The following is a 144,179-nucleotide window of genomic DNA, read 5'->3' as shown; positions in this document are numbered from 1 at the left end:
AGGCCTTATCTTTTTACAAACACCTCAAAAAACACATTAAGTTATGATCAGTCCAGACCACTTTGTTATATGTTCATTTTAATCTCCATTTGCAATTCCTCTGAATAGCTAACTGGGAACAGAGTATTGAAAAATTAGTATTAATTACACTTCAAATTTATTCAATACTACACAATTTCCAAAGCACCTTAACGAATCTGTATCATTAGAAAACTATATGATCAGGGCAACTGGGTGGCTCAGTCGGTCAAGCGTCCGGCTCTTGACCAGCTCAGATCATGATGTCACCATTCATGAGTTTGAGCCCCGCATCAGGCCCTCTGCTGTCAGCAGAGCCTGCTTCAGATCCTCTGTCCCGCCCCCCTCTCTGCCCCTCCCCTGCTTGTACGCTCTCTCTCTGTCTCTCTCAAAAATAAGTAAACATTTAAAGAATTATATATAAAAAAGGAAAATTACATGATGTATGCTAAACCCATCTCCCAGATAAGCTTCATTTGCCTCATACAATATATATTACTCATGACAATAGAACAATAGATACAATGCTACTCTCTTGTTTCAAAATAGGTGCTTTTTCTGAGATACATGCAACCTGCTAGAAATACCGAAACAGAGGAAATGGTGAAACAATTTTTTTCATAGAACTCCAGCCTCAATAAAACAATCTTCATGTTAAAAGCAATCTTCGCGATTTGCATCAGTTAGTGAGAAAGGACCAAGTGCCTGAGATTAAGTAAGATAAATATTTTCTTGGAGAAATGTTTGTTGGTTATTCTCAGGCCCAAGTTCAAGAATAGATGACTCCGTCCCTTATTCACTCTTATAACTCCCTGTATATGCCTCACTGCAACTGTCCTTTTTTAAAATTCTATATTTACATAGGTATTTGATTAAAGTTTTTCTACCAAACAAACTTCACACCTGAGGGCAAAGATAAAAATCACCATTTCACGGACAATTTTGTTCCTAGCACGTGGCATATTTTATGCATGCCAAGCAAATATCAAGACTTATGTTGAAAGAATGAATCAATAACATAAATAAATGCTATGATACAGTACTGTCTTCACTTTATTTTTTTTTAAATTTCAATAAGAATACACTCTGCTTTATAAAAACCATCAAAGAACCTGAAGTATTCCTAGAATACACAACGTAATACCAACTATAGAGACCAGCAGACACCAAGTTATTACCTAAATGACACCATAAATTCTAGACCTAACAATAACTCTGATTTTAGGGTCAAGTTCTATTTCAGATTTGGACACAACTTAACTGGAGGCTTTTCCTCCTGTTTATGTCTGTTTTCCATAATCCTCTCCTGTCCTCAACACTCACGTCCAAATGTTCCAGACATTTTCAATTTAGCTAATTATTTACTTGAAGAATGAATATTAATTACCTGATACAATTGTTACACAGCTAGAAACTGGATGTCCAATATGTATTTGAATTCTATTATTTTCTATGTGTGTACTACCACTCATATTTAATTCTTGCCCACAGGTAACCCTAGTCATTCCTCACTTCACCAAGTATTATGATGTGTCAGTGTAGGTTCATCATTCGCAACAAATATACCATTCTGATGAAGGATACTGATAATGGGGGAGGCTATGGGTGCGTGGAGCAGGGAGCATATGGGAAATCTCTGTACTTTCCTCTCAATTGTACTGTGAATCTAAAACTGCTAAAAAAAAAAATAGTCTTAAAATAAATTAACCAAGCACATCAATATAGTTTTGCCCATGAAATAAAATATATGAATTATTGTGCCAGAAAAATTACCTTTTGAACTTTATCCTGCGAAATGAAAAGTGCAGAAATTAATCACATTGCCTTTTTTTGATAATTTAGAAACTTTAGAATGATACGAGGAATTCATACAAAAATAAATGATAGTTTTTTTAACAGTTCACTGAGCAGAATGCACCTGTAGTACCTATGCATAGATACTGACCTGTGAAAAGGAATGATAGCAATAGTTTGATTTATATAATGTAAAACAATACATAAGACACATTGTGTCACTTTATTTTTGTGAGTATATCAGTTCAATGATATATGGAATAAACTGAATAGCGCTGACTGATGTTTATAATGGGAGACATTTTCCCCTGCTGGTTAAAATTTTATTTCTCTAACAAAAAGAAAATTAGGTACTTATTTTAAGCATTTGGTTTTAAGGCCTATAATTTATGTTGTAATTAAAATTGAAGTTGTATAAGACTTATTATTCATTAATAGAAATCTTTTCAAAAAATGTTTTATGGTATAAATCTAAAGGAAATTTTAAGATGCGTGTCTTACATTTCATTATCTTGAACCATTGCTTTTTGTTGAGAATCTCATTAAGTGCCTAATAGCTTCTAATGTAATACTCACTTAACAACATGACAGTCTCCATGGAAACCAAACAGCAAGATATGGATGTAGTAACATAGGTTAATGTACTGTATTTTAATAGTGTAGGAGTTCCCTAAAGCACCACAGCATTGTTTTTTCAAAAAATGTGTGTTGTTAAATCAATGTAATATTTAAATAGGAAAAGCAAATAACTTCTTTTATAAGATCTATTCCTGTCAAGAACAAATAATTCATGTCAGTAATTATTTTGAGCATCTCCTATCTACCACTCTGAAGGAACTTATTTTGGGAAATAAAACTACATCAGTTACCTACAGTCCCTGATTTCAAGAAATTTCAAGATTGAGAGAGCAACAAACACAAATTATAATGCAAACATAAAACTAATGTGATGCCAATGCTGAGGATGGTGATGGCAACAGCTTCCTATGAACCAGGAAATGTGCTAAGGATTTTTCATAAGAAAAATCTATGTCATGCTAAACAGATAAAAGATATCCCTATTTTATTATTGAAGAAATTAGGCTAAAAAGAATTAAAATTTTTTTTAAAAGTGTAGGAACTGGAAGATAGGGCTACTAACTATTTCAATGTCTCATTTATAATAGCTGAATAAATTAGATATGGTGATGTGGTAGAAACATTTCATGAATATTTACTATCATGTATTTAATATATATTTGTTAACTTCATTTTAATTTTCAACTGGAAAAAGAATTCTTTTAAACTTATTAAAAACCAGAGCATGATCTAACCAAACAAGGAGAACTGCTGTCTAAAATGCAATGACCCCAAGGAAGGTCATTTCAGCAACTCAATTAAGATGGTCTTCTTCATTACTTACAATTATGTGACTCTTGAATTAAACTTCATTATTCTTTCACTCTAAGAGAAATACATTTACTATTATGTCCTCACTTACAAAAACTGATTTTTTTCCTTTTAATATATGATGTTTATTTGGCACAGCTTGACCTCCAAAACTACCCTTAATTACTATTTCATCCCTCTTTCAATTCTCTTCCATATCTTACATTTTCTTGGATATTACTTCTAGACTACTATATGCAACAATTATTTATTTTCACTTTTGTAAGAGTAGTGTTTATATTTCACCGCATCATCTTACCCTGATAAGTATAATTTAATAACTTAAAACCAGGATATGATTCTGAAAAATTAGGTAACTTCATGTAGTTATGTATTAAAAATATATAAATATAAATATTTATGATGTATCTTAAAATATATATTATATGAAGACATGATAAACAAAAACATATACTATATATTTATATTATATCTATCATACCTAAATTGAGACTAACAATTCTTACTTCATAGTTTTATTATGTATATATGTGCCAAGTAAGATAATATGCATAAAATTATCAGAAAAAATTTAGACAGTTGTTGTAAAAGTCACTTTTAAAAACAAGTAAATGTAAGATAGCAACAGATCATAAATAATTCAATTTTATTGACAATGGAAAATGTTAAAGCCCCAAACATGAAACATATTCCTGATAAGTAGTTGACAGTGAAATTAGAAATGAAGAAAGAAAATAAGAGGAAAATTTTCAAAAAACGTTAAGGTATATAGTGAGTATAAGATTTATATCTTCAAAAAAGAAGTAGAAATTTCCCCTATTAGGCCATCTAGAAAACCTTAGCTTACTTTTTTATTAGGAAATATATACTATTCTTCATATATCTTTTCCTCAGTATTTTTTAATTTTTAAAATTTTTTTTCAGTTTATTTAGTTTTTTTTTTTTTAATTTTTTTTTTTTTCCAACGTTTATTCATTTTTGGGACAGAGAGAGACAGAGCATGAATAGGGGAGGGGCAGAGAGAGAGGGAGACACAGAATCGGAAACAGGCTCCAGGCTCTGAGCCATCAGCCCAGAGCCCGACGCGGGGCTCGAACTCACGGACTGCGAGATCGTGACCTGGATGAAGTCGGACGCTTAACCGACTGCGCCACCCAGGCGCCCCCAGTTTATTTAGTTTTAGAGAGAGGGAGCGAGAGACAGCAAGAGCGAGAGAGCACGAGCAGGGGAGGGGCAGAGAAAGAGAGGGAGAGAGAGAATCCGAAATAGGCTCCTCTCTTTCAGCACAGAGCCCAATGTGGGCTCAAATTCAAGAACCATGAGATCAGGACCTGAGCCTAAATCAAGAGTCGGACACTTAAGCAACGGAGCACCCAGGCACCCAGATTTTTTCCTCACTTTATTAGAAAAAAATAATAAATAGAAAAGTCCAGAAAATTACACACTAAACAACCATGTCCTCACTACTTAGATCCTCACATTAATTGTGCTATAGTTTTTTTTTTTATAACCTATCTATACATCAACCCTTTTATCCAACCAGTAATGTATGTTATATACCTACAAATTTCAAAACTGTAGTTATTTAGTAGACTTTACTCCTAAACATTTCATGATTATTATTAACTATAGATAAATTGTTGTTAACTAGAATAAATATTATCTTTAGGTAGAGTTCAATATTTATTTAAAGAGTTTTTTGTAGTAAAACTCATGTAATGTTTTTAAACATATCTATCACTCAAAGGTCTTTACAAATTCATACATCTGTGTAGCCCAGATCCCTATCAAGCTACAGAATTCCCATTACCCCCCAAATTTCTCTCATACCTGTTCCTAGGTCATTTTTACCTAGAGGTAAATAAAAACAAGTTATTCCATCTTTTTTTAAATCTTTTAAAACTGATTCTGTTATAGACCTTTTATAAATGTGTTTAATAGAGTACATAGTCTTTTGTGTAAGCCTCCTTTGTTCAGCATGTGATTTATGAAATTCATCCATGTGGTTGTATATTCTTTTTATTTCAGAGTAATATTCCATTGATAAATATGCCTTTTTTTTTAGTTCAATCTCTTGTGAACGGAAACCCAAGCTATTTCGAAGTTTTGACTATTATAAATAAAGCTTTTGTGAACATTCCCATGCAATCTTTTCAGATACATGTTTGCATTTCTCTTAATTAAATATGTAATTGTGGAATTGCTGCATCATCTGGTAGGCATATTGTAGGTTTTGTGAGACACTGCCAGACCTTTCGCATAGTTATTGTACTATTTTTTTCTTCCACAAAAATGTGCAAGAGTCAAAGTTCTCTGCTCACTTTTCTGGTGGATGTACACTTTAGCTTGACATAGTTTTTTTTTTTTTTTTTTCAACGTTTATTTATTTTTGGGACAGAGAGACAGAGCATGAACGGGGGAGGGGCAGAGAGAGAGGGAGACACAGAATCGGAAACAGGCTCCAGGCTCCGAGCCATCAGCCCAGAGCCCGACGCGGGGCTCGAACTCACAGAGCGCGAGATCGTGACCTGGCTGAAGTCGGACGCTTAACCGACTGCACCACCCAGGCGCCCCTAGCTTGACATAGTTTTAATTTGCATATCCTTAATGGGTAGTGATATTCAACACTTTTATGTGCTTATTGATCTTTTGTGTTCCATTCTTCTGTTTCATCCCACATCCTCCTACCTTTTCATAAGGCTATTACTTTAGTATTAATTTGTTGGTATGTTTTACATATTCAGGATAGAAGTCCTTTGCCAATTAATATGTTTTTTCTATTCTGTCAGTCTGTGACATCCTTATTCATTTTCTTAAAAACAAAAATGGGATGCATTTTCCTTTTATTTACATAAAGACATATTTAATTACAGTGAGGCCCAATATATTATTTATGTTGTAGTCATTGTACTCTGGGCTCAGTTTTAGAACTTATGTCTACATCCCAGTTGTAATTATACCTGTTATATTTTCTTCCAGAAATTGTAACTTTAGTTTTTATATTTATGTTAATCTTTAATTTTTACATATGGTATCTGTTATTTTCAGGGCATATGTTTTTCTGTCCATTTACTTTCAGCTTACCTAAATCTTTATAATTAAAGGTCATCTCCTAAAGTTGTGTCTTGTTTTTTCCATCAACTTTTATAATATATGACCTTTTAAAATTAAAATATAATTAACATACAATGCTATATTAGTTTCAGATGTACAATGCAATGATTCAACAATTCTATAAATTACTCAGTGCTCTTCATGCTAACTGTACTTGTTTCTCTTTTATTTCACCATCCTCCTACCCACCTCTCCTATGTCAATCACCAATTTGTTCTCTGTTTTTAAGAGTCTGGTTTTCTTGTTTTTCTCTTTTTTCTTTATTTGCTCATTTGTTTTATTTTTTAAGTTCCATATATTAATGAAATCATAAGGTATTTGTCTTTTTCTGTCTGACTTATTTCACTTAGCATTATACCCTCTAAGTCCACGCATGTTGCAAGTGGCAAAGTCTCATTATTTTTTATAGATGAGTAATATTCCCACATATATATCACATCTTCTTTATCCATTCATCCTTGATGGCCATTTGTGTTGCTTCCGTATCTTGGCTATTATAAATAATGCTTCAATTACTAAGGGTGCATATATCTTTTTGAGTTAGTGTTTTTGGTTATTGGGGTAAATACCTAGTCATGGAATTACTGAACCATATGGTGAGATTATTTTTACATTTTCTTGAGGAACCTCCATACTGTTTTCCACATTGGCTACATCAATTTATATTCCCACAAACAGCGCATGAGGGTTTCTGTTTTTCTATGTCCTCACCAATACTTGTTATTTCTTGTCTTTTTAATTCTAGTTATTCTGACAGTTTTAAGGTGATATCTCATTGTGGTTTTCATTTTTATTTACCTGTTGATGAGTGATGTTGAGCATATTTTCATGTGTCTTTTGGCCATTTATATGTCTTCTTTGGCAAAATGTCTGTTCATGTCCTCTATCCATCTTTCATTGTTTTATTTCTTTCTTTTTTGGTGTTGAGTTGTATAAGTTCTTTATATACTTTGGAATTAATCCCTTTTTGGATATATCATTTGAAAACATCTTCTTCCATTCAGATGATCTTTGACTTTTAATGGACCTATTTAATACACATATTTAGATAATTATATTTAACATAAGTATCAATATGAATGGGATTTGGTGTGTCATTTTACTATTTTTGGTTTATTCAATCTTACTTTGTTATTCTATTTCTACTTTCCTAGAATCAGATTTCCAGTTATATACTGGTTTTTTAAGTATCTTAACTAAGACATAGCTGACATGTAATAATCAGCACACATTAAAAGTGCACAGTTTGATAAGTTTCGACATATGAATAGATCTATGTAATCATAACTACACTCAAGATAATAAACATATAAATCCTCCCCACATTTTTCTTTTTGTAAACCTTTTCTCTTATCCGCAAGCAACCACAGACCAGGATTGTTCAAGAGCAGCACTTTCACTTTTTGGTCTGGATAATGTCTTGTGCATGGTAGGTCATTTTGCAGCATCTCTGGCCACTTTCTCATTATATTCACAATGGTTACCTACACATTTCTTACCCCAAATAATCAGTTTCCTTGAAATACTTTAATCATAAACAATAGATCAATACAAAAGACAATCTGATAAATCACAAATGAAGGAATGAGGAAAATCAAATAAATTTGGGTTCTGCAAACAATATCAATTATTAAGATACCTTTTCTATCTGTAAGAAATCCACAGTATATAATGCAAAAGAATCCCAAAACAATGATTTCATTTTACCCACAACCTACATAGCCCAGACTTAGGTTGAGAAAATTCAGGCAAATAGTCGTATGATACATACTTACTAAATAAAAAGACTTCACAACAGTGATCACAAGATGAATCTGTAAATAAATTTATCATTTATAATGGCTTATGCATTAACTTTTTGCATGCATTTGGCTTTGCATTTTACATTTAAATAAAAACAAATTACAATTTTTGAGGGGAGAAAAAAAAAGATTTGTTAAATGGAATGAAGGAAATCTCATTTAAAATTGAATTGGGAAGGGTCTCATGGGTGGCTCAGTTGGTTAAGCCTCTAACTTTGCCCTAGGTCATGATCTGGCCATTCCTGAGTTCAAGTCCTGCATCAGGCTCTGTGCTGACAGCTCAAAGCCTGGAGCCTGTTTCAGATGCTATGTCTCCCTCACTCTCTCCACCCATCCCCCACTCATGCTCTGTCTCTCTCGCTCTCAAAAATAAATAAACACTAAAAAAAAAAAATCTAATTGGGAGGCCAAGAGGAGAAGCATTCACACCCTACCAACTCATGATCAATTGCAGAACTCAAGAGGAAGAAGTCACCCTGCATTTTCCAATAAGAAGACTACTTTACTAATCCATCAGGAGGGAGGATGATTCCTCTTCTTGGTGAAAAACATCTCAGTCAGGGAGAAACTGCTACAACTCAACAAATGAGAAACTGTCACCACTCTGAACTCTCATTTTCCTCCAAAGTACTTTCATTCAAAATAGCCCTTCCCAACTTCCTCCATATTTTTTCTATAAAGTAATGTCCTTGTCCTCTATTCTCTGGACTTGCCTATGGTTTTGAGATAGCTTGCATGTCCCAAACTGCAATTCCTCTACTACTTCAAATAAAACTATTTTGCTGGTAAATAATTTGTTGTTTTATTTTGAAGTTCAACAGAATATTTTAGAAAGTCTAAGGTTATTTTTTTAACATCATGTATTCTGTGGTGCAAACTTTTAATATAATAAGTGTTCTAGATATTTAGTGATGTGAAATAAACTACCCCATACTTAGGCACATGATAAATAGCATTCCCTTATTTCTACCATCTATCATAATCTCAGGTTTGACTAGATTCTACTAATCTGTCACTGGTCAGAGTCTCTCATTCAGACAGTGGCTTGTGCTGGAGTCGTTTAAAAAGTTCCTTATTCACTGTTTGGTGTCTGGTTTAGTAGGGAAACAGTTGGGAGTAGTTCAGACTCCTAGCGCATCTTACTCTGTTTGCTCTCCTTAGCCCTGTAGCCTTCATGTAACTGAACTTCTTATTAGGGAAGCTGGAGGGTCCCAGAGATGTGTTACAAGAGAAACCAGCAGAAACTACATGGTTTTTTCTAACCTCATCTCACCAATTATCAGTCATCAGTACCACTTTCACCACAGTCTAACCATTAAGTCATTCAAAGGAGGGGCATTATTAACTCCAACTCTATCAAAGGTGTATCAAAGTATTAACAGGTAAATTTACATCAAAGGGCATGCAATAGGTCATTTTTATTTACTTGAACTATAAATCTGTTAGGCAGCTAGTTAGGCATGAGCAAGGAGAGAGAAAGCAGATGCTGGTACACCTGCAGAGCCACCTCAGTCTCCCACCCCCAGGGAGGGTTAATAGCCACATCTTCAGAGCCACCACTAAAGGCTAACAGAACAGGAAAGGCCTAACCACAGAGCTGGCTCAAAAGCCAAAAGGGGACTTTTAAGAGCTGAGCATGCACACAAAGGTTGCAACTTGCCCTTAAGTATTTTCAAGGTCACAGCGAAAGCTCAGCAGACAATCATATATATACAGTATGTAAATAAGTACAATTATAACAGAATGCATCATGGGTAGGCACATATGCAGAGGCCAAAATCTTATAGAACCTCCAGCTGTCATTCAGAAATGTCAATCAAAGCCACATTCACATGTACACAAAGCAGGTTTTAAAGGGTGAAGCTAGAGCTTCTAGGTGCCCTTGCCAATCTTATGCCGGTAATGGCCCACTTTCTTGAAAGTGTACTATCCTAATCTACTCAATGAACCCTATCTCCTCATTCTGATCTCAGGTCTTCCATTCTTTGGTGCATCTGGGACAAGAACCGAGACACCCAGGAACAAATCTATTTCTTTATTTAAAATTGAAAAAAATGATAATTACTTCAATCCTGACCTCATGAATTCATCATGAGGACTTTGGCTGTTCTAAATCTTCAGTATATCTGATTGTCTCATTCTACAGTTTTTCCATACCTGAGATATTACAGTTACATCGAACCTGTCCACTTGCATTCTGATGAGCAATAATGAAACCTTAGTTTACAAAATTTTTCTCCCATTTGTAAGCAGGCATGTGCATGCAGAAGTCAAGAGCGAGGGTAATCCATTTCCACCACTTTCATTTCTGCACCATGCATTCACCAGGCAATACACCTTATCATTATTTTGCACAAATCAAGAGACTTTCAAGAAAATGCTATTATAATATTATGATAATCTGTGGTATTTCAATTTTTTTCACATTTCCCATGATGAAAAATATTAATTACAAAGTCATCATCTCTTTCTAGAACAATAGTTTGGGGGCGCCTGGGTGGCGCAGTCGGTTAAGCGTCCGACTTCAGCCAGGTCACGATCTCGCGGTCCGTGAGTTCGAGCCCCGCGTCAGGCTCTGGGCTGATGGCTCAGAGCCTGGAGCCTGTTTCCGATTCTGTGTCTCCCTCTCTCTCTGCCCCTCCCCCGTTCATGCTCTGTCTCTCTCTGTCCCAAAAATAAATAAACGTTGAAAAAAAAAAAATTTAGAACAATAGTTTGGAGGAACAGGTGCATGTGATCTTGGTCTCAGTCGAGCTCATTTCAATCAGCTCAGGCGGGCTGCGTTTTTAAAGACAGCGCTATTAGTTGTCTCATTTGTTACAACCACTCTTTGCAATTCTCACATCTGTCAAAGTCCATACAAATAGCCCCCTAGAGGAAGCAGATGTTACAAAGTTATAATTTAGATGTTTGTTTTGACTTTTAGACAAAATCTGGACAGCAAATATCCTGTTCTGTTAAGTAGCATTGTCAAATGCAAATGGGTGATGAATTTCTTTTATTAGTTTGTTACTGCTTTTGAAATGCTTATCTCTATAATTAGTACTAGGGAAAACATAATATTCTCAGAATGCTTAGCCTTTAAATAGATAGGGAAGTAGTGGGGCAGGGAGGGATGGAGGGATGTGATAGATAGCTGATAGATGATAGGTGGATATAATAGATGAGACAAATTTAAATAGATATTGATATATCTGAAAGTCAAGTGTGATTTTGAATTGTAATGGTATAATAATGCTAAATTGGTTTAACAATATTCATAAATTTTTGATTTACCCAGAAAATATTACACCATTCATATTTTAATCAAAATAAAAAATATTAGATATTGATTACTGAAGGAAGAAGATAGACTTTTGCAAAATGTTAAGTTTTGGTTTTGATTTTATCTTGATTTTTACTTTGTTTATACAGCTTCTGCAAGCATACACCTATTATTTCTGAAGAATTAATGGCAGGTTAAGAAACCCTATTAGTTTTCACACTGCGGAATCTCAGGGTTTTTTTTAAGTTATTTATTTTAAGAAAGACAGAAAGCACGAACAGGGGAGGAGCAGAGAGAAAGGAAAAGAGAGAATCTCAAGCAGGCTCCACACTATCAGCTCCTTCCCACAAACCATGAGATCATGATCTGAGCTGAAATCAAGGGTTGGCCATTCAATCAACTGAACCACACAGGTAGCATTTTCATTTCGCAACTTATATATTAATTTACAAAACACAAAGAAGTAAATGAACTAAAATTAATTTTTAGTTTGATATACCAGTAGACACATTTTCTGCTTAATCCTCCTTAGCAGATGTCCTATGATGATAACATTAATGATGATAACAAAACCAAGCTACAGAACGCAATAGATAAACAAAGATCAGGACATACCTTTTACTGTACAGAATGTCTTTTTTCCTGAAGTGATTTTGGTGTGTCAATATCCAAAGGCAAATTTTTCCCTATTTTGGAATTCTAAAACATAAGTTTATTGTATAGAATTTTTACACAATTCTACATAGAATTTTTTTTCTGAAGTGATTTTGGTGTGTCAATATCCAAAAATCAAATTTTTCCCTATTTTGGAATTCCAAAACATAAGTTTATTCTGCTTATATAATATTAGCTCTATTATAAAATGTAATGAAAATATTAAAGCTACAGTGAATTGTCTATATATTCTTGTTTTCCCAAGTAGAAAAAGAATACTTATTTTTTCTACTAAGTTTATAGAAGATGGCATGATTTCTTTCTACAGTGAATGAAATCCCCACTTCATTTTCTTAATTCTTCCAAGCTAGGTTAAATGTTATTCTATCACATAAAAATGAGAAAATATCCTCCTTGTCTGTAAGTGAATATGAAACCTTATAAAATTATTTGTGATTTTGTAAGTTACTAAGAATAAAAATTATAAAGTATTTCATATTTCTATGATACAAACCAAATCTAGATATTCATGTACATGTATGTTATGCCATATACTCAATTGCTTTTGAAAATTTTTCCTTAAAACAGGGGTTAGATTTTTTTTTATTATGAAATTTATTGTCAAATTGGTTTCCATACAATACCCAGTGCTCATCCCAATAGGTGCCCTCCTCAATGCCCATCACCCACTTTCCCGCCCCTCCCACCCCCCATCAACCCTCAGTTTATTCTCAGTTTTTAAGAGTTTCTTATGGTTTGGCTCCCTCCCTCTCAACAGGGGTTAAATTTTAATAACACAAATTTGCAGAATGCTGTCAATAATTGTTCACATTCTTCTTTGTTTCTCCAAAATCATTAATATGATCATGATTTAAATATGATACTTAAAATAATGGCTTGTATTAATTAAAAATAAAATTTGAAAAGGGGTGACTGAGTCTGTTGGTTAAGTATCCGACCTCCGCTCAGGTCATTATCTCACAATTCACGGGTTTGAGCCCCATGTCAGGCTCTGTGCTGACAGCTCGGAGCCTGGAGCCTGCTTCGATTCTGTGCCTCCCTCTCTCTCTGCCCCTCCCCCGCTCACGCTCTTTCTTTCAAAATAAATATGTAAACTTTAATTTTTAATGTTTATTTACTTTTGAAAGAGAGAGACAGAGACAGAGCGTGAGGGGGGAGGGGCAGAGAGAGAGGGAGACACAGAATCCAGAGCAGGCTCCAGGCTCCACATTGTCAGCATGATCCTGATGCATGGTTCGACTCACCAACCATAAGATCATGACCTGAGCCAAAGTAGGATGCTTAACCGAAAGAGCCACCCAGGCGCCCCTAAATAAATAGACTTTTAAAATAAAATGAAGTTATAACATTAAATTAAGTCAGTGTGGTTAAGACACTGAACTCATATTTAAAAATTGCCATTATATTGTTCCATTTCTATTTCCAACGGTATTTTATAAAGTTTTAACTATCATTTGCTAATGCTAATTTTTAAAAATCTGCACCAATTTGATAAAGTATGCTATATAATTCTTTTTGTACATTTTCAAGAACTTATTAAACACGTGAAATCCTCATTTGTTGAATGAATTGTTATGTCTTGCCATTATTATTCTAAGAGAATCACATGTATTTATCTGTTTTTGAAATCCATATATATTTTTTTTATTTATATATGAAATTTATTGTCAAATTGGTTTCCATACAACACCCAGTGCTCATCCCAAAAGGTGCCCTCCTCAATACCCATCACCCACCCTCTCCTCCCTCCCACCCCCCATCAACCCTCAGTTTGCTCTCAGTTCTCAACAGTCTCTTATGCTTTGGCTCTCTCCCACTCTAACCTCTTTTTTTTTCCTTCCCCTCCCCCATGGGTTCCTGTCAAGTTTCTCAGGATCCACATAAGAGTGAAACCATATGGTATCTGTCTTTCTCTGTATGGCTTATTTCACTTAGCATCACACTCTCCAGTTCCATCCACGTTGCTACAAAAGGCCATATTTCATTTTTTCTCATTGCCACGTAGTATTCCATAGTGTATATAAACCACAATTTCTTTATCCATTCATCAGTTGATGGACATTTAGGCTCTTTCCATAATTTGGCTATTGTTGAGAGTGCTGCTATGAACATTGGGGTACAAGTGCCCCTATGCATCAGTACTCCTGTGTCCCTTGGATAAATTCCTAACAGTGCTATTGCTGGGTCATAGGGTAGGTCTATTTTTAATTTTCTGAGGAACCTCCACACTGCTTTCCAGAGCGGCTGCACCAATTTGCATTCCCACCAACAGTGCAAGAGGGTTCCCGTTTCTCCACATCCTCTCCAGAATCTATAGTCTCCTGATTTGTTCATTTTGGCCACTCTGACTGGCGTGAGGTGATACCTGAGTGTGGTTTTGATTTGTATTTCCCTGATAAGGAGCGACGCTGAACATCTTTTCATGTGCCTGTTGGCCATCCGGATGTCTTCTTTAGAGAAGTGTCTATTCATGTTTTCTGCCCATTTCTTCACTGGGTTATTTGCTTTTCGGGTGTGGAGTTTGGTGAGCTCTTTATAGATTTTGGCTACTAGCCCTTTGTCCGATATGTCATTTGCAAATATCTTTTCCCATTCCGTTGGTTGCCTTTTAGTTTTGTTGGTTGTTTCCTTTGCTGTGCAGAAGCTTTTTATCTTCATAAGGTCCCAGTAATTCACTTTTGCTTTTAATTCCCTTGCCTTTGGGGATGTGTCGAGTAAGAGATTGCTACGGCTGAGGTCAGAGAGGTCTTTTCCTGCTTTCTCCTCTAAGGTTTTGATGGTTTCCTGTCTCACATTCAGGTCCTTTATCCATTTGGAGTTTATTTTTGTGAATGGTGTGAGAAAGTGGTCTAGTTTCAACCTTCTGCATGTTGCTGTCCAGTTCTCCCAGCACCATTTGTTAAAGAGACTGTCTTTTTTCCATTGGATGTTCTTTCCTGCTTTGTCAAAGATGAGTTGGCCATACGTTTGTGGGTCTAGTTCTGGGGTTTCTATTCTATTCCATTGGTCTATGTGTCTGTTTTTCTGCCAATACCATGCTGTCTTGATGATGACAGCTTTGTAGTAGAGGCTAAAGTCTGGGATGGTGATGCCTCCTGCTTTGGTCTTCTTCTTCAAAATTACTTTGGCTATTCGGGGCCTTTTGTGGTTCCATATGAATTTTAGGATGGCTTGTTCTAGTTTCGAGAAGAATGCTGGTGCAATTTTGATTGGGATTGCATTGAATGTGTAGATAGCTTTGGGTAGTATTGACATTTTGACAATATTTATTCTTCCAATCCATGAGCAGGGAATGTCTTTCCATTTCTTTAAATCTTCTTCAATTACCTTCATAAGCTTTCTATAGTTTTCAGCATACAGATCTTTTACATCTTTGGTTAGATTTATTCCTAGGTATTTTATGCTTCTTGGTGCAATTGTGAATGGGATCAGTTTCTTTACTTGTCTTTCTGTTGCTTCATTGTTAGTGTATAAGAATGCAACTGATTTCTGTACATTGATTTTGTATCCTGCAACTTTGCTGAATTCATGTATCAGTTCTAGTAGACTTTTGGTGGAGTCTATCGGATTTTCCATGTATAATATCATGTCATCTGCAAAAAGCGAAAGCTTGACTTCATCTTTGCCAATTTTGATGCCTTTGATTTCCTTTTGTTGTCTGATTGCTGATGCTAGAACTTCCAGCACTATGTTAAACAACAGCGGTGAGAGTGGGCATCCCTGTCGTGTTCCTGATCTCAGGGAAAAAGCTCTCAGTTTTTCCCCGTTGAGGATGATGTTAGCTGTGGGCTTTTCATAAATGGCTTTTATGATCTTTAAGTATGTTCCTTCTATCCCGACTTTCTCAAGGGTTTTTATTAAGAAAGGGTGCTGGATTTTGTCAAAGGCCTTTTCTGCATCGATTGACAGGATCATATGGTTCTTCTCTTTTTTTTTGTTAATGTGATGTATCACGTTGATTGATTTGCGAATGTTGAACCAGCCCTGCATCCCAGGAATTAATCCCACTTGATCATGGTGAATAATTCCTTTTATATGCCGTTGAATTCGATTTGCTAGTATCTTATTGAGAATTTTTGCATCCATATTCATCAGGGATATTGGCCTGTAGTTCTCTTTTTTTACTGGGTCTCTGTCTGGTTTAGGAATCAAAGTAATACTGGCTTCATAGAATGAGTCTGGAAGTTTTCCTTCCCTTTCTATTTCTTGGAATAGCTTGAGAAGGATAGGTATTATCTCTGCTTTAAACGTCTGGTAGAACTCCCCTGGGAAGCCATCTGGTCCTGGACTCTTATTTGTTGGGAGATTTTTGATAACCGATTCAATTTCTTCGCTGGTTATGGGTCTGTTCAAGCTTTCTATTTCCTCCTGATTGAGTTTTGGAAGAGTGTGGGTGTTCAGGAATTTGTCCATTTCTTCCAGGTTGTCCAATTTGTTGGCATATAATTTTTCATAGTATTCCCTGATAATTGTTTGTATCTCTGAGGGATTGGTTGTAATAATTCCATTTTCATTCATGATTTTATCTATTTGGGTCATCTCCCTTTTCTTTTTGAGAAGCCTGGCTAGAGGTTTGTCAATTTTGTTTATTTTTTCAAAAAAACAACTCTTGGTTTCGTTGATCTGCTCTACAGTTTTTTAGATTCTATATTGTTTATTTCTGCTCTGATCTTTATTATTTCTCTTCTTCTGCTGGGTTTAGGCTGCCTTTGCTGTTCTACTTCTATTTCCTTTAGGTGTGCTGTTAGATTTTGTATTTGGGATTTTTCTTGTTTCTTGAGATAGGCCTGGATTGCAATGTATTTTCCTCTCAGGACTGCCTTCGCTGCGTCCCAAAGCGTTTGGATTGTTGTATTTTCATTTTCGTTTGTTTCCATATATTTTTTAATTTCTTCTCGAATTACCTGGTTGACCCACTCATTCGTTAGTAGGGTGTTCTTTAACCTCCATGCTTTTGGAGGTTTTCCAGACATTTTTCTGTGGTTGATTTCAAGCTTCATAGCATTGTGGTCTGAAAGTATGCATGGTATGATTTCAATTCTTGTAAACTTATGAAGGGCTGTTTTGTGACCCAGTATATGATCTATCTTGGAGAATGTTCCATGTGCACTCGAGAAGAAAGTATATTCTGTTGCTTTGGGATGCAGAGTTCTAAATATATCTGTCAAGTCCATCTGATCCAATGTCTCATTCAGGGCCCTTGTTTCTTTATTGACCGTGTGTCTAGATGATCTATCCATTTCTGTAAGTGGGGTGTTAAAGTCCCCTGCAATTACCACATTCTTCTCAATAAGGTTGCTTATGTTTATGAGTAATTGTTTTATATATTTGGGCGCTCCGGTATTCGGCGCATAGACATTTATAATTGTTAGCTCTTCCTGATGGATAGACCCTGTCACTATTATATAATGTCCTTCTTCATCTCTTGTTACAGCCTTTAATTTTAAGTCTAGTTTGTCTGATATAAGGATGGCTACTCCAGCTTTCTTTTGGCTTCCAGTAGCATGATAAATAGTTCTCCATCCCCTCACTCTCAATCTAAAGGTGTCCTCAGGTCTAAAATGAGTCTCTTGTAGACAGCAAATAGATGGGTCTTGTTTTTTTATCCATTCTGATACCCTATGTCTTTTGGTTCGCGCATTTAGTCCATTTACATTCAGTGTTATTATAGAAAGATATGGGTTTAGAGTCATTGTGATGTCTGTATGTTTTATGCTTGTAGTGATGTCTCTGGTACTTTGTCTCACAGGGTCCCCCTTAGGATCTCTTGCAGGGCTGGTTTAGTGGTGACAAATTCCTTCAGTTTTTGTTTGTTTGGGAAGACCTTTATCTCTCCTTCTATTCTAAATGACAGACTTGCTGGATAAAGGATTCTTGGCTGCATATTTTTTCTGTCTAGCACACTGAAAATCTCGTGCCAATTCTTTCTGGCCTGCCAAGTTTCAAAAGAGAGATCAGTCACGAGTCTTATAGGTCTCCCTTTATATGTGAGGGCACGTTTACCCCTTGCTGCTTTCAGAATTTTCTCATTATCCTTGTATTTTGCCAGTTTCACTATGATATGTCGTGCAGAAGATCGATTCAAGTTACGTCTGAAGGGAGTTCTCTGTGCCTCTTGGATTTCAATGCCTTTTTCCTTCCCCAGTTCAGGGAAGTTCTCAGCTATTATTTCTTCAAGTACCCCTTCAGCACCTTTCCCTCTCTCTTCCTCCTCTGGGATACCAATTATGCGTATATTATTTCTTTTTAGTGTATCACTTAGTTCTCTAACTTTCCGCTCATACTCCTGGATTTTTTTATCTCTCTTTTTCTCAGCTTCCTCTTTTTCCATCACTTTATCTTCTAGTTCACCTATTCTCTCCTCTGCCTCTTCAATCCGAGCCGTGGTGGTTTCCATTTTGTTATGCATTTCGTTTAAAGCGTTTTTCAGCTCCTTGTGACTGTTCCTTAGTCCCTTGATCTCTGTAGCAAGAGATTCTCTGCTGTCAGCTATACTGTTTTCAAGCCCAGCGATTAATTTTATGACTATTATTCTAAATTCACTTTCTGTTATATTATTTAAATCCTTTTTGATCAGCTCATTAGCTGTTGTTATTTCCTGGAGATTCTTCTGAGGGGAATTCTTCCGCTTGGTCATTTTGGATAGTCCCTGGCGTGGTGAGGACCTGCAGGGCACTTCCCCTGTGCTGTGGTGTATAACTGGAGTGGTGGGCGGAGCCGCAGTCAGACCTGATGTCTGCCCCCAGCCCACCGCTGGGGCCACAGTCAGACTGGTGCGTGCCTTCTCTTCCCCTCTCCTAGGGGCGGGATTCACTGTGGGGTGGGGTGGCCTGTCTGGGCTACTTGCACACTGCCAGGCTTGTGATGCTGGGGATCTGGTGTCTTAGCTGGGGTGGGTAGGCAAGGTGCACAGGGGCAGGAGGGGCAGGCTTAGCTTGCTTCTCCTTAGGTGATCCACTTCAGGAGGGGCCCTGTGGCAGCAGGAGTGAGTCAGATCCGCTGCTGGGGGTTTGGCTCCGCAGAAGCGCAGAGTTGGGTGTTTGCGTGGAGCGAGCAAGTTCCCTGGCAGGAACTGGTTCTCTTTGGGATTTTGGCTGGGGGATGGGCGGGGGAGATGGCGCTGGCGAGCGCCTTTGTTCCCCACCAAACTGAGCTCTGTAGTCAGGGGGCTCAGCAGCTCTCCTTCCCTTTGTCCTCCAGCCTTCCCGCTTTCTGAGCAGAGCTGTTAACTTATGACCTCCCAGACGCTAAGTCGCGCTTGCTGTCGGAACACAGTCCGTCAGGCCCCTCCGCTTTTTGCCAGCCAGACTCGGGGGCTCTGCTTGGCCGGCGAGCCGCCCCTCCGCCCCGGCTCCCTCCCGCAAGTCTGTGGAGCGCGCACCGCCTCGCCGCCTTTCCTACCCTCTTCCGTGGGCCTCTCGTCTGAGCTTGGCTCCGGCGACTCCGTTCTGCTAATCCTCTGGCGATTTTCTGGGTTATTTAGGCAGGTGTAGGTGGAATCTAAGTGATCAGCAGGACGCGAGGTGAGCCCAGCGTCTTCCTACGCCGCCATCTTACTTCTCCGAAATCCATATATTTTTAAGTTTATTTATTTTTTGAGAGAAACAGCATGAAGGAAGGAGGGGCAGAGAGAGAAGGGGAGAAAGAATCCTAAGGAGGCCCTGCACATTCAGTGTGGAGCCTGATGGGGGGCAAAAATCCATGAACCATGAGATCAAGAGCTAAGCCTAAACCAAGATCAAGAGCTGGCCAATCAACTGACTGAGCCACCCAGATGCCCTTGAAATCCATTGTATATCATGAGTATTAGTATTCTAACATAATAATTATTAGGAAATTTCATTATCTTTTCATTTATTTTATGGTTAAATTTTGTATAAAGCATTTAAAATTATTTATGTTGTCTGTCATATCAGTATTTTTATGTGACTTATTAGTTATATTTAATCAATAGAACCATTTTTATCCCAATTATGATACAAATGCATTTACTAAAGAGTTATTCTGTTTTTTTATTTACATTTCCTTAGACAATAATAAATCACACATTGAAAGATCATGTTTAATATGTTAAGTTAAATTTATTTTAGTCCCCAATAATTAAAATTTGAGTAAATCATTATGATGTAATTTAACTTAAATATTTGCTTATTTCAACAGTTATTATATTTCATGTGTATAGTATTAGTGTTAGTATCATGGTATGTCAAACATCATAAGTTTTACATGGAAACATTCCTTCCTGTTATTCTTTTAAAATTCTTGATGTTCTTGTTATAATTCCTAATTATTTTAAGTTTATTTATTTATTGTGAGAGAGACAGAGACAGCACAAGTCAAGGAGGGGCAGAGAAAGAGGGAGGCGGAGAATCCCAAGCAGACTCCGCACGGTCAGCATGGAGCCCAATACGGGGCTTGAACTCATGAAACCGTGAGATCATGACCTGAGCCAAAACCAAAAGTGAGATGCTTCCTGAGCTGAAACCAAAAGTCAGATGCTTAACCAACTGAGCCACCCAGGTGCCCAGTCTTGTCTCATTATTCTTATATGCTGTTGGTTCACAAACTTGTCCCTGTACATGGAGAGCAAGGACTGACTAAAGAAAGAGGCAGACCAATCCAGATTAGCAGGTAGCAGTATTCATAAGCAAGGGGACTTATTTATGGGGCTTGTCTTGGGTGGCAACAATAAAAGTAGACCTCCGTACTCACCCATCAAGTCTTAAAAGTATATGTAGAGGCCTTAACTGGGTTTAGTCACAATTCAGTCCCATTGGTCTCAATCCATCTGCTCTCTCAAGGCTCCATGGAAGGGAGCCCAGTGTGGGTACAGTAGGCAGAGCGTACGTTCCAAGGAAGGGAGGGCTGAGGAACCTCTGATTTCCCTGTCGTAGATTTAGGGTCAACTGGTAGATGCATCCTCTTGATACGCACCTCTAACACATGCACATGAGTATGTAATTTTTTAATGTTTATTTCTTTTTGAGAGACAGAGAAACAGACCATGTGTGCATATGCGAGCGGGGGAGGGGCAGAGAGAGGGAGAGAGAGAATCCAAAGCAGGCTTCCTGTTGTTAGCATGAAGCCTGACATGCATGAGATTGTGACCTGAGCCGAAATCAAAAGTCAGACCCTCAACCGACTGAGCCACCCAGGTGCCCCATGAGTATGTATTAATACATGATGCATGCACACACACACACATAGTTATATATACTGAGTGTATTATATATAAATATATTGGTAAATAAAAAAATAAGAGCATGTATCTAATATCCTATTATGGACTGAATGTCTGTGTCTCAACCAATACTCATGTGTTGAACCCCTAACCCTCAATATAATCGTATTTGGGGGTAAGACTTTGGGGAGATAATTAGGGTTCAATGATGTCATCTGAATACAGCCATTATGACAGGATTAGTGCCTTTTTAAGGAGATGAAGAAGCCAGGGCTCTCTCTCTCCCATATGAGGATTCAAAAAGAAGGTTGCCATCTGTAAACCAGTAAGAGAACCTTCAACAAGAATCAACCATCGTGGCACCTTTATCTCTGGTTTCCAGCCTCCAGAATTGTAGTAAATCAATTTATGTTGGTTAATCCACCCACTCTATGGTATTTTGCCAATGCAGGCCAAACTGACTATGATATATTCTATTCCTATATCAATCAACGTAAAGAAAATTTGGGGAAATAGCACAGGTAGGTTTAAATGTATTTAAAATAAGCTCTTATTTATACTATAGTCTTACATATGTGGGATCAAAATAAATAATTTTCAACATTAAAATAATTTCATTTTATTTTATTATAAACTTTAATTAATATAATAATATCAGAAACTGATTTTAACCTATTAAGTTTCTATACAAATATATGGGAGTAAAATATAATTAACTTATATAGCAAATAGCAAAAAAAGTTAATATCAAGCCAAAATACAAAATACAAACAGAAAGCCAGTAATGAATATAAACATGATGTGTATCTATCTTGATGGATAAACTAGATACATGTTGAAAGGTTAAATGCAAAAAAATAAAATAAATAAACACAGATGCAAATTCCTTTAATCTTCCAGAGGGAAAAATGACTAATGAAGATACCTGAAAGTATTAAAAATATAGAAGACATTCTTTAAAAGGAGGTGTAGCACTGGTATTTTATAAAGAGAGCACATGATTGATATAATTAGACTAAAAGACCCTTTTATATTGGTAATGTATACATGCCACATCAAACATCCATTTTTATGAGACAAAATATATCACGCTGAAATACATTATAGTAAATATATTACCAATTCTTTCTTTTTTTCTGGTTTCTTGTGTGGAATTTATTTTATATAGGTCACTGAGGTTTATTGTGTACTACTGTTACATTTGTCATGGTTTAATGAATGAAGCAGAAGTGCCCGACCTAAAGTCAGTCTATGAGTATTTTGATAAAAATTATCTCCTTAGAGCATGACAAATGACTCAACAAGCCAGTTTCTTTCTAGAGACGTATGGAAATGTCAGTTAAAGGTAAACTTTGTAGCTCTGCAAATGGTAGTGACTGAGGGAGCAGCATGACTAAGGTAGTGTGCTTATTAAGAATAACATGATAAAGTCGCCTGCATTTGTTCCTGTGTCCTGAATAAGCAGCTAGGCTCCAAATGAGGTTGTCTACCTCATGTGCTGTTAATAAAAGAAAATAAATAATGAAAAGCCATGTTGCAATTAAAAAGGATAGACCACAAAACATATAAAATTGTATTCCATAGTATGTGGTAAAGATATCAGTTAGTTGTGTGGATTCTATCTTGAAATAATTTAGACCAATAAGTAAAGGGAGTATCATTGCAAATGAAAAACTTCAAAAAACTACAAGTGACTAATTGTTTATACAAACAAGCACATAGACTGAATATTACTATGTTGTAGTAGGTTAAATATACAACTAAGTTATAATAAATACATGTGAGATATATTTCCATGTATTCACTAATTGCACATGTGTCACCAATCTGGAGAAGCCTTTGAGAAAAGATGAGTATTTCAGGTGATTTTAAAATATAAGGAGTGGTGCCTGGGTGGCGCAATTGGTTAAGCGTCTGACTTCGGCTCATGTCATGATCTCAACGGCTCATGGGTTCTAGTCCTGCATCCGGCTCTGTGGTGACAGTGTAGAGCTTGGAGCCTGCTTTGGATCCTGTGTCTCACTTTCTCTGCACCTCCCCCACTCACACTGTCTATCTCTGTCTTGCAAAAATAAATAAACATTAAAAAAATAAGATATAAGGAGTGTATCCAATTTTTATATTTTAAGTAAGAAAACAGAAAAAATAAAAAGTATATATCACAGGTATAAAATATGAAAATCCAACTGCCTTTCCCCAGAATTTCTGAGTGAAGTATGCGACAGAATAAGCATGAAAGTACCTTGACAGGACGCTTGACACAGAATAGATAATTGCTACATGTTGGATCCCTCTCTTTAGATTTAATTTTCAAGTTTTCATTTTCCTTAAGTTTTTAGAAATTCTAGGAGTCACAGACTGAATTAAACTCCTCCAGAGAGCAGACAGACTATATAATGAGCAAAACCACTGTACTGGTTGTAAGAAGATAAGGAATGGTAAGGCATCGTATCGTCACTGTGCCTTCACACTTACCAAGGTGTGTGCACAACCTCAACAAATTGATAAATCTGTATTTTTTTAAAAAAATTAATGTTTCATTGATTTTTTTAAGAGACAGAGAGCACAAGCAGGGGAGGGGCAGAGAGAATGGAAGACACAGAATCCGAAGGGGGCTCCAGACTCTGAGCTGTCAGCACAGAGCTCGACGTGGGGCTAGAACTCATGAACTGCGAGATCATGACCTGAGCCGAAGTCAGTTGTTCAACCGACTGAACCACCCAGGTGCCCCAGCAAATCTGTATTTTTACTTAAACTTTTCTAAATTTCAGTTTTTTGACAATTTAATCTTAATTAAAACACTGTAAAGAACAAATAAATCTTATTTGTAGAACACAATAAGTCTGCAGCATCTGATTTTGCTAATATACAAATTTGATCATGATTATTGTCATGTGCTATGATCTGTTTATATTACAAGTAACAGAAGGGAAAATGAAATTTTTTCTTGGTTATTATTATAAGTATTGGCTGCTTAACAACAAAGGATGCAGGAACAGTCAATGTGATGTAAAAGAAATACAAAATAATAAGATTCTACTATAAATACTTGTTACAATAGTGGTAATATAATTGCTTTACTTTGATGTTCACTTTCCATACCTGAAAATGAAAAAATATGATTGGAAGATATTTAATACCTATTTAAATTCTCAAGTTCAAAGGTGAAAAATGGCATTGAAATTGTGTCTCAAAGTTCAAACCTTTATACTAGTAAACCGGTTAGAATCGGCTGATAGGCTTTCTGTGAGGGATAACAAAGAAACTCTTCTTAAAGGCAGTTAATATGTATTATTTATCTTTATGTTTTTGGAATCAAATACTGGCCTTTTGAAAAGGTGGTGATTCCATATTGTTAAAAATGTTAAAAATATTTAATTCAATAAGCTTTAAAGTTAAATTTTGCACTGCTCTAAAAAAATCAATATAGGAATTTAAGGTGTCATTTATATCTCTCTGCATGCATAATTCTAAGTAAAGATATGAATAAAGTATGTAGTAAGAGAAGAATATTCTACAGAGAACATTAACTTTCCCACAAAAATTTTACTCATATTCTTCTTGACAGTATTGTATCATGTAAGGTATTTAACACATGAGTGAAAATATAGAACTAGAAAAAAATAATTCTTAACTATTTTTTCTAAATATTTTTAAAATAACTCCTAAAACAAACAAAAATTATCTCTTGTTCTTTATAGTAAAGAAAAACTGTGTATATCTATACCTATGTCTATATATCGATATCAATATTTATATCTTCTATATTTAAGTGTAACAGTCCTGTATTTCAATGAGGAAAATTTTTATCCTTAAGCACGTATCCTACCAAAAATGGTATAATGATTAATGATAGAAAATGCCAGATGAATGGATATCATAAAAGCTGCCAAAACTTTGATTCTTTTGCAACTTACATTTTATCTTTCATATTCTCTTGATGTAGTTATACATTATTAATGCAGAAACCTGTTATTGCATTCATGAATAATTTAGGATGTACAAAATGGCTGATGGAAGGTTGAGAAAGAAAAGATGCCAGCACAGAGTTGTGGAAAGCACAAAAACAAATGTTACTCTTAACACTGTGTTCCATGTGTTCAATCAATTGCCTTGTAAATTTTGGTGCTAACTCCGTGATTAAGTAAAGTGAGGAGATCTCTGGCTTCACTACTTAGGAGGATATACATTTTGTTTTCCCTTTTGGAATTTTCCTCTTATGTAAATTAACTTCTACAACAGAGTGAATAGCATGTAGCTATATTAGGAATGGTTCTTATGGACAAAGCTGATTTACATTCATCAATATTATAACAATTTACTATATTACTAAAGTGCTTTATTAATTATCCAGTTTTATTTTGCTAATGAATGCTACATTAAGATGATATATGTGAGAAATGTATGTTGACATACTTTAGTATATGTGTAAGTCTTAATATGTTTTGTCTAGATTAAATAGTTTCTGGCTAAGTTTAATGTGTGGTTCAAACAAAGGTGGACAGGGGCGCCTGGGTGGTTCAGTCGGTTGAGTGACCGACTCCGGCTCAGGTCATGATCTCACGGTTTGTGAGTTCGAGCCCCATGTCAGGCTCTGTGCTGACAGCTCAGAGCCTGGAGCCTGCTTCGGATTCTATGTCTCCTTCTCTCTCTGCCCCTCCCCCATTCATGCTCTGTCTCTCTCTCAGAAATAAACATAAAAAATATTTAAAAACAAAACAAACAAACAAAAAAAAGGTGGACAAAACCCTCCCAATCTCTTTCACAAAAAAATCATGTTTTTTTCATGTCGCCCATAAAAAGGGGGATATGACTAAAACAGGCTTTGTATTGATTTATTAATCATTTAATTAGTGTAATTTTAATGAAACACTTCATGAAAACTTCTGCTTCTGGTAACAGTAGGTTAATGCTGAAGACCAACTTCTCTACTGAGGACACCAAAAATTATGAATAAAATAAAATAATAATTGAAATATGAACATCAAAGTGTTAACAGCATAATAAGGGTTTAACGGGCCACATTTTAGAAGAAAGCAAGAACCTATAGACATGTGTCTACACTTGAGTAGTTTTTGTATTCAAAGGCATTTTTCAATTCAGAAAATATCCACGTAGAAAATTGAGCTTCAGCTTTTATAGTAGAGAGAAATGGGAACATAAGTGTGCAGAGCCTGCTTAGCTAAAGAGGAGAGTCTACTCTATTTCTGTCTTAATCTGGGATCCCTTAAGGCTACTCCTTCAGACTGAGGGTGAAACAGACGTAAAACTACACCTTCAGCCTGTTCTACCTCAGGCCTAGAGTTTGGATTAAATTGTCCTTGTCTCCTAGTGCCCCCTGCCCTTCGAGTATCTAGCAGAGAATTAAAGAATATATATTCTCAGAAAGTTAACATTATCCTAGGTCTAACATTCTTACTACAGATAAAGTTTTAAATTCTATATTAAGCACATACTCAATAGAAGCCAGGCACATAAGATTTTAAATACCATGCCTGAAAAACACAGAAATAACAGACAATAGAAGCATATTCAAAAAGACAGATTTGAAAATGAGCACGTACTGTGACTGTGATTACAGATTAGTTATAACTGAATAGAGAAAATGAACTACTTTAAGGTTAGAATAAATTTTCCAAAATTTTACCTGGGGTAATAAAAAAGCTATCAAATACAGAGGAGGATGAAATGGGAATATCTCATATATGTTTAATCTGAGTCCCAGTACCAGAAGAAAGAGAATAGTAAAAAGCGGTATTTGAAAAGTTAATGAATGAGGTATTTTCCAAAAGGATGAAAAATACAAATCGGAAAATTCTACAATCCCACAGAATCGTAAACAGAATAAATAAAAAGAAATCATCACGAGATACTTCATGGTGAAGCTGCTGAAACGAAAAAGTGCAGGAAATATTAAGGAGTACCAGATAAAATGTAAGACTTCCATTAAAGGACTGAAAGACTATAATTAATTTTCCAAAAGCCAAATTGTCTGCTTAAGATACTGAAGTCACCAATGTACCACAGAAAATTGACTCTATTCTGTTATTCTATAATCCACACGCAACAAATAAAAGACACAGAAAGTCATGGTCAATTGTGTGTCAATAAATCTGTTCATTGTGATAAATCTGAACAATTTCTAAGAATAATATAAATTATTAAGCCTAAACCAATAGTAATTACCAACATAATTACTCTTCCTTTTTCATGTCTTCCTGTACTTCTATCCTTTCATCTGAAGAATGTGGTACAATGTTCTATTTTTAGCAGCCATTTTAAAGAATTCTAATGATAAATTCTTTCAAGTTTCATCTAAACATGTCTACATTTAACCTGCATTTTGAAAGATAACTTTATGGAATATAGCATTCTAGGTTGGCAAATATTGTTGTTTTCTTGTTATATTCAAAGATGTAAGATAATATCTCTTCATCGTTTCGTTGTTGTTGCTGAAAATATCATCAGCTTTATTGTTGCTCCTTTGGAAAAAAAATGATCTTTTAACTAGAGACATTTTTTTATGTAATTATTCATGCTTAGTGTAAATATTGATTTATGTATATAACAGGATGATAAATTTGAATATTATTTCAAGTTACTTACACTCACTTTTAGTAAAATCAAATGACCATGGTCTTCAGCCTTTTTAGGCTTTTCAGTGCCTCCAACTATGATCGGAATGATTTTTTCCACTAAACTGGTAGTATGCTTTACCATAGGACTTGCTTTGTTCTATTGGACGTGGGCAGACGCCAGGTCTGCCAGGGTTAGCCAAGGACAATGATACGTCTTTGAAAGACATCGCAGAAAAAAAATAAAACATATACCTACATGCTGTCCATATAAATACAAACATAGACATAAAAGATATAGATATGGAAATATATATATATATACACACAAAAGAATCTAAATTATGTATGTAATTATATCATATATAATTTACATAATTAATTTTTTTTATTCTCAAGTTAGTTAATATACAGTGTAGTCTTGGCTTCAGGAGTAGAACCCAGTGATTCATCTCTTACATATGACACCCAGTGTTCATCTCAAAAAGTGCCCTACTTAATGCCATCCACCCCCACCCCACCATCAGCCCTCAATTTGTTCTCTATTTAAGAGTCTCCTATGGTTTGCCTCCCTCTCTGTTTTTATCTTATTTTTCCTTCCATTCCCCTATGTTCATTTGTTAGGTTTCTCAAATTCCACATATGAGTGAAATCAAATGATATATGTCTTTCTCTGACTGACATTTCATTAGCATAATACCCTCCAGTTCCATCCACGTTGTTGTAAATGGCAAGAGTACAAAGAAAAATTGAGAATGATAAATGAACTCATGTTTTTATCAGAATATAATACCAAATGGTATTGGTCATGTTGTAGTTTCAAAATTTTTAGTGCTCTTCATTTAGATGAGATCATTTCTAACTGACATACATGGATTTCATTCAGGAATTCTCCATACCTTTTACAGACTTCCATGAAAGCAGTTATGCTTCCCAATGGACTGATACGATCATCACTCAGTGAGTGTCAAATACAAGTTTTGACAGTATTAACTCTAAATTTTGACTTATTTCTTCATGTTTCTCAATCCTCTCAGTCCTTCTCCCTCTTTTTCATTATGAGATCCCCATGGATGAATCTACCCAAATGACTCTGCTTTTTCAGTAAATCGTAGGATATATTAAATTCAATAGGATGTTACAGGCAAATACCAATTAATCAAATCTAGTTCAACAACAATAACAAGAAAATATTATGGAATATCAACCTCTGTGTCAGGGCTCCAAAAAAAAGCTCTTTCTTCTCTTAGCCAGGTGCAGATACCTAACTCTTATGGTAAGTCAATAGAAATTTAATTTTAGTCTTCTAATATTTAGGTGGATATGTCTTATCGAAATAATGGTTAACAATTTTGATATAAACTTGAACCATTTCTAGTATGTGAAAATTGATTTCTAAACTGTTAACCTGTTCAACATCATGCTTTTACTTTTATACATTCTAAAATTAAGTTTTTCTCCTAATATATCAGAGATAAAATATTGAATTCCCATATTGCTATTAATCTCTTTAGGAGTGCTCCTAGTGTAAAACCACTTAAAACCATAAATGGCATAGTGATTGAGAGGAAAGAGAAGTCATATGCAATATATTTGGTGATTCCCGAGTCAAACTTAAATGTTAAGTTAAATTAAGTTGACTATGATAAATTGGCAATATTAAAACAGGCGGACATGTTGTAGGATGCTGTAAAGTTAATGAATGATCTTAAGGCAATTAATTTGAGATAAAGTAACAGTGTGGTCCTTAAAAATGACATGTGATTATTTTACAAAAGGGAAGAGGATGTAGACATGTAGAGAAGTAGAAGTATTATTACATCTTTCTTTAGCTATATAGAGTCTAATCATTATGGAAGAAATTGTCCTTTTATGTGTTATGTAATTCTCAGTTTTTCTGGAAATTTCTTTTTGTAACCTTTTATTTTGGTGTGAATTCAAGTTTATAGCAACGTGAGAATATGGTAAGAATCTCCTGTATACCTGTTAACTATATTCACCAATAAATTCCATTTTCCCAGCTATTTGTCTTATTAATCCTCTTATCTGTTCTCGGTCTCTATCTCTTTCATTATTATTATTATTTTTAGTTATTATTTATTATTATTTATAGTTATTATTTTAATTTCCCTAATGATTGTTAGTGTTTAGCATCTTTTCAAGTGCTAATTGCAATACAAATGTCTTCTTTGTAAAGGATTTTCTCAGATCTTTCACCTGTTCTTTATCGGGTTGCTTATCTTCTTACCATTTGGGTTTTCTTATGTCTATATAGTCTTGATGCAAGTTCCTTTATCTAATATGCAATTTGCCAATATTTTTTCCTAGTCTGTTTCTTGTCTTTTCATTCTTCAATTAGTGTCTTTAGTGTAGCATTTTCTTTTTTTAATTTCAATGGCATATTGTTTGGGGCATGATATCTTAGAAATCTTTTCCTAATTCAAGGACATAAAGTTTTTCCTATGTTTTCTTCTAAATTTTACAAACAGTATTTGTTAGTGTTTTGGGTTTTTTCATCATAAATTTGCTGCATATCATTAAGGGATAAAGACAAAATATCTTCAATATATAATTTGACTAACGTACTAGTGACTGACATTTCAGAAAGTTGTGCACCACGAAGTTAATGAAGTTAGTATATATAAAACTTTTAGAATGGAGTTTGTTTCATAATTGGCACAAAGTATCATGCTGTGCAATCAAACATTATATAAATATTATATAAATAATATGCTAAACTGCTTCAATAAAAATGTGATGCATGGTATGTATGTAATGAGACATATTAACGAGACTGTAAACACATACCAACATGTAATAATCACTATACAAGTTTGTTTCTGTGTTATTATCCTTTTTTCGAATTTGTAAATTTAGGTTCCTTTAATGGTATTGGCATTTATGAATCCTTAACAAATAGAATGCTTATAGCAGAAAAACAATTGGCTAATTTAGTAATACAGAAAAATGAATGGTAAAATCACTGGTACCATAGCAAAGTGGCAAATTACTGATTATAAATCATTTTAAAGAATTTATGTAAACAGTACTAATGTTCTCAGTGGTTATATATTTGGCTAATTAAAATATTTACATTTTCTATATTTTCTATCTGGATTGTATTTAAATTTTTTAAATGTTTATTTATTTTTGAGAGAGAAACAGAGGGCAAGCAGCAGAGGGAGAGAGAAAGGGGGAGACACAGAATCCAAAGCAGGTTCCAGGCTCTGAGCTGTCAGCACAGAGCCGGACATGGGGCTCCAACCCATCCACCATGAGATCATGACCTGAGCCAAAGTAACTGACTGAGCCACCCAGGAGCCCCTGGATTTTATTTAATAGTTGATTATACTTTGGTATAAAAATGTACTCTTAAGGATTAATAACTTGAGGTTCTGAAAAATGGAATATTTTAAAATTAAAGTGGTGCTAACACTGCCTTAAGCTAGAAAAAGATTGATTTATAACACATTTCAATTGTCAATATTTTATCAGATATTCACTCCATTCATATAAGAATGAACAATATTAAAAATAAGAAATGTACTTAGCAGTTAATATCTTTGATGTGATTTTCAAAAGTAACTATTTTAATTAGGTCTTTTAAATTATATGGAAGTCTAGTGTAGCATTCTCTATTAAAGTTAAATGGCCAAGTGAAAATTTTATTTACTCAGAGCAACACTTTCAATGGGAGTATATCTATGTGTGTGTTTTTATATTTTTAATATAGATTTTGAAGTATTCTCTGATAAGTGTGAATGCAAAATCTACCACCACTGACACAAATGCGGAATAAATATTTGTTCATTATATATTTGGTTTCCATTATTGTCCACTACATTTCTCAATTTTATTCTGTTTAAATTATTTACTCATTATACAAGAATTCTCATGATGAATCACAAATGCCCAAATATAAGAATCACATATTCAGTACTTATGAGAAAATGATGCATAATTATTATTACTTTTTGATGTATACTCATGCACACACAAACCTTAATGACTAATAGACACCTCTACATGAAAATATGTGAAAACTTGTATTTTAGGCCAAGGATTTTTAAATATATGTTTTTTTTTAACAAAAATAAATGTGATATCTTATTTTGGATCTTTGATAAACCTCTGTCAGAACTTCAGAAAAATGTGAACAGAGTCTATATGTGAAATTATAGGACTGTATTAATATCAATTTTGGATTTTGATAATTGTTCTATGGTTTAATAATATCTTCTTGTTTTTAAAGTATATTCATTGCAGTACTTACATAATAGTTTATATATAAAAACACATGTATACAGTCAATATTAATGCTAAAGAAAGAGGAAAGGGGAAAAAGGAGATAAATTGTAATTAAGTAAATATACATCATTTGGGGAACCTGTGTCTAATACTTATTCAGAAATTATTTTTGTAACTTTTAAAATACAAATTTTTCACAATAAAATATTTTATAATTGAGACAAATTCAGTGCTATAATTTTAAAAGAATATAAATATATCATGTTTTTATAAATTAAATAGTAATGAACATACAAATGAACATACAAATCTTCCTCATAAGGTTACATAGCAATGCAAGAAACCAAATCAATACCCTGGCAAATGAAAAGTGACATGTATATCCTATATTCAATGAAAATTTTAAGCAATTAAGTTGCCTTTTATAACCTTCATATGCTCAATCCCCTAACTAACCTTTTCTCTATCTCTAGTGTTAGCTGATTTTAGATTAATGTATCATTTGATGTGCTTACCCTATACCAAATGTTCTGTGACAAATTATTTACAAATGTCAATGTTCCAATTTAAATCAGGGATGTTTTAATTTAAGTCAGATTTACTTTTCATTTAGTTTCCCTTGTGTTTTTATATTCTTACTACAAGGATCAGATTAAAAGTTTTAAATTAAAAAAAAAACAAAAAGCAAACTATGAGATATTGATTAAACTAATGAAATGGTCTGTTGAAAGCACATCATCCATAATTAGCTACATTACTTTAATTCACTTAGTATTTTCCTATTTATGTTTTTCTATGCTTGTTCAAACAGGACACTTAGGTAAAAGCAGTAAAAAGCCTTAGATAGCTATGTTAAAAAGAAACTTGGAATACAGAATTAACGGAGACTTGATACTTGATTTGTATCCCAATCCATGATAATATTTACTATAGGTGCAAGAGATGATTTTACTGTTAATAAAGGGAGAGTAATTCTGTATTTTCTACTGATTTTGTAAGAGATTAGTCTGTTTGCCACATTACCTTTGGTAGATTCACCTACCCTCAAAACCCCTAACATCAGACCAACAAGTATTCTTGGGAGAAATTAATCAATAGTATCATCACACTTAGGAAAGACTTCTTCTCAAATGTAATTAAAATTGTGATATTTGGGGGTAATTTATCTACTATTTCTGTGTAACAACAGGACACCTGCCTTGTTTCTGCCTACTGTATCCTTTCCAGAGATAAATCTAAATACATTTAATGCATATTTGAGTTAATCTCATTTGACCTCTTTGTTATTTATTTATCTTTACTGTGCACTTTTGTTGAATTTTATCTAGTCTCATCATTTCCTTGGTATTTATGTTTTACTTTACAATTATTTCAGTGCTTAATCTAAAAATCACTAGTTGCATTTTGATGAAAGGCAAATATACATTTCCTAGGAAACGCAAAGACCTTGGAAAAATTCAACTGCATATAGTTCCCTTTTGAATTATATGTTTATTATGTATATTGGGGTGCCTCTGTGGTTCAGTTCATTAAGCATCTGACTTTGGTTTATGTCATGACCTTGCAGTTCCTGGGTTCTAGCCCCACATCAGGCCCTGTACTTTCAGCTGAGAGCCTGGAGCCTGCTTCAGATTCTGTGTCTCCCTCTCTCTCTGCCCCTCCTCTGCTCATGCTCGGGCTCTCTATCTCTCTCTCTCTCTCCCTCTCCCTCTCTCTCTCTCTCTCTTTCTCTCTCTCTCTCAAAAACAAATAAACATTAGGGGCATCTGGGTGGCTCAGTCAGTTAAGCATCCGACTTTGGCTCAGGTCATGATCTCATGGTTCATGAGTTCAAGCCCTGCATCAGGCTCTGTGCTGACAGCCCAGAACCTGGAGCCTGCTTGATTCTGTCTCCCTTTCTGTCTGCTCCTCTCCCGCTCAGACTCTGTCTCTCTGTCTCTCAAAAATAAACACATATTTAAAAAATTAAAAATAATAACATTAAAAAGATTTATGTTTATTATGTATATTTTAATTATTTCTGTATGTTAAATTCACCAGACATTGTTACCCCAATATAGTCAATATTCATCTACATTTACTCAAATATGTAGCTCACTTTGCTCCTGAAGAATTATCTGTATCTGCTTTCTATTTACTTTCCTCCTATACCATCACACTTTACTCCAAACTATCTTACCCTTATTATCAAAAAAAATGATCAAGGACTCATTAAATAGACCTCTCATATCCAAATTACAACTATTTACTAGCCACCTGAGTTTTTAGCCATCTCATACTTAGAGTTTCTATGCCATAATTGTCTCATCTATGTAGTGAGTATTGAAAAAAAAAAGTATGTACCTTATTTCTCATTCCAATAAATAAGTTAATATATTTAATGTGCTTAGAACAACACCTGCACATATTAGGTATTATACTTGTGTTATTTTTATCACCACCAATGAAACAGTTCCTTCTAAGGACAATACTAAACAAGATATCTATTTACCAATTTTTATCTTTTGATCAGCATTTTACACTATGGTTGCAGCATCACTTTGGATACACATTTTTAAGCTTTTCTGGCACATTTTCTCTTCCTCTTAGATTGTTACTTCCATGTTTCTTTTACAGAATTAATGTCTTCTTCCCCAACACTGATTGGATTCCTAAGGATTCTGTCTTTGTCTTTCTTCTCAATATATTGTGAGAAATATATTTGCCTAAGCAATCATATTTATGCCCACATGTTTAATTGCTGGGTATACACAAGCATTTCACTAATTTATAAATATTTCCCAGTTATATTACTTCTCTATGAGACATATATATCCAAATGCCTACCTGGCTTCTCTCCTTTGAAATCTCAAAAACATATCAAACATCAAGTGTACTCTTCCCACAAAAATAGACTTAAATTTTCTTTCCAGTATCTTCGCAACAACATAATCAACAACCCAGTTATGTGATGGTAACAATTTGATGACATCTTTAACTTACCCTCACTCTCCATACCTAACTGGTCACCAGATGCTCTCAATAGAAACTTCTGATTATATCTAAAACAATTCGGGTTTCTCTGGATCCCTGAATATTTTCTTATCCCAATATAAATCTATATTCTTCATACCAATTTACAGTGATAGCCTCTATATATGATTTATTGTCATTCTGTCCCATCAATCAGAGGCAAATTCATTAATTTAAATATCCAAATAACTACTATAATATTTTAAACGATTTTCTACTGCCCTGTTAACAAAGAATAATTTTTAAAAAACTTAATATGCCTTTATATTTTGGTACCTATCTCTGCCTGTCTGTACCTTGCAACAAACACACATCTTTGGTCTCATCATCGCAACTATATTACCCATATAATTCCTATAGGGCACCATGTTCTTTCCTATCATAGAGTCCTTGCACATGTTGTTCTGTTCTGTGTGGAAATCTCTTCTTTTGCCAAATTTGAGGCTACTAATACATAAGATTTAAGTTATTTCACTTCATTAGAAAAGACTTTCCATACATACTTGACTAGATCAAATTCTCCAACTTAAAATTTCCTGTTACCACATATCTTTGTTCTTGTAACACCAGTCACAATCTGTACATGGCTGATCATTTTCATATTTTTCTGTGTATTTCATGGACATCTGTTTTTCCCATCTTTGGGTCTTTACGTCCTAGTATTTAAAAGGTTTATGAGGTTTATTGGATCCTGATTATGTATTTTTAGATCAATTAAGAGGTCTTGATTGAGATTCATCAAGTTATAAGTGAGAGAGAAGACAGGGGTTGAATGTATCACCACAGAGCAGAAAGCAAAGAGTATACTGACAGTCAATAAACTATTGGAAGAAGATGGGTCCACAAAGGATATTTGATAAGCCATGATAGAGAAAAAAAATGTAAAAAGATGGAGTGGTTACATCAATAAAGTAGAAGATATTAAAGAATCAGTGAGTACAATATCCAGTGATCCTGAGAAATCAATAGACATGCAGAACATTTTCAGTGGAATTAACAATGCAAAAATAATTGGCTATCTTTTTTAAAAATAATTGTCCATCTTAATCACAGCATCGTGCAATGCTATTTCACAAATAACACTGTATGAGTTTGATTACTAAGTAGGAAATTATAAGGGAAATATAGACTCCTATTTAAGAATATTATCAGTGAAGAAAGACCATATAAGAGATGAATGAAGAGGAAAATTTTACCATTGTTATTTGAGATGTTCTATTTTTATATTAAATCAAAGATATATAAAGATGAGGCTGAAGTTAATGAAGAAGAGTGATTCCGAAAGAGGAAAGAAGAGAAATCACAAGCTAGACACAATTAAGGTACATATGTGTGAATACAAAAACAAAAACAAAACAAAACAAAAACAAAACAAACAAAAATTATATGATGGTGGAATTGGGTAGTTGAAAATTAAAATGGAATTGTATGTCAAGAAAAGGAACTGATGCGAGTTTTGCTTATCGTTATTGATCTTCTGTAAATTATCAAATTTCCCTACTGAAAATTAAAACAGAACAAGCTTAGAATATGCTCATGATGTTAGGATTGTAAAATTAATTTAAAAAATTGGATTAGCAGATGAGGATCTTTAGAAGAAGTTAAAGGGAGGCAAGGTCATCACTGACTACTGAGGAGCACTCAAAAGAAGTAAGAATATATCAATTCATAATGTCACATCTATATATGTATATCATCTATATCTTTATACATATACATTTTCCATTTGGTTGTCTATTTGTGAATTTATTTAGTTATACATTTACTTACTACTGATTTATGCTTATTTGTAGTTATACTAAGGATAGTGTTTATAAGAACTGAAGGCCATATTTTACTTGATCCAAAGCTGAAGTGTCTTATGGTGGAGAAAATAAGTCTATAATAGTAAGAAGAAAGAGGATAATGGAAGGTGAGTGCAATAAAAGGTAATGAAAGTGGCGGAATCGTCAATTTGTTGTGTGTATAGGCCATGGCTTCCCCTCCTCCTTGACAGCTTAGATTCTTCTTTTTCTCCAGGGTGCTCTTTTATTCACCTCTGTCACATTTCTCTGTCTTCATTATACCAATCCCACTGAAAGCCTAAGAGAACAAGAAAAAGAGAGGGAAAAAAAAGAAATAAAAAGAGAGAAGAAAGAAAAAGAGGAAGGATTGAGAGATGAATAACGTATTTTGAGGAAATATACAAATATTCAAGATCAGAAATTCTTATATATTGAAGGTTTAACATGTTAAGTAGTTAAAAGTGAAGTCCTGAATTCAAGTGCAACTGTGATGGTATAACCCTGTACTGAGAAAATACAGGAATAATAAGGATTAAAACACTGAATGAATGTAGTTAGAAAACTAGTCAAAGTGTTACAGTAAAGTAATAGAAGTGATATTTTGCAGTCATCTAAAATCATAAAATGTGTTAAGTACTGTAGCACGTTCTGGAGCTACATCTCTGAAAAATATAGTTTTCTTACTTTTTTACATTTCCTATTTCTTTAAAATGGTATATAATCTGCAAGAGAAATTATTCAAGAATATTCATACTGAAATATTTGGAAGCATTTTGATGATTTGGGAAAATAAAAGAGATTATTGAGAATGATAGTCTCTGAAAATTATTGCCTAATACAGATTTTCATGGGTAGACAGGAAGTAAAAAAGGAAAGATAAATTAAGAAAATAAGGGAAGGAGAAAGAGAAAGAAAACATGTAAATCTAAGAAAAATAACAAATGATCACAGTTGAAATATGCAAAAAGTTTTATATTCAGTTACTTAGAAATGAGACACACTGATGTATATATTGTATATGCCACCTGTTAATAAATATTTAATGTCCAATGTGAGCTAGCTGGGCATTGCCAGTGGAGGTGTCTAGCTAAAGCGAAGGGTAATAATGAAGAATGCAAGGTAGATAGTCTTTGGAAGGAAGAGATTAAGAGCACAACACACATTTCTCCTGTCATTTGCAACTCCATGTTTAACTCTTCATATCATTTTAAATGTCCATTCAAATGGATTCACTTGACCAGCTGTTTTAAGTTTAAAACTGGGATTCTGTTAATTCCACCTGTGGAATCCTCCACATCCACTGTTAACACTTAGCTACTCTTCTGCAGCAGTTAACTCTCTGATTATGAACATGACTACTGAAGAGCATAATATTCAAAAGCCTGTCTTTTATCATGGTGATAAAGGATTGCGCAATATTAATTTCCTGAAAAAAATCGTTGATTAAACTAACTTTATTTTAAAATCTCAATGGTCTGGTTGTTTGGTATCTTGTTTTGTTTTGTTTTCATAGGTCTGCTTTTTATTTTTTTGCTGTTATTTAGGGGAGTGGAGTTTCGTTAGTTGGCGAGTTTTCCTTACAGAGACAAAAAAAAAAAAAAAGCATGAGCTTAAAAAAATCACTTAAAATCTTGGCATTTTAAATTATAAAAATGAGTGTGTAGTGGAGCAATGTTCTCTAAAATGTTCAACAGGAAAGCTTCAGAAGTAAATATTGTTCATTTCATTAAATTAATTGTCACAATTTAATTGTATATTTTATTACTATAGAGCATTTATAAGTCCTCCAAATATACCTTTAATTGTGTCATATTTCCATATATAGAAAACACCGAATGCCACAGCTATGTGAGGAAACCTTTGTCATATCAGGTAACTTGACTTTAATAAAACTCAAGAAATATAAGAGTAAGAAAAGAACTATGAAATATAAAATACAATAACTAATCATTGCCCATAGACGACAAAAACAGACACACAGATCATGTTAAAACTAAAATAAAAAGCTCTTGCTGCTCACTAACTTGAGGGCAACAGTTTACCACAGGCAGCATATGTATATTTGTTAAGTCATATATCAGCAAAGCTCGGTAAGCAGTATGTGATATGTGCAGTTTTCTATGTAGATACTGCACTGTAGATATTGTGATGGTTTATAAAGCAGTTGAGCTACCAAGTTATGCCACTCCTACTTACAATAATATAAAATAATTGGCTTATTTTAGTGGCATTTCAAAGTATTATACTGTGTTCACATTATGGTGTCTTAATGAATAGAATACTGATAATCAGGAAAATGATATGCCCCTTTACTCAAATTGATAGGCAATAATTCATGAAGAATCACCAAAAATGAAGTTGCAAGTCACATTTTATAGTAATTAAAATAATCTATATTGACATGAGAGGAAATTGCCATACTAGTCATATGCTTAATACTTACAAGTACAATTTTTTTTCTGTAAGCCTTTAATAAAAAATAAGGAACAAATATATATGGAATATTTTCTGAGATAGAGAAATCAACGGATATAAAACAGGCATGCCCTCAAAGACATTTCTCTCTAATTATGTAGTCAAGATATACACCAATGTTATCTTTAAGAAATATAGGATTCTAGGAAAAGGTGGAAGAAATATCACAGGACAATGTGGATAGAGTTTATCATTAATAATTTGTAATGATCTTTTTTTATGTAACCTTTAAATGACATGAGATATAAACACTGGTGGAGATGTATTGGGAAGGTTTAACAGAACAAGTGGGATTTGTTTGCAAGCTCTTAAAACAGGAAATGCTTTGTGAGTTGGAAGAAGTGTTTAGATATGTGAGAAATACTGAGGAAAAAGCTCAAAGGTACAAAAGTTCACATTGTAGTCCAAGTTGTTAAATAAATCAACTGCTTCGTGTTTAAAGAAGCAGTGTGTAATGGAACCGGATATTCAGTTTATGGCTTTCCTTTGTGAAGCCCCAGGAAATGTAGTCTAGGAAATGTTAATCATTTTCTAGACTTCACATACATCTTCACATACATCTAGACATCACATACATCAAATATAAATATATATATTTGATCCTACAGTGTCACAAAATTCAGCTATGGCAGCACTGCATTCCTTTTCCTAAAGTATCCTGTTCAATATAATATGCTGTAAAAGATAATAAAACACAACTATACATTAATTTATTCATTAATTTGATATTTACAAGCTGTCATTTTGATAGATACTGTAAGTATACAAATATTGTGACTCAATAAATTAGAAGCATTTTTGTGTTAGAGTGGGAACACAAGGGAACAGTATATCAACTCTGAATCAATAAAGGTCTCAGAGATGTGCTCCCCCATGATCAGTCTTGAAAGCATATTATTACCACACAAGGGATATTGACAAGAATACATTCACAGCATTGGTCAGTGACTGAAAATAGAAAGAAGATTACAGGATGTCCTCAAAGTTAACTGTACTACTTTGAGATTCAGAGAAATTCGGTGTCATTGAGTAAAGGGAGTTTTAAGGTAAGAGAATTAGTTCTAAAAATAATTACCTTTCACTTATGTCTTCTTTTAATGATAATGAAACAAAGAGATATGAAATTCTTTATTCAGACCTGAAAAAAAGAATGATATGTATGTTGTCAAATAATGTTATCTATACTTTACATTGAAAATATGTTTAGATTAGCATAAATATATGCAAATATAACAGCCATCTACTTAATAGCTTAGTTAGCTTATATGTTGAGGTTTGGGCAAATAAAAAGATCTAACCTTGAAAAATAATTTTAGAACTAATTTGGATATAGACAAAAATCAGTAAGAGGCAGGTCAAAATGTGGACTTTATTTTCTGATAAATCTGATTACAAAAATTGTCTTCATCCTTTCATATATTTAGTTACCTTATTTTTAAAGCAGACATAGATTTACCCACTCTGAAACATACAAAACTACAACACTGCTGATCGATTCTACAGGAGCAAGCAAGCCCCTTCAAATATGGCCACAAACCCACCAAAGGCAAACAACCTAAAAGAAGACTGAAGAGGTATTGTGATATAGCTACCTAATTCCTTACCCCAAATCCACTCGTATAATTCATTCCTGTGCCACTAGAGAGAAAGGTGTGAGAGGGTAAGACATGAGGTCAGTGGGGTAAATCTAGTAGATGTTCCTCCAGATGAGAATATAAGTATGGAACTATCGCCTTCTTTCACGTTATAAAAGTATAATTTAAAAAGAACAGTAATGGGCACCTGGATGGATCAGTCAGTTAAGCATCCGACTCTTGATTTTGGCTCAGGACATGATCTCAGTCATGAGATCGAGCCCCACATCCAGCTTTGCCTCTGAACTGAGTGTGTAGCCTGCTTAAGAGTCTCTGCCTGCCCCTCCCCCGCTTGTACACACACACTCTCTCAAAAAAAAAAAAAAATGAAAAAACGAAATAAAAAGAACAGTAAAAATAAAAGCAGAATGTAAGACAATTATTTGCAACTGGGCCTTTGTGCATGCTATTGCTTCTCTCTGAGATTCTATGACCTTGTCTCTTTCCACTTGACAGACAAACATCATTTACTAAGGGAAGATTTCCTAGGCAACCGCCACCCTCATCCTGCATACATACGCACTTAGAACTTAGTTTGGGTATCATTTTCTCCCTTTTGTACATCATAAACATTTGATTGAATAGATGTCCCCGCTGGCATTTACATGTACAATAGTGTTTTATTTTTATGTTTAGTTATTTATTTTTCGAGGGGGAGGGCAAGTCAGGGAAGGGCAAAGAGAGTGGGAGAGAAAAATCCCAAGTAGGCTGTGTGCTGGCAGAGCTGCCACGAACCGCGAGATCATGACCTGAGCTGAAGCCAAGAGTCTGACGCTTAACGAAGTCTTGAGCCACCAAGGTGCCCCTACGCACATAGTGTGTTTTTTTTTAATCAGTGCAATTCTAAGCTGCCAGGAAAGAAGAAACTGAGGCTTTTTCTCCAAACCCATTCAATTACCAACACTAATAGATTGCCTGACAAAGAGAAATTCTAAAGTAAAAAAATTGTAAAGACATGTTAATGAAACATTCAATAATACAATATTAAAATTCATTTTCCACAAGTTAGGACAACATAAATAATTGCAAACTATATTTTTATGTCAAAATTGGCCTTTGAAGTATTACCAACCATTCACAATGACAGAAAAAATAAACGGCCTTATGATGAAGAAACATGGATGAATCTAAGGCATAATGATGAGTGAAAGAAGTCGGATGCAAAAGGACACCTACTATTTCTGTTTATATGAAGTTCAAGTGGAATGCAAAATCAATCTATGGTGATTTTGGGCAAAATACAGATTACAGTGGAAGTAACTGCTGAGAGGAGGCTTGAGGAAATCTGTGATGCTGAAAAGTTATTTACCTTAGGTTATACATATGTAAAACTTCAACAAGCTGTACATCTAAAATTTGGATACATGTTGCCTATAAGTTATAACACAATTTTTAAGTTAACTTTAAAGAATGAAAGATTACCTTGGATAAACTTAGATATTTTCAATTCCATATGAATTTAAAATCAACTTTTCTGTTTACACAAAACCATCAATTTATAACAGTACTATATTGAATCAAGGAATGATATTTAGGCAGAATTGACATATTTTACAATATGGCACAGAATCAACATTTAAAAATGTATAATAATTAGTCTTCTAAGCAATGCACTTGATGCCTTCCTTTAAATTTTCTTCAATTTGACTAATAAGTCTATAATTTTCTGTCTCGAAATCTTGCATATATTATGTTACTTATATACTTTTTTGTTTTCAAAGCTATTGTAAGTGACACTTTTCCTAAAACTATGTTGTAATTGCTTTTAGTTATTGGGTATCAGTAAATTTATTTTCATATTGTGCATTATAAATGTACACTAATGTACTAAATGTACAATGTTACACTATTGGATTATCTAGATAGAAAATTACACCATTTATAAACAAAAATAGTTTAGTTCTATTAAACTTTTAATTTCCTTTTATCTTATTTTATTGTCAATGTACTTCAACCCAGTGTTATACTGATGCAGTGATAATGGAAATGCTTTTCTTATTTCCCATTTCAGTGGAAAATACTGAAATTATATATGCTGGAGGGGAGCATGGGTGGCTCAGACAGTTTAGGGTCCAACTTCTCATTTCCGTTCAGGTCATGATCCCAGGGTAGTGGGACCCAGTCCCACGTCGGGCTCCACACTGTGTGTAGAGCCTGCTTAAGATTCTCTCTCTCCCTCTGCCCCTCTCCGCTGCTTGCATTCACTCTCTCTCTCTCAAATAAAAAATAAAAATAAAAATAAAAATCATATATACATATATGTATATATGCATATACATATTAGACTGTTATTAGCTAAAAATAAACTTAGAATTGTTAAGTCTTCTACATAGAGTGATTCTTTTATCATTATGAAACATCCCTTTTTATCTGTCATAATGTTTCTTGCTTTAAAATCTACTGTTCCCTTGTGGGAAAAAAGTTATAGCAGATCTCTTTAGCTAGTGTATATATGCTATATACTTTGTCCTTTTACTTACTTTGTTTTTTGCTTTTTGTTTTTTTTTTTTTTAATTTTTTTTTTTCAACATTTATTTATTTTTGGGACAGAGAGAGACAGAGCATGAACGGGGGAGGGGCAGAGAGAGAGGAAGACGGAGAATCGGAAACAGGCTCCAGGCTCTGAGCCATCAGCCCAGAGCCCGACGCGGGGCTCGAACTCACGGACCGCGAGATCGTCACCTGGCTGAAGTCGGACGCTTAACCCACTGCGCCACCCAGGCGCCCCCCTTTTACTTACTTTGTAATGATACTTTGTATCATTATTTTTAATTTGTACCTTCTTTTAAGGTAATATGCATTTTTTTTTTTTACTGACTCTTGTCAGTCTCAACCATTGATTTCTTAATGGAAATATTTGTTTTTGTTTTTGTTTCTTACAATACAATGTAATTGTTGATGCATTTGGATTTATAAGTCATTTTGCCATCTATGTTCTAGTTGTTTTATTTATTCATTTGCCTCTCCTTTTTGGTCAGCTATTAAATTAATGTTTGTAATATTTTATATATATATATCTCATTAACTAGCTAATCCTATACTATTTTATTATTATTTTAATGATTACCCTAGAGATTTCTACATACATCCTTGTCATATTGTAACTAAAATTATTATTTTACCACCTACTGGTCAATGTGAGAAATTGAAAGGTTACCTCTTATTTATTTCTCTCTCTTTTCTGATAACGGTGCTTTGTCTTATTCCTATGTATATTTAAATTTCTCAAGATAGTATGGCTATCAGTGTAGACTCTCTATATTAATTTAATACATATATTTAACCTTTGTATTTCTATTCATTTCTTCTTGCATCAATATGGAATAATTTTCCTCTGACCTAAAAAATTGTTTTTTATGTTTTCCATTGTAATGTTACACTAGTGACACATGTCCTTAGTTGGTTTTTCTAAAATTGTATTTATTTTCTCTCTTATTTAAAGAAAAATTTTGCTGGGTTTAGAGTCCCATGTTGGCATTATTCTTTTTTTCAGCATGTTGATGACATAATTTGATAGCTTTCTATTATTTATGTCTTATTTTATTTTTACTGGTAAGTCAACTACCATTCTTACATTGTTCTTTGCTTTCTAGCTACTTTTAAAATTTTGTTTATTTTATATCATCAGTTTTCATATAATACGCCAGATGTATTTCTTTTTAAATTTGCGGCACTTTGTAAAACTTCCAAAAGCTGAATATAAAGCCTTTTTTCAATTTTGGAAATTTTTCAGTTTTTCAATTTTTTTCAATTTTTCAAATTTTGGAAAGTTTTCACAATTATTCCTTAAAATATTTTTTGTATCTATTATCCTGTATCCTTTGCAGACTCCTTATGAACCCTTCTATTGCTATTTAAATTCTTATAATCATTTATTTTAAAGCATAAATCTTATTCATCAATCACTTCTGTATTTCATTCTACTGTCTTAATTGAATTGCTACTGTTTTATCTTCCTGAAAATCTCATTATTTCTTATTGAATGCTGGGATATTTTTGTTTCCAAAGAAAAAACTCAGGAACAATTTATGGTTCTACTGAGGTTATCTTCCAGAAAGAAGTTAATATTGCCTTTGGAAGCAAGTTTAATTATGGTTGATCATCTTAAACTAGTTAGTTTAAACCATCTTAAACCAGCTCTCATTAGGGCTTAGTTTTGCTGTAGATAAGGTCATGTATATTTCTCATTCATGCTTACTGCTATGTAAGTTTTAGAAGGGCCCCAAAGAAGAGACATGGTATGTTTAACCAGGCCCCTCTTAATTGACAGTTCTAAACTCCAATTTCACTGCTGCCCTACATAACTCAGGATAGTTAAACTTAACTTACAAGGTTCCCATTAACGGCTTTCTTCTCAAACTCCTACAATTCAGCTGTAGTTTTTTGGGTTTGCCATTTACTCAAGAGGAAAAATTAATGCCAAAAATGTGTTTAATCTCTCTGAGTTTCTAACTCTCTGGGATCTTGATCAATAGTCCAAGGCTTTGGTAACCTTGAAGAACATTTGTTTCATACAATCTAGTCTACCATAGCTGAAAGTGGAATTCTTTATAATGATAAAAGAAAAAAAAATACTCTTTCTGAAATTGTCTGAATACAGCAGAGCTGAATATTTAAATATAACATATTAAATATCACAAGCTAATCCATTTTCTTACTTGCAGATCAAAACAAAGGTCTAACAGTAGATTCATATGTATGATGTAGGAAAAATACAACACACTAACAATAACAATAAAACATGCAACATAATATTGTCATGCCTCTGGATCTTTAAACTTCATTATTGCCTAGATCTGGATGTGTGTCCCTTTCAACACTTGGTATCATGGGCTGCATATTTCTGAGATTATCATCTATAAATATCATCATGTTTTGTGTTTCCTATAGTATCACCTTTTAGAAAGTTAACTCTTTTATGTATGTTCCCAAAGTACTTCTTTATTTGTTTTCTTGTTATTGACATTTCAAGTGTTTATTTAAATTCTAGTTAACATATAGGGTAATATTTGTTTCAGGTATAGAATTTATTGATTCATTATTTACTTCCCAACAAGTGCCTTCCTTAATGCCCATCACCCATTTAGCCCATCCTTGCCCACTTCCCCTCCAACAACCCTTAGTTTGTTCTCTATGGTTAAGAGTCTCTTATGGCTTGCCTCCCTATCTCTTTTTCTTTTTTTCCCCTTCCTCTATCTTCATTTGTTTTGTTTCTTAGATACCACATATGAGTGAAATCATAGGGCATTTGTCTTTCTATGACTTATTTCACTTAGCATAATACATTCTAGCTACATCCACTTGCAAATGGCAAGATTTCATTCTTTTTTTTTTTTTTTTAATTTTTTTTCAACGTTTTTTATTTATTTTTGGGACAGAGAGAGACAGAGCATGAACGGGGGAGGGGCAGAGAGAGAGGGAGACACAGAATCGGAAACAGGCTCCAGGCTCCGAGCCATCAGAGCCCGACGCGGGGCTCGAACTCACGGACCGCGAGATCGTGACCTGGCTGAAGTCGGACGCTTAACCGACTGCGCCACCCAGGCGCCCCAAGATTTCATTCTTTTTGATGACAGAGTAATATTCCATCACACACACACACCTCATCTTCTTTATCCATTCATTGGTCGATGGAAATTTGGGCTCTACCAATAATATGGCTATTGTTGATAGTGATGCTATAAACATTGGCATACATGCATCCCTTCAAACCACTATTTCTGTGTCCTTTGGGTAAATATCTAGTAATGCAATTGTTTGGTCATAGGATAATTCTATTTTTTAACTTTCTGAGGAACCACCATACTGTTTTACAAAGTACTTGTTAACACATGCATCCACTAATGCATTTATCCCACTGATCAGAATTTTTTCATTGCCATCCTTTTGTTTTTTGTTTTTGTTTTGTTTTCCTGCTAGATGATGAATTCCTCTAGAATACGAATTATCTATCAGAATAGCAGAGACATCTATCACAGTGAAAAATCAGGCACTTAGTATAATTACTGATTCTTAAAACAGGATCCACAAGACACCAATAAAAAAAAAAAAAAAAACAAAAAAAAACAAAAAAAAAAACTCATAAGTAAAATATCAGACCAGGAATTTAAAACAACAATGATTAATATGCTAAGAACTCTAATGTAAAAAGTACACAATTTGGAAAAACAGATACTTATGTACGGAGAGAGACGAAAATTCTAATAAAAGAATCCAAAAGAAATGCTAGATATTGAAAACAATATAACAGAAAGAAAGAATGCTTGTTGCAAAAAAAAAAAAAAAGTATCTTCAATAAAAACATTTATCTTGAGGCGCCTGGGTGACTCAGTTGGTTGAGCGGCCAACTTCAGCTCAGGTCATGACCGCGCAGTCCGTGAGTTCGAGCCCCGTGTCGGGCTCTGTGCTGACCGCTCAGAGCCTGGAGCCTGTTTCAGATTCTGTGTCTCCCTCTCTCTCTGACCCTCCCCCGTTCGTGCTCTGTCTCTGTCTCAAAAATAAATAAACGTTAAAAAAAAATTAAAAAAAAAATTATCTTGAATGGGGAAAAAAAATTCCATAGAGAGTGAGCCCATGATCTGGGATGAAAAACAAACAAAAAATTACACTTTATTTTCACTAATGTCTAAGTGAAATGTAGTATTTTATTTAGCTATACATATAGGTAAGAAATGATATTAGTATTAGCAGTATCTGTGATGTTGTTACCACTAAACACCCAAGATAGTTTCATAGCAAATTATGGGATTTATTTCAAGAAATTTTGAAATACGATTTAATGTCCCTGCTTTGCAATGATGGTAATTATTAATAAGTCACGAGATCATTTTATTTACTATTTTAATGGAGAATGATAGACACACAGACCAAATGATCAATAGGTCAGTAGACAGAGAGATAGATGACTATTTCAACACAATGTTTGTAATCACATCTATTTTAGATATTTAAAAATATTATTCTGAGAAGATGGTCCATAGACTTCCCAAGAAAAAAGAGTTCATGACAAATATGTGTAAGTACCCCTGGAAAACATGTTTTTTGAAGAAAGAATATCAAAAATGCTTTATCGGTGTTAGACAACAATTTGTTTTCATTTATATTAAAAATTAAATTATTTTTCACAGGATATAAATTCTGTTTTAGTATAGCTTGCTTATTTAAAAAAATAAAAATTAACTTTAGCATTCCACTACTTATTTGGCGCTTTGAAAACAAAATTTAGGCCATGGTATTCACTTTCTCATGGATGATATGATTACACATTCAAAATGACAGCTTTAAGCAGAGAAAGTCCCAGAAAATTCCATGTGTTAATTTATTTATTTTTTGGCTTGCCTAATTTCCCAGACAGATTAACCCGATAGTGAAAGCTCTTATCTCCTAAACTATTCTATTTTTAAAAATGAAAAAGAAAAGTGGAAGTCACATACTGGGCAGTTCTGTCTCTCTCCCTCTCCACCTTCTCTCCCACCCAATAAAAAAATACAAAAATGTTGGTTAAACATTCCTCAGATCTTATGGCCTTAATTCAAGAAGGTATTTAACTGCACTAAGACTAAATAAGAAATTTTATCCAATTAAACTGTGAACTGAAAAAAAATTAATAATAAAATAATGATGAATATTTTCTTAAAACATTTGTTTTCCAATTGGATCATAACCATGCAAATCCAAAAACCTACATAAAAATAGAAATATTTACCTGTAATGTTAAAATTTTTCTTATTCGTTATTCATTTGATAAAAACATAAATACATCCTAGTTCAACCCAGTAATCATAAAAATTTCAAGATTCACATCGAATATGAATAAAATGGTGACTTAAAAATGATACCAAGTTACACATATTTTAATCAGACCACAATTCAGTGTATTCAAATTAAATCACACAGAACGTGTAATCTAAAAATGGCCAAGAAAAAAATAAAACTTACTTCAGAAAACAATTTTCTTTCAACTTTAGACTACCAAAATAAAAAAAAAAAAAAAAAAAAAGGAAAAGAAGAAAGAAAAGATAGAAAGAGGAGGAAGGAAGGGAGACAAAAGCAAAAGCAAAAATCAAGTGCTGAATGGAAAAAATATATTAGTATTTTCTTAACTATTTACAGGAATTGCAACTTTACTCTCTTGAAATTAACTGGTCAAGGCCTGTATTTGTCAATTCCTTTACAGTAAGACATAGTTTACTGAAGAACAGAGCATTTTTCTAGAATCAGTTTTCATTTATTAGTGGGTTAATAAGGAGCTTATTGTTAGTATTTTCTCTTCCGTAGAGGTATCCTTAAGAACTAAGACATTATGAAGAACTAAGACATAATGATCCTAACACTTGCTTTAAATGATGATGAAGCTAACTTTATTAAGACCAAAAGAAAAAAAAAAGGAATCAGATTCATGTGTAGAAAATATTTCTCAAAGATATTAGAATTCCAATGCATACTATGCATCTATGTGAAGCCAAAGGCTGAATTGTTGCACGTGAAGTTCCTTTTTTCTATTATAATATCTTATCTACAAATTGGATATGGTCATGTGTCACATAAATTCTGAATAAGAAGCTAGAATGTCAATTTTATCAAAGTTCCATCTGATTACAATGCAGAATAGCTTTAAGCAGAGGCCTTTGGGGGCCCTGCTTCCACTAATAGAGATATGGATAAATTATAAGCTTGCTTGCTGCAGAACCCATAACTTATACAGTAGTCTCTTTTGTAACAGAAGCACTAGAATAGAAATGAGATTTCACAACGTTTTTAGTATATCAAGGTTATTACATTGTGTGATTAAACTCATGTAAAATTAGCAATCAAATACATTTGTTAATTAATTGTCAACGTTAAAAGATCCCCAACCCTCTCACAGACAAGACTGCCCATGCAACATAATCATAACTAATCAGAAACGCCCAAATACATTGTTACTGTTTTACCCCAGAAGTGGAAGTCTTTAGGGGCTGAGCTAGGAACCTGGGGAGGGTTTAGCTTCCCAAAGAATAAAGAGGAAAAACACCTAATAAAGACAGTTTGTGTCTTTCTGATCTATTCTGGCCAGAAATGTGAATGTAAGGCCTAAGGGATAAAGGAGACTCCAATAACATGAGAATAAAGTTGTATGCTAATGACTGAAGGACCTAGTTCTTTGACAACAACGTTGACTTGGAATACCAGGTTTAAACTCTTAGCCTTTACCATCTTTTCACTTATTATAAATAAACCCATCATCTGTTTCTTAATTTTTTTTAATGTTTATTTATTTTTGAGTGGGGAGAGACAGAGAGAGGGAGACACAAAATCCAAAGTAGACTCCAGGCTGGCAGCGGGCAGCACAGAGCCAGGCACAGGGTTCAAATTCACAAAACATGAGATCATGATGTGAGCTGAAATCGGACACTTAACCAACTAAGCCACACAGCCCCCCCCCCCAATATCTGCTTTTAATTATCCTTAGTGGATTAGATTTCTAACATATAATTTAAAGATTCACTTATTAGTCTATCATGTAATAGATCTCATAAACCATAGAAATTCTGAATTCCATAATCATGTATATTAAAGTACCTCAAATATCAAATAATTAGATTTATTGTAATCATGCTATACTTAAGTCCAAATTATATAAAATAATGATGTTAATAAAGACTTTATAATTAAATATACATACACTCATGTAACATAACACTGCTTGCCATTTTAAGTACCAGCAGTACCCATTAAAATAGCAACTTGTATACATAAAAACATTTCAAATTCATATACAATGCCATTTCCTCCTTTGAATTATGTTTATATCCTCATTATCATTACATACACTTTATTATTTTATAACATATGTTATAAATATTAGAAATTCTAGGACAAATTTTCTTGCTTTAAAGTATCCATTTAAATAAAAATAGTTCTACACATTTGTTTAGCATTCTCAAATATTTTAAAAAATTCTATTCAATGCATGATATTTCATGAAATTTTCAGTTAATTTAAAAATTGACCAGTAGTTACAGATGAATACTATTTTTCATTTTGCTCCTAGACACATTAATCAACTGGCAGGCATGTTGGGATCAATCAATTGCATCAGTTGTGTTCATTCATCTTTGTCCTGCCATTCATTCCATGGCAGCAAGGAGCACACTGTGTAATTGAATTTGGTTGAAATCTAATATAAGGGCAAACTGTGACACAGTAGCAATAATCAGTTTGATTCAAAAATTTTAGCAGTAATTTTTGTTTTCTGCGTTCAGCAAAAGGAGGATGATATTTTATTCTGTATACTATCATAAGTGAGAGCTCTGGGGAAAAGGCACACAGCAAGCTTTAGGACACATCAAGTGATCATAGATTCTCAGCTGAAAAATTAGAGATGGTTAGAGGAAGGAGAGTACTAAATACAATAAAATGTGTATAGAAAACAAGGGAATAAAGCAAAGGCTTTGAGGATTTCTCAAGATATGTAAGAAAGTTTATGTCTTAAAATTTTCTTGTTAACTATACTGGAATTAAAAATATTTTTTCCATAAATACAGTCATGAATTTAGAGAAAGTTATGTGATACAATAAAGTTCCTTGTTTTAGAGATTTGGAGATTCTGAAAATTATATCTATACTATATATCTATAAGGCTAAGGCTACATCCATATTTATACATAATTGTGTTTAAAGCAAAGCTTTCTCTAGCTCTTTTTTTAAAGTTAATTTTGAAATGTGATCAAAACTAGCCTATGTGAATGAGAATAATCATCTGGAATTATTTGGTTTTATATTTTAAGAAAGTAACAAGTTTTCTCCATTCCACTTCTAGTCTAGAATTAAATTTTTGGAGAGATTTGAGTCTACATATTCTACCTATTTACTCTATAAATTTTCCATCATACATTCTGGGTTATATTGAAATTTTCATTATTAATTTTTAAATGCCATTTCCTATATCATTATGATTTTCCCTTAACTAGGTAATTGAAAAAGTTTTTATCTCAAAATGTGGAGACAAAGATACTCAGACAAGTTTTTCCTATGGCTGGTTTCAATGGAAAATGCTCATTTTTTTCAGTTTATTTTTTATTTTATTTACTTTTTGTTTCAAGTTTTCATTGAAATTCTAGTTATTTAGCATATAGGGTGATATTGGTTTAGGAGAATTTAGTGATTCATCACTTACATATAACAGTCAGTACTCATCACAAGTACCTTCCTTCATATCCATCACCCATTTAACCCATCCACCTGCTAACCTGCTCTCCAGCAATCCTCAGTTTTTTCTCTAATTAAAAGTTTCTTTGGGTTTGCTTCCCTCTTTTTTTTTCTTTTCCTCTATGTTCATCTATTTTGTTTCTAAATTCCACATGAGTGAAATCATATGGTATTTGCTTTTTCTCTGACTTATTTTGCTTAGCATAATACATTGTAGCTCCATCCATGTCATTGTAAATGGCAAAATTACATTCTTTTTTATGGCTAATATTCCAGTGTGTGTGTGTGTGTGTGTGTGTGTGTGTGTGTGTGTGTGTGTGTGTGTAAAGACCACATCTCTTTATCCATTCATCAGTAGTTGGACATTTAGACTCTTTCCATAATTTGGCTATTGTTAATAATGCTTCTAAAGCATCAGGGTGCATGTGCCCCTTTGAAAAAGGTAAATACCTAGTAGTGCAATTGCTGGGTTGTTCTATTTTTAGGGTAGTTGTATTTTCAGCTTTGTGAGGAACCTCCGTACTGTTTTCCAGAGTGGCTACACCAGTTTGCATTCCCACCAACAGTGTAAGAGGGTTTCCCTTTCTCTGCATCCTCGCCAACGTCTGTTGTTTCCTGTGTTGTGAATTTTAGTCACTCTGACAGGTGTGCAGTGGTATCTCATAGTAGGTTGGGCTTGTATTTCCCTGAGGGTGAATGAGTGGAGCATCTTTTCCTGTGTCTTTTGGCCACCTGCATGTCTTCTTTGGAAAAATGGCTCTTCGTGTCCTCTGCCCATTTCTTAGCTGGATTATTTGTTTTTTGGGCATTGAGTTTGATAAATTCTTTATACATTTTGGATACTTAACCCTTTATCACATATGTCATTTGAAAATATCTTCTCCCGTTCTGAAGATTGCCTTTCACTTTTGTTGATTGTTACCTTCGCTGGGCAGAAGCCTTTTGCCTTGATGAAGTCCCGATAGTTCATATTTGCTTTTGTTTCCCTTGCCTCCAGACATGTGTCTAGTAAGAGGTTGCTATGGACGATTCAAAGAGGTTGCTGCCTGTGTTCTCTTCTAGGATTTTGATGGTTTCCTGTCTCACATTTAGGTCTTTTGTCCGTTTTGAATTTATTTTGTGTATGGTGTAAGAAAGTGGTCCAGTTTCATTCTTCTGCATGTTGCTGTCCAGGTTTCCCAACACCAGTTGTTGAAGAGACTGTCTTTTTCCCATTGGATAGTCTTTCCTGCTTTGTTAAAGATCAGTCGACCATATAGTTGTGGGTCCCTATCCCGTCACTTTCAATCTACAGGTGTCTTTAATTCTAAAATGACTCTTGTCAGCAGCACATAGGTGGGTCTTGTCTTTTTATCCATTCTGATACCCTATGTCTTTTGATTGGAACATTTAGTCCATTTACATTATTGATAAAAATTTAGTGCCATTGTATTACCTATAGTCCATGTTTCTGGAGATTTTCTTTTTGTCTTTCTAGTCTTTGTTGCCTTTGGTCTTTCTTTCCCAGAGTCCCCTTTAATATTTCTTGCAGGGCTGGTTTAGTAGTCATGAACTCCTTTAGTTTTTGTTTCTCTGAGAAACTCTTTATCTATCTATTCTGCATGATAGTCTTGCTGGATAAAGTATTCTTGGCTGCATATTTTTACCATCAGCATGTTGAATATTTATTTCATGCCTCTCCCTTCTAGCCTGTCAGGTTTCTATGGAGAGATCCACTGCTAAACTGATTTTTCTTTCCTTGTAAGTTAGGGATTTCTTTTCCCTGCTGCTTTAAGGATTCTTTCCTTATCTCTGTGTTTTGCAAATTTTAATATGATATGTCTTGGTATTGGTCTGCTTTTGTTGATTTTGATGGGAGCTTTCTGTGCCTCCTGGATTTGGATGTCTGTTTTCATTTCCAGATTAGGGAAGTTTACAGATATAATTTCTCAAATAAACATTCTGCCCCATTTCCCCTTTCTTCTTCTTCTGGAACTCCTATGATACAAATATCACTATGCTTTATGAAGTTGCTGAGTTTTCTAAATCTACTTTCATGATCCAATATTTTTCTTTCCTTCTTTTCACTTCATTATTTTCTATAACTTTGTCTTCTGTATCACTTATTCATTTCTCTGCTTTCTCTATATCTGTGGTCATTATGTACAGTCAGTTTTGCATCCTGATCATAGCATTTTTTTTTATTTTGCCCTGACTAGTTTTTAGGTCTTTTATCTCTGTGGTAAGAGACTCCCTGGAGTCTTTCATGCTTTTCTCTATCCCAGCTAGTATCCTTATGATTGTTGTTTTAAATTCTGGTTCAGGCATATTACTTATCTGTATTGATCAATCAGTTTTTTGGGGAGATGAATTCCTCCATCTTGGCATTTTGCCTCGGTTTCTGTCTTCTGTGTGTTTGAAAGCCATTTATGTTTCCTGCTCCTGAGAGAAATGGCTATATTAAGAGGAATTCCAGAGCCTGATGCTTCACAAAGTGTTTCTGGTATATGCCATGTGCATTCTGGTGTTGTGTTTTGGCTGTTGTTTCCCTCGAGTCAGTCCTCTGCAGAGTTTCTCCTTGACCACACTGGAGAGTGTTTGGCCTTGTCCAGTGTTTGGTGAGGTTTAACTAGGTTTGTTTTGGACTGCTTGTTAAAAGAGGCTAGATCCTATTTCCCCTAGAGCTGAAGCTTTGTACCACTCTATGGTCAGTAGACTTGGTGGGTGCAAGGGCTTTGTGCTGGTCTTCTAGGGCAGGGGCATGCTGCACTGATTCTCAGACACTTTGCCATAGTTAAAAAAAAATAGCACCTGCAGAGCGCGGGGGTGCAGGGCTTGGTCTAAGTGGTCCAAGCCTCCACTGGCTGCTGTGCCAAACAAAGAGGTGAAGTCTGTCCACGTTGATTGCGTCTGCTGCTGTTCAGGAAGCCCTCACAGAAGACTAAACCAACTTTCCTCATTTGTCCCAGACTTCCCTCAGATCCTTGCCTTCATCTTGTCTGTGTCTGAGCTGTTTGCTCACCTAATGGCATAGTGCTCCTGTGTTTTATCTCAGGCATGCAGGCTGGATTTCAAAAGTCCAAATTTTAAGGACGCAGTGTTCCACAGAGTTGTGCTGATCCTCAGCAGGAGGGTTTTGCCACATTGTGGCTAGTGACAGTCTGAGAATGGCAGTCACATGAATGCACACCGGCTTGGAGTATATGGTAAAGTGCAGCAAAAAGCCTGGGTCCAGGTTAGCTGCCCTCAGCAACTGCTTCTGCTCCTATGCTAATAAATGGGGAAGCTCAGTGGTACCCGCTAGCTCTTTGTCCCTGGAAAGTCAGTGCCACTTCTCCCAAATCCACTCCAAGAAGGGGAACTATCTCTCCCTGTGTGACCTAGGGGTCCTCAGACCACACTGTCTGCTCCCTGGCCTCTGCCCTCCTTATCCACTGGAGAGAACCACTTTGCCTGATAGGATCCACCCTGGCGATGGGCGAACTTCTAAAAAAACTTCAGCCTTTAGCTCCGCTGCTTTTAAAAACTTGTTATTCACATCCCCTCTCATTTTCCCAGTCAAGGTTTTGGGGATATGTTTTACGTGTGCAAACTCTGTGCCCTGCTCATACACTCTCGCATGCTCTCTCTCTCTCCTCTTGGTGATCAGGGCTCCCTCCCCTGTGTAGCACCAGCAGTTCTTTTCTCCCTGAAATCATGTCTCCACACCTCCTACCTTCCACAGTGTGCCCTCTTTTCTCCCTCCAGTTGTGCAGTTTGTTCTCTCAGTCCTCAGATCGATTTCCTAGTTCAGAATGATTTGATATATAACTAGCTGTGTTCAAGGGACAATGTAATCATAAGGTCATCCTACTACTCCAACATCTTAATACCTACACTCCTTGCTTAGCACTTTTAACTCTAGAAACCACCCTGTGCCTGTTTCAGAATAGGTGTTCCAAAATGTATCTAACAAAGAAAAGCGAAATATATATATTGTTTCGCTTTTCTTTGTTAGAAAATATATACACGCTCTGTTGTTATTGTGTAGAGTGTTTTGTATAGACTTTTAGGTCTAGTTGGTTTATAATGTTGTTAAATCCTCTATTTCTTTATTAAGCTTAAGCCAGGATGTTCTATCCACAATTGAAAGTGAGAAATTTAAGTCTCCAACTATTATGGTACAGCGTTTTGTTTCTCCTTTCAATCCTGTCAAGTTTGCTTCATATATTTTAGGACTTTGCGTCTATATGTTTATAGTGATTATATCTTCTTAAATAGCTGACTTTTTTTTCAACGTGTAATGACCTTTTTGTCTCTGGTAACAATTTTTGATAAAGTCTGTTTTGCTCAATATTGATATATCTACCTAAGGTCTCTCTTGGTTACTGTTTTCATTGAGTATCTTTTCCATCCTTTCACTTGAAACCTACTTGTGTCCTCGAATCTGAAATGAGTTTCTGGTGTACAGCATGTAAATTAATCTTTTTTTTTTCCTTCTGCCAATCTCTGCCTTTTAACAATAAGTTTAATATGTTTATATTTAAAGTAATTATAAATAATGAAGGAATTATTTCTGTCAATTTGTTGTTTGTTTTCTCTCTATATTTTTTTTTCTTTATGGTTGCTTCTTCAGTTTCTCCAATAAGTCTTTCTTCTGTGCTTTTTTTTCATTGTTCTATTTTGATTTTGTCTTTAGTTAGTTATAATTTTAGTTCAGTTTAGTGTTCCTTTTGTTTTAGCAATTACCACTGAATTTATAGTTAACATTCTAAATTTATACCAGTCTAGTTTGAAACAATAACATCTCAATTTTAATAGCTTGTGTTAACTGCATTCCTGTCCACCTCTTCTTTTCCCCTTTACGTTGTTATTGTCACAAATGACAGTTTGTGTTGCCACAAATTTAACCTGTACACTGTATTTTCATTAGTATAGATTCCCATTAATGTGAAATAATAATTAGTATTTTATTCATTTTAAGGCATATAGGAAACACAAAGAGGGTTAGAAGCAAAAAATATATATAATGTTAGTTCTTATATTTACCTAATTAGAGATCTTTATTTCTTCATGTGGCTTGCAGCTAACACTTAGTATCCTCTTCTTCTAGCATGACAGACTTAATTTAACATTTTATATGGGACATTCTATTAGCATCAGACTCTATTGGCTTTTGTTTACCTGGAAATGTCTTGAATTCTTCTTCATATTTGTAAGATAGCTTTACTGAATATAGAATTTTTGGTTGACAGTTTTTACTTTCAGCATTTTAAGTATGTCTTCCTCCTTCCTGGCTTCTATGGTTTATAATTTTTAAAAAAGCTATTAATCTTATTGAAAACCTCTTGTATCCAATGAGTCACTTTTCTCTTACTGCTTCCAAGATTTTCTTTGGCTTATGCTTTGGGCATTTTGATTATAATGTGTTGCAGGGTGGATACCTTTCTCCTTATCATGCTTGATGGTCCTGATCTTGAATATGTAGCTTCATGATATTCACAAATTTTAGGAATTTGGGGGCATTTTTTTATTTAAATATTTGTCACTGCTTATTTCTGTACACTTTATGAATCTTCCATAATGAGTGTGTTGGTGTGAGTGAAGAGGTTCCACAGGTTCCTTAGGCTCCATTTATTTTTTTCATTTTTCTTTCTCTACCTTTATCTATGTGATTTCAATTGCCCTATCTTCTAGTTTGCTTATTCTTTCTTCTACCTACTCAAGTCAGTTATTAAATACCTCTAAATGAAAATTTTATGTCAACCACTGTATTTTTTGAACCAGAATTTCTATTTCACTTATTTCTATAATTTCTTTCTTCATTATTGATATTCTTTACTTTTTAATTTTCTTGACTTCCACTATTTATTTGTCCATGGTTTCATTTAGCCTTCTGGGCATATTTAGGATTGTAACTTAACATCTTTGTCTATGATGTTCAATATCTGAATTCCTCTGGGACAATTTTTGTTAATTTCTCTTTCTTTCTTTCTTTCTTTCTTTCTTTCTTTCTTTCTTTCTTTCTTTCTTTCTTTCCTTCCTTCCTTCCTTCCTTCCTTCCTTCCTTCCTTCCTTCCTTCCTTTCTTTCTTTCTTTCTTCTGTCAATGAGCTATGTCTCCTTTTTATATGATTTATAATTTTTTTTCCTTGTTGAAAACTAGAATATTATTTTGAATAATATGATATCTCTGAAAGTCAGATTTTCTGCCTTTCCCAGGAATTGCTAATATACCAATGGAGTGTTTCAGTAGTCCATTTGTTAGTGACTTTTCCAAACTGCTTCTGCAAGGGCTGTATTCCTTGTTCTGTATGGTCACTTATCTCTCTTCTGTTATCTCTATAGTCAGCAAGTGACCTGACAAGAGATTTCCTTCAATTCCTGGGTATAATAAGGAGAGAGAAAGATAAGAAATATTCTGTTTTTTTTTTTTTAATTCCCTCTAACAGTTGTTACCAAGAATGTTAGTTTAGACTGAGGAGGCAGAAACAATGGGCATTTCTTGTACTAGTCCCTCAGTGAACCACCAGGCAGATCAAAACAAATAAACTTGATCCTTAGAGGATAAAGTTCTTTTGCCCAACCTTGCACCAGCAAGCCACACAGGAATTCAAGCCAAATCCCTCATAGCTGCCTGACATGAGTCTGGGCCTTGGACGATAGTAGTGGCTATACTAAATACTGAAATTAACCAAAATTTACCAACTTTTTTTTTCATCAAGTATTCCTTTTGATGCTGGAAGTGTTCAACTGGAATCAAAGGTTTTAAAATAGTTGATTTTGATGATTCTTGCTTATTTCCTGAATTCTCGCTTCCAGGGGGTTGTGATTCCTGGAACTTCCTACTCTGTCATCATGTATTTGATCCTTTTCAATATTTATGTAATATTTTCATTAATATAACAGAATGAGCAATATTACATTTTGGTTTTTTTCTTTATGTTTTTATTTAAATCCAGGTAGTAAACATACAGTGTAATATTAGTTTCAGGTAATATTACATTTTTTTTTTAATTTTTTTTTCAACGTTTTTATTTATTTTTGGGACAGAGAGAGACAGAGCATGAACGGGGGAGGGGCAGAGAGAGAGGGAGACACAGAATCGGAAACAGGCTCCAGGCTCCGAGCCATCAGCCCAGAGCCTGACGCGGGGCTCGAACTCACGAACCGTGAGATCATGACCTGGCTGAAGTCGGACGCTTAACCGACTGCGCCACCCAGGCGCCCCTGGTAATATTACATTTAAAAAAATAAACTGATTTTAAAACAATTTGCCTGTTTTTAAATTAGCACAATGTAAATATTAAAATAAAATAACAAATAGCCAAATTACATTAACAGCCATTCTCCAACATAAGAAGAATTAGTTCCTAAATGTTTCAAGGCTACATTGCTATACAATGTTTTGTTTATAGTCTTTATAAGTTTTTTTGCACCCACTTTGAAAATGGGTTATTATTTTCTCTTTTTTCATATATCTCTTCCCCCATGAATCCAGATTTTCAAATATGTTACTAGATCCACATTTAAAGGTATTTTTTTTGTTTTTTTCTATAATTATGAAGAAAGTAAATCTCACTATATTGAAGTAAAACCTGATACCCACCCTTGATTCTTTTCTGTGTGTTTGATAACTTTATCTGCTATATTTAATACTAGCCTCTTGTTTTTTCTAGGAATGTTTATGCATATTCAAGTTACCAGGATTTTTAATTTTTTAAAACTATATGGCTGTTGACCATAGAAATGGGCCCCAGACAGGAAATATAATTCAAGTTCATATAATATCTTTTGCTCTCAAGACTGTGGATATTGCCTAAAATTCTGGCTTTAAAAGTGATTTTAGAAGGAAAAAACAAGTTTGTATTTTTTCCGCTATCAGTGGCCTCCCTTCCCACCCCTTCCATGCCCTCACTTCTGTGGAAGCCAGAAAAAGACTGTAGTTTTGAGCACCAGTAATATAATTAGCATATATTTTAAAATCAATTATGTTTTTTTTTCTTCCTTATGATAAGATATACCCTGTGATCTGAAATTTAGTCCTCTCATTGGAGTTCCCAATGGAGGGAATTGTTTCTCTGTTTTAACTTAAAATTTTCTGTTCTGTCCATTTAGGTTCTCAGCACAAGGGGGAAATACATGTATTGTTGACTTACCTATATGGTTCCTCCATAGATTTTGTTTTCTCAGTTGTTAGTTGAATTTTTTTTTTCTTTCTTTCCTGCATTGCCTATGACAATCTCAATTTTGCCCTCTCTGCCTTTAATTTGATTTCCAGCATGAAGCTTACTCTCCCTTGTTATTTATGTTATGGAACAGATAGTGTTATTTTTTAGCCATTAAATCTCTGTTTTAATGTATCATTTAATAAAATACATCTCATTTAACATATTTAATATTTGCACATTTTATTAGGTTATTGTACCATACAAAGCAATTAGGGAATATTTTCTTATGTTGATTAGATTTTATTTTTATCTTAACTGAATTCTTCTGAATCATGTGTGATGGTTAATTTTATGTAATACATGCTTACACACAATGCATGGTACCCTGTTGTTGGTCAAAAAACAGTCTGGATGTTGCCATGAAGGTATTTTTTAGATGATTAACATTTAAATCAGTAGAGCTACCTTCCATAGTGTGCATGGGTTTCATCCAATTGGTTGAAGGCCTTAAGAGGACAGAACAGAGTTCCACAAGGAAGAAGAAATTCTGCCTCCAGACTGCCTTTGGAATCTAACTTGCAACATCAACCTCTTCCCTGAATTTCCATCATACCCAGTGACCTATAGATTTCAGACATGCCAGCCCCCAGAATAAGATGAGCCAATTCCTTAAAATAGTCTGTCTGCTGATGGATAGTTTGCTACAGATACACGTATATAGGTATATTAACATATATGTACACATGTATATGATGTATATATACATTTACATATTATTTGTGTGTGTATATGTGAATACACACACACACATACACACACATGCATATATCTTCTTGGTTCTGTTTCTCTGGGAAAATCTGACTAATACAGCATATCTCATTCTTTCTCCTCCCTTCCTCTTTTCTCTGCCTTTCCCTTTCTCCTTCCATGACATCAGCACTTTGCTACTAGCTCTATAGATTATTATCCTAGATTGAAATTACTCTGGAATATGACAATCCCTGATAATTATTCAGTGTGTTGTTCAGTGAGCTGCTGCAATAATATAAAGGATTCTGAACTAGAGTATAATTGAGGAATTTTACTTAAACTATTCAATTATAGTATCAGTTTCCTTCCTATTTAATTATAGTATCAGTTTCCTTCAGATTCTGTTTGATTTCCTTAAAATGACTTTTTTTAGTCCTTATAAGGTTATTTCTCCACAGTGCTCTAAGGAATAGGTTTAGGCATTTTGCTACAATATGCCAGAAAAAATTATTTTATACTTTAGCCAAAACTTTTTGAACATATCACCAGATTGTTTTACTTACACAAAATGTGTGATGAATGTGTCTGTATTTGAGTTTCGTGGCTAAGTGTGAGAATAAGAAAGTCAATAATAGAATCACTCCATTTTGAAAAAAAATCATTATAAAACACATGACAGCTAGTGTATTTGAAATATTGCCTAATTTACCAATCAGCTTAAGAAATGGAGCATTTATTTATTGAGCCTTTGCTTCTTTAGAATTGTGTTTTAAAATTTTCAAATATGTGGGGTTTTCCTATATATTTATTGTTATCTAATTTAATTCACTTTTGGTCAGATAACTCCATATGATTTTTGCCTTTTCAGATTTATTAAAACTGATTGTTTTGCCTAGCATATGTTCTAACTTGGAGAATATATTATGTACACCTGAAAAGAATATTAGTGTCTTGTAAATATCAATTAATTCAAAGGGATTGAAGTTAAATAGGTATTTGCAGGTGTGCCTGGGTGGCTTGGTTAAGCAGCTGACTCTTGATTTCAGCTCAGGTCACAATCTCACAACTGGTGATATGAGCCCCATGTCCGGCTCCTGCTTGGGATACTCTCTTTCTCCCTCTGTCTCTATCCCTCTCCTGCTCTCACTCTTTCTCTCTCAAATCAATAAGCTTTAAAAACATAGATATTTGCACATGTGTATCTAATTGTTCTATTAATTGCTGAGGGGGGTGGTAAAATCTTAACTATGATTTTGGAATTGGCTATATCTCCTTTTATGTCTGTCAAGTTTTGTTCCATATATTTTTGAGTTCTTATATTAATTTACATATAAAGTTTATATCTTAGTAATAAATTGACATTTTGTCATTGTTAAATGTTGCTCTCAATGTCTTTAATACCTCACATTTTGAAAACTGATCTAATATTTAAGTAATGACTTTCTTCTTCTTATTCTTTGTATGATACACATAGGATCCATTTTATCTTTATATTTAAAGCACGTCTCGTACAGGCATCATGTAGTTGAGTTTTGCTTTTTTTTCATCTGTTCTGACAATTTCTGCATTTGAATTATGATGTTTAGTCTATGAACATTTTTCTTTGCTTTCAAGCAACATTATTGAGATATAACTTACACACAAAATATTCATTAATACTGAGTGATCAGTTCCAAGAGTTTTGACAGATATATACAGTTGCACAACCACTACCATGGTCATGATACAAAATTGTCATTATGGTCTCCCTACCCCAATCTAGCAAGGAAAACTTGTCATTTGCTTTCTGTCAAAATAGTTTTGCTTTTTATAGAATTTATTATAAATGGAATCATACAGTATGTAATCTTTTATATCAGACTTCTTTCACTAAAAATAATGCTCTTATGATTTATCTATGTTGCTATATGTAACAATAATTTATTCTTTTAAATTTTGAGTAATATTTTAGTGTATGGATATGTAAAATTAGCATATAAATCAATACTTCAGTTAGTGTATCCTTTTGTTGTTTCTAACAATGACCATTATGAATATTTTTTTTTAAAACAGGGATATTTGAATACAAATCTTTGTGTTGATGTATTTTTATTACTTTTAGGTAAGTCCCTAAGAGTGGAACACATGGGTCATCTGACACATGTAATTTTAAGAAAACTGCTAAACTGTTTCACAAAGAGACTAGATTTCTTTTTTCCATTCTTGGCAGCAGTGTGTGAACATTGTATCTGTTATGCATTTTTGCAAATACCTGATATTTTCAACATTTAAAATTTTATGTATTCTGTGTACAAAGTGATACTACATTATGGTTTCAATTTGCATTAAATGTTGCTTAATAATGTTGACCATATTTTCATGTATTTATTTACCATTGAGATATACTTTCTGATTAAATGCCTGTAAAGTTTGTACCCATTTAAAAATAGGTTGTCTTATGATTAAATTTTAGAAGCTTTTTATTTATTCTATATACAACTAATTTATAAGATATATGATTTGCAAATATCCTCTTCAAACATGTAGCTTGTCTTCATTTTCTGGCACAAAAATTTTAATTTTTATGGAGTCCATTTGATGAAGGTTAACTTTTTAATGTTTCTTTTTTTGTATGCTCTTTAAAGTATCTCAACCAAATCCAAGGTTGCATTTTTTATCCTGATTTTGTTCCTAAAACACTTGTATTTTCTTAGCTCTTGTATAGCCATATGAAACATTTTGAGACACTTTTTATATGGTGTAAGGATTGAGGGTTGTTTTTGTTGTTGTTGTAGTTGTTGTTTTATGTATGCATATTTAATTGTTTCAGTAACTTTAGTTGAAAGCATTATCTCTTTCAATTTGAATTACTTGGTATTTTGTTAAAAATCAGTCCATCACCTATGTGATGTCCATCACCAAAAAAGTCTTTTAGGGCTTTGTTCCAATTTTTACATTTCCATCCCAATACCAGAAAAACAGTATTGGTTACTATGATTTCATCATAGGTCTTGAAATCAGATCATGTAAATTCGTCAAATTTTGGCAAGGGGGATTATTTTGGCTATTCTAAGGCATTTCTACATACATGTATATTTTAGAATTAGGTTGTGAATGTATACCAAACAAAAACTTCTCTCTTTTTATTGGGATTTAGTTGACTACAGAACAATATAGGATTAACTGACTTTTTACCAACACTGTGTTACCTGTCCAATGAGCATAGTATATTTCCTAATGTATTTAATTCTTTAATTTCTTTTAGAATTGCTCTGTGGCTTTCAATGTACAGATTGATGTATATTCATAAAGTTATATATAAATGTATCACTTTTTGATGATATTTTAAAAAATATCTCAATTTCTAGTGTTCTATGTAGTATGTAGAAATATAAATGATAATTTATATTTATCTTATGTATTTTGACCTTGCTAAACTCACCTATAGTTTTGGTAACTTTTTTGCAGAGACCTTGGAATTTTCCCTAAGATCTTCAGTTGCCTGCAAATAGAATGTGTTTTACTTATTCCTTTCTAATTGGTACTTTATTTATTTATTTATTTTTCTTTGTAAAAATGGTTATTGCATCCAGTACAATGAGTAATAGAAATGGTGAGAATGCATATCCCTGGCCTACTCTTAATCTTTCTTTAAAATTTTTTTCTAATGTTTATTCATTTTTGAGAGACAGAGAGAGACAGAATGTAAGCAGGGGAGGGGAAGAGAGGGGGGAGGCAAGATACAGAATGTGAAGCATGCTCCAGGCTCTGAGCTGTCAGCACAGAGCCCAGGCCGGGCTTGAACCCATGAACCATGAGATCCTGACCTGAGCAGAAGTTGGATGCTTAACCAACTGAAACTCCCAGGTGCCCCGGCCTACTCTCAATCTTATAAAAACATTCAGTGTTTTTACCGTTCAATATGGTATTAATAAGAATTTTAGAGATACACCCTTGATTTGTTTCCTTTCTTTTATGAATTTACAAGGCCTTTTTTTTTGCATTTATCATGAATGTTAAATTTTATCTTTCATTTTTACATCTATTGAGATGACCATGTGGTTTTAGTTTTTTAGTGTATTAATATGGTAAATTAAATTAATTGATTTTCAAATATTAAAGCAACCTTATATTCTGTTAAATGAAATCCGTTTTGTCATGATTGATTATCTTTTTTATATTTTCTTAGATTTTATTTGGTAAAAATTTATATTTCCCTGTATTAAATTTGCCATATATTTTTTTTAATTTTGTATTTAATAATTTTTTAACATGTTATTTATTTCTGAAAGACAGAGACAGCATATGTGGGGGAGGAGCAGAGAGAGAGAGAGAGAGAGAGAAACAGAGAGAGAGACAGAATGCAAATCAGGCTTCAGGCTCTGAGCTGTCAGCACAGACCTTGATGCAGGGCTTGAACCCACAAACTGTGAGATCATGACCTGAGCCGAAGTCAGTCGCTTAACTGACTGAGCTACCCAGGTGCCCCAATTTGCTATAACTTTATTAAGGTTTTTGTTTGTTTGTTTGTTTTTATGAGAGATGTTGTCTGTGGTTTTGTTTCCTTATATTGTTTTTTTGATTTTGTTATTAGGGTAATATAGGATTTATGAAGTCAAGTTGAGAGAATTCTCTCCAGTGTTATTTTTGGAAGAAATTGTGTAGACTTGGTATCTTAAAAGTGTGATAGAATTCATTAGTGAAGCCATATGGCATAGGGTTTCCTTGAAGGGCTTAAAAAAAAATTTTTTTTTAAGTTTATTTATTTTGAGCGACAGAGAGAGAAAATGCAAGTGGGGGAGGGGCAGAAAGAGGAAGAGAGAGAGAATCCCAAGCAGGCTCCACACTGTCAGTACAGAGCCCTATGCAGGGCTTGAACTCAGGAACTAGAAGATCATGACCTGAGCAGAAGTTGAATGCCTAACCAACTGAACCACCCAAGTGCCCTGAGGGGATGTTTTTAACTACATATTAAATATCTGAATGTATGTAGAGGTAGTTTGGTTATTTATTTTTGTGGGTGCTTTCGCATTTTATATCTTTTAAGCAGTTTGTCTACTTACATTAAGTTATCAAATGTGTTGGCATAATATTATTAGTGATATTCCTTTATTATGCTTTAAGTTCTTAATATCTATAATCATGTCACCTCTTAGTTTTTAAGATTGGAAATTTATAACTTCCTTTTTTTTTTTTTTTTTTATTTGCCTGGCTATCTACCTGCTTCACTAATGTTATTTATTTTCAAAACCGACTTTTATTCTCTTCTTTGGTGTTTTGATTCATTGATTTCCACTCTGATGCTTATTGTTTCTTTCCTCTTGCTTACTGTGAATGTAATTTTCTTTTTAAAAGGGATTTTTGGGGCACCTGGGTGGCTCAGTTGGTTAAGCATCTGACTTTGGCTCAGGTCATGATCTCACAGTTCATGAGTTTGAGCCTTGCGTCAGGCTCAGAGCCTGGATCCTGCTTCAGATTCTGTGTCTCCCTCTCTCTCTGCTCCTCCCTCGCTCACACTCTGTCTTCTCTCTCTCTCAAAAATGAACGTTAAAAAAAATTTAGGGGCGTCTGGGTGGTTCAGTCAGTTGTGTCTGACTTCAGCTCAGGTCATGATCTCATGGTCTGTGAGTTCAAGCCCCACATTGGGCTTTGTGCTGACAGCTCAGGCCTAAAGCATGCTTCAGATTCTGTGTCTCCCTCTCTCTCTGCCCCTCCCCAGCTTGTGCTCTCTCTCTTGCAATAATAAATCAACTTTAAAAAATATTTAAAAAAAATTTTTAAAGGAATATTTTGATCACATCAGGTTGGAAATATTTCAGGACATTCTTAGTTATCACAGTGATGTGTGATTCCTATTGTCTTGTATTGACCTGATTCAGGAAAAATAACCATGCAACTTCCTATACATTGAAACTTTATTAAATAGTAAGAAACCATCCATATGTTAGTACATGTTTATCAGATTGGTATGTTCCTCTATTACTTGAGACACAGAGCAGTACAGTTTGCTGGGGAAGATAGAAATCAGTCAAAATATAATTTGGGTTACATGAAAAAACTAACCTGCATGTGACAACAGTCTACAGAAAGTAGTGCCAAAAGATGGCCATGTGAAGGGACCAAAAATAAGCTTCTGTTTTCTTAATCTTGATTATGTTTGTGCTATTTTTGATAATTTTCTAAAACATTACACAATGTTTATGCCATTATAATAAAGAGCAAATATCAATTTTAAAGAGCAAATATCAATTTATAAACCTCAAGAAAGGACTAAAAATAAATATTTTTAATGCATTGTCTTGGCAAACTCCTTCAAATATAAAGACTCCTGGCACACTGAACTTATTCCCATGAGATTAGTTTGGGAAACACTTTTATGTACACCGAAAGCCTTTTATACAATCTAATACCAACTAAATCCTTGAAGGATTCTGCATAATACAGCACTAAAAAGTACTGCATTCATACTGCCCATTTCTATGCAAAGAGACAGAAAAGGATCATTTGGAAGAAACTAATCTCTACTTATTCCTAAGTTTAATTTTCTGAAGGCTTTGAATCATTTGTATTTAAACTGACTGACATTTCCAGTTTATCCAACTGTTAGCAATATAAAATTGCAGATCACAAGAATCGTGTTTTCTTTAAAATATAAAAAAACACATATTTGGAATCTTCTCAGAGTAAATATATTTCAAAAAGACCTTTCTGCCATTTCCACTTTTTTCTCAAAAAAGTGTTTTTGGATTTATACCTATCATCTATCCCTTGCTTTCACCAACTTACTGATTCCTAACAAGGGTTAATACATGAAGGTCTGTCCATTCCACTCATTATGAAGCACCTGGAAACTGCCACAAATAAAGTTGAATGAATCTTTTATATTTTACAGTAAAGATCTTTGTAGTTCAAAATTCTTGCATTTATAACTTCTTGAAATTTATCTATGTCATTCTACTTGTTTTTATTTTTAAAACTACAAAATGAGACAATTCCATTAGTGTCTCTCTCTCTCTCTCTTTTTTTTAAGTTTGTTTATTTTGAAAAGGATAGCTAGTGAGCAGGGAAGGGGCAGAGAAAGAGGAAGAGAGAGAATCCCAAGCACACTCTGCACTGTCAGCCCAGAGGCCTATGTGGAGCTCGAATTGATGAAGTTTTGAGGTAATGTGAGGTTGGTGTGGTCCAAAAGAATTCTTGAAGAAGGCTTTGGAGCAAAAAGGTGATTTGATTAAAGCCTGGGGACAGCACCCATAGGCAGGAAGAGCTGCACTATAAGTGTGTGGGTGGGTGGGGCATTTTATGGAGGTGGGGAAATAAAGTCTAGAGGGAGTTTCCAAAGAGACTTTCACATGCTAAAGACTTACTGGAGGCCAAGCTATTGTTAAGTTAAAGTTGGTTTTTGCTCTAGCAAGACATGGGGTTTTCTGGTAAACTGGTGGATACTCTTATTAATTTGACCTTTTGTTTTTAGTCCTTTCCCATTTTGGGGTAGCCAGAAGTGTCCAAAAAATATCATACATGTTCCACAGCAGGGGTGGGGCGGGGGCTGTTCACCTGCACTTGACCTTCAGTTTGTCCCATGCTCCCTCATCATAATGACCTGAGCCAAAACCAAAGAAATGGATGCTTAAGCCACTGAGCCACCTAGGCACCCCTCCATTAGTATCCCTCCTACACAATGCTTTGCCTTTTATGGCCCATAACTACCACTGTAATCTACATGTTACATTATTGTCTTTTCTCAATTTTATAAAATTTATTTTAATCATTTTATTTTAACTAGTTAAAACATGGAATGAATGTGAATATTATATCAGTAAAATTTTTGTTCATCTTTCAATAAAATACATTTGATACAGACTCAACCACTACAGAGAGATCTAGACTAGATTTGGAATAATTTAAGTACACAGTCATTTTTCAATTGAAGTAATCCACTAATAATTTGACCAACTTAATCGATATTGATCCCTTTGATATTACCCACCAAAGTTAGAGAAATCAGAGTTAATTCATACTGATACATTTCCACAACTAATGGAATACTTTAATAAATTATATTCTGAATACATTATGAATGGAAAATTGCCATTACACTTAGCTCTGGGAACAATAGCAGTTAATATTTTCTAATATATTTTATCTCATAAAAATAGTTTGCATACTAGTCTCACTTGAAATCTCATCAGAATTGATATATATTCCTTACCAAAATTACACAGTTCTTGTAAAGTGATTCTGAAGAATCTTTTTTGTTTGTTTTATGAAAGGAGAGACCTCATAGATCAAAGTGGAAAAGAAAATATAAAAAACAGCAAACAAAAAATATACACAGTACAGCAGAATAAAAATTTCTAATCTAAGCAGTTCTTTCAGTATATTCTCTTAGAAGGTCAAGAAGTGGTACAAAGGTCTAGGTATATTTTCCTTACATATTTTTTACTCCCAATAAAACCTTTACTTATCCCAAGAAGGTAGGGAAAAAAGGACACAATTCATTTTTAATAGGTTTCATAAAAAGAAGAAAGGTGTAATGATATTTTTGTAAACTCTACTTGTCATTTGTACTCCATAGAAAACCAAATTATGGGATAAAAATGCTATCTGATATGGATAAAGATGATTTAGTCAGTTAACTATATTATGAAATTCAAAAAAAGAAAACATCAAGCATAAAACTTGAGGTAGGGAAATCACTGAGCAGTAAATGAGTTAATTTATGTAATTACATATTCATAGACTCACAGAATGTTAGAACTGGGAGAGTTTTGAAAATATGTTATTTCACAGATTAGGGAATTTTTGCTATGTGCTTAATAAAATTTTGGTGATTAATTTGATACGTTTTTTAACTTTAATAAGCAACTACTTTTTATTATTTTTCATGGTAAGTAACAGAAAGATGAGTAGAAAATTCCAGTGGCTCCTCTTTAAAAAAATATTATTCAAATTTAGTCTTATTTTATCTTATAAAGATAGTGGTGGGTGAAGACTAACCCAGTTAAAAATGAGTCGTTTTCAGGGGCAACTGGGTGGCTTAGTCAGTTGAGCATCCAATTCTTGATTTCTGCTCAGGTCGTGATACCAGAGTTGTGGGATGAAGCCCTGCATTAGGCTCTGCACTGAGAATGGAGCCTGTTTGAGATTTTCTCTCTCTCTGCCCTTCTCTCCTGCTTGTGCTCTCTCTCTCTCCCTCTCTAAAATTAAAAAAAACAAACAAAACAAAACAAAACAAAAAAACAAAAAACCAAAAGCATTTGTCCTCATCAAGACCGTATGGTACTGACACAAAAACAGACACATAGATCAATGAAACAAAAGAGAAAACCCAAAATTGGACCCACAACTATATGGTCGACTGATCTTTAACAAAGCAGGAAAGACTATCCAATGGGAAAAAGACAGTCTCTTCAACAACTGGTGTTGGGAAACCTGGACAGCAACATGCAGAAGAATGAAACTGGACCACTTTCTTACACCATACACAAAATAAATTCAAAACGGACAAAAGACCTAAATGTGAGACAGGAAACCATCAAAATCCTAGAAGAGAACACAGGCAGCAACCTCTTTGAATCGTCCATAGCAACCTCTTACTAGACACATGTCTGGAGGCAAGGGAAACAAAAGCAAATATGAACTATCGGGACTTCATCAAGGCAAAAGGCTTCTGCCCAGCGAAGGTAACAATCAACAAAAGTGAAAGGCAATCTTCAGAACGGGAGAAGATATTTTCAAATGACATATGTGATAAAAGGTTAAGTATCCAAAATGTATAAAGAATTTATCAAACTCAATGCCCAAAAAACAAATAATCCAGCTAAGAAATGGGCAGAGGACACGAAGAGCCATTTTTCCAAAGAAGACATGCAGGTGGCCAAAAGACACAGGAAAAGATGCTCCACTCATTCACCATCAGGGAAATACAAGCCCAAACTACTATGAGATACCACTGCACACCTGTCAGAGTGACTAAAATTCACAACACAGGAAACAACAGACGTTGGCGAGGATGCAGAGAAAGGGAAACCCTCTTACACTGTTGGTGGGAATGCAAACTGGTGTAGCCACTCTGGAAAACAGTACGGAGGTTCCTCACAAAGCTGAAAATACAACTACCCTAAAAATAGAACAACCCAACAACTGCACTAATAGGTATTTACCCAAAGGATACAAAAGTACTTATTCAAAGAGGCACATGCACCTGGATGCTTTAGCACTATTATCAACAATTATCCAAATTACAGAAAGAGCCTAAATATCCACTGACTGATGAATGGGTAAAGAGGATGTGTTACACATATACAATGGAATATTACTTAGCCATCAAAAAGAATGAAATCTTGCCATTTGCAATGACATGGATGCAATTATGCTAAGCATAATAAGTCAGTGAGAGAAAGACCAATACCATATGATTTCATTCATATGTGGAATTTAAGAAACAAAACAGATGAACATAGAAGAAGGGGGGAAAAAAGAGAAAGGGAGGCAAACCAGAAGAGACTCTTAACTATAGAGGAAAAACTGAGGGTTGTTTGAGGGGAAGTGGGTGGAAGATTGGCTAAATGGGTGATGGATATGAAGAAGGTACTTGTGATGAGCACTGGGTATTATATGTAAGTGATGAATCACTAAATTCTACTCCCGAAATCAATATTACTCTACATGTTAAATAACTAGAATTTAGATAAAAACTTGAAACAACCAAACAGAAAATAAAAAAAGAAATACACACACACACACACAACTCAAGTAAGCTAGCTAGCTAAGCAAAGGGAGCAGGTGTCTTGGAGGGAGGATGATGGTGGGAAAGAAAACAATGTAGAAGTAAATAAATATTTTTCAGAATGCTAACTTGTGTGAAGAAGAAAAAAACATGGTGGTGAGAAAAATATTATAGAGAAAATGACATTTCGTGAATCCTGACTGACAAGAAGGAGCCTACAGTGAGAATGTAGAGAGTGAGAGAATTTCAGACGAGAGGCTGAAAAACTGACAAGATCTTAAGGTCAGATACGTTTAGAGTATTCAAGAAATGGAAGGGAGCTTTTTGGTTAAAACACACTAACAGGAATTGTATAGGATGAGGCTAGAGATGTACAGGACCAAACAAATAACACTGTAATATTGACAATGTGTAAAATTATCTGAGCCCTGTGATACTGGAAAATCCTCCTGCTTGTTTGTGTTAAGGAACCTTCTTTCAGCATAGAAACACCCATGTGACTTTAATAACAGATGACGAGGCCAGGCTCAGACCCTCCAAATTCTCATTTTTAGCTCCATAAATGATTGGGTGAAGTACATGTATGTACTGATAAATCAGAAAAAAATGATTATTAATCTGACCTGATGAAACTTTACTTAAGGTTCCCTCAAGTCCCTGACTTTGAGAAAACTTCAGCCTTAACTCCTCCTGGGAATAAACTGACCTCTGAGTAAAACAGTCTCTAATCTACTGTCTGATTATGCCCCATCAAACCTGTTTATTCCACTTTCCTACACAAAGTTGTATTTAGTGTTGTTTACGCCTTCTTGTAGAAGAAAAAAATCTTTTTTGACTAACCTGGGACACCTTTGCAGTCTCAGGGTCAGAGCTTTCCCCATCTTTCAATAGTCCATCCCCCTATTACAACTCCTTTTTCCATTCTTATAATAATCCTTTTGAACATAGTGTCCCTTACCCAAGCCCTAATTTTTTTTTTTTTTTTTTTTTATTTAATAGACATCCATGTTATGCATTTAGGATTTTTTAAATTAAGTCCTTGGAAATCCCTGAAATATATAAAATAGGAGACATATGTGATCCACTGGGTTTTACTATATTTCTCTGACTGAGCCATGAAGACAGACTACAGCAAGGCAAGAAGGTCTCTTTAGGATATTGTTGCAAGAATGGAGACTAGAATTTATGGCTTGGGCTGTACTAGGCACAATGGAGGAGGAGGGTTTTAGGAATCAATGTGGAGGTTGTGAAAACAGGATTAGGCTAATGGGTTTAGGCCTGAGTTGTGACAAAAAAAAAAAGAATCAAAGTTGATTTCTGGGTTCTTGGAAAGAGCAATGGATATAGGAAATTGGGGTTCATTTCTAATGGAGATATCAAGTGACTTATTAAATTTTTAAATCCTGAACTCAGAGGAAAAGAGAAATATGGTCAGAAAATACTAACCAGAACATCCTTAGCAAAGACATTAAATGACAGCCACGGGCCAAAGAAAAGAATGAAAACAAAGAGAGGGGACCTATCCCTGAGCTCTAAGGCACTTCATTTCTATGAACCTGATGAAAAAGAATCAGCAATGAAAACTGAGGCAGCCAACTCTGACATAGGAGGGAAACCAGGTGACTTAAATGTCATGTCCCACAATGGAAAATCTTTGTAATTTACTTCTTTATTTTGTTCTACTGTTAGAGTATAAAGTACTCCCACCTACTGTTGTGACTAAAGCTAGGTATCCTTTGTTTCACTGACTACTCCCTTTCTTCCCAGTAGTCCACTCTAATTTCTGATCTAATTTCTGGATCAGGTGCTACAGAAATGTGTTCCAATAGTCTCTGCCTATATTTAAAGTTTATCTAACTCTCCTTTCTACTCATTCAATGGCTATATTCTGTATTCTTCACTACACTTTGAACTTGCAGTTCTGTTCCCTCACTTAAGAGAACATTGCAAATACTTGTACAAATTATTAAAATGTAGAAAGATAAACAAGTTGAAAGGGATGATAAGAAATTCTATTTGTGGCACAGTGAGTTTGAGACACCCGTTATACTCAGGTCAAGACGAAGTAATGGAAATTTTAAGATGCTTCAGCCTAAGTCCCTAAATACTTTGGGTTAATGCAGTTTTTACAAAGAAAGTTGAGTCTGAGTGTTGTGGCTGAGAAAAGTTCTCACTTTAGAAACCCTACTGAAAGTTAAATTCTCCAACTACAAGAGATGGAACTCTTCAGAATTCATCACTTTAGGGTATACTTCCACTTCTTCTATAAGTATATTAATATAATTTCATGGGTGGGAAACAAAAAAAAAATGAAAATCCGACAGCTAAGTATCTGAGACCTGATACATATTCTCCATAAATATTAAGACTTCCGTCCTTTCAAATTTATAATAGAACATGAAATATTTATCTGTGCTTCTTGGAGTTTAAGGAAATGCTTGAAATGGAAATACCTATAATACATTTACTTTTTATTTTATTAATGATACTTTAAAAATAATTTTGAAAGTTACATTAATACCAAATTATTATTGTGGTCCTTCAGTTCAAACGGGTGTAGAATAATTCTTTATATAGTCAAGTGACTATTAATTATCATGGCTGAAATTTCAAACATGTTTAACATATATAAATAAAACTATATATTATACAGCTTTATATTTATAAGTAAATTATTTTATGATTATAATATGCATATATTATAATTATATAAATAACATAAACTTAAATAAAAAACTCTATAAGTAGTACTTTGGATATCCACACAGATATCACCAACGATGCAATTACTGACTTGAGGATATACATTAAATCATAAAATATTTAATAATGTTTATTTTATACAAATTGGTTTTTGCCTACAAAATAAACCATGAATTTTTAATTCTCTTTACTGTTGATCATCATCTTCCTATATCAGGATTAGTTTGTAACTGTGTCATAAAATAATCAGGTACCTAGTGTTTAGGACACAATTTTACCTCTCATTAAAAAATTGTTACCATTTATACCATTTGGAGAAAATTTCCTAAGTTTTTTTTTTTTTAATTAATCCTTTAAAAAAGTGAAATGTTTAGAAAAAGGGAAACAAATAATTCAATGTAAAGAAATAATTTACCTAACATGACAGTAAAAAAGTTAAATTTGATGTCATGCTGGGAATCTTTTTTAGGTAGTTGAATATGTGAATTTTTCTGAAGGCTGATTCATAATTTTGTCTTGATCTTACAGTGTTTGTAGAACAATAAAAGCTACTAAATTCAAGACAGTATCAACTAATCTAATTTGAACCTTTCATTATTTATATACATATTGTTTTCCAACTTCTCTATAACTTTTTTTAATCCTTCACTAATCTGGTACTTAAAATTATTCAACAGAACTTGGGTTTGATTAGTGCAGATTCTGTACCTAAAAGGCAAATTCCAACTGCATAACAATTTGTTAATCTGTCTGGAATGTCCAAACAAAGAAGAAAAAGCTCTTTTCTTAATCGAAATAAAATTTTAGACCACTGGGCCTATTTGTTCAACAAGTTTACCCTTTGGACTTATTTTTTAGGATTTATTTAATGTTTCCATTGAATGGTCTGGCATTTGAAAGGTTTTAAAATGTGAATTGTCCATTCTACAATGTGGAAAAAAAAAATCAATGATTTCTACAAGTGCTAAGGGCATAAAGTATTGACCCATTTAAATCAAGCAGTATAGAATAAATCTGCACAGTTTTAATACTGAATTAATTTTGTAAAACATAATTATGCTGATTTTTTTATTATATTGTTAAAAGATTAACTTAAAATTAAAATTATGCTTGGGGCCCCTGGGTGGCTCAGTCGGTTAAGCGTCCGACTTTAGCTCAGATCATGATCTTGTGGTTTGTGAGTTCGAGCCCTACATCGGGCTCTGTGCCAACAGCTCAGAGCCTGGAACCTGCTTCGGATTCTGTGTCTCTCTCTCTGCTCCTCCCCTGCTGGCACTCTGTCTCTCTCTCTCTCTCTCTCTCTCAAAAATAAATAAACATTTTAAAATTTAAAAAAATAAAAAAAATAAAATTATGTTTAATCATTTTATCTGTCAATTTTGTTTTGGTTGACAGATTATCAGTCTGACAGAAGATAATTTACTTATTTTAGCAAATGACTAATCTTTTTTTGGTTTTCATTCAATTCTATTTTTATTGTCTGCCCCAACCAATTTAAACTGGCTAAATCAATGTACAGATCTGTTGCATTTCTAGACATCAACAATGAAGCAGCAGAAAGATAAATCAAGAAACCAATTCCACTTACAACTGCACCAAAAACCATAAGATATCTAGGAAGAAACTTTACCACGGAGGTAAAAGTTCTGTACTCTGAAAATATTTCTGATAACAATGCCAGATACAGATTATGATAGATAGATACACAGATATATTGATAGATATCAGTTTTAAAAGTCTACCTAGTGGGGCGCCTGGGTGGCGCAGTCGGTTAAGCGTCCGACTTCAGCCAGGTCACGATCTTGCAGTCCGTGAGTTCGAGCCCCGCGTCGGGCTCTGGGCTGATGGCTCAGAGCCTGGAGCCTGTTTCCCATTCTGTGTCTCCCTCTCTCTCTGCCCCTCCCCCGTTCATGCTCTGTCTCTCTCTGTCCCAAAAATAAATAAATGTTAAAAAAAAAAATTTAAAAAAAAAAAAAATAAAAATAAAAAAAAAAAAAAAATAAAAGTCTACCTAGTCAATGAAATTACTTAGATACAATGGCAGCTATATGAAAGAAACTAAATCAGTAATTGATCTGTCAAATATGAATAATTTTCTATTTCTTTTACCTTTGATACTTTTATCAACATAATCATCTATTCTTTTGTTTTGGGAGAAGTGATTTGTTTCACATTCTCTCTCTCTCTCTCTATCTCTATCATGCGCGCACGCACACACACACACACACACACACACACACACACACAGAAAAGGGAGGGTTGATATCTGAAAGTCTCTTAAAGCATTTTTTCAAAGTATATATGTCATTATTTAGAAAACAGTGAAATGTTCCAAAATATTTCATATCTCTTTAAAATTACTAGAATACAATTAGAGCTATTCTACATATTTTTTGAAATAAAAATTGCTAAGATCTTTGTTTATACATTGGCTAACTGAATTTGCCATTTAAATATACATATTAGCATACGATAACACGTATTATGTACTGGAAAAGAAGTACATAAGTCAAACTGGAAATTTTCATTATTTTAGAAAATTTTCCTGGAAGTGAATGCATTAAAATAAAAATTCAACCAAAATAAAAGGCAAGGAAAGATAATTTAAAATAAGTAGCAAAATGTCTACTTACTGAAATGAAAGAAGATAAATTTAAATAAGAAATGACAAAGAACATATTTTAATATACAAAGAATAAGATGTTTTTGATAATTTGTCATATGATTTTTTAATATTTATTGTGTGAAAGATTGTATGGTCAGGGGTGCCTGGGTGGCTCAGTCAGCTGAGCAATCAACTCTTGATTTTGGCTCAGGTCATGATCACAGGGTCTCGGGACCACATGGGGTTCTGCACTAGGTGTAGAGCCTGCTTAAGACTCTCTTTCTCTCTCCCTCTGCCCCTCTCCCTTGCTCTCTCTCTCTCTCTCTCTCAAATAATAATAAAAAAGATTGTATAGGATTTTTGAGGATAAAAAGGAAAAAATAAAAAGCCATCTTTATTATCAAGGAAATTGTTATAAAGAATATTTCAAAAGTTAATTTTAGATTGATTATATAGTAACTGATTTTAACCAAAGAATATGTCAACTATTTTAGGGAAATTTCTAAATATATTTAAAACTTCAATTGGGCCTTGAACTTGGAAAAGTAGAACATGTTTTACACTAATGATAAAGTAATCTTAAGTGTTTCCATAGTGATAACATTTACAGAGAACCAATGTTCCCATTTCAACAATGTTCATGGTGACTACAATCCAGATTTGCCAATTTACCATGTAGACTTTTTAATTTCGTTTCATTTCATTTCATTTCATTTCATTTCATTTTTTTTTTTTTTTTTTTTGCTTTTGGCCAGACTACCCTAACTCTCAATAGTTTCCTTGGTTCTTGATGTCCCTCAGAGCTTGACCATCTAAAAGCAGTAACTATAATGTTAGTTAGAGGGAATTTGAATATCCGTTTAAATGTAATGAAAATGTGTGACTGACTAGAGTTGGTCTGGGTGCAACTACGGAGACCATGCATATTAAATTAGAAAGTATGGTATCTTTTCTTGAAAATCTTATAAGTACTAGAATACAAATGTTTCACATTTTAACATAAAATTTGCCTAAAATACATACAGCTATGTACTGAAGGTACTTGCATAAAATAATATTGATCATACATTTTTGTTATATACTATCAATAATAGAGGCACAAAGAGAAAATGATTCCAGTTTTTCCATTTTATTTGGGCAAACTTAACACTACCCTACCTTAGTTATGTCATCTAAAATATAGGAAAAATAACAGTAGGTTGCAGCTAAAAAGACACTTGTATTTGTTAGGGTTCAACCAGAAAAACAGAATCACTAGGAGAAACATATATATATATATATATATATATACATATATATATATATATATATATATATATATATATATATATATAAATTGCAAAGAATTGGCTTTCTCGATCATGGGGCCTGGAAAGGCAAGATCAAAGTCCTTTGGGCAAACCATAAGAAAGGGCAAGCTGGATGAATCTCAGGCATGAACTAAAGCTGTTATTCATAGGTGGATTATTTTCTTCCATCAGGAACCTTTACTTCAGCTCCTAAAATCCTTATACCTAATGAAATCAGGCACACCCAGATTAATTGGGATAATATTAAAGCCAACTAATTATGGACTTTAATCACATATACAAAATACCTATGGGGCAAAACCCAGATTAGTATTTGATTGAATAGCTGGAAACCATAGCCTAGCCAAATTGACATATAAAACTTGCTGTGGTAACACTGAAGACACGCTGCAAATTTCAGACAATAAGATACAATACAGAATAATTAAATAATTATATTTATCTTTAGTTTTATTCTTACTAAAGCTCCATTAAATAGATATAATTTATTACTGATATAACATAAGGAAGCTGAGAACAAGTACTCGGTGTTGATAACAAGCAAAAAGCAAGAATTAAAATCAATGTTTGAGATAACATATGCTTTCTTTATTTTACACTGTACTGCTCACAGAAATAATGAAACAGAAATAATGTGGACCATTACAGTGCAAGAAGTTTATTTAGAACTATTGTTTTCTGTGATGTATGGACTTCTTTTGTCTTTACTGACTACGTTCACAGTTTACAAGTCCTCAGGTACCTTTGCCATCTTTTCCATTTTAATTGTGAAGTATGCAATTCTATTTCATCTGAAACACATTGATACACTTAAAACAAGTAACTGAATTGCCAAAATTTCACAATTTGCATTGTTTTCTCCCTATGAAGTAAAAATAATACAGATTTTTTCATTAATTATTTTCCTAATATAAGAGGACACATCATCATTGTGTCCATTGTATATTAATTTCTTTTTTTGGTAATAGAATAATATTTTTGAAGGATAATGTGATTTCAACAAATAATCAACTGAAAATACACATAATTAATGTGTTGTGATAGCAGTATTTTACAGAATATATCAAATATACCTATTTGATATATACCTATCAAATATAACTAAAAGGGTATAAATACAAGATAAAAAATATTTCACAAAAGGTATTAAATATATTATGCTATAGACTATGTGTTGATAACACATGCAGTGCATCTTACACATAGAACTTTAATAAATATTGTTGATAATGTAAATAAATATTTGTACTGCCCATGATTATTATTATTTGCTGTAAGCTGGTTCAAAAGGCAAGCATAAACATTATATAAGATGGTAAAATGAAATTATGAAGTTAACAAACTTTCCAGAGCTTCAGGACTATCTAGAAATATTTTACCATTATTAGAACAATAGACCATTAAATATCTATAGCACTTATAACTAATGGACTATTTCTTGATACTGGTGTAAACTTAATCATTTATATTCACTCCAAAGAAGCAGTGAGGTATAAATAAGCTTCAAAAAGTACTGACAATGAAAAAATGGAAAGGTAGCCATTTAGGTAAAGATAATGTAAGTAACTTCTTTGTGCAAGATGAGTTTCAAGGTTGGTTTGAAGACATAATCTGAGTCTCGATACTAAAAGACATCATTTGAGAGAAGAGCACATGTAAGAAAATAATTCAGGAAAATTTGTAAAATTCTATTAAAATCCCACAACTTTAACATGTTTTAGCACGCATTACAAAATTTGTTGGCTTAAAACAACAGAACTATAGCCCACCATTCTGGAGGCCAGAAGTCCAAATTCAAGGTGCTAGAATGGCAGCACTGTCCAAAGTCTCTAGGGGAGAATATTCCCTTACTTCTACCTTCTAGCAGCTCTATGTGTGGCCTCCGCCCATAGCCACATAACTCCAATCTCTTTCTCTGTCTTTATACAGTCTCCTTTTCTCTGTCTCTGTTCTGTAAGTTTCTCATATTGATATCTGCCCTTCAATTTAGTGCCCACAAGAATGGAAAAGAAGATATCTTCTTGACATTCTTTTTTTAATTTTTTTTATGTGTATTTCTGAGACAGAGACAGAGCATGAGTGGCGGAGGGGCAGAGAGAGAGACACAGAATCAGAAGCAGACAGAATCTGAGCTGTCAGCACAGAGCCCCACATGGGGTTTGAACTCACAAACCATGAGATCATGACCTGAGCCGAAGTCGGTGGCTAAACCAACTGAACCACCCAGGCACCCCGATATTCTTAACTAAATACATCAGCAAGACCTTTTCTCCAAATGAGGTTTCATTCATACCTTCTGGAACATGTCCACATCCTTAATGGGGACATTATTCAACTCATTACAATACATCTACTGCCTCCCCCCACCCCAATTTATACTCCACATATCAAATACCTTTAACCCATCTAACATCACAAATGCTTCAACCAATTACAATATCAACTCTAAATTCAAACTCTCATTTTAAACATAATCAGCCCCAAAAGTCCCCAATTTCATGACTTAAATCAGATACCCATGAGAATGAGTATGATTCATCCTGAGACTAAGTTAATCTCCATCTATGAACTTTTAAAATTAGAAAAAAAGTATCTGTTTCTATAATATAATGGTGGGGCCAGCATAGGTTAAAGATTCTCATTCTAGTGGTGCTGGGTGGCTCAGTCGGTTAAGCGTCCGACTTTGGCTCAGGTCATGATCTCACGGTTTGTGTATTCAAGTCCCATGTCAGGCTCTGAGTTACAGCTCAGAGCCTGGAGCCGTCTTTGGATCTGTGTCTCCATGTCTCTCTGTCCCTCCCTACTCATGCTCTGTCTCTCTTTCCTTCAAAAATAAGTAAACATTAAAAACAAAACAAAAAAAAAAAAGACTCTCATTCCAAAATATAAAAATTGGAAGGAATAAAGTAGCCACTGATCTGAAGCAAATTTGAAATCCAGCAGGATAAATTCCGTTATTTTTCAATGTCTGAGAATAATCCTCTGTAACTCCATGTCCTGACCTCTGGAACCATAGCAGCCCTGCCTTCTGCTCTGCCCATGGCAATCCTACACATCTGTGCAGTGCATGGAGGCTCCGCTTTCAAACGCAGTCTTCCTTCTTTGGAGGGTAGAACATTTTGCAGCCAAGTAGGTCTCTGAATTCATTCTCTACCTTCAGAATTTTTGGAATCCCCAGAACATTCTCTCATTTCATCCTGCAGCATTATTATTATTATTATTATTATTATTATTATTATTATTTCTTCTTCTTCTTCTTCTTCTTCTTCTTCTTCTTCTTCTTCTTCTTTAAAGTTTATCTATTTATTTTGAGAGAGAGAGAGTGCACAGAAGGGGCAGACAGAGAGGGAGAGAGAGAGAATCCCAAGCAGGCTCCATTCTGTCAGTGCAAGGAGCCTGACGCAGGGCTCAAACTCACGAACCCATGAGATCATGACCTGAGCCAAAACCAAGAGTACAACTGAGACACTCAAGTGTCCCTATCCTGCATTTCTTCTGATATAGAATCCTCAAAATTCTGATCCTCCTGTGTGAAACAGGGGTCCATGCCATTAGATCAGAAGGACCTCTACACATCTTTCCTTATTAAACCCATCTCTATTCCTGGCTTCTGTTGAAATGGTTCAGTAGATCCAAGTGTCACACAACTGTTTTCTTCAGCAAAACATTTAAGCCATACCTTTGGTCCTCTGTCCTGAGCATGATTTTCCAACAATGAATTTACTAATTTTAGTATCTTTTGCAATCTGGATAGGCCAAGAACTTCCCAAATCACCAGTCACTAAAAACCACATTCATTTCTTAGGGCTTCCTTAACAAATTACCGCAAACTTTATAGCTAAAAAATAACATAAATTTATTTCTCCACAGTCTGGGTGCCAGAAATCTGAAATCAAGATGTCCCCAGGTTTTTGCTTCTCCAAGAGGCTCTTGGAGAAAATCTTTGTTTCATTCAGTTTCTGGTGACTCCAAGTATTTCTTCTCATGTAGCTGCATAACTCCAATCTTTGCCTCTGTCTTCAGATGGCCTTCTTTTCTCTGTAAGTGTTTCTATTCTGTGTCTCTTATAAGAACACTTATAATTTTATTTAAACTTCGCTGGGATAATACAGCATGATATCATTTCAAGATCCTTAATTTTGTCTACAAATATCTCTCCCCACCCACATTCCAGATATTAGATCACATTCATAGGCTCTACAATGTGAATGTATCTTTGGGGAGCTAACATTCAGCCCAATGCAAGAACAATAATAGTGTCCCTGTTCTAATCTTATTAGCTGTGTAAAATATAAAACTAGTTATGTGCAACAGACCCTAAATATTTGAGGTTATATGATCCACCAGAAAGATTTTTTTTTTTTTTTTTACATCCCTACTGGATAAATCTCTACTACATGTTTAATGTTGATCAAAATAGCTAAGACAGGGACACCTGGGTAGCTCAGTGTGTTGAGCACCCAACTTCAGTTCAGATCATGATCTCACAGTTGGTGAGTTTCAGCCCTGCATCTGCTCGCTGCTGTCAGCGTGGAGTCGGCTTTTGATCCTCTCTGTCCCCCCACCCTCTCTGCCCCTACCCCACTCACACTCTCTCATAAAATAAATAAATAAATAAATAAATAAATAAACCTTTAAAAAATAGCTAAGACAGACTTTGTATAAATGTGACTTTTTTAGATTTCAAATACATAAACATAATTGAATATAGGTTGATATATAATTCAGATCTGTGGTAGTGAGAAATCACTCTGTCGGCTAAATCCAAATACAAACAAGGCATGAATGATACAGTCAATGAGGTGGTTTTAAATAAATAAACAGAATACTTTGCAATTATTGTATTTTGCAACAATTTTAAATATAATGATATTCAAAAAGTAAACCACGATTCCAGGCAAACATATAAACTTAACATAGGTCAATTACCTGATTAACAAAGAACCAATAAGATGCTGTGACTGGCTCAAAAATCATCTGAAAATTCATGATATATCTAGGTAATTTAGCACAAAAATGGGTGGATGAGATTATTGTGCAAAATATAAAACTGGTTATGTCCAAATGACCCTAATATCTGAGGTTATATGATTCACCAGAAAGATTTTTTTTTAATCCCTACTGGATAAATCTCTACTAATTAGCAAGTAACTTCATTAACCTTAAGACCTTACAAAATAAAAAAACAATGACACGAACTGAATAGAGTCCCCTGAGCAATATTTGGGTATCTTGTTTTGGGGTGTTTTTAAACATGTGCCACCATCTTTTCAAAAAGTTTTTTTTTCCAAAATAGGATAATTTTTCTGACATATTAAATTGATAAATGAACAATTACAAATTACCAGTGATTACCATAATCATATTTACTACTACATAAACTTCATTATATCCAAATGGAAATGCAGCCATGAAAAATAATTGTAATTTTCATTATTTGATTGTAATGCAGATAACTTGAATGTAAGTTGGAAGATAAAATAATGGTAATGCAAACATATCTATTTCAGGGATTTTGAAAATTATAATTATAAAATAAATTATTAAATTAATACTTGAGAAAAAGGAAAACAGCAACAGTTATAAACTATATGAGTATTACTGAGAATATTAATATGAATTTATAATAAAAATCTACTATTTATATGTTAATGCATACATGATTACAAATTATACTATTAAGAATATTATTGTATAAATTAAGATAAATGTAGCTTCTATGACAGGTAACCTTAATTCCCTTTTATGAATTATATGTTAAGCTATTTTGTCATCCTTTCTGTTGGCCTAGTTATCTTATTACCAATGAATTTTTTTAAATTTTTCATTCAATATAGTGTTCTCATCGTCACTATTAAAGTCACCTGTGGGATTACAATTGTTTCTTCATAAATGTTCTCAGTAAAGGAATTGCTTCAATTGATGAAAGAGTGGAATTTAATATGCAAAACCTAAAACCCTGAACAAAGGAAATTATACACTTATATTTGTATTAGAATATTTAAAATGAGCAAATTATAAATACACAATTTTGAAACATTATTATGAATCATTTATTATGAAATCATAATATATTCAAAGTTAAACAAATAATGTACAAGTATATAAGTGGACAAGTAGAGCTAAAAATAAATTGTAGCAGTAGAAATGCAGGGGGAGTACAATGTTTATTTATTTAAAGGTAATTTAAAGCATATTCCTAGGTTTTACTTGTATTATTTAGGTTAGAGTATAATTTTACTTAAAGTCTGTAAGTAGATGATACAAAATGATTTACATCTGAAAATCTAATTTTTTAAATATGAAGATTAAAAATTTTAAATAAAACTGTTATCTAAGGGATGCCTGGGTGGCTCAGTCAGTTAAGCGTACAACTCTTGATTTAGGCTCAGGTCAGTATGTCACCACTCCTGAGTTTGAGCCCCATGTCAGGCTCTGTGCTGACAGAGTGAAGCCTGCTTGGGATTCTCTCTCTCCCTCTCTCTCTGCCTCTCCTTTGCTCTATCCCTCTCTCTCTCCCTAAATAAATAAACATTAAAAAAAAAAAAAAAAGACATTCTGAAGACTCGATAATCTAATTTACAAAGAAACTCAGAAGATAGGAGACATGAAAATATATTAAAAATATATATTTCTTGGATGAAAGACCTAAATGTGAGATGGAAAACCATCAAAATCCTAGAGGAGAACACAGCCAGCAACCTCTTAGAAGCTGTAGTTGTAGCAACTTCTAACAAGATAGGTCTCCTGTGGCAAGAGAAACAAAAGCAAAAATAACATGGCTTCGTCAAGATAAAAACACTTCTGCACAGTGAAGGAAATGGGTCAACAAAACTAAAGGCAACTTTCAGAATGGGGAAAGATATTTGCAAATGACATATCTGATAAAGGGTTAGTACCAAAATCTATGAAGAATTTATCAAACTCAATGCCCGAAAAAGCAATCCAGTTAAAAAATGGGCAGAAGATATGAAGAAACATTTTCCCAAAGATACTCAGATGGCTAAGAGACACATGAAAAGATGCTCAACATTACTCATCATCAGAGAAATACAAATCAAAAACTCAATGAGATATCACTTCACACTTGTCAGAATCACTAAAATTAACACAGGAAACAACAGGTGTTGGTGAGAATGTGAAGAAAGGGGGACCCTCTTATACTGTTGGTGGAAATGAAAACTGGTACACCCACTCTGAAAAACAGTATGGAGTTTCCTCAGAAAGTTAAAAATAGAACTACCCTATGATCCAGCAATTACACTACTTTGTATTTACCCAGAGGACACAAAAATACTTCTTCAAAGGGATACATGCACCCTGATGCTCATAGCAGCATTATCAACAATAGCCAAATTGTGTAAAGAGTCCAAATGTCTACCAACTGATGAATGAATAAAGAAAATGTGGTATAGATATAGATATAAATACAAATATAGGTACAGATACAGATACAGATACATATACGGATATTATTCGGCCACAAAAAAAAAAAAAGAATGAAATCTTGCCATTTGCAATGATGTTGATGGAGCTAGAAAGTATTATGCTAAGCAAAGTAAGTTAGAAAAAGACAAATACCATATAATTTCACTCATCAGTGGAATTAAGAAACAAAACAGATGAACACAGGGGTAAAAAGAAAAAAAGACAGGCAAACTAGAAAACAGACTGTTAACTATAGTGAACAAACTGATGGTTACTGGCAGACAGATGAACAGGGGAATGGGTTAAATGGGTGATGAGTATTAATGAGGGCAGTTGTGATGAGCACTGGGTGTTGTGTGTAAGTGATGAATCACTAAATTCTATACCAGAAATTAATATTAAACTGTATGTTAACTAACTGGAATTTAAATAAAAATTTGAAAAAGAAGAAAATGTGTACGTATATATATTTCTACCTTATGAGTTTGGACAAAAATATACATGTATATTTCATACTCATATAAACAGTTTATATCCACATATATCCATATATATGTAGTTTTTATGAGTACCCCAAGACACTAAGATGTATGTGTATACATTTTAATTAACTTATTGTGATGCTAAAGGTTTTTCTATAATCTGAAAGTTATAATAAACTTTACAATCGATAATTTTTTAAAGAATTAAGTGTTTAAGCTCATTTTGAGAGAGAAAGAGAGAGAGAGAGAGAGAGAGAGAGAGAGAGAGAATGAGCACACAAGCATGAGTTGGGGAGGGGCAGAGGAAGAGAGAGAATCCAAAGCAGGCTCCACACTGTCAGCACAGAGCCTGACTCAGGGATTCATCTCCCAAACCAGAGATCATGACCTGAGCTGAAATCAAGAGTCTAATGCTTAACCGACTGAGCTCCCCAGGAGCCCCAAGAATTAGAGTTTTTAAGGTAATCCATAGACCAATTATCATTCAACCCTTCCATTATTCAGTAATACAAATATGGAAATAAAAGCTAAATAATTTAACATCCTTCACAGAATTTTTTTAAGCTTCATTAATGGCTTGTGATTTGGTCAAAAGGTCTTGAATGATTAAAAAACTTGAAAAACTAATACAACTCAAATAACCTGATGATGTCTTTTATTTCTTTTTCTTGCCTTAAATGCTGTGGCTAGGACTTTCAATACTATGTTAGATAAAAGTGGTGAGAGCGGACATCCTTGTCTGGTTTCTAGTCTTAAAGGAAAAGCTTTCAGCTTTTCATCATCAATTTTGATGTTAACTGTGGGTTTGTCATAGGTGGCCTTTATTATGCTGAGGTACATTCTCTATACTTTTTTTGAATCAATGCTTATTTAAATGAAAATTGGTAGAGCTATGCCATGTCACTTTTTTTTTTCAATAAAAGAATAGTGTGCATGTTTTAGGTTATAAACAATCCTTCAGAAATCAGTTTCACACAAAAATTATTTTTATATCGTGTAGATATATACACATTCTGTAAATACACTCACACATACATAGATATAAGTGGGATTTGTCTACTCCTTGTGGTTATTGATTTTAAAACATGTTCAGTTCGGGGCGCCTGGGTGGCGCAGTCGGTTAAGCGTCCGACTTCAGCCAGGTCACGATCTCGCGGTCCGGGAGTTCGAGCCCCGCGTCGGGCTCTGGGCTGATGGCTCAGGGCCTGCAGCCTGTTTCTGATTCTGTGTCTCCCTCTCTCTCTGCCCCTTGCCCACTCATGCTCTGTCTCTCTCTGTCCCAAAAATAAACGTTGAAAACATGTTCAGTTCACTTCAACCTTGTGTAGATTTTATGTAGAGATTTTACTGCTTTTCTGGTTACTTTCCTCATTATTTTTAGTTATAATGGTACAATTATTATCATGGTACATGATACATGGGGCAATTTTTCAAGTGTCCTAAGTAGTAGGAATAACTTTGCTTCAATCATTATAAGGTATCTAAGATTGATGACACCACTACAACCAATTCTTTAAATCTGTCACTCTGGAATTCTCAAATGATTAGGAATTACTCTTCTGTGGCTGTTGTTTGCAAAGAGCAGCTAACCAAAGCATACAGTGCATAGTAAAAAAGAAAACAATGATAAGAGAATAAGAATTCAGACACTGCCAAATGTAGTCTTCTTGACATTGAAAAATGATCCCCCCACTTTTTTAATGAACATAATTTTAGCAATCTTATGTGATTTAGTGACTGAATAAATGGTCCAAAACTAATATTTTTCTGACAACAAATATGGATCTTTTCTGAGACTCATGAGCTAATTAGACACGTATGACTTTTTGCTTTATACAGAGCTGGGACTTGGTTCTTGTTCAGAGTGATGTCTTCAATTTAAAATGGGATAGAATTAGCTAAGGAAGAAATATGAAACAGGTGTCCAAATCAAGAAATGGGTGTTGTTGGCTCAAGCTGATCTAGAAAAGTGTGTGTATCTGACCAGGATTTGAGGAGCAAGTGAGAAGAGAAAAGAATACAAGTAGTCTAATGTGGAAAGTAGATTGCTGCCAAGGATTCCTAGGAATAAATTTAATGCATTTGTGAAATTGTGTATATATTTTAATGGATTCTGACTTTGATGGGTCAGAGAAGAGATGATTAATGCATCACTATACTACCCATACATGCTGTGGTAAAGTATCAGAAAGCTTAAGAAAATAGATAACAGAAATAACAATAATAATAATAATGGAAAATTACTTTTTTAGTTATGTACTTCATTGCATTTTATCAAAAATATTCTGTAAAGCGTAGAATGGTAAAAATGGAAATAATGAATTCACAGAACCTTGAATATAAAGATATTTATGATAAGATATATTTCTAGGGGTGCCTGAGTGGCTCAGTCATTTGGGCATCCGGCTTTGGCCCAGGTCCTGATCTCACAGTTTGTGAATTCGAACCCTGTGTCCAGCTCTGTGCTGATAGCTCAGAGCCTGGAGCCTGCTTGTGATTCTGTGTCTCCCTTTCTCTCTGCCCCTCCCCTGCCTGTGCTCTGTCTCTCTCTCTCTCAAAAATAAATGAAATGAAAAAAAAAATAAAAGAAAATACATTTCTATACAAAGAATTAACAACAACAACAAAATTCTTAACACTACCAAGTGTTTACAGTAAGTTTACAAGATGCAGGCTGATAGAAAAGTGTTCATTGTTGTTCTATATATCATCAATGAACAACTGGATTTTGAAATTAAAAACACAACACCATTTACATTAGCACATACACATAAAACATGAAGTGCTTTAGTATAAATCTAACATAATATGTACAAAATCTATATGAAGAAATCTTTAAAAAGAAATGCTGACGCAAGAAATCAACAATCTAAATGAATAGTAAGATATTCCATGTCTGTGGTTAAGAAGAATAAGTATTATTAAGATGTCAGTTCTTCTCAACTTGATAGCATAATCGTGGTCAAAATCCCAGCAGCTTATTTTTGATATCAACAAACTGACTCTAAAATTTAGATGGAAAAGCCAAAGACCCAGAACAGCCAACATAGCACTGAAGGAAAAAAACAAACAACAACAACAACAACAACAAAAAAAAAAAACTCAGAAACTGACACTGACTGACTTCAATATTCGTTGTAAGTCTAGTAATCAAGACAGTGCGGTATTGGCAAAAGAATAAGCAAATGTATCAATGGAACAGAAGTGGAAGTTCTGTTAACTAACTTTGACAAAGGAACAAAGGTAATTCAGTGGAGAAAGGATAATCTTTTCAATAAATATGCTGGAATAACTGAAAATTCACATGCAAAAAAAAAAAAAAAACTAATACAGACTAAGATTTTACACTCTTTCCCATACATACACACACACACACACACACACACCCTCAAAATTTATCATACACCTAAATTTAAAGTGCAAAACTTATAAAACTTGTAGAATATAATAAAAAAAACTGATTACCATTTTTTTCATATTTTAAACAATTAAATTAACATTTATTTCCATTTGGATTGAAATATACACATCATAAACTACTTACTGTTCCCTAATTTCAGAATATTATATAATTACCCAAGCATTGGGCTAATGGATGGATTCTGGATATGGGCAGTGAAGAAAGAGGAACAAAGAACTCAGGAACCTTAAGATTGCTTTTTCGGGGCGCCTGGGTGGCCCAGTCGGTTAAGGGTCCGACTTCAGCCAGGTCACGATCTCGCGGTCCGGGAGTTCGAGCCCCGCGTCGGGCTCTGGGCTGATGGCTCAGAGCCTGGAGCCTGTTTCCGATTCTGTGTCTCCCTCTCTCTCTGCCCCTCCCCCGTTCATGCTCTGTCTCTCTCTGTCCCAAAAATAAATAAACGTTGAAAAAAAAAATTAAAAAAAAAAAAGATTGCTTTTTCTATTTTAAAACAAAACTGACTGACGAGCTACTTTAAGTGCTTTTCCTTATTCATAATGGTGATGACTCTTTAGATACAACACCAAAAGGATAATTATGAAAAAAAATGAGGGGCGCCTAGGTGGCTCAGTCGGTTGAGTGTCTGACTTCTGCTCGGGTCATGATCTCATGGTTCGTGAGTTCGAGCCCCGCATCGGGCTCTGTGCTGACAGCTCAGAGCCTAGAGCCTGGAGCCTGCTTCGGATTCTGTGTCCCCTTCTCTTTCTGCCCCACCCCTGTTTGTGCTCTGTCTTTCTCTGTCTTTCAAAAATGGATAAACATAAAAAAAAAAATGGTAAGTTGGGACTTCATTAAAATTAAAAACTTCTGCTCTGTGAAAAAACAGTTAAGAGAAAGAAAAGACAAGCCACAGACTGGGATAAAATATTTGCAAAACATATTATTTTTTTTTTTCAAAGTTTATTTATTTTTGGGACAGAGAGAGACAGAGCATGAATGGGGGAGGGGCAGAGAGAGAGGGAGACACAGAATTGGAAACAGGCTCCAGGCTCTGAGCCATCAGCCCAGAGCCCGACGCGGGGCTCGAACTCACGGACCGCGAGATCGTGACCTGGCTGAAGTCGGGCGCTTAACCGACTGCGCCACCCAGGCGCCCCTGCAAAACATATTATTTAAAAAATTGGTAACTAAATTTTTAAAAAGAACTCTTAAAACTCAACAGTAGAAAACAACCCAATTTTAATCTTTTTTTTTTTTTTTTTTTTTTTAATCTGGGGTTCCTGGATGGCTCAGTCAGTTAAGCAGCTGACTCTTGATATTGGCTCAGGTCCTGATGTCACAGTCATGACATCAAGTCCCATTCAAGCTGCATGTGGAGCTCCGCTAGAGATTCTCTCTCTCTCTCTCTCCCTCTCTCCCTCCCTCTCTCTGTCTCTCTCACTCTGCCCCTCCCCACCCTTGCACGTGTGCTCTTGCTCTCTCTCAAAAAAAAAAAAAAGAAAAAATATATATATTATATTAAAATAGGTAGAAATCTGAATAGGTACCTCACCAAAGAAGACATACAAATGTCACATAATCATATGAAAAAATACTCAACAGCATGTGTCACTAGGAAACTGCAAATTAAAACAGTAATGAGATATCACTATACAGCTATTAGAATGGGTAAAACTCCAAACCCTGACAATACCAAATGCTGGTAAAAATGTAGATTAAGAAGAACTCTCATTCATTGCTGGTGAGGATGCAAAATGGTACAGCCACTTTGGAACACAGTTTGACAGTTTTATACAACACTATTTACAGAATACCAACATGATTGGGCAATCCTGCATCTAAGTCAAATGACCCAAAGGAGTTGAAAACTTACATACACAGAAATCTGCACATGAATGTTCACAGATGCTTTATTCATAATTGCTAAGACTTGGAATCGGTCAGCTGTCCTTCAATAGGAATATGGATAAGTAAAATGTTATACATTCATACAATTGAATAGCATTGAGAAGAAAGTAATGAGTTATCAAACCACAAACAAAGACGTGGAGGAACTTTGAATGGTATTGCTAAGTGAAAGAAATCAATCTGAAAAGGCTACATATTGTATGATTCTAACTATAAGACATTCTGGAGAAGGCAAAACTATGGAAATTGAAAAAAAAAAAAAAAAACACAAAAACCAAAACAGTGATTGTCAGGAGGCTGGAGAGAGTTGGAGATAATGAATAGATGGAGCACAAAGCAATTTTGGGCTGTGAAACTACTCTGTACGATACTTTAATAGTACATGTGTGACATTATGCATTTGCCCAAATCCTTAAAGCCATGTAACACAAAGAGAAAAAGCTCTTATGTAAAATGGACTTAATAATGTATCAATGCTGGCTCATCAACTGTAATATAATTACAATTACTGTGCAGGGGACAAGGGGATTATATAGGATTTCTCTGTACTTTCTTTTTTTTTTTAATCATTTTTTTAATGTTTATTTATTTTTGAGAGACAGAGAGACAGAGCATGAGCTGGGGAGGAGCAGAGAGAGAGGGAGACACAGAATCCGAAGCAGGTTCCAGACTCTGAGCTGTCAGCACACAGCCCGACGCGGGGCTCGAACTCACAAACCACGAGATCATGACCTGAGCTGAAGCTGGACACTCAACTGACTGAGCTACCCAGGCGCCCCTCTATACTTTCTGCACAATTTTTCTACAAACTTAAGAAGTGCTCTAAAATTAAAACCTATTAAAATATAATTTTAGACTTTTTATAATTGCTAATGTTTATTTAATATTTATTTGTTTTTGAGAAAGAGAGGAAAGAGAGAGAGAGAGAGAGAGAGAGAGAGAGAGAAAGTGTGATGGGGGAGGGGCAGAGAAAGAGAAACAGAAACTAAAGCAGGTTCCAGGTTCTGAGCTTTCAGCACAGAGCTCGATGTGGAGCTGAACTCATAAACTGTGAGATCATCACCTTAGCTCACAACCTGACCTGCAGGTAGAGACTTAACCAACTGAGCCACCCAGGCACCCCCAATTTTGTACTTTTTAAACACAGCTTTTTCTTTTTTTTTTTTTTTTTTTTTTAATCATAGGTAATTGTAGCAGATTCAAAGTAAGGAGAAAATGTACATCTCCCTTGGCTTTGACTTGCATGTCATTTTATTTTTTTTCATTTGGTTAAAAAAGGCAACCACAGGGGCGCCTGGGTGGCGCAGTCGGTTAAGCGTCCGACTTCAGCCAGGTCACGATCTCACGGTCCGTGAGTTCGAGCCCCGCGTCAGGCTCTGGGCTGATGGCTCGGAGCCTGGAGCCTGTTTCCGATTCTGTGTCTCCCTCTCTCTCTGCCCCTCCGCCGTTCATGCTCTGTCTCTCTCTGTCCCAAAAAAAAAAAAAAAAAAAAAAAAAAAGGCAACCACAGATTAATTATATTTGTGACCTCTAGTGTGTAAAACACTGGTTTTAATTCTGTCCAGAACACCAGGTATTTATAATTTCATAGAAACATGTATGGAATCAATTAGAGATGTGGAGGCTTTCTGTAAACAAATGTAAGGCACAAATAGTGACTTATGAAGCAGGGTCTTTAATCTAAAGCACTTCCTAAATATTTACTGTTGTGATGTTACTCCATCTCCTACACCTTACTCTGAAACCATATGAGAACAACATGCTAAAAAAAACACGGAAACTATCACTACACTTACATCAGTAACATGAATTGATTCTGAAAGCCTGACACAATTTAAACTTTTACAAAGTCATTGTTTTTTTTAGACATCTATTTCTTTTAAAGACTGCTTCATTTCTTTAGTATGGCAATTTCAAATAATATGTTGCTCTAAAATAATTATCTTGTTTTTAACATATATGAAGAATGCTTCAAGGACACCAGCGTGGCTCAGTGGGTTAAGCATCCAACACTTGATTCTGATTCATGACCTCACAGAGGTGGAGCCTTGCATCAGGCTACATGCTGACAGAGCATAGCCTGCTTGGGATCCTGCCTCCCTCTCTCCGTCTCTCCTGTGCTTGCTCTCTATTTCTCTTTCAAAATAAAATTAAAAAAAAAAAAAGATTGCTTTAGAAATTTATATGTACAAAGTTTATTTATTTTGAGAGAGAGAGTGTGGGAGAGAGAGAATCCCAAGCAGGCTCCATGCTGTCAGCGAAAGAGCCCAACAATCACGTAAGTCGATTTATCTTCACCTTTCCTTCTTTTACTCCATCCCATTTTGTTTCAGTACTAATCAGAAATCACATTCAAACAACGATAGTTAATAAATACAGAGCTTAATGCAATTTATCTGTTCTCTATCCACTTATATTCATTAAATTGAATGGTTTCATTTTTATTAAAAATGAGGGTATTCTCAGAAATATGAACCTTTTGGGGCACCTGGGTGGCTCAGTCAGTTAAGCGTCCATCTTTGGCTCAGGTCATGATCTCACGGTTCATGAGTTCGAGCCCCGTGCCAGTCTCTGTGCTGACAGCTCAGAGCCTGGAGCCTGCTCTGGATTCTGTGTCTCCCTCTTTCTTCCCCTGCCTCTCTCTCTCTCTCTGTCTCTCTCTCTCAAAAATAAACATTAAAAAAAATTTTAAAATAAATACGACCTTTTTAGGTTTCCCATATAAGCATAAGTTGAAAATCAATTTAAGGAAGGGTATCTAAGCTTGTACATCCTAGCCTTCATATCCTTCAGCAAAAAGTCTTGCTGGAATAACATAGGTTAAAGACGTGACAAAATAATCTTAATAAAATTATAACATCTCCAAAAATATTTCTTTGCAAATAATAAAAAGAAAATAAATTTGAGTGGCTCAAGTAGAAAATTATGCTCTTATAGAAACAAAAGGTAAAGTTAGAGATTATTTACTTGTGAATATGAACTTTAAAAGTAATAAAGTAGATAAAAGGACAGTAATATATTCACTTTGGAAGTTCTAATAGAGAAAGCATTTTTATCCCATTAAAATTGATAAAATTAAGACTTTCATTAAAAAATAATATTTGAGGAAAAATAAATTTATTTCTATCTTTAAATAAAATGCATTAGTTCAATATTTAACAGAGCTTACCTTGACCTGCATTTGGAAAAAGAGATATATGTGGTAGAAATATTATGAAAATATTTTTTTCAATATTTGCATCTGAAATATAGCAGGAAAATTAACAGAAGAATATACCTTTTGCTTCAGGCATCCCTTCCTTCAGGCATTCTATATACATTTCATTATTCTCTTCACACACACACAAGATACACAAAAACCTGCATTCAATTTGTTTTCATTTGCATTTAGTTTTCTTCCTTTTATAAATTTAAAAAAAATATCTGATAAATGTATTCTCTATGCTTTTGTGATCTGATATTATTTGACTTAGCAGCAACTTTTGAGTTAAGACTATTTAATACTGGAAGGCTCTCTATAAACATGTTTATGCAACATGGCAATGAAATTTTAGTTGATTTTTAAGTTTACTTATTTTGAGAGAGTGAGAGCACAATCAGGGAAAGAACAGAGAAATAGGGAGAGAGAGGATCTCAAGCAGGCTCTGTGCTGACCTCACAGAGCCCTATACGGGACTTGAACTCACGAACCATGAGATCATGACCTGAGCTGAAATCAAGGGTTGGACACTTAACTGACTGAGTCACCCAGGCATCCCAAATTTTATTTAATTGTGATTATGTTTTTAACTTTTATTATACATATACTCAGACCGCAAGATACTATTTAGAAAAGAAGCTTCACAACTGTATTAAATACAAATTGGGGTTTGATGATTTCATATCTTATCAAAACCTGAAAACTGTATTAAACACAAATTGGGGTTTGATGATTTCATACCTTATCAAAACCTGAAAAAAATGAATCTTCACAATTCTTAGATGAACCTGTTGTGCTAGGTAGAGTTTGGAAAGCTGCATGCCTAAGCCAACAGTGGAAAACTTTAAATACTGCCTATCAACTTCAAATGTCAATGGAAGATTATTAGTAATAAATATCCTGGGGAGCTCTAATTACCTCCTACTGCTCCACTGCTTTAGAGAAGATGTTCTATCCACACAGGTCATGCTGTGTAACGTATTCATCAAATATTTTCTGTACTAATGAGAATTTGTACAGGAAAACAAACAAAAAATAATGCTTTATCAAAAACAACAGGGGCGCCTGGGTGGCGCAGTCGGTTGAGCGTCTGACTTCAGCCAGGTCACGATCTCGCGGTCCGGGAGTTCGAGCCCCGCGTCGGGCTCTGGGCTGATGGCTCAGGGCCTGGAGCCTGTTTCCGATTCTGTGTCTCCCTCTCTCTCTGCCCCTCCCCCGTTCATGCTCTGTCTCTCTCTGTCCCCAAAATAAATAAACGTTGAAAAAAAAAAATTTAAAAATAAAAAAAAAAAAAAAAACAACAGTGAAAGAACAGCACATACCAAAGCAAAGAATTCTTGCCATTAAGAAATAAAATCTCCAATTTACAAAAATCATACTGACTGGTATTATACCTTCTTTATATTCTGTCTGGAAACAAACAGGTAAAGAGGTATTTACACACCATTAAGGCTATTTTATTTGTCCTCCATCCTTTCAGAATGAGGTACTACATTTTTGCACACTTGAAAATCACTTTAAAAATGCATCTCGGGGCGCCTGGGTGGCGCAGTCGGTTAAGCCTCCGACTTCAGCCAGGTCACGATCTCGCGGTCCGTGAGTTTGAGCCCCGCGTCAGGCTCTGGGCTGATGGTTCAGAGCCTGGAGCCTGTTTCCGATTCTGTGTCTCTCTCTCTCTCTGCCCCTCCCCCGTTCATGCTCTGTCTCTCTCTGTCCCAAAAATAAATAAACGTTGAAAAAAAAAAAAATGCATCTCTAGTGCCACAAGTTTCTCTTCCATTGTCATGAGTTATTTAAATATCTAGTATATGCAAAATGTTATTCATTTATGGGGATATTTTCACAGTTATGACATGAAAAATTTTAATGTGCCAGTTCTTTTAAATGTAAGTCTGTTTTCCTAAAAGATAACTTTCCAGAAAAACAAATGGCATTAAAATTTTTTAATCCAAATTAGGATTTGAATTTTAAAATTTCATGGGTCTATTTTATTTATTTTTTTTTTTTAATTTTTTTTTTCAACGTTTTTTATTTTTATTTTTATTTTTGGGACAGAGAGAGACAGAGCATGAACAGGGGAGGGGCAGAGAGAGAGGGAGACACAGAATCGGAAACAGGCTCCAGGCTCCGAGCCATCAGCCCAGAGCCTGACGCGGGGCTCGAACCCACGGACCGCGAGATCGTGACCTGGCTGAAGTCGGACGCTTAACCGACTGCGCCACCCAGGCGCCCCTCATGGGTCTATTTTAATGTTCTTTACATTTTAACAAAAGACAGAAAGATTAACATAGATTTGAACTGTGTGGGCCCACTCATGGGTAGATTTTGAACAGTACAATACTATAAATGTATTTTGACTTTCTAATAATTTTCTTAACAACATTTTCTTTTCTCTAGCTTCCTTTACTATATGAATACAGTGTATAATAAATATAACATACAAAATATGTGTTAATCAATATTATGTGTTTATGCCTTTATCTGTAAGGCCTCCAGTCAACAGTAGGCTAACAGTAGTTAAATTTTTGAGGAATCAAAATTCAGACGTGTGGGACATCACTATGTCTATCCTCCATGTTGTTCAAAGGCCAACTGGGATTGAAAATTATTTTGGGGGCACCTGGGTGGCTCAGTCAGTTAAGTGCCCAACTCTTGATTTTGGCTCAGGTCATGATCTCATGGTTCAAGTTCCGCATTGGGTTCTGTGCTCACAGCGCAGAAACTGCTTGGGATTTTCTCTCTACCTCTCTCTTTGCTCCTCCCTCTCTCTCAAAATAAATAAATAAACTTAAAAAATTATTTTTTAAGATCCTTCACTGAGTTATTACAACTATCTACGTTCTAGAGTTTTTAAACAACTGAACATTCTGCTAATCATCTGGATTTCAGTTGGTTATTTTTTCACTGGTTCCATATCTGCTGCTTCCTCTCACACCAGGTCCTTCAAAAAAACTGTGATGTCTTTTTCATCCCATAACCTTCCTACTTCAGAATCCACAATCTCTTCAAATTCCTTTTTTAAAATGACAACCTTAAAATATGAGATTTCTATAATTATAGTTATCTTAATTATTCTCTTCCTACAATTAGACTTCCTGATCTACTTCACTCGTTCACTATATGAAATTATAGTGTATCTGATGGACTCTCTCTCCTGCTATATTAAAAACAGCATGAAAGCAGTGTCTGACTTCTTCCCCAAGGTTTAAGTGTTCTAGGATACAGTAAGTATGAAAATGGATTAAGTCAACATTAAGCATTTTTAATTTCATTTAAATTTAATTAATTTAATTGTCTATAAGCCTACCTCAAATCTCCAGATGATTTTTATTTAAATTTATTCAAATAAATTACTATAAAACATATTATTTATGTCAGTTTTTATGAGAATTAAATGAATATATATGTATATGCATACACACATACTAGAAAAGTTCTTGGCACACAATCAACATTTGTGAATTTATTTAATAATTTTTTTTTGTAATTTATCAAAGAATTTTTTTACACAACTGTCTGTGAAATTCTAATATACTATATCTAAAACTTATTATTGGGACAATTAAAATTATACAGACCACTCTTTTATAGAAGCTATTTTGGTAGTGGGAAAAACAAACAAAACACTTTAAATTCTAGAATTTAATATCATCATTCCTAAAACATGGATCAGTATTTTGAGAAACTTTATGTTTTCCAAATTAATATTTTATGTCTACAGTCACACAACACACACACACACACACACACACACACACACACACACACGCATCTCATCTCATCTTGGATAAAATTATTCTATATCCTGGCAACCAGGATACTAAATTATACCTTATTAATTGCCTGCCTAAGAGTACTGAGAGAACTGACTTTGGACTCAGAATCCTGGATCATTTTTACCATGTTCTTCCATTTGGTAATGTACCTTAAGCAAGCTATATACACTTCTGAGGTTCTATTTCTTCCACTGTGAAATAAGGAATACAATTCTATTTCTCAGAGTGTGGTTATAAAGATTCAATTAGATGATATATGAATCAATATGCCTAGAATTCAGTAAAGATCTAATAAATGCTACATAGATGCAGTGTTATTTTTATTTATTACTAGGTTCCAAAGCATTCACTCTTAGAAACATAGGTTGAGAGGAATATAGCTGGAATTTGAGATGGTGATTCAAAAGGGGGTAGACACAGAAACCTTAAGACAATGGAAATCAAATTCTACAAAAAAATTATTTATAACTCCTAAACATATTTGTGCCTAAGACGAATTTAAAAATCTCGGGGCACCTGGGTGGCTCAGTAGGTTGAGCGGCCGACTTCGGCTCAGGTCATGATCTCACGGTCTGTGAGTTCAAGCCCCGCATCGGGCTCTGTGCTGACAGCTCAGAGCCTGGAGCCTGTTTCAGATTCTGTGTCTCCCTCTCTCTGACCCTCCCCTGTTCATGCTCTGTCTCTCTCTATCTCAAAAATAAATAAACGTTAAAAAAAATAAAAATAAAAATCTCTTTGAGGGGTGCCTGGGTGGCATGCACAGTCTATGCAAGCAAACTGAAACGTAAGCCAGAGTAAACTCCTATAAATGCCTCAAGGCTAAGAAATTAAAACCTAAGAACAAGTGGGCACCTGGGTGGCTCAGTAGGTTAAGCATCCCACTTAGGCTCAGGTCATGATCTCACAGCTTGTGAGTTCAAGCCCCATATAAGGCTCTCAGCACAGAGCCAGCCTGCTTTGGATCCTCTCTGTCTCTCTCTCTCTCTGTCTCTCTCTGTCTCTCTGTCTCTCTCTCTCTCTCTCTCTCTGCCCCTCCCCGGCTTGTGCTTGTGTTCTCTCTCTGTCAGAAATAAATAAATATTTAAAAAATAAATAAATAAAAATAAAAATCTCTTTGAAATCTCTTGAGTTAAGTTCATCTTCTATGTGAATAATTTGTAGTAGTAAATGTGTGGAAACCAAGGATCATCATTTATAACAAAAACTATATTCATATTTACTTTTAAAATCTTCAGTGTTACTCCATGTTTGGATACCTGTTTTTTTTTTCCATATATTTTCTTTGAAAATATTTCCTCTCCAGTTTAGAAAAGTGGATTGGAATGAAAGAAACTTTTTTACTATTTGTATTAATCTAAAATTCTACAACCTAAGTAAATAAAGCAAATACGAAGTAAGTTCTACTCTAAACCTAAAAAGAAGTTTAAATAATTGCTTAGGATTCTAGTTATTAGTTGAAGGTATAATTGAGGACAAATAATGAAAAAAAGGAGCCTCATTATTTTAAAATGAAAGCTTAATGTTTTATTTTAACTGATATGTGAATATGCAGATTTTTAAATTAATTAAAAATATGCAGCATTTATGTTTCTGTTTCACAACTCAGGTAAACCAAAAGCTACTTCTCTAAGTTTTTATGTAAACTCCAGTTAGTTAACATACAATGTAATATTAGTTTTAGGTGTAGAATTTAGTTATTTAAATTAGAATATTCTTATTGAACTCATCATGTCTCTAATCAAGTAGTGATGAAATGAGATAGATTTAATTTACAAATTAACATTGTAAGTTTGTCCAGGTATATATTATTCCTGGGTTTTGGATTTTTCCTAAGAATTTAGAATGTCTAAGCAAGAATGTGTCAACAAGCAGTAAGTAATCATCACAGTTAGATTTTGTCTCATGTGTCAGTCCTCGTAAGAAAATATATTAAACAGTAATATAGGCCAACTTTTGACGGTTAGCCTATTGGAGAATCCCTATTTATACATGACATTTCTTTTTAAAGACAATTGTAAACTAAGTTAACATACAATCCATTACTCTTCCTGTTATAGTTTTTACTTATTCTGTACAGAAAGTAAATTTTTTAATATCACAGACTAATTATTAAATCATCTTTTTTGCAGTTAAATAATTGAAAACAAAGGTGAACAAGTATATAAAACATGATACAATGGAGTGTACATGTCTACACATAATAGAGATACATGTATTATGTGTATACATATACATATGTGTATATATATATATGTATATACACACACATATATTGTATACACACGTACATACAGTAAAGCCTTGGTTTCTGAGCATAATTCATTCTAGAAACATGATTGTAATCCAAGCACCTATATATCAAAGCAAACACTCTCTATTGGCTCAATGGAATCTTTTTCTTTTCATGCAATGTTAACAAGGAACCTATCCAATGACACTTGTGTTTGCCTCCTTTTGAGAATTTCACGTAAGTATGACACTGCATTGTCATTAAACTGATCGATCGCTTGCACTGCTACAGCATTATTCCTGTGGTGCTTTTCTACAAAATTTTGCACTGTTTCCCAAGATATAAAATCTTGCAATTTTGTCCACTTGCATACCCGTGTTTCTCGATGATTTCCTTCTTAACTTCCACCGCAATCATCTCCTTATCACCTTTTTTTTCAACTTTTTTCTGCATGGGGACCATTGTATTCGCTCCACAGATGTTGACTACAGTATGGTATTAATAAACTCTTGTCGTATACTGTATTTAATGTAACTGGCAATAAGGCAGGAGAGGAAAAGGTCTATATCTGCAGGCAGCCTGACCTAGAATGAAGCAAAACATACCTAAGCTTACTCTCGTATGGAAAATAAAGGAGTGTCCATAGGTGTTCTGCAGTGACAACAAATACACTAGTGCCAGTCGTGAGCACCTTCCAACATTCCAAAAAAATCACTGATTTCTGCGAAACACTGCGGACTGAGACGGAGCACCTGAGCATGAGTGATGATCACTCACAATACCACAGCAAGAGACAGAGAAGAATTATTGGCTCAGTTGTGATGTGACATTCAGTGTCACATCACATACTACTCGTATTGCAAGACACTGCTCATTTATCAAGTTAAAATTTATTAGAAATGTTTTCTTGTCTTGCAGAACACATGCAGAAGAAGTTACTCATAATCCAAGGTTTCACTGTATTTGCCTACATACATACATACATACATACACACAAGTATATACACACATACACAAAGATTATCATGGATATATGCATATGCAATTGAATATTCTGTCCTCTGGCATGTAGAGGAATGCATGACCATATATAATGAATATCAATATATATATTTCACATATATATTCCAAATCACATACTCCTAAACAAAGTCAGCTAGCTACACCCCAAATCAATGCATATTATAAGTGGATTCTAGCTCACTTCAAGCTTTCTTTTAGTGAATAAGCATTGAAGTGGCTTTGCTTCATCTTTACAAAATTGAAATTTAAAACAATATGTAACTCATAGGGCATTTGTAAAAATTAAGTACAAAAATGCATGGTAAATGATTTTCATAATATCTATATATGTTAGCTAATATAATTATCACAATTATAATTACCAGTAGGGCCTAAAATAAGAATATACTATATCATAAGATATTGGCTCACAGAATTTTATATCCTCCAATGTCTATAAACTATAAAACATTTCTATTCTGTTAATGAGTTTAAGAATTTTGTAGATACTTTGACATTTATAATCCAAAGCTTTGAAGAGCATTAGCTCCAGAAATCTTCATTATTTTTAAAGATAAATATTTTAGAATATCAATATTAAAATATGTCAAAGTATTTTACAATTATTTAAACTGTATGGAACATTATAAATAACATTTTTCTTTTTAAAATACATATATTCGAGGGGTGCCTGGGTGGCTTAGTCGGTTGAGTGTCCGGCTTCGACTCAGGTCATGATCTCACAGTTTGTGAGTTCGAGCCCCGCGTTGGCTCTGTGCTGACAGCTCAGAGCCTGGAGCGTTTCAGATTCTGTGTCTCCCTCTTTCTCTGTTCCTCACTTACTTGTGCTCTCTCTCTCTCTCAAAAATAAATAAACATCAAAAAAATTTTTAAATACATATGTTTGAGTCTATGATACAAGAAACAGATATGCATGAATGCTTTTTCAAAGTCTAATATTTTAGTAGAGCACTGAAATATTTCAATTGTTTGTTAAAAGATAAACTGAGGCATATTAAAAACACTAAGGGTTTATTTGAGCAAAACTGATTCAATACAGCAAATAGAAAGAAGCTCAGAACGCTGTACAAAATGAAACTTTTATAGACAGAAGGAAACAGGAAAAAGGAAGTTATACTGGCAAAAAAAGCAGGCTTGTTATTGCAAAGTAACTTTCCTTTAGACAATGGGAGATTGTCTTTAGGCAGATCATCTAACTAGTGTTGATTGGGTGATTCCTGATTGACAGGTTTTAAAACTTCATTTCTAGGAAAGCTGTAACTGTCAAATCTGTTTGGTGACATGGTACTTATTATAAGTGACTCCATTTTGGGCCTGTTTTATTTTCAACATGTTGAACATCTCTAAAAATGTCTATAGAAATGTACCGCTAGTTATATATATTATGTATATTATCTTTTCAACTTAATACATCAATGAAAATTATTATATTCCAAATAAATTTTACATAATTGGAAACAGAAGAGTCAGGTAATGTATACTCAGTAAAATTTTGACTTGTTTACTGATGTAGAATCTTTTGGAACATAGCTTCTAACCAAGGGACCCATATGCTGAAGGATGTGTTCTGAATAGCACATGACCCTGGGATACGCAATTTTTCCCATACACCACATCACCCAGAGGTACACAACCTGAAACAACACTGAAATGTTGTGTCATTCCAGAGTCACACAACATTGGCATACGAAAACCTTGGCTATGATCCCTGGAGGGTTGGAGTGTCATTTTTCAGGATGCAGCATAGGCACTGACACACACAAAAAAAATGATATACTGTATAGAGATAGAATCCATTCATCCAACCATCATTCCCAATATCCTACTTGCAAATTTTTTGTTTTCATTCCTCCTGGAGGCTGTATCAAGTAGAGGACTGTTCAGTAAATATTCAATTCCCATTGCTCCCAACCCACTCATACACATGCCATGGAAAGATTATATTTTTCTGCTCCGTTGATGTTGAATTTGGCAATATAATCTGCTTGGCTCCTTAAAGTATATTTCCCCACACTTTGACTTTGGGCTCAGACAGTGACTTGCTTTAATCAGCGGTATGGTAGCAGAGATGACTCATGCAAAGGCTTGATGTGCACTAGCATAGTTAAACAAGGACGTGGGCCTTGTCTCCCTGTGTTTCTGCCATTATGAGAAGGTAGCCCACTTGATCCCAGAAGAACAAGAGACACATGGAGCAGAACCAATCCAGTCAACTAGCAGACCCACAGCTTAAAGAGGAGCTTTCCCAATAGACCTCTGAGCATCATAATAAATGCTTATTGTTTGGAGATTTTAAACAAATAAATAAAATAACCTTATCAGGTTATCTATAGACTCTACCCTAGTTGTTGTGACAGACAACTTGATTTCAAAAATTCAAATAAAAAATGAAAATTTCCAGAAGGCTAAATCTACCTCTTATTTTTCTACTATTTCCTTCTACACTCTTTTGATAATATTAGGTATTTGAAAACGTAATTGTGTAATTATAGATTTCCTATATTTGGCAAAAACATAGGAGAACCTGGTTAAGCATATTTTAATACTAACTATAAGAGGGGACATTATGCTGAGTTTTTTCCCCTGGTTTTAAAATATATTCACTGTTGCAGTAAAACACCAGTGTACTTTAAAAGTGCCATTATAGCTGACCCCATAAATACCAAATTCACATTAAAGTAAGTGCTGAAGAATTCATGAATTGCTAACAATCTACTATGAAGTGTATTCTTTGTCTTTTTTCTTTTCCCCAACAAGGATGAAAACAGAAATCATCAATTTAATTACAGTGCTTGTATTCCCTCCTTTGTTATCCAAAGGAAGAACATTGTTATTTGTGACTTATTCAACCTACCACAAAATGTGCAAGTTAATTTCCAACTTTATTTTGTAACGTGAAGTAGGGAGTCTTTAAGCTGTCACAGCCCATGACAGGTATTTAAAACTTGTGTTGCTAGTTCTAAACATATTCAGAAAGCTGACATTTCTGAACAGACTATGTCTCGATTCTGACTGGCAAGAATATTTAATGGAAAAATTTATTATTCTTATTGAATAAAAAACAGAGTAAAATTGAAACATCTAGAAAAAGTAACTTTTGCAATTAATGTAGTATACTTTCAATTAAATATCAAAACAAAATGCTATTTACTGAACATAATTAGGCCAAACCTAACTCTTAGGCTAATACTTTATAACATCAATCAATCAGCCTTTCTCTTGACCTCCAAGAAATTAATCTATTGTTAGAGCTAATACAATATTGGTTGTAGAAAACAAATCAATATATTCTATGTCTGTTTTACCTATATAAATAAAATCATGACAACTCTGATACACTGTCATTTGGCCAATAAATTGAATTTAAGTGATATGTTGATTAGGAAACTAAATTCCTACAAAAAATTGTTATGTTACAATTCCTGTTATGTTACAATTCTTAAGAGGTGAAATTCTCATAAGTAAAACAGAAAATCCAAGATTTTAACTTAATTAGTACTGATGGTACAACTTATGTTAAGAGTCTTTAAAGTCATGAACTAATTATTTACCCCAGCTATTTTATTATGCTCCAGATGAACTGCATAAAATGTATAATATATGTTGTATTTCTTATAACTATCATATATACAATCACATAATATATATAATATACAATTATAAAATAAATATGATAATAAAACCTTTGCACTTTAAAAATTTAATATTAAAATCTTTTATCTAAATTCACTTAATCTGTAAAATATAACTGTAAATTTCTTTGTTTATATTTATTTGTATATCTGACACAACAGTGCTCTAAGTCAATACCTTTTTGAATAGTGACAATAATTCAGTACCTTTCCATAAATTTCCCAAGACAAGGATGATTGTTTCTGGCTCCAAAAGAATAAAAAATTAGCCTAGACTCTTTAAAAAAAAAAAGTTATTTTTTATCCTCAATTAATTTATAATGGTCTATTCTCTTATGGAAATATAGCAAATAATCAACAACATGGGATTAATATACAGAATAATAAAGACAGATGAAGAAAAAGATACTGGGAAAACAAACTATTCCAATAATAGCAAGTGTAACAGACATCTAATGTGTTGAAGAACTTATGAAAGCAACAATAATTATTCTTAAATATGATACCAACTAATACCAGAGACAGGGGTTATAGGCCTATGGAGAGGAGAACACAAATACTCCTTTTAACAAGACAGATTTAAAAGGAGAACTCCAAAGTATATTCAAGTCAAATCAATCATGCTCCAGAAAGAGCTCCATGAAAGCAAAAATTTTACTCTATTGTTCATAACCATAATTCTTAGTACCTAGAACCCTGCTTGGCATGTGGTTAGCACTTGATAAATATTAAATGAATATATGAATGAATGAACCTCTTGAATAGAAGCCTTTTGTAAGTTAGACAAAGAAGTGAAAATAAAAATTCCAAAGGCAAGGGGTGCCTGGGTGGCGCAATCAGTTAAGCCTCCGACCCTTGGTTTCAGCACAGTTCATGGTCTCATCATTTGTGGGATTGAGCTTGAGATTCTCTCACTCCCTCTCCTTTGGTCCCCTCCCTGTCACGTGCTCTCTCCCTCTCTCTCTCACAGTAAATAAATAAACAAACAAACATACAAACATTTAAAGAGACTAAGAGGGGCATCTGGGTTGCTCAGTTGTTTAAGCCTCTGACCTTAGCTCAGGTCATGATCTCACAGTCCGTGGGTTTGAGCCCCAAATCGTGCTTTGTGCTGACAGCATGGAGCCTGGAGCCTGCTTTAGATTCTGTGTCTCCCTCTCTCTCTTCCCCTCCCCCACTCATGCTCTGTGCGCTCTTGCTCTCAAAATAAATAAATTAATTAATTAATTAAACAATCATTTTTTTAAATATTAAAAAAGACTAAGAAATAAATTTATAAAAAAAAATTCGAAAGGCAGGAATGATATCCTAAACTTGAATGGTTAAAGGGATAAATACTATAAAATGGTATAAAAAGTCAAAATGGTATTTTAAAGTATACAAATCCCTAAAGAATCTCCACGGTACTTGGGGAAAAAAACTGATTAGAGGTCTGGTAGAAAAGGTACAAGATGTGCCTAGGATATTGTGCAAACAACAATGCAAATGAAACAATAATAGACAATTTTAGTGATGTCAAAAATATAAGGATCCAAATTAGAGAAACCTCCACTGGTTAATACTGAGATATATGTGGATTAAATCATATAATATCTAAAACTGGCTTAAAAATAATCCACTGGGGTGGGTTGGTGGGGTGCTTGATAGGATCTATGGCTAAAACACAAACAATTTTGAATTAATAAATAGAATCTAGGTAATGACTCCTTGACAGTTCATTATACCAGAATACATTTTTCCACGTGTGAAAATTTCCCTTAAAAATATTAACTAGAGTTTAAATGTAATGTATCCTGATATACAGGTAGTGTTTTGCAAAAATGAAATACACTGTTTTAACAAAATGACATTTCTTGTTTCATAAAGGTTTATATTTCATATTCTTTTTTTTTTAAATTTTTTTTTCAACGTTTATTTATTTTTGGAACAGAGAGAGACAGAGCATGAACGGGGGAGGGGCAGAGAGAGAGGGAGACACAGAATCGGAAACAGGCTCCAGGCTCTGAGCCATCAGCCCAGAGCCTGACACAGGGCTCGAACTCACGGACCGCGAGATCGTGACCTGGCTGAAGTCGGAGGCTTAACCGACTGCGCCACCCAGGCGCCCCTATATTTCATATTCTTAAGTAAATGCTTAAAAAATAAAGAAATTATATAGAAAAAGAAATATGTAATAAACATACAATTTTGTATTTCTAGAACTCTGATCATCTTTTGCTTATAAAATGGTCTCTCCTTACCACATAATTAGGCTTGCATGTCAAGCTAGACCAAGCAGACAACTCCTCTAGAATGTGCGCCACAACTTTTAGATAAGAGTAAGCCTAAAAAACTTGTAGGATGTAATATAAGGACATCATGTCCAGCAATTAGCTGGAATATGTCTAAGAGATGAAGAGATGAACTGGTATCAGAGATCTCTTAAGCATTTAGTTTCAGCCATACCTAAACTCCTGGGTAAAAGTAATGTCCTTATTTTTTTTTAAGGTATTTTAAGTTAGAATTATTTCACTTTCAATCTAAAATATGTTAATGAATATAGGCCAATAATGACCAATGATAGAATCAGATGATAATTAAATTGAGATAGTTTTGTAAATCAACTAGAATGGATACTATATGTATAAGTTAGAAGAATGGTCCCTATTAAATCAGATACAGGACAGTGAAAAAAATCTAAGGTAAAACAGAGGATCATGCCCACAGTGATTGGTTTAATGGCTTGATAAGAAGATTGCCAGTGAGATAACCAGCTGCCTTAGGATACTAGATAAAGAAAGATGATTAGGAACAGATTTATTGCAATTTATATGCAAATACCTTCAATATATTAAATGTGGAATTACTGAACAAGTAAAGACTGAAAAGAATAGCCGTGATACATATAGGAGAAGGCAGAAAAAAATTAAAATAATAAGTAAAAACTAGAAAGAAGACTACTGACCATATTAATACAATTTATTAGTCAGAATCTGTGGAGAGGAGGACCTAGTGAGAGTTTAATATAAGAATCATAGCTTAATGTATATTAATTCTTTTGAGTTTCAGGACATATTGGAGTTAAATATAAAAACAGTTTATAAGTCATTTGTCTTTATGGGCACAGTCACTCTTTTGCTGTTCATGTTTTTAGTATACGGCTTAAAAGCAAAACAAAACAAAAAGAATTTCCAATTAATTTTATACATCAAAACATAGAGATTTTGAGGCTTTTATTTCATAATTAAAGTCAGAATTTTGGTGCCAGTATAAAGTATATTCATGCAAATATCAGACACTAAGGGAAAGTACCTTTGTTACACTAGGAAATACAGGAAATATAAGAGTAAACTCCCAATTATAAGAGAAGGCAAGGAAAATTTGCTTGAATAAATAAAGTAACATTTCAAAGAATAGATGATTTTATTCAGGTTGCTCTGTGAATGTTTGTTTTATTCCAATAGTATTCAGTATTTGCTCAGAAAAAAAAAAAAAGAGAAATAAATGCTTCTAAAAGAAATAATGTTTCAAGTATGAAGTTGTCAATGAAATGCATTTCTACACCAAATAAAAAATGTATTTGTATTTTACTTAGTTTTATATTCATAGAAATTCTCATTTCCAATGTACAGATAAGAAAATCTACACTTCATTCAATTTTCTGCATTTCCCACCTATTTCAATCAAAAGTAAGCTAAAGGGTTTTTATTGCTTCTTCAAAATTGTTCAGTTACCATAGCAAGTTTTTATAGTTATTTCACAGTCCTATTTTAATAGATTATTGTATATTGATACTTCATTTAATATAGTTTCTCAGTTAAAAAAGAAAGAAAAAAAATCTTGGTTTTAATACTGTGAAGTCTCTTAAAATCTCATTTAAATGGCTTAAACATCACTCTGCAAAAAAAGCAAAAAGACATACATTTCTCCTTGTGTAATTATTACCTAATTTTATTTAAGTTTATGTATTTATTTTGGAGATAGAGAGAGTGTGTGAGTGGAGAAGAGCAGAGAGAGAGAGAGAGAGAGAGGGAGAGAAAGAATCCCAAGCAGGCTCTGCACTGTCAGCTCAGAACCCAACACAGGGCTCAATCTCACAAATCGTGAGATCATGACCTGAATTGAAATCACAAGTCAGACGCTTACCCAAATGAGCCACCCAGGTGCCCTAGCTGTTGCCTAATTTAAAAAAAAATAAAAATAAAGTACTTACACTGAACACACAGCATTCTTTTATAAACTTTTAAATGATTTATTAAGTTGTAACTAAATCACATAATTAATTAGTTAACATACAGAGATAATGATATTTAGGAGACATCATCTCTCAACACTGCATTAAAAAATTTTTTTTAATGTTTATTTAGTTTTGAGAGAGAGAGAGAGACAGAGAATGAGTGGGGAGGGGCAGAAAAAGAGGGAGACACAGAATCTGAAGCAGGCTCCAGGCTCTGTGCTGTCAACAGAGCCCAACACATACTGTGAGTTCATTACCTGAGCCAAAGTCAGATGTTTAACCACCTGAGCCACCCAGGCACCCAAACACTGAATTTTTAAAATGCACCTGACAGGGGCGCCTGGGTGGCTCGGTAGGTTGAGCGTCCGACTTCAGCTCAGGTCATGATCTCGCAGTTTGTGAGTTCAAGCCCCGCGTCGGGCTCTGTGCTGACAGCTCAGAGCCTGGAGCCTGCTTCAGATTCTGTGTCTCCTTCTCTCTCTGCCTCTCCCTCACTCTCTCTCTCTCTCTCTCCTTCAAAAATAAATAAACATTAACAAAAAATTTTTTTAATAAAAAATAAAAATAAAATGCACCTGACAAACATTTATAAAAGTCGATACATGCCTAGCTATTCTATATTCCATGTATATGATAGAATAGATATAATCTGTCTTCTGAAATGGGGTGGGAAAGGAGGCAATGGTTTAAAAACCAAATAAATGACAAATGTACAAAAAACACCAAATGTAAAGTTCGGGTGGAAGAAAGTTACCAAAAGCTGTTACAGAGAATGGTGTGAGGGGGACATTCAAAGTTATCACAGAAGGCTTAATTGAGATGATATTTAAGGTGAGCCATCCAGGATGATTTAGAGCCACAGCTCCATAAGAGCATAGCCTGTTCAATGGCCTTAATCCTGGAAAGGGTTTGGTATATTTGTCGAATGAGAAGCAGTCCTGGCTGACATTGGCTACTAGGGCACAGGTGGTGGAGCATCATGGGATTTGACTGGCATAATAGGCTGCCTCAGACTATTATGTGTCAGAGCAGGAACCATAGAGTTTACTCTGAATGGAAAACTCCCAGAACATAAAGCTAGTGGTTGGGGTAGGGTGGGGAAACGTGGGCTGATGGTGCTATCGTATAATGTGATTTAGGTTGTGAAAAGAACACTGGGCTATTTATGAAGAATACATTGGAGTTTAGAATTCCACTAATGATTCCTTGTGCATTTTTTTTTTTTTATTTTAAAAAAAAAAATTTTTTTTTCAACGTTTATTTATTTTTGGGACAGAGAAAGACAGAGCATGAACGGGGGAGGGGCAGAGAGAGAGGGAGACACAGAATCAGAAACAGGCTCCAGGCTCTGAGCCATCAGCCCAGAGCCTGACGCGGGGCTCGAACTCACGGACCGCGAGATCGTGACCTGGCTGAAGTCGGACGCTTAACCGACTGCGCCACCCAGGCGCCCCTGATTCCTTGTGCATTTTACCTATAAAAAGCAAATACTGAAACTTCTTTAAAAAATTAGGTGAGACTCTCCATATAAATATAATTACATATATTTCTTTACAGTGGTACCACTAGATTACTATTCAATTTTTCAAGTGTGTGATTTTCCTGACAAAAGCATACTAAATTACATATAAAAATTCTTTTAAAAACACTGCATTTGAATTTCCCCTACAACTATATTTTTGTATTTGGTATTCTATATATATACACACATATATATATATGTATTTTATATATTTTGTATATATGCCTCTGGTATCATGCGGGTACTAAACATCACAATGTGCACATGGCAAACCCCGCAACAAACAATATCGTAGCCTTAAATACCAATAGTGTTGTATCTGAAAAAGCCAGGCTTACCAAGTCCCTGTGGGTAACATAAAATGACTAGGAACCAGAAACATTACAGAGAGCAAGATGGAGTCACTCATGTCAAGCAGGGACCTGTGTCAAGCAATGATGCAAGAATTACGGGCATTGCAACTACCAGATATCCCCAAGATCAACACCAGATGATGACACAGTCTGAACTGTTAACCAGCAGAAACACAGGAGGTCTGAAAAGGCCCAAGACTGATTAAATCCTTTAAAAGAGAGGATTTGTGCAGCAAACTGTCAGACTCCTCAGACACTTACCCTTCTAAGTCTGTCTACTTCAAAAAGTAGTCTCTGAAGACTCTGAAGTCTCTGAAGACTCTGCCTCATCTCTGAAAAGAACAGAGATCCTTCACTGCTTGAACGTTGCAAGCAGTAAATGCCGAGAGAGATCACCCGGACCCCAGACCCAGGCCTTATTTCAACTGTGCACCCGCAGACTGACTTCTAGTTTAGCTCCTTAACTTCCTACCCGCCTCCCTTTCTATCTTATTTGTGTGACTTGTCTTGTGCCTCGCTTTGCGGGAGGTGGGAGAAGCCAAATTAAACGTGTGGTGAAATATCGTTGATTTCGGGATCCTGAACCGGCATTGTTAACTTTGCTTTATGACTGAATAAACATGACATTATAGAAACACACAACACGTGTGTGAGCCTTCATAGCCTTCTTATAACAAGCATACAACTTTGTCCCACGTCAATTTACCATTAAAACAAGATGCAATCACAAGGATAAAAGGAAACTGAAATTAACTTGGCAAAATGGTGGAAGGAGAGGTGCCCTGCTCTAGTCCCTCCCACAGAAACTCCCATTAAGCAACTCTCTATGGGGCTTTGGGAGACTTCTGGAACACAGGCGAAACGTTACAGTTCACCTGCCAAACAAGACAAACAAAAGACCTGAGAAACACTGCATTAAAAGGATAAGAAAAGCAGTGCCGCTTTTACCGCCACACCCCTCCCGGAAGTGTATTAGCACAGCGCTGAGAAAGTCTCCGCCCACATTTCCTCCTGTGAGGAAGAGACCTAGAGGGAGTCCAACTCCATGGACTTCTCCGACACTGACAGAGAAGCCCACTTCTGATTCAAGTGTGAACAACGTGGGGTCCGGCACGTTTAGACCATCTGCGGACAGTGAGGAATGAGGAAAATGGTCGGGGTTTTCTGTGACCAGTCCCTGGAATCTCAGTGATGCTGGCCCCTCGCCCTTCGAGCCAACCACAGAGCACAAGGATTTGCTCTATCACACAGCTTTCCCAATGCCACACACAGATGAGGAGCCTGTCACCAAGCTTGCTCTGCCTCATCCTCAGGGCCTCCCTCAGCGGAACCCACACCTGGAGCCCTTCTCCACGGCAGACCCTGCCAGTGACCTGACAATCAGAACCCCACCTACCAGTCTGTGCGTGGCACCACTGGCAGTCTCATCCCCCTGAAGAGCCTCACCAACAGCTTTCGCCCAATGCTGGAGCTTGTCTGGAGTCCGCCTTCACCGCGAAGCCCTGCAAGTGGCTTCCTGAACCCTGTGCGCCACTCACGTCAACGTCGACGTAAAGCCCTGCTCCTGGCCACGCCCACCCAGAAAGCCCCGCGGGGAACCGTAGCTTTACAGAGCCCAGTTAGCGGTCTTGCCTGACAATTGAGCCCAGCCAGCCGCTTCAGGTGACCTCAGCGATTTACTGGCGGTGTCCTCACCAGAACTCAGAGCTGAGCAAAACAGCCCTGACGAACTGCAGGGCCGTGGCAGTGTATCCTGCCCAATTGTGGACCCTGAGACCCCAACCCTGATCCTTATCCAATTGCAGACCCTGGCAACAGGTCACCCACCGGGCAAAGACGGGTCAGCTGGCCCTGCTGAAACTCTGAACCCACCAGGCAGCCCCAGCCCCCTCCAGAATGGATTCCAAGAGAGGGAACTGGCTCACTATGGACACCACCAACTGATGTGCCCAGAATTATTGGCTGGCTGATGTTGGCTTGCACCCTCAGGAGTTTCCGGGTGAAATCTGAAATTGGCCCCATACATGGAGGACAAGAAGAGACTGAAGAAAGAGGCAGACCACTCCAGATTGGTAGGTGGCAATTCTAATAAGCAAGGAAACTTACTTGGGAGGCTTGTTAGGCATTTGCAAGATCAGTAGATCTCTACCCCAGCCTACCAGAATTTTAAGTTTATATAGAGGCCTTCACTGGGTTCAATCAGGTATACAGTGTAGATGCTCTCAACAACACATTACTATCTTAACGATATTTCTTTGAAACAGCATCTAGTATGGATAAAGCAAGTGGAATGCATGTTCCAAGGACAAGGGAAGGGGTGTACAGCTTCCAATTTCCTGGGTCCAGCCTGTGGGTCAAATGTTGGTCATGTCCTCTTGATAATGTCCTCCAACAATCCACCCCTCTTGAGGAGCTCTTATAATCTTACACACACCTCATTCCCCTTCCACTCTGTGCCCTGAGAGGTCAGCAAGGGCTTTCACTGGCATAGAAGTTGCTTGTTTGGCAGCTTTCTGGCTGTATTGGAAGCAGATGCTACACCGACAGTACAGGCATATGCAAGAGAAAACACAGGTTAAAATAATGATGCCCAAAATAAGTAACATTTTTTTCCCCAGGAGCTCCAAGATCTAAACCACTAATTTATTAAGTCCCATAGGCTGAGAGTTGGATCATTCAGGGCATTCAATTATTGACTAATGTGATTTAATAAAGATAATACATTAGCTGACTCATGGGTGTGAATACACAACATTCTCTTTGAATGACAACACAGTTGCTTCCTTGCAAGGTAGTGATAATGTCCAAGGCCCTCCTATTTTGGAGGACAGCTTGTCTCCTTAGACACATTTCCAGTGTTCAGGAGAGACTGGCTTTATCAGCTGTCATTCAAGCCTTGCTTGGCAAATGTAGTAAGGGCTTCTATGTACGCTATAACATCCTCCATGCCAATGGAGGGGATAAAGGTGGTGTCCTGGATGACTGTACCAGTGGAACACAGGATGTGCTCATCTGCCATTGAGGAGAGGGAGGTTGGCAATGGTTACCATGAGGCAGATTCCCCTTTGTGCCGAGGGTAAACCCAGAGTGCAATGGTTCAACCACCCAAGTGGAAGCTAAGCCCAGTACAGAGCCCAATGCAGGGCTTGAACTGCCAACCCTGAGATCAAGACCTGAGCTGAGATTAAGAATTGGACACTTAACTGACTGAGACACCCAAGCACCTCCAGCCAAACTTTTCTTAGTTCAGGTCACTAGCTTCTGTGGTTCATAATTGTTTCCATTCAGATGGTGTCAGTGTTGAGGTGAATAGTGACTACAGTCCTTGTGGGCAGATTGTCCTGACCAGATTCATCTGTATTCCAGGCATCGATGGGAATTTCCCCCAGTCCCTCTCTGCAGGACACAATGGCCACCACAGAATAGGGGTGGGGGCATTTGGAGTATCTACCCACTCTGCAGGGCCTAGTAGCATCTACATTTCTAGAGCCAGTGGTTTGGAAAACAGGATACTCCTCTGTTGCAAATAGGCATGCCACTTAGTCAAAGTGAGGGTGAGTCATGGCTCACTTTGTCTCTGCCACTGTGTCCAGCACCATTACTTCCAGAGTCACAGACACATCTAACTGAAATGGTAGCCCTGCTTTGGAGACGGCCAGAGCTTTAATCTACTTCACCAGTATTTTTGACTGCTCAAAGGTGACTTGCTGCTCTGATCCCCAGCCCCACACTTGCCCTTTATTTATTCAGCAATATAAGTGATAAAGGCACAATGCTAGGTAGGCAATAAAAGTCCTCTAAAACCCCCAAACCCTACAAATACTTGCACCTCTTTCATACTCTTAGGCTTGCACCTAATCAATTATAGTTTCTGGGTAGGCTTACACCTAATCAATTATGGCGTCTGGAACAACACATTTCTTACCTGACCAAACAACTCCCAAAAACTTTATGGCGGTACCTAAACCTTGAATTTTCTGGGGGTTCACTGCCTGTCATCTCCCTTGCAGATGTCCCAGCAAAGTCTGTAGAGTGTCCTGCAGCAGAAGCAAGTCTTCACATGTTATCATTATATCATCAATGTAATGAGCCCATTTTACTGATGTGTGGAAGGAGAACAGGGGCAGGTCATGGGTTACTATCCCATTACATACTGTGGGTTTATGCAGGTAACCCAGAGGAAGCACTTGAAAGATCCATGATGCTCCTCCCACATCAAGGTAAATTGATCTTGTGACTTAGCAGCCAGGGATATATTTAAAAAAAAGTATTGACTAAATCTAGCAGAGTATGGTACATTTCTAGGACTGTGGTCAAGGTATCTAAGATGGTGGCAATGTCAGGCACAGCTTCATAGATGGGAGATAACACGCTGTTCAGTTCTTGATAGATATCATCTATCATGAGCCATGTGACTTTTTTACCAGCCAAACTGGGCTGTTGGAAACAATATGGGCAGAGTGTACGATACCCAGCTGGTGCAGCTCTTGGATATTTCTCCTATTTAATTGTGCCCCTGGGCAATTTATATTGTGTGACAGTTACCACTCTTCCTTGGGGGGGGGCAGGTTTGGCAGCTTCTCGTTAGTGTTTCCCCCAGCACTTGTGGAATTTACCAATCAAAGTTTGTAGAGCATGACTTTATAGGATATCAGCGTTAAGTATGTTTCTTGGTATTGGAGAGATAAAAATCTCATATTCTCATGGAAAAGAATGCCCAGTTAGCAATGTCAAAAAGACCTTCTTGACCATAACTATTTGTCCTGTATAACCATTGGTGGCACTGAGGAGGCCAGAAAACTTTTGAGGGGTAGTATCATCTAGAGTCATCATCTTTTGTTTATTTCTGGGGAACCAGTGAATATTGAGCTCAACCTGATGTCTGGTCACCTCCAGTGGCCCTCTCCTGCAGGCAGTCTTGGCTTAAATTATATAGTCAGGGCATGGGAGGCACCTACCCTGAGTAGGACTGTATTCCTGAGGTCTTTGCTGAAACAGGAGGGGCATCAGAGAGGGTAGGGGCAGGTGAGAAAGGTCTTAACTGTTGCTAAGGTTTTAAGGCTTTACACAGGCCACCCAGCATAGTGTTGCGATACTGGTTTATCTTTGTAGGTGAGGTCATGGCAACAGTGAGGTCAAGCCACATATGCTTCTACGTGACTTTTATTGGACCCTTTACACATGATTGGAATAGCCTTTTCGCTTTTCAAGTTCCCTCTCTGTGTTGGGTCTTTCCAATAGCCTGTACCCATTCCTAGGATTTGTGAAATTACCCCAGATGAATCATGGATTTCCCAACATTATGTATGCTTGCCCATGACTGGCTCAGGACATCTATTCCATACTATGTGATGGGTGTGGACTGTAGTGTCTCACTTTCATTTCTACAGTGAATGTGACCTAATCAGGGCCTTGAAACATCAGGGCATAGATGGTCTGTCTCATTCCCAACTCCCTAAGAATTTTTGTACATTCTCTATAGATTTCCAGGGTCCTACATGCCCAGGGAGAACCCCTTCATTGGACTCAACCTCCCTGAAGGCTAGAATAATGCAAACTATAAGGGAATGAGTATCTTGAACCGCCCAAATGCAGTGTGGGTGCTGCCAGAGGACAGAGAGTGTGGTGATGTTCCTGCCTGGTCAAAGAAGTACCATTGCTCTTCCACATCCCATAGCTGCACTAACCCTCTAACCATGTCTGGATACTTTCCCTGGCCTTTTACTGGAATTTGGCATCTATTATCAGTAAGCTCAGCAGGAGTAAGCTCATCATGAACATTTCCTGATTTAGGGCCTACCCCACTGGGTGGCATTGTTGTTGTTGTGGTTTTGCTTTCCTTTTTTTTTTTTTTTTTTTTTTTTTTTAAAGTTTATTTTTGAGACAGAGATAGAGCATAAGTAGGGGAGGGGCAGAGAGAGAGAGAGAGAGAGAGAGGGAGACACAGAGTCCCAAGCAGGCTCCAGGCTCTGAGCTGTCAGCACAGAGCCTGGCGCAGGGCTCGAATCCACGAACTGTGAGATCATGACCTAAACTGAAGTTGGACCTCCAACCAAGCCACCCAGGCGCCCCTACTTTCCTTTGTATTAGGAGTTGGATGGCATGGTCCCATGAAATTTCATCTATTTCACTGTCAATTATCACAACATCCTTCTCTTTGCTCTCCTAAATCCCCCAGGGATTCCACCTCTTAGGGTTCTAATTGGGCTTTGTCAAAGCGCTTGGAACTTAATCCAAGGCAACTTGCACCCTACTACCTTTGCAAAACAGCATGCTAAGGTCTCCAATTTATATTATAATTCTATTCTCCCATCTTATCTATTAGACCCAAAGCTAGCAGAGTAGTGGAAAGCCACATGTTCTACTCTAACTCAGCTCTTCTTTCAAATTTCTAATTTGAACTTCAGCCTCTAATTGGACATCAGTGGCCAAACTGACCACAGCAGGGGCCAGAACACTGTGTCAGCTATTTGTTCCCCTCTTTGCTTCAGTCCAATATGCATCAAACCAGCCACTGACTTGGGAGCATCCCCATACTAACATGATACACAAGTATCTAACATATGGATCACCCCTCCACACATAAAGGTCAATGGCCAACTCAGGATTTCCCCCATAAATGTTTGTTTTGTTTTGTTTTTCCTAAGACCTATTTATCTGGTCTTCTACTAGCTAGCCAAGTGTTAGTGAGCTCCCTCAGCAGCTTCCCAGGTGAAATCTGAGGCTGACCTTGCACATGAAGACTAGAGAGAATGAGGAAAGAGGCAGGCCATTCCAGATTGATAGGTGGCAATTTTAATAAGCAAGGAAAATTACTTATGAGTTGTGTCTTGGGCAGTCACAAGATGAGTAGATCTCCACTGCTCTTCAACAGAATCTTAAAAGTTTATATAAAGGCCTTCAGTGGGATCTGTCACATATACCATCCAGATGGTCACAACAGCACATTGTCATCTCAAGGCTGTGTCATTATGGGAAGGCAAGGGGAATGCACATTCCAAGGATGCGGAAGGGGCGAGGAGCCTCTGATTGCTGGGGTCTAGGTCATAGGTCAATGGGTACTTATGTCCTCTCAGTAACCTCATCCAACATCTGACTGGTGAAATCTTTCCTTTGCCAAAGCCAGCCTGTCAGACTGGAAGAGATCTTCAAATGTGCAGAAATAAGGTAAGAATGCAAGGATTAGGAAGAAACAGGAAAACATGACACCTCCAAAGGAAGCTAATAAATCTCTAGCCACTGATCTTAAAGAGATGGGGATCTATGAAGGCCCAAAGAAAAATTCAAAACAATTCTCTTAAAGAGGCTCAGTGAACTACACATAATGGAATGAAACAAGATATAAATAATTGTGAGGAAGACAGGTATTCACAAACACATTAAAATTAAACAACATATTTTTAACTACTTTTTGGTTCAAGAAAAAATCAAGGAAGAAATTAGAAAGTACCTTGAGAGGGGCACCAGGGTGGCTCAGTCAGTTAAGTGTCTGACTTCGGCTCAGGGCATAATCTCTCAGTTCGTGGATTCAAGCCCCACGTTGGACTCTGTGCTGACATCTCAGTCAGGAGAGTCAAGGAGCCTGCTTGGATTCTGTGACTCCCCCTCTCTCTCCCTCTCCCCTGCTCATGCTCTGTCTCTCTATGTCTCTCAAAAATAAATAAATGTTAAAAAATATTAAAAATAAAAGGAAGTACCTTGAGAAAAATTAAAACAAAAACACAGCATACCAAAACGTATAGGATGCAGCAAAAGTAGTAAGGGGGAAGTTTATAGCAATAGATAATGACCTCACAAAAGAGAGAAAGCTCTCAAATCAACAACCTCAACAAACAGGAAAAAAAAATGAAGCTCAAAGTTAGCAGAAGAAATGAAATTTTAAGATTTAGAGCAGAAATAAATTAAAAATAAAAATAGAAAAGCAAAATTGATGTGATTTTTTAAAGATAAAATTTTTAAAAAATACTTAAACTTACTAAAAAAAAAGAGTGAAGTCTCAAATAAATAAAACCAGAAATGAAAAGGGAGACATTACAACTCATGCCACAGAAAATTTGAAAACATCATAAAGGGTTATTATATATCAACAAATTGGACAACCTATATGAATTGGATAAGTTCCTAGAAACACAATTCACCAAGACTGAACCAAGAAGAAAGCTTGAACATTGCAGTTATAATCAAGGAGATAGAATCATTAATGGAAAACCTCCCAACAAATAAAAATCAAGGTGAATTCTACCAAACATTTAAAAATAATAACAATTCTTTTTTTAAAAGCTTCCAAAAATATACAGAGGGAGCACTTCCAAACTTATTTTTGAGGCAGCATCACTTCAGACAAAGAATTGAAACCATAGAACTAAAAGAAAACATACTAGAAAAATAATTCTTGATATTGGCCTTGCCAGTGAATTCTTGAATGTGACACCAAAAGCACAAGTAAGAAAAACACAGACAGACAAATGAGACTAGATCAAGCTGAAAGGCTGCTGCACAGCAAAGGAAAAAATCAACAAATGTAAGGCAAACTATGGAATGAGAAAACTATTCGCAAATCATATATCTGATATGGGGTTAATATCCAAAATATATAGGGAACTTTTATAACTCACTATCAAAAAACCCAAAAACTCAAATTAAAAATGAGCAAAGGACTTTTATAGACATTTCTCCAAAGAAGACATACAAAATTCCAACAAGTATATAGAAAGGTGCTCCACATCACTAACGATGAGGGAAATGCAAGTCAAAACCATTGGAAGATATCACCTCACACCTGTTAATATGGCTATTATTAAGAAGATGAGTCATATATAATAAGCTTTGAGGAGAATGTGGAGAAAAGGGAACCTTCATACACTGTTGATATGACTGCAAAATGGTGTAGTCATTATGAAAGATAATATGGACATTCCTCAAAATTAAAAATAGAACTACCATGTGATCCAGAAGTCCCAGTTCTGAATACTTATACAAAAGAATTGAAATTGGGATCTGATAGAGATATTTGTACTTTCATGTTCATTGAAGAATTATTCACAGTAGTCAAGATGTGGAAACAACCGAAATGTTAATTGATGGATGAATGGGTAACGAAAACATGTAGATAATGTGTGTAGACATATGCTAGAATATTAGTCATCCTTGCAAAAGAAGGAAATCCTGTCATTTGCTACATTGTAGATGGACTTGGAAGGCATTATGCTAAGTGTAATAAACCAAACATAGACAGATACTACATGATCCCACTTCTATCAGGAATCTAAAATAGTCAAACTCATTGAAGCAAAGAGGAGAGTAGAGATGACCAAGGTTTGGGGAAGGGTAATCAGAGACATTGATCAAAGGGTATGTAGTTTTATTTATGAAAGATAAATAAGTCCAAGAGATCTACTGTACAGCATAGTGCATATAATTAACAATACTATACTGTATCCTTAAAAATTTAAGATGATCATATATTAAATGTTCTTAAAGAGGAGGGAAGGAAACTTCTAGAGGTTATGGTTAAGTTTAAGGCATTGTATATGGTGACAGTTTCATAGGTGTATTCATATCTTTAAATTCATCATAATGTCTACATTAAATATGTAAAGCTTTTTTTGTATGTCAATACTTCCTAAGTGTTTTTAAATAAATAAAGGGGGCTCCATGGTGGCTCAAGTGGTTAAACATCTCATTATTGATTTTGGCTTAGGTCATGATCTCACATTTCCTGAAATCGAGCCCCGTATTGGGTTCTGTGCTGCCAGCATGGAGCCTGCTTGGGATTCTCTCTCTCCTGATGTCTCTACCCCTCCCTTGCTTGCACTCTTCCTTCTCTCTTTCAAGATAAATAAGTAAAATATAAATCAATCAATCAATCAATCAATCAATCAATCAGGAAAAGAGCACACTGAAATAGAGAAACTATGAGATGATAAATGTAGTTATTTTTATGCCCCCTACCCCCTCCAAAAAATAATAAAAGAAATAGAAATAGCAAAGGACAATATTTACGGTCTCAGGGAGTCAAAGGACTCAAGTGAGCTAGAATGTCCTTTGTTCAGGTTACAGGGGCTTTTCACTTCTAGGACACTGTTTCTAGGCATACCCTGACATTGACATATCTTCTAGAGATAATAATTGTGATGTCTTAATCTTTAATATTTTTTAATATTTATTTATTCTTGAGACCGAGACAGAGCATGAACAGGGAAGGGGCAGAGAGAGAGGGAGACATAGAATCCGAAGCAGGCTCCAGGCTCTGAGCTGTCAGCAGAGAGCCCGACGCGGGGCTCGAACCCACGAACTGTGAGATCATGACCTGAGTCCAAGTTGGACGCTTAACCAACTGAGCCACCCAGGCACCCTGTGATGTCTTAATCTTTAAATGTTGCCAATAAAACTTCACTTTTTAAAAACGTGGTATGAGCTAGCAAAGTATGATACAAATTATGTGTAGGCCTACTTTGGCAGAACTGTAATATGGAAGTCTTTGGTGATGATCAAGAACGGTTTCAGTGTTGTATTGGGACTGAAGGTACTGGAAGTTATTTAGGGAGGTAGTGATGTGAGGATGCAGAGTGACTTACTATAAGATATGCTTTTTAAAAAATTTTTCTGTGAGTTTATAGCTGAAAAGGGGTATGGATTAAAGTTTGGAATGTATGTATAAAGAGATACATAGTTGGATAGATGAAGATATATTTTGAGATTGAATTTTAGATCTCATTAGTATGCTATAGGAATGATTTAATAGAGAGAAATAGAAATTGATCACATATGAGAGAAAAGCAATAATTGCAATAATGAGATCTTGAAAGAAATGTAGACTCCAGAGTGAAAATTGAAGCCTTGATTTTATAAAAAGAAACTAAAAATAAAAAATAGAGAATACGGTACAGCAGGTATAAGAAGGATGATATGTTTGGAGATGAGATGAAAAAGTGCTTGTTTCTTTTTAGGTCAAAGCAGCAGGGATTGGCTAAATAAATATTACTTAAATATATACACATCAAATTCCATTTGCCCTGGTAGTCTGAGAATCACACTATATGCCTAAAGAAGTAAACATTCTATGTGCTTTGAATTATTCTGTAGTATATGGACGTTACTAACACTATCAATGTGATGTCTATAACTTATTTCCTTAATCTTTTAAAAAAATATGTAGTAGTACCTGGACGAGTTTATTAGTATTTATCGTATGCAATATCATACATGTCAAATCTAATTATCATTAATTTTACATGTGTGGGTATGCTTTGTTATGAAAGACCTGAAAATTTTTTGTTCATGTATAGAAAAATCTCCCTATGGGTAAAAGTACATCTTATATATAAATGGTATATTTATATTATACATTTCTATATGATATAAAATATATATTTACATATTCATATATTTATATATGAATGTACTGTTATCAGTCATTTAAAAAAAGCAACTTGAGGAGAAAAAGTAAAACTGAAGTAATATTGAAAGGCATGATAAGTAATATCTGTTTATACATATAGAATTAATTGCTTAGTTAATATTATTATAGACAACAGCATACAATTTCATTTTGAATCATGTTTAACAACAACAAAAAAAAAACATTTGAGTTTTTTGCTATTTTCTTTAGCAGTTGATTTCACACACCTACATGCCATTAGTGCTTTAATCTTCTAATCAAAATAACTTGAACCAGAAAAAACTTGCTTCCAATTATCAGCAATATAAGAAATATTATTGATTAAAATTATGTGACAATGTCAGAGCCACAACTATTTGTAAGGTCTATAAAGCTGTCTAGGGGCGCCTGGGTGGCGCAGTCGGTTAAGCATCCGACTTCAGCCAGGTCACGATCTCGCGGTCTGGGAGTTCGAGCCCCGCGTCGGGCTCTGGGCTGATGGCTCAGAGCCTGGAGCCTGTTTCCGATTCTGTGTCTCCCTCTCTCTCTGCCCCTCCCCCGTTCATGCTCTGTCTCTCTCTGTCCCAAAAATAAATAAACGTTGGAAAAAAAAAGCTGTTTAGCCTCCAACAAAAGGATTTTCAAACTGTGTTCAGCATCATACTGTGTCTATCATGATGTTAATAGTTCTCTTTCAAAATGCTTCCATTGCCCATAAAATTGACAAGTTATTATTTTTACCTTTCTAGATATTGTCAGTTCAAATTAGTATATTAAAAATATGACAAATCCTACAGTAAATAAATAACTTTTTATTGTATGTATTATTTTAAATTTTTTTTTCAACGTTTTTTTTTTATTTTAATTTTGGGACAGAGACAGAGCATGAACGGGGGAGGGGCAGAGAGAGAGAGGGAGACACAGAATCAGAAACAGGCTCCAGGCTCCGAGCCATCAGCCATCAGCACAGAGCCTGACGCGGGGCTCGAACTCCCGGACCGCGAGATCGTGACCTGGCTGAAGTCGGACGCTTAACCGACTGCGTCACCCAGGCGCCCCTATTGTATGTATTATTTTAAAGTTTATGTATTTGGGGCACCTGGGTGGCTCAGTCAGTTGAGCGTCCAACTTTGGCTCAGGTCGTGATCTCACAGCTCATGAGTTCGAGCCCCGCGTCGGGCTCTGTGCTGACAGCTCAGAGCCTGGAGCCTACTTCAGATTCTGTGTTTCCCTCTCTGTCTGTCCCTCCCCCACCCATGCTCTGTCTCTCTCTGTCTCCCAAAATAAGTAATAAAAAAAAAGTTAAAAAAGATAAAAAATATGGTAACAATGGCCTTATTTATGCTCAAAGGTAACCTGCCAACATACCCTGAGAAATGAGACACTACTGTTCTAGGAATCAGATAGAAAAATGTTATTTTAGGATATTCACCATACCTCATGTTTAAGGGAAGGGAAAAGATTTTGTAATTATGCCTGTTAATGGCAAAGGCGTGTGTGTGTGTGTGTGTGTGTGTGTGTGTGTGTGTGTGTGCGCGCGCGCGCGCTTTTACTTATGTCTTCGCTTCTCTGGTGAGCCAACATCATAATGTAGGATAAAATAAAAGCCATCTGACTTAACCATTCTTGTGAGATGTCTTTTATTGTTGTTAAACAATTCCACCATTCCAGCATAAATCCCTCTCTCTCTGTTCTCCCAGGATCACCTCATACCTGACTATTTTCAAAAAGAATGGCAGGGGCACCTGGGTGGCTCAGTCAGTTAAGTGTCCGACTTCGGCTCAGGTCATGATCTCACAACTTGTGGGTTCGAGCCCCATGTCGGGCTCTGTGCTGACAGCTCAGAGCCTGGAGACTACTTCGGATTCTCTGTCTCCCTCTCATTCTCTGTCCCTCCCCCACTCACACTCTGTCTCTCTCTCAAAAAAAAGAAATAAACATTTTAAAAAAATTTAAAAAAAGAATGGCTATTATCATTCCATTAGAATGACTATTATCAAAAACACAAGAAATAAGTTTGGCTAGGATGTGGAGAAAAGGGAAAATTTGTGCACTGTTGGTAGGAATGCCACTATGGAAAATAGTAAAGAGGTTCCTCAAAAAATTAAAAATAAAAAGACTGTATGATGCAGCAATTCTACCTTTAGGTATTTATCCAGAGAATATAAAAATACTCAAAACAATGTTTGCACTCCCATGATTGTTGCAGCATTAGCCAATAGCCAAGGCAAGATATGGAAACAACTTAAGTGTCCATCAACAGATAAGAAAGAAATGATATATAATTGAATATTATTCAGTCATATTAAAGAAAGAAATCTTGCCATTTGTGACTTGAGTGGAACTTGAGCACATTATGCTAAGTGAAATAAGTGAGACAGAGGAAAACAAATACCATAATACAGAGAACTCATAAATACAGAGAACTTATTGGCAGTTGCCAGAGATATGGGTTGGGAGGTGGGTGAAATGAGTGAAGGAAGTCAAAAGGTATAAACTTCCAGCTATATAATAAATGTCTGGAATCCAATATACAACATGGTGACTATGGTTAATAATAGTATTTCATACTTTAAAGCTGCTAAGAGTTTGGGTCTTAAAAGTTCTTATTAAAAGAGAAAACGTTTGTGTAACTATGTATGAAGACAGATATTAATTAGGCTTCTTGTGGTGATCATTTCACAGCATATGCAAATACCAAATAATTATGTTGTACACTTGAAACTAATATAATAGTACATGTTAATTGTATCTTAATAAAAATCGTGTGTAAATGTAAAGGGCTTAAGTAGCCAAAAAAATTTGAAAAAGATAAATAATATTGGAGCACAACCATACAAGATTTTATGATTTATTATAAAGTTCCAGTATTAAAAAGAGTGTGATATTGACATAAATAAAGAAATGGAACATGAATCTAGAAATAGACCTACACATATAGGGACAACTGATATTTCATAAAGATACAAATACAATTATTGGAGGATAAAAGTATCCTTTTCAAAAAATGATGTTGGAACAGTTGGATATCTATATTCAAATAATAGACTTCAATGGATACCTTACAATATATGAAAAAGTTCAAAATAGATCAAAGATAAAATTATAAAATCTAAAACTATTACGTTTCTAGAATAAAATATGTAAGAAAAATTCTATAACTATGGGTTAAGCAAAGATTACTTCTTTTGATAGCAATGAACGTGATCCAAAAAGAATATGTTGATAAGTTGCACTTCATCAAAATTAAACCTTCAGGTCTTCAAAAGACATTGTTAAAGATTAAAAGTCAAGTCATAAACTGGAAAAAAATATTTTTAAAACATATATCAGATAAAGGACTCATATATAAAGAACTTTCAAAACTCAATTATAAGAAAACAAATATCCAAATTAAAAATTGACAAAAGATTTGAGCAGACATTTAACCTGAGAAGATACAGAAATACTGGAGATAGAGATTTTAATCATTGTTCCTTTGTGTGGAACACAATGCTAAGATTTGTCAGTGGAGAAATATTCTAAGAAGAAGGGTTTTCATCATTTACTTCTTGCTTGTTTTGAACAGCTGTCAGGGTAAGAGTTATGGGGACATTCAGCGATACTCTATTGAAGCTGCTCACTCAGAGCGTTCAATCCCCTTGACTTCACAATTCCAGCTCCAGTAGAGTGAACATCTCTCTTCAGTTCTCCCACTTCAGAGACCACAGAGCCCAGGTCTCATTCTGCATTGCAGATGAGAACTCTCCCTGTATACAAAGCATTCTTTCTGGGAGTGTAGACTGGTAAATGTCCACATATGAATCGCTTTTCAGTAACCAGCTTCATCCAAAGGAAAGAATGTGATCCAAAAAGAATATGTTGGTAAGTTGAATTTCATCAAAATTAAAAGCTTCAGGTCTTAAACATCACCCTCCCCAGGATCATATCAAATCTAATGACTGGTGGATGTGTAGGTATGAAGTCCCAGTCTCCTTATCTTAATTTAGGCAACTTCGAAGGACCTCCCAGCTCCAGAACTTGCCATGGTATTAGCTGAGGCCTTTCTTGCGAATTGTATCACAGTTCAATTTCTCTCTCTCTGATTTGCTTTCTTACTTTCTCATCAGTGTAGTTTTCAAGAGCAATTCCCAACAAACTTTTGGCATGAAAAACTCCATCTCAAAGTCTGGTTCTACCTTGAAATTACGGCTCTCAGTAATTACCTTAAAGTAATAGATAGACTCAAATTTTATTATACTTACTTTTCTAGAATATTTGATAGCAGTATATTTTGTAACATGAAAATATTTGTTCCTTTTATCTTCTTGTGTATCAAATTACCAAAAACTTACTGGTTTCAAACAACATATATTTATTGTCTCACAGGTTCCATAGGTCAGAGTTATAGATGGAGATCACTAGGTCCACTGCTCAGGGTCTCACCCAACTTTAGCTAGGTTCTTGGCCAGATCTGCAAACTGATCTGAGGCTGAAGGTCACCTTTCAAGCTCACTTGTTGGCAGAGTTCAGTTCTTTGTGGTTGTGATAGGAAGTCTCTCTCTCTCTGTTTTCTTTCTTTTCTTTCTTCCTTTTTTCTTTCCTCCATTCCCTCTTTCTTTCTTGCTTTCTTGCTTTCTTTCTTTCTTTCATTTGCCTAGTTATTGACCAGAGATACTCTTGGCTCGGAGGTTGGCAACCGATCATTGCCACATGATCCTATCCATAAGATCTCTTACAATGTGGTAGGTCATTTCCTCAAGACCAGGTCAGGTGAAATCATCTGATACTTTACTTTCTTTAAGGGCTCATCTGATAATCTTTCTCACCCAGGATAATATCACTTTCGATTTACTCAAAGCAACTATTGGTAACTGCTCATGGGAATAATAGCTCATCATATTCAAAGGTCTTGCCCACCTCCAAAAGGGAGTGATTTGTAAAATATGGCAATAAAGGTTTGGGCCACTGGGTATCAGTTTAACATTCTGCCTACCGTGATATTCATATAGCATCTTCCTTCATGTGATTATGTAACTTTTAAAAAGTGTCCAAAATACTTTAGTTAAAATGTGAACTACAGATTGCAGTTTCGTAGGCATAATTGAACTGTGCTGGTGAATTTCACTGAGAAAGAAGTAATGGAAGAGGAGTTAAGGAAAGGAAAGAGGGAGGAGAGAAAGAAGAATCATTGGACTGATTTATCTTTTGTAATGCAATCCAAAGTCTACTATGAATAAGAAATTGCTTAAAGTAGGGACACTTGGGTGGCTCAGTCAGTTAAGTGTTCAGCTCTTGGTTTCAGCTCAGGTCATGATCTTGCAGTGAGTTTGAGTACCATGTAGGGCTCTGCTCTGACAGCACAGAGTGTTTGGGATTCTCTCTCTCTCTCTCTCTCTCTCTCTCTCTCTCAATCTCTCTCTGCCCTTCCCTGCTCTCTCTCAAAAAAAAAAAAATTAAAAAAACTTAAAAAAAAAGAGAAATTGCTTAAAGTAGAAATACAAAAACTAGAAGTGACAACATTTAAGTTTTAAGATGTAATTTGTAATGTAGTATAACTTCTTATCCTTTCCTTTTTAAAGATTATTCTTGCCGAGTAGGAACCAGATGAAGTAAACTTGGAAAATTCCACTTTTATCTGTGCCCCTGTTATTCATTCCTTACCTTAGGAGAAGAAGCAATTTCCCAAGTGAATGAGTTTTGCATTAATCAATTGTACATGCTCCACCCATCTCTTTTGAGCACATCTTTCCAGATTTACCAGTAGAAAGGACATCACCCTGCTCTGGTTTCCAGCCCACAGAGTTCCCTGTATCAGAGGTTTGTGGTTGTCTGTTTCTCTCTGATTCTGAATTTGGGCAGGGGAGGAAGAAACACTAATCACTGGCTCTCTAAAATATCAGCAACCATTAAATGTATTTAATGCATGTGCATTTAGAATGATGAAGGGCAAGTGGAAAATCCCTAGAAGATCAAGTTCACATGCTTTACAATTTTGAAAAAGGTTAATGGCTTTAATATGTGGTGCCCTTCTATATTTGAATTCTGTACTTTGGTTAAAGGTATGCATTTTAATCTTTTAATAGGTTTTTTTTTTCAACTTTGTTAGTTATGCATGCTTTGCACCTGCTTCCACAGCTGTTAACCACTATGTCCTCTAAATTACTTCTTGGATTTTTTTTAGAACTTTATTTTTCTGTGCTTCCTATTAGTTCTCTAATTTGGTGTCATGGAGTGGATTTCCACTTCTGAATTGATGATATGCTAATTTGTCTGGAAAATAATTTCTGAAACCCCGAGAATTTTTGTTCAGTTCCATATTTACTACAGAGCATCAGTTTAAACATCAGGCAATTGGTTATGTCTTGGTGTCAGATAAGGCTGATTGCCTTCAGAAAGCTTTTGGCATAGCTTCCACATCGACATCCTGATTGTATCACATTCATAAGGAGAAACACATTGCCATCCTACTGTGTTAACCAAGTTATTAATTATAGATTTCCACTATTTCCACATCAGGCACAAGAGTAAAGGTGACAAACCTGTAATTATGCCTATGGAGTGAATGTATTGCTATAACAAATTAATATTTATAAAGCTCTTTCATATTATTTTAGAATGCTTCCAAAATCTTATTTACTACATGGGTTTTAGCAACATTCTAAATCACACAATCACACTTCATTTTCAGAATTTTTTATTTCTAAATATAATCCTAATCCTTCTCTAGGCTTAGAAAATAAAATTAATGTGGTTATATATATTTCTATGTGTTCTCCCACCTGGTTAAACTGATACATTAATCAAAATACCTGATAGTCTTTGATGTCTTACAACCTCAATTTGTGCCATTTGGGGACATAGGCTTGCTATACTTGTAACATATAATTTCGAATGAAATATAATGTGATATTTATGAATAAGAAATTTTTTTTTTTAATTTTTTTTTTTTCAACGTTTATTTATTTTTGGGACAGAGAGAGACAGAGCATGAACGGGGGAGGGGCAGAGAGAGAGGGAGACACAGAATCGGAAACAGGCTCCAGGCTCTGAGCCATCAGCCCAGAGCCTGACGCGGGGCTCGAACTCACGGACCGCGAGATCGTGACCTGGCTGAAGTCGGACGCTTAACCGACTGCGCCACCCAGGCGCCCCAAGAAATTATTTTTTTAAAAAATTAACATGTTATGTGACATGTGGATAGCTTATAGTTTTAAAATGTCCACTTATGTGTATTTAATATTTTTAATGAGGATTAGGGTTTTCCTATATTCATATGTCATTCATGCCATAAATACTTACTTTAGGCAATATGTATGATGCTAAACTGAGGGAAATCATAATATTCTATTTCAGATTTTTTTTATATCAAGTAATAGATTTATCATGCTTATTTTATAGAAGTGTTCTCATGTACTTCTATTGTTAATTCTAAGTGAAATATTCATAGAGACTTCACTGCACTTATAAAATTCAGCTTATATAACACTCACAATCCTAGAATCTATGGTGAATTGCTTTAGTTAACTCTCATCAGACCCTATTTATTCATTAATGCATGTATTCATTCAGCAAATATGGAAAGTCTCATTCTGTGCAAAGTATCCTGCTAGACCTAAAGATACAAGAGTAAACTGCAGAGCTGAGGTACCCAAGTCCATGGAGCTTCAAGTTGATACTTTAAAAACTATATTTTATAGTGGCACCTGGGTGGCTCAGTCAGTTAGGAGACTGACTCCTGATTTCAGCTCAGGTCATAATCTCCTGGGATCAAGCCCCACATTGGGCTCCACACTGTCAGTGAAGAGCCTGCTTGGGATTCTCTCCCTCTCTCTCTATCCACCCTCACCTCTCAAAATAAATAAATAAACATAAAAAAAATACATTTTATGGATATAGAAACTTTGGTCTATATATAACTCTCTGTTAGAGCCACTCTGCCAATCTCCAAACCTAAATCATCCCTACTTATAACTGTATTTTAATAGCACTCATACTGCTGTTGAGCCGACTGCACAAAGGAATATGCAATGTAATCAATACAACTGTTTTTATTTTGTTCCTAAGTCCACTACCTTTTAAAAATCTTCAGAACATTTTCTCTCATGGGTTATAGCAAATCTACACCCATAATATTTACTAACAGCTATTGCCTTGCTTATAAATTCCCCAGGAGTTTTACATAAATGTGTACCTAGGGAAACAACCTTTTGCATCTATACTCTGCCTAACTCTATCCTAGAAAACTCACTTCCCCACTCCCCTGTCATTGCATGAACAGACATTTCTCTTTCCACGTAAGTCCCATCTACTTACCCCTACACAGATCCTTAATTTTTGTGGAGTTTCTTCACATCTTAAATCTCTGCTTTCAAGAGATAGTCTATGGTATGTGTGTTAGTCGAGAAATCAGGGTTTCAGGATAAAAAACAATTCCAAGTGATCATGGACATATTCATATCCAAATGTAGTTTTTCATATATCTTTCTCATCCATGTGATGTATTGATAATCAATACATAAAATCTTAGTGTAGCTAAAACTACTTTAACATTCATCTATGCATATATCCCTTTCATTTTAGTATTGCATTCGAACAGTTACCCTCACATGTAAGTGTGGATTCATTCATTTAGCCTGAGAAATATTCCATAATTTATACTTCCAGCTCATATCCTCCAATTCAACCATTATATCTATATATAGCAATTAGCATAATTTTCAATAAATTCAACATAAAACTCACAATTATCTTTCTTGACTATCTTTTTACATCAAAGTCATATTTGTCAATAACATTTACATGCTTTCTGTTTTGACTAATTTTCTTTTTAGTCTGAATAATAGTTGGCACCAAAATTTGAAATTCCTTCCTTTATGTGTCACACCTAATTTATAGCCCTTGGGTTAGTATAGAATAAACAACTTATGTTCTACTTTACTAGATATACTTAATCTTAGCAATACAATTACATTTCTCCTATCATAATTTGAATTGTTCTGTCATTTCCCCATTAAATTAGATTTTATGGTAATTATAAAGAGACATTTTACATATTGTGAGTTTGTTATAAAATGAGAGAGTAAATGGATTGAACACATATTTTGTATTTAAGGTATTTGATTTTCGAAAGAAGACATATAAAAACAAAAAGGAAAAAGAAATGATGAAAATGCATTTTCTTTTTTCTAAATAAACTATTATAAATATATGCCAATTATTTTTCAAATATAATACCTAATATATAAGACATACATAATATACATATTTTGTTTATTTGTTTGTTGGTCACGTTAAGAAATGTTAATATAATAAGGAAAATGCCTTAACTCCTGGGATTTACTCAGTAAAAGGTTATAGATCTTCTGAGTTCCTGCTGTTCTAGGTTATTCTTTGGGGAAAAATATTTCAGGTACTGCTTAAGGAAGGGGGAAAATATCGGACTCTGAGCTTGATTCCTTTTAAGAATCTGGCTATATATATATGTATACATATATATATACATATATATATAGCGATAATCACTACATAGCTGTTATGTAGGCACATACATAATAGATTGCTATGAAGCCAAAGTGGGATGGAGCAAGGATAGAATGACTATTGCCTCCAAAAAAGTTATGTTACATTTAATGGAGTAGTTTTTCTCCCTGTGTAAGCATGTTTGCTTGTAGACCTCAAACTACAACTGGCTTAATGTTTACAGATTTTTAAACATTTTTTTTAATGTTTATTTATTTTTGACAGAGAGAGAGACAGAGCATGAGCGGGGGAGGGGCAGGAGACAGGGAGACACAGAATCCGAAGCAGGCTCCAGGCTCTGAGCTGTCAGCACAGAGCCCGACGCGGGGCTCGAACTCACAGACCGTGAGATCATGACCTGAGCGAAGTCGGACCCTCAACCAACTGAGCCACCCAGGCACCCGTATTGTTTACAGATTAATAGCAGTATCTGTTATTTTTGTTGCATAAATTGTGTTAATATAGATTTAAAAAATCAAATAACTTCAGATAGAAACTTTTGAAAGAGTCTTGAAAAACAGCAGTTATAGACTGAATGTTTGTGTCTCCCCAAAATTTGTATGTTGAAGACCTAAACACCAAGGAAGGGTTATAAGGGGATGAAAGGAGAAGGCAACCCAAAGGGAGAGCCCTCACCAGATATAGACATTGCTGAGACATTAATCTTAGACATGCAAACTCTAGAATTGAGAGAAAATAAATTGCAATTGTTTAAGCCACCCAGTCTAGTATTGTGTTATGGTAGCCCAAGATGACTAAGACAAATATGCAAGTCAGTATCTATACATGTCTAAATGTTTGAATGCTCATGTGTTTATTTTACCAGAAGTAGGAATATGAAAGAAAGTTTTAACATTATAAATAATACAAATGTATTCAAGTATTTTGTAAAAATATTTTTAAGTGAGAAACATTCAATAATGCATTAATACAACAATTTAAATCACTCTGTGGGATTTTCAACTATGAACAGATTTTCAACTTATAAAACAACAAAATTCAGAATAGTAGTATAAATGGAAGTTGTGAAAACATATGGTAATAAATACCAATAAGGATACTCTGAGAAGGGCACCTGGGTGGCTCAGTCAGTTGAGTGTCTGACTTCAGCTCAGGTAATGATTCATAGTTTGTGAGTTCAAGCCCCACATTGGCTCTCTGCTATCAGCACAGAGCCCACTTCAGATCCTCTGTCCCCCTCTCTCTTTGCCCCTCCCTGCTCATTCTCTCTCCCTGTCTCTTTCTCTCTCCCCCCCTCAAAAATAAATAAAACATTTAAAAAAAGATACTCTGAGAAAACAGGCATTAACATTTGATCTTATTATTTCATACTTCATTATTATCCTAAACAATACAATAAGTACATATGTATGTTTTATAAAATAACTTGACCATGTGGTGGAGGTGAATTTATAATAGTAAAATAATTTATTATTAAAATATAAACCTATGTTTAAAAAATGAATGTTACATTTATAAGTATGTATAAGTATACATTTATAAGTATATATATTTGTATACATTTATAAGTATATGTTTATACATTTATAAGTAAATATTTATACTTCTATTTATAAGTATATATACTTGCATTTATAAGTATATATATTTATAAGTATATATATTTATATACTTTTATAAGTATATTTAAAAGTATACATTTATAAGTATATATATTTATAAGTATATACATTTATAAGTATATATATTTGCATGTACTTAATAGTTAAAAGGTTGTTTAGACATATTATTATGTACATGATACATTTTATGTATGTATGTACAAAATAAAAAAGTAACTGGTAATATTCCATTATCCCATATTAATGTCATAATTTAATACTCAAATGAAAATCTTGTAATATAAATTCTAAACTACACCAAGTCTTCTAGCAACCTTAATGCAAAATAAAATCTTATTATTACCTAATGAATTCATAATTTACATTAAAATATCAAAATGTATTTAAGACTCATGGTTTAAAAGTTTGCAGCTTTAAACTTATTATATTGTCAGGTTTTAAATGTGAATTGACCTACGAAGTCAAATGAAAATACTTGAATACTCAATTAAAATGCTTAGTTAATGTCACTTGAAGAAGCTAGAGAATTAGTTAATATGATTAGAAATATTTTTTTTAAAAGCACATTTAGTAATATATTATTGTGATGGACATAGATAATGTTCTTTTTTTGAGAAGTAGCATAAGCAGTTTTTTACTCCCTTTTAAAACTGTGTCTATGGGGCACCTTGGTGGCTCAGTTGGTTAAGCGTCCACCTTCAGCTCAGGTCATGATCTCACGGGTCGTGGGTTCTAGCCCCGTGTTGGGCTCTGTGCAGACAGCTCAGAGCCTGGAGCCTGTTTCAGATTCTGTGTCTCCCTCTCTCTCTGCCCCTCCCCTGTTCGCGCTCTGTTTCTGTCTCAAAAATAAATTAAAAAAAAAAATTAAAAAAATTAATAAAAAAAAACTGTGTCTAAACACTTTACTCCTACCTACAATTCTGAAATAAAAATTAAATCTGTTTGTTTTTAATGTAAATGATTACTTTCCACAATTACAATATTATAAAAGGACCATGAATAACAGACAAATAATCATGAATTTGACACCATTTCATGAAAAAAAAAGATTTCTTGGTGCATTCTAAAATAGTGTCAAATGATTTAGTGACTTTTCTATTTTATTATGCATAGAAAAAATATCCAATATAATTATTTCAGTTGTAAAATAATGTTAAGAAATTAAACACAGTTAAAATATATAACTTATATTTAAATGGATAGCATAGAATAGCATTTTTAGGTCTTAGTTATTTAAGGCCTTGTTTACCTTGTAGTTATACAAAAAAAGTGTTTTACGTTTTTCTACAATAAAAAATCTACTGAATTTAAATATTTAATGGTTGCAGACTTCAGTGTACCACTATTTTTTTAATGATAAAAAAGTATATTATTCTATGTACGGTTGATCTAGTTACATAGATCATACGTTTATTGAATTAGAATACAAATAATTCTTTCAAAAGATTTTCTTTCAATAAGCCTTAAAATGATAAAACATGCAATATATCATGATCAAGTATTACATGTGTTTTAATGACATCTGGATTTATATCAATTTAAAAATAGAACTTGTAGAAACATTGTTTATTAATTTTAATGAAGTATTTTAGTAAGAATTTTGACATTTAATTCATAATTTGACTTAACAAAACAACTAAACAAGAAATATTAAAATTATTTAATATTTTTCCCACAAAGTCTTCCCACAAAGATTTGGGAAATTCAATACTTAAAAAGGACAATGAAAGCTAAGTTGAAGGAACACACACACACGCACACACACACACACACACACACGCATCTACAACAAAGAGCCTTTAAAATTAAACATGAAAATCTAGTGTATCATTATTATAAAATCACTAAGAAGGATAGTATATCAGTGTATATCAGTTTATACATACTTATGATCATAAGTGATGGAGCTTCATCAATTTATCTCTCCAGGATTCATCTCCTTTTCTTAAAAAAAAAAAATTACTACAAGGAGTAAAGTTTCTTTAGAGTTTCACCTTTGGGTTTTGTTTTTATTGTTTTTTGGGGTAGTTTTTTCTCTAGTTCTAAATAATGGTCTTGATGATGATATAAGACATACTAGATATATATTATCACATAAGTATTGCCAGGTAGTCTATAAGCAAAAAATAGAGCCAACCTAAAATTAATGAGAATTTGGCACTTATTTACCCTAAACAGAAATCAGAAAGTCTTAATAGATTGCAAAATCTCTGATTAAAAAGATAAAATTATTACATAGTATGGCTATTAAATGCTCTTAGAGATATTTTGCATTACTTTTTGAGTTGTGAGGACTTTTTTTTATAACAGGTAGTAAGATATAATTACCATGACATAAAATCCATCCTTTTAAAGTGTACAAATCAGTCTTTAGGTATATTCAAAGAGTTTAGCATGCATCACCACTTTGGGAAATTATCACTAATAAAAGAAACTCCACACTGATTAGCAATTATTCCTCATTTTCCCTTATGCCCAGACCCTGGAAATTACTAATCTACTTTCTGTCTTTATGGACTTTCTATTCTGGACATTTCATATAAATGGAATCATGTAATATGGGACCTTTTATGTCTAGCTTCTCTTCCTTAGCACAATGTTTTGTTTTGTTTTCCTTTTTTAAGATCCCTCCATGCTATATTATGTATAGTTACGTATCACAGAGTTCAACTTATCTGTTTCATCCTGCTTTCTTCACTCCTTCCTAAGTACTGTTGCAGAGTACTCTCCAATAAACACTGTGTATGTGAATCTCTTTCTCTGAATTGTTTCCAGGGAACTTGGCCTTGGACACAGAGTACATAGAATTAACGTGACAAAAAGAAAACAAGGAGTCTTCCCAGTAGCCATTAGCCACCTCAATATGCTTTCTGTAACACTTAGCTTAATTTGTTTTATTATTACAGCACACCAGCCTAGAAAGCATGTGTTTACTTCATATTTCAATTCACTTTAGTGTAGTGGTTGAGGGAACTGGCTCTGAAGATAGACAGATCTGGGTGTGAATGCCAGCTGCACCTCTCACTAGATCTGTAGTTACACACTGCCTTCATGAGAATTTGATGGCAACCTTTAACATATATAAACCTATCAGCATAACACCTGACATATAAAAGTAATAAAATCAGTGTTAGTTGTACCTATTATTAGTAGTAACTAAAAATGAATACAACAAAGTATTCATAATTTTAAAAATTAATATTAGTGGACATAAAATCTCTATAGTTAGATGAACGGTCTTTCCATTACATACAAGGTATTTGCCTAAGGAAGTTAATATATTTTATTCAGATTTCATATTCCAAGGTTTTTAAATTTGCTGTTTTAATACAATTTTAATTTTAAAATATCCCTCTGTGCTATTGGGGATAGAAGAAATGCACTAAAAGTACATGATAGGGTTTTGCAAGTATTGGCCTCTCCTAGCCACGTTTCATAATTACAGGCTCCAACTTAATAAAAGTTTATTGCTGTTAGGTTTTCATCCAAAGTGTAATATTTCATCCAGAGTGTAGAGTGTTGCAGTTGGCTGGTTTGTTTGAAGTATTTTTTGTTTGTTTTGTTTTGTTTTGCTTAGATTATAACATTAAAGCATAGAATCTTTGGTATAATGTATGTCATTTTCCCTCTAATTTAAATAATAGACTGAACTAAAAATCCATGGATGATAAGGAAAGTAAAAGATCACAAGAAACATAACAGCAAGGGAAACTGTTTAAGAAAATGAGTTGTCACCTTCGGGCCCTCATTTTAAGGTTGTTCTGATAATGGAACCAGGAACTTGTAAAAGACTAGATCAATCATCATTTCAATTAAATTTGTAACTACCTGGTTTAAGAAGTATAGTCTTATTATGTTTCAATTATAATTATGTCTACTTGATGCTTAAAATTGACACATTTTGTTAAACAGTAAAAATTGTATTTTCAAATTATTATAGTTATGAATTATTCTAGTTATGCAAGAAATTAGCGGGGTGCCTCGGTGGCTCAGTCAGTTCAGTGTCCGACTTAGCTCAGGTCATGATCTCATGGCTTGTGGGTTAGGGCCCCACATCGGGCCCTGTGCTGGTATCTCAGAGCCTGGAGCCTGCTTTGGATTCTGTGTCTCCCTTTCTCTCTGCCCCCTCCCGTGCTTGCGCTCTGTGTGTGTGTGTGTGTGTGTGTGTGTGTGTCTCTCTCTCTCTCTCTCAAAAAGTAACCATTAAAAAAGTAAATTAGAAAAAATTTTCTTTATTTTTATTGAAATTATTCTGCATTATAAAATAATAAACAATGCATACCATTTTTATAAGTTTAATCACAGTATGACTGTACTTTCAGTTGTATTAGAGGCATTGCTGACTAAAAATAATGTTTTATACCAAGACTAAATTGAAATATTTAATTAATTAATTTAATTAAAATTGAAATATTTTCTCATTTCTTTCTAATTTTTTCATCTTTATCTTTTAAATTTTTTTTAACTTTTTTTTATTTATTTTTGAGACAGAGAGAGACAGAGCATGAACGGGGGAGGGGCAGAGAGAGAGGGAGACACAGAATCGGAAGCAAGCTTCAGGCTCTGAGCCATCAGCCCAGAGCCCGACGCGGGGCTCGAACTCACGGACCGTGAGATCGTGACCTGAGCTGAAGTCGGCCACTTAACTGACTGAGCCACCCAGGCGCCCCTCATCTTTATCTTTTAACTTATAACTTTAATCTTGTAATTTTAATTTTTTATATTATAGTCTAACCTTTTTATTTCACCCTTTTTGTTTCAACAAGTATTTCCAAAACTGCTCTTACTCTTACACGTTATTTTCAATAAATATGGAGATGAAAATATGAAAAAAAAATGGTGCCTAAAATGTTCTTATTTGTTCTGAATTGGATTTCTTAATTATAATTAATGAGTTATCAGTTGTCATTACAACCAGATAGGTAAGAAAGTAGAGATTAGATGCAAATAAAATATAGATAATTCAAAGCAATGTGACATTTTAAAATTGTCGTTTTTATACATCATTTGAGACTATTTTTTATAAGAACTACTAGTGGGTATAAATATGATTTAGTCATTCATCATTCAAATATTCCTGCATGATTTTTTAATTCGAACCTTATATGTTTGAATGTTACATTACATTGCTACGACATTTGAAAACTCAACACATCTAACTAAATATGTTGGTTCACTTGAAACTATATCCAGTTCTTGATTTAATATGCCCTAATTAATATGATGACATTAACTTATTTTCTAAAAACATTGGCTTACTTGGGGATTAGGAAATATATAACAAGTTGTTATATCAACTAAGCATTCTTATACAAATACAAAAATATTAAAAAATACATGTAAATACCTGGCTATCTTATTATAAGCTACTACATGATGTACCCAGTGTAAATTCTAATTACCAAATTCAGTTATATTTTAAGTTGTTTTTAATTAAAAAAAATTTTTTTTAATGTTTATTATTTTTGAGAGGGAGAGACAGAGAACAAGCAGGGGAGGGGCGGAGAGAGGGAGACACAGAATCGGAAGCAGGCTCCAGGATCTGAGCGCTCAGCACAGAGCCCAACAAGGAGCTCCAACTCAAAGACCGCGAGATCATGACCTGAGCCGAAGTCTGCCGCCCAACCGACTGGGCCACCCAGGCTCCCCAAGTTGTTTTTAATTTTTAAAATAAAAATGCTACGTTACTTTTATGAGATGGTATACAAGGATTTAGCACTACTTTTCAAAAGGAGTATAAAATTTGATAATGTTAGTATAAAGTAAACCACTTATACCTAAAGTTACTTTAATACAATAGAGATTATTAGTTTGTTATCTCAATTAAATTGAGTTCACTTATTTTATTTAATCAGTGTGCTTTAACCATCTTGAAGCTTAGGTTGTGCCTTTTGATGTCCATTGGAGTTTCCAATAACTTGAGATTCTATCCAGTTGTTAAAGGTATATGTAAGGGTCATATTTTTAACTTTTATTTCCATCTCCAATTTTATATGCAATAAGAGTGTACAGGAGTAATTTTTATTGCTTTGTCTTACGTATTAATTGGGCACATTTTGATTATTTTTTTCCATGAATTGTGTGGGGTTTTTTGTAAATCTCATTGATAATACATTTTTATAAGTTTATATAAAACTCAGTAAAGCATAAAATATTTTGATAACTTTGAAGTGTTTGATGAGGCTGATCTTTTCATTTTCACTGAGTTTAATGGAATATCCCTGTAATCTTATATTTTCATATTTGTCATTTTTCCTTACATGTTTTCTTTACTCATTCTAAGCCACAAAGTCAAATTCTGAGTAGACTGAATAATTCAATTTTAAAGTATTTTTTTATTCACTACAGAATGCACATAACAATATTTGCTGAGAACATATTACTGTCAGAAACTCATTTAGGCATTAAAGATAGAATTGTTAACATTTAATAACGAAATTTTATGGTTTCATTCTATCACAGAATTAACAAAATATTTATTTATAAAATCACTGAGGAGTCACACATCACTATTCTCTACATCAATGAAAATAATCTAACACCTGCTATTGGTGTCATGGCACACATGAGTGAGAAATTTCTATTTCCTTTGATTTTTTTAAAAATGAGGTCCCATAATTCAATTGCATTTGTGTATCATTTTTCCAAACTCTTTTTGAAATGAGCCCGTATTACTTAGATTATTTAGTCATTCCAGTCATGATGATTAAGATAATTTTTTATGTAAGAATACTGTTTATTTTCTAGCTTCCCTTTTGTGTTTTTATACACACAACTTGGTGCTTGCTATTTTTATTACATTAAACTGTTCACAAAGTTTTCACATGATGTCTTAATTTGTGTGTAAATATGTCCTCTATAACTTTTAATTTTCTTTTCCATCATTATGCAGAATTTATATCTCATAATGTGATAGAAACACGCATCACAGAAGAAGGTGAATTACTTACTAGAGATACATCTAACTAGATGGATTCCCAATATTCAAGCAATGTTAATGGCAGGCACTGTAGTGCATGACTGCTGGAAATCAAACAAACTCATGTTTACATATTCATTTCCAGAATTCATCTGCTTAAACATCTTGTCCCTGATTACATAAACAATTTAATGTCACGAAGTTTTCACAGATATATTCCAACTGCTATAGATGTGCAGATTATGAAAATGTTAACATTATCCCCTGGAAGGAAAAACAGCTCAATTATTTGTTACAGTCTCTTTTAAAGTAAATAGTTGGCTTTTACTTTTTTTCTTTTTTTTTTGAAGAATTTTCTGGGGGAAAAAAAACAGTGAACAATGAAGAAAAAGGAAAATGAGAAAGTATTTAATGTATATTCTCAGTTTTAAATATTTGTTTCATTGAGGTATGAAAATTGAATATCATTAACAGTATCTTTTCATCTGGTTAGTACGTATTACATTTTCTTATTTTCTAAATCATAGTATTTATTATCAATTCTAATGTGATTTCACCTTTCCATTTAAGTCATGATGTAAGAATCTTGGCATCTGGTGCTTCTTACTTTATTCCAAGTTAAGGTCAGAGTTCAGTGTTTCTCAAGCAATGTGTTTAGCTTCTCTAGAATTCTGCTTTTATTCAAAAGGTAATCCTACAAAAAGACATTTTTAATCAGTTATGTTCATTAAATCATTTTCATGAAAATAACTTAGTACTACAAAGTAATTTAAGGACATATGTTAGTTTTGACCGAGTGAAGGCCAAAAATACCATAGCATAATTTTTTTAAATAAATAAATTATTGTAATTTAAAAAGGGTAATATAGGGATGGTTTGTTCTTTACTTAGTATATGTTAGATAAATAAGCCACAAAATAAGTCACTTTCTATTCAACACAACAACATATATCATATATTTTTAATGTTGCATTTTGCATCATTTGTACTAATTTTGGATATTTTTATTAATTTTCTGTTAAAGTATAATTTTTCAGCTATATTTATGCTTTCAGTTATATAAATAATATAGTAAGAAAATCTAATTTAAGACCATATGAGCATTCAAAATTTTACTTATTATTTAAAGACACTCATGCATGATTCAACTTATTATGAACTTGGAAGTTATCAGTGTTGATTTGTAAGTATTGGGCACTTCTATCTTAAAGGGCATCAAGGTTGTCAAGTCTCAGAAATTCTGTATAACATATTATCTACTTCTTTAGCCATGTAGCTGGGAATGGGTATAAACATGGATGAAAAATGGTATGATGGGAAGGTCTATTGCATTCATAATCTGACAATATCAGAGTATACACAGAGGAAACTTGTTTTTCAATATTTTTCTGATTCCTCGTTACCATCTCAACTGAAAAGTAGTAGATTTACTGAAATCTTCTATCAGGCTTTATTTTCTAAACAAGGAATTTATTATAGAGCCCCATTTTTAAGGGGAAAGATATCATGATAGGAACTGAATGTATGACCCCCTCTGTGTATAGCATCTCTTCTACAATTGGCTCCTGAGAGAGGGGATTTTACATGAATAGAAGTTTACAGGCCTCTAAACAAATATGTGCTCTCTAAGCAAATACCTAAATAAAATTAAATAATCTATTTTTAGATTTTATGTATATTTTACTTTGCTGTCTTTTTTAGCTCTTCTACGTGTTCATCTCACAGGATGCAATGTAGCCAAAGTCAAAGTGTTCACTCTAACAAGCCCCTGCTCTCATGACTTTTTCTTCACTTCATAAGTGACAGACAACTAAGAAGTCCTTTTCTTCTTTGGATTTTTTCTTTATATATTGCACCCTCACAGCATATATATTTAATTTCTATTAATAATACCAAAAATAATAAAAAAGAACCCAGAGGTGAGCATGATATCTTGAAAAATGAGTGTTTAATATCCTTTTACCTCAGTCAAGGACTTTTATGTTGACATTCAGAGGAGTACTTAAGACATTTACAGAAATGAAAAGTTATGATATTTGTGTTAGTCCGCTAGGGCTGCCACAACAAAATACCATAGACTGAGTGACTCAACCACAAAAATTTATTTCTCACGGTACTGGAATCTAGGGATCCAAGATCAGGGTATCATCAGAATTGATTTCTCCTAAGCCCTGTCTCCTTGACCTGCAAGAGTGCTGTCTTGTTGTGTCTTCACATGGCCTTTTTTCTGGGCATACACATCCCTGGTATCTCTTCCTTTTCTTACAAGAACATCAGTCATCTTAGATTAGGGCCTCACTCCTATGACCTCATTCAACCTTAATTATTTCTTTAAGGTTCTATCTCCAAAATAGTCACATTGAAGTTTAAGCCTTCAATATATAAATTTGGTGGTGAGGAGGCATAATCTATTCCAGAAAAATACTCCTTCAGAGTTAATGTGACAACTGGTTAAAGGATGAGAAAACATTGAGGTGATATTTTGTGTTGTATGCACATGTGTTTTTCTTCTATGTAATGTGGTCAGAACACACAAGATGTTCAGAAATCTTTTTTTCTAACTGTAGGCATAAGAATATTACATTTCCTAGTCCCCATGACATTTAGGCAAATTCTTTCCAGTGAACTTGGGTAGAAGAGATGTATATCACCTTGGACTAAGCCAATACATCTTCTTTTCTTTCTCTCTTTCTCCATAGACAAGATCAAAGCAACATATCCAGAATATGACTAGAAGAGACCTGGGAAGATGGAAATGCCACAAGAAGGAGGACACAAGAGTCCCTAAGTCTCCATATAAAGGTGCTTGGCAATTCCCTATTTGACTGTGTATATATATGATGACATCTCATTTTGAATAACAACCAAAATTTCACGTGGTTTGTTATGTTATTTTTACCTTGAATTATAGTACTTTTCTAACAAAGACTAAAATGTGTGGTATTGGTTTAATATTCAGAAAATTGGCAGCAAAGTAAGTTTTAGTGTTTTAGTGTTTAGAAAGTTTTAGTGTTTAGAAAGATGGCAGTCCATGTTATGTGGTGATAATATATTGCTTAAAACCCCTCTCATCTCCCATAACCTGGGAAGTAAACCACATACATACTGAATTGGTGGATATATAAGAAGAAAGTGGAAAATTAAAATTCATAGTGTTTTTGGATTATTATTGCTTGTACTTGGCAAGATATTCCTATGGAAGATGAGTTCTGAAAGGACCAACCAGTTTGTAAGCAGACATGAAAGGGAAACAAGTAATTCAGATCT

At 34.7% G+C, this 144,179-nt stretch overlaps 2 long non-coding RNA genes across 2 annotated transcripts; one reads left to right on the top strand and one right to left on the bottom strand.

The window, feature by feature from the left end:
- Positions 1–38,316: 38,316 nt before the first annotated feature.
- On the bottom strand, positions 38,317–113,059 carry LOC147581966 (uncharacterized). The gene is made up of 3 exons (XR_015249807.1): positions 112,926–113,059; positions 40,408–40,470; positions 38,317–38,433 (listed from the first exon to the last, which is right to left on the bottom strand). It is a non-coding gene; the product is annotated as an uncharacterized LOC147581966 (long non-coding RNA).
- On the top strand, positions 111,846–143,787 carry LOC147581965 (uncharacterized). The gene is made up of 2 exons (XR_015249806.1): positions 111,846–113,601; positions 143,612–143,787. It is a non-coding gene; the product is annotated as an uncharacterized LOC147581965 (long non-coding RNA).
- The last annotated feature ends 392 nt before the right edge of the window (positions 143,788–144,179 follow it).

Source organism: Puma concolor, chromosome B1 (assembly GCF_028749965.1).
Source record: "Puma concolor isolate L17-30 chromosome B1, mPumCon1.1.hap2, whole genome shotgun sequence".
Classification (NCBI taxonomy): domain Eukaryota; kingdom Metazoa; phylum Chordata; class Mammalia; order Carnivora; family Felidae; genus Puma; species Puma concolor.
Note: the sequence above shows the minus strand (reverse complement) of the source record. Positions and strands in the feature narration are given on the sequence as shown.